The sequence below is a fragment of the Glandiceps talaboti genome, chromosome 21, assembly GCF_964340395.1.
Source record: "Glandiceps talaboti chromosome 21, keGlaTala1.1, whole genome shotgun sequence".
NCBI lineage: Eukaryota > Metazoa > Hemichordata > Enteropneusta > Spengelidae > Glandiceps > Glandiceps talaboti.
Window position 1 is genome coordinate 11,561,019 of NC_135569.1, and position 122,500 is coordinate 11,683,518.

The 122,500-nt window shown below is 34.9% G+C and overlaps 9 protein-coding genes across 9 annotated transcripts in view; 5 read left to right on the forward strand and 4 right to left on the reverse strand.

The window, feature by feature from the left end:
- The window catches only part of LOC144451468 (acetyl-coenzyme A transporter 1-like), a 5,867-nt gene extending 2,559 nt beyond the window's left edge, over positions 1 to 3,308 (forward strand). Inside the window, exons 4-7 of the mRNA XM_078142313.1 lie at positions 394 to 578; positions 1,267 to 1,387; positions 2,008 to 2,229; positions 2,568 to 3,308. Of these exons, the coding sequence (XP_077998439.1) occupies positions 394 to 578; positions 1,267 to 1,387; positions 2,008 to 2,229; positions 2,568 to 2,726 (687 nt within the window). The 3' untranslated portion in view covers positions 2,727 to 3,308. The remainder of the gene's footprint in view (positions 1 to 393; positions 579 to 1,266; positions 1,388 to 2,007; positions 2,230 to 2,567) is intronic.
- Positions 3,309 to 6,625: 3,317 nt separating this feature from the next.
- On the reverse strand, positions 6,626 to 11,610 carry LOC144451520 (zinc finger MYND domain-containing protein 12-like). The gene is made up of 7 exons (XM_078142391.1): positions 11,398 to 11,610; positions 10,667 to 10,811; positions 10,088 to 10,259; positions 9,540 to 9,709; positions 9,031 to 9,274; positions 8,130 to 8,275; positions 6,626 to 7,464 (listed from the first exon to the last, which is right to left on the reverse strand). The coding sequence occupies exons 1-7, from the start codon at positions 11,502 to 11,504 to the stop codon at positions 7,315 to 7,317; spliced, it is 1,134 nt and encodes a 377-aa protein (XP_077998517.1). The 5' UTR covers positions 11,505 to 11,610; the 3' UTR covers positions 6,626 to 7,314.
- Positions 11,611 to 11,761: 151 nt separating this feature from the next.
- Positions 11,762 to 15,779, forward strand: LOC144451748 (ADP-ribosylation factor 4-like). Its single transcript, XM_078142652.1, has 5 exons — positions 11,762 to 11,956; positions 12,249 to 12,326; positions 12,813 to 12,886; positions 13,805 to 14,042; positions 14,567 to 15,779. Exons 1-5 carry the CDS (start codon positions 11,896 to 11,898, stop codon positions 14,773 to 14,775), a joined length of 660 nt encoding a protein of 219 aa, XP_077998778.1. The 5' UTR covers positions 11,762 to 11,895; the 3' UTR covers positions 14,776 to 15,779.
- A 992-nt stretch (positions 15,780 to 16,771) lies between these two features.
- On the reverse strand, positions 16,772 to 26,010 carry LOC144451400 (uncharacterized). The gene is made up of 13 exons (XM_078142231.1): positions 25,908 to 26,010; positions 24,764 to 24,976; positions 24,128 to 24,262; positions 23,599 to 23,753; positions 22,953 to 23,046; positions 22,236 to 22,450; positions 21,657 to 21,746; positions 20,954 to 21,053; positions 20,295 to 20,571; positions 19,509 to 19,618; positions 19,243 to 19,347; positions 18,793 to 18,923; positions 16,772 to 18,435 (listed from the first exon to the last, which is right to left on the reverse strand). The coding sequence occupies exons 1-13, from the start codon at positions 25,938 to 25,940 to the stop codon at positions 18,204 to 18,206; spliced, it is 1,890 nt and encodes a 629-aa protein (XP_077998357.1). The 5' UTR covers positions 25,941 to 26,010; the 3' UTR covers positions 16,772 to 18,203.
- A 933-nt stretch (positions 26,011 to 26,943) lies between these two features.
- LOC144451214 (histone-lysine N-methyltransferase PRDM9-like) lies at positions 26,944 to 30,273 on the forward strand. The gene is made up of 7 exons (XM_078142014.1): positions 26,944 to 27,094; positions 27,612 to 27,743; positions 27,991 to 28,055; positions 28,381 to 28,489; positions 28,903 to 28,995; positions 29,503 to 29,771; positions 30,178 to 30,273. Exons 1-7 carry the CDS (start codon positions 26,944 to 26,946, stop codon positions 30,271 to 30,273), a joined length of 915 nt encoding a protein of 304 aa, XP_077998140.1.
- A 461-nt stretch (positions 30,274 to 30,734) lies between these two features.
- Positions 30,735 to 32,771, forward strand: LOC144451215 (uncharacterized). Its single transcript, XM_078142015.1, has 2 exons — positions 30,735 to 30,954; positions 31,414 to 32,771. The coding sequence occupies exons 1-2, from the start codon at positions 30,765 to 30,767 to the stop codon at positions 32,769 to 32,771; spliced, it is 1,548 nt and encodes a 515-aa protein (XP_077998141.1). The 5' UTR covers positions 30,735 to 30,764.
- Positions 32,772 to 33,584: 813 nt separating this feature from the next.
- Positions 33,585 to 37,637, reverse strand: LOC144451216 (DNA fragmentation factor subunit beta-like). The gene is made up of 6 exons (XM_078142016.1): positions 37,551 to 37,637; positions 36,597 to 36,726; positions 36,137 to 36,331; positions 35,280 to 35,359; positions 34,477 to 34,748; positions 33,585 to 33,789 (listed from the first exon to the last, which is right to left on the reverse strand). Exons 1-6 carry the CDS (start codon positions 37,635 to 37,637, stop codon positions 33,585 to 33,587), a joined length of 969 nt encoding a protein of 322 aa, XP_077998142.1.
- A 17,564-nt stretch (positions 37,638 to 55,201) lies between these two features.
- Positions 55,202 to 114,637, forward strand: LOC144451217 (uncharacterized). Its single transcript, XM_078142017.1, has 30 exons — positions 55,202 to 55,310; positions 78,900 to 79,044; positions 79,836 to 82,432; positions 82,976 to 83,073; positions 92,278 to 92,496; positions 93,320 to 93,539; positions 94,264 to 94,463; positions 94,765 to 94,941; positions 95,674 to 95,865; positions 96,888 to 97,118; positions 99,115 to 99,347; positions 100,004 to 100,190; positions 100,333 to 100,437; positions 100,903 to 101,128; positions 101,591 to 101,766; positions 102,167 to 102,584; positions 103,352 to 103,558; positions 103,987 to 104,130; positions 105,987 to 106,189; positions 106,672 to 106,762; positions 107,105 to 107,367; positions 107,731 to 107,992; positions 108,754 to 108,992; positions 109,169 to 109,259; positions 109,693 to 109,875; positions 110,430 to 110,547; positions 111,276 to 111,798; positions 112,424 to 112,559; positions 113,024 to 113,134; positions 113,669 to 114,637. The coding sequence occupies exons 2-30, from the start codon at positions 78,975 to 78,977 to the stop codon at positions 113,876 to 113,878; spliced, it is 8,130 nt and encodes a 2,709-aa protein (XP_077998143.1). The 5' UTR covers positions 55,202 to 55,310; positions 78,900 to 78,974; the 3' UTR covers positions 113,879 to 114,637.
- A 3,082-nt stretch (positions 114,638 to 117,719) lies between these two features.
- LOC144451839 (ryncolin-1-like) lies at positions 117,720 to 121,686 on the reverse strand. The gene is made up of 5 exons (XM_078142742.1): positions 121,644 to 121,686; positions 121,094 to 121,303; positions 120,307 to 120,431; positions 119,157 to 119,421; positions 117,720 to 118,090 (listed from the first exon to the last, which is right to left on the reverse strand). The coding sequence occupies exons 2-5, from the start codon at positions 121,278 to 121,280 to the stop codon at positions 117,846 to 117,848; spliced, it is 822 nt and encodes a 273-aa protein (XP_077998868.1). The 5' UTR covers positions 121,281 to 121,303; positions 121,644 to 121,686; the 3' UTR covers positions 117,720 to 117,845.
- Between the last annotated feature and the right edge of the window lie 814 nt (positions 121,687 to 122,500).

Sequence of the window (122,500 nt, forward strand, 5' to 3'; positions counted from 1 at the left end):
TATAGCCCGAATATAGGCCAGGCAATATGTGTTTTATAATATACCTCATGCTGTGAACTCGCGGTGGCAGACGACATCATCAGAAGCTGCCATTTTCACCTGCTGTGAACGTGCGATGGTCACGTGACCATGTAAAAGTTGAATGGAATTATTTCCCTAGGGAAATAGTCATTCTATTTTCCTATCACATGACTGATTCTAGCGAATCATGGCACAGCATTATCACTAGGTATATTATAAACCTATATATTTTTTCATGTGTGAGTGTCTAGTTCAGGTAGTTATGTTTTCTGTTGTTTTCCATATGGTCTCTGTGTTATTAGTTTCTTCTCATCATAAACTAAAGGAGCACTAGATACCTGGTACTAACTTTCTCTTCCTTCTTCTGATTAGATTGGTTTTTCTGCCACTGATGCTGTAAGTGGTCTAAAACTGATAGAAGCTGGCGTACCTAAAGAACGTCTTGCATTACTCGCCATACCAATGATACCATTACAAATAATACTACCTTGGATAATCAGTAAATACACTGCAGGACCTAGACCAATGGATGTATTTGTTAAAGCAATCCCATATCGGTAAGTTTGGACAAGTTGTTTTATTATTCACCGCCATGACTGTAGATGACATCAACAGTCTAGACATTTGCTTATTCTTGCCAGAGAGGGCACTGTTCCATAAGGTACTTTAGAGTCATAAACCTAGAGAACCCACCTATCTTCACAAGAATATTTTACAACAGTCATTCCGATTAATTCAGAATCTAGTCTTAGGTTGACCCTATGTTATTTGTGTTAAAAAAAAGTAAAACAATAAAAAACCATCTTCATATTTCTCTGCCTCTCCTTTTCCTCCTCTCTATCTTCTTTTTATTGGATTCCTGGTAACAACCACTTTCACAGTGTCTCTACACAATTGGCATGTTCTCAGCCCCCCCCCCCCCCCCCCCACACTTGAATAACTTCCATCATGAAAAAAATACTGTTTATCAAGTGTCGTCGTCACTGCCATGACTGTAGATGACATCAACAGTCTAGACATTTGCTTATTCTTGCCAGAGAGGGGGCTGTTCCATAAAATATTATGGACGAGTGCAAATAAATATATTTTTAAATTTGATGTTGGAGCTGAAAATTTGGGTCAGTCAGGTAATGAGAAAGAGAACAAAAAAATAAGGTCACCCTAGCATTGAAGACCAAGTTTGTTTAATAATAGCATCTGGCATTATCCTTGGTAGTATTTTTTCCACTATTTGTATTTCTGCAGGTTGTTCATGGGGCTGGTCTTGTTAGTGGTAGTTTGGTGGACACCGTCCTTCAAATCGGAAAGTGGGGAATTCCCATGGTATTATTATGGACTGCTTGTTGTTGCATATGCCTGTCACCAGGTAGGGTCATGTGATTAGAAGTGTAATTTAGAGTTTGTTGGATGTCCAATGACTTGACAGATCATACGAGTGATATTATTTGTGTTAACATTTGCATGTATTAGTGTGAGTCACTGGCAACATTCACATAAAACATGAACAAGCCCATCTTCTACTTTAGATAAAAATTATATTAGTTTAATGTTCATATAAATGCAACCATATCCTAACTCACAACAACCATATGTGAGGTCTCCTGCAACCCATCTCAAAAACAAACTATTTTGAAGTCTGTCACCACATATAAACACATCACATATCTTTTACTGTTGATTTTTATCATCTTACGAATTTTTGTAAATTTCAATCTGAATATTTTAACCATGGGTTAGATTCAGGGTTATTTAGTAGTTTCTAAATGCCCTTGCTTACCTTAAATGTGACAAAGGTCACCACTGAGGGCGCTAGCCCCCGAAGGCTGTGCCCAGACGGGTCCTCCTCACCTTTCAGCTTTATTCAGTTACCCCCTAAGCACAGATCCAAGGTCTCAATACAAGGCTAGGCCAGCAAGTAGTACTGACTTCTTGAGAAAGTACTTGAATCTTGATAAAAACTGTTCATGTGATTGTTGTATATTTCAGGTCACCCTATACAGTATGTTTGTAGCCGTGATGGCATTCACAGCTAGAATTAGTGATCCAGCTATTGGGGGTACATACATGACATTGTTAAACACAGTTACCAATCTAGGCGGTAACTGGCCTAGTACCTTATCACTGTGGTTAGTTGATAGTTTAACATGGAAATCCTGTAATGGAGGTCTTACTGATGGCCTAGACTGTGATACCAAGATACAGGCAGAGGTATTATATAGTTGCTCATTTACACTGAAACTATACTTTTTTATTACAGTACAGTGAAAGGTAGTTCCATTACTTTGTGAAATTTTATATTCTGATCCAAAAATGAAAAGTTTACTGCAATAGAATGTTTGTATTACTACCTAAACTTGAAGTTATATACCTGTCAGCTATTGATCATGTGGCTACCAGCAGTCATTCATGTGCCTGTCACTTGCTGATCATGTGCCAGTCAGTCACTGATCATGCAGTCAACAGCCAGTTCTTTGCTCAGCATGAAGATATCATATTTGTGAAAAAATAAAATTGTAATTTCTGCCATTTCACACCCTTTATTCCAGGAATGTAGTAAGGCTGGTGGTTTATGTCAAACAGATCTTGACGGTTACTACATTGAAGTCGCATGCTGTACTGTGATTGGTGTTCTCTGGTTACTATGGAAACAAAGAACAGTTCGGAAACTTCAAGACTTGGATCAATCAATGTGGAAGTGCAATTAAACACATTTTATTTGTTTCTTCTCAAAATCAAAATCGAAACTAAATGTTATTTTTCAAGACATTATTTTAATATTTTCTTAGTCATTTTTCAACCCATTGCACACGCACACAAGCTTTTGACAGCTAACAGTTAATATAAATTTTTAGTATCTTGAATGAATTTTAATTTGAAAATGAATGTTTATGTAAATAATGCATGTAGTAGGGGTGTGGTTATAAGCCGTTTATTGTCTCGCGGCAGATCTTGCCAGTTCCCAAGTGAATCATTGCATCCATAGCAACCATGTGAGGATGAGCATGCTGAAAATGTCAAACGCTTAGCAATGTTCTCAACATCATCGCACTTGGCCATGGTGAAAGCTTGACCACGATCACATGTTTGACAATTGTTATTGCTAGGCATATTTGCATAACTCGCGAGATCTGCAATGAGATGTAAAATCCCTTATTGGTACGGATTGTTAAATAAATGTCAAATCTAAAGAAATGACATATTATATCAGGATTGGGCTCAGAAATTGTATAATTAGTAGGAAACTCAAAGTTACCAATATCAGTTATCCAGGAATATTTAATATAGAAACATGATCATTTATGTGGTTCTGAAAATAAATTTGATTTCATTATTAAGTCTACTTTCATTGATTAATAAAAATCCAATTATTGACTAGTTTCAGTTGTTATGACATGTCTTACAATGTTTATCACAATATGGTGGAATTCTAGAATTTGACACAATTTGACACCAAATCCCCTCACCCCCATCCCCACCCCCACACTTCAAGGAATTCTGCATTATTTGATAGGTTCAAAGTGAACACTGCCCTTTTAACTCAAAGAGCTAGTTAAGTCAAACCCAGCCAACTTTTGGCAGGTTCGAACCCAGCTAGCAGTGGTAAGAGGCACACATGTTAAGTGCTCAGCCACAAAACGATCCCATATCTTTCTCTAGTCATTTTACAACTGCTGACATCAGACCATGCATGAACTGAACCTGTTACAAACAGGGAAAGTAAACAACTGAATTGGATTAATAACACTTGGCACAGGATGTTGGAAGTACAGAGACTTGTATTACATTTTATAAGAACATGTTCACTAACAAATTCCAGTTCCCCTGGCATTTCATGTACACTTAAAGAGGCCATAAAACTGTTCTTATCAAACCAAGGTGTGTAATACAAGTCTCTGCTGTTCCAACATCCTGAGCCAAGTGTTATTAATCCAGTTCATTTGTTTACTTTCCCTGTTTGTAATAGGTTCAGTGAGTCCACGTTCTGATGTTGGCAGTTGTAAATTGTCTCTCAGTTAACATGCTATGTTATATCACGCTGTTTAGAATTCCACTAGTCTGAAAGTCAAATACATCAATTTATTTTATTACCACAGGGTAAAGGATGAACAATCAATTTTGTTCTCGTCGTATTTTCAATATTATTTTCTCTATATTCAAATAATGTTTTGAATATTGTCTCCCCCCCCCCCAGTTGTTTTCCTATTTCCTGCTGTTGTCACTGTCTTATCAGAGTTTACCAGCTTTGGATTAATCAGTAAATCGTGAGAACAAAATTAAGTATTCATCCTGTTCCCTGTGGTATTACAAAATGTATTATATACACTGGTCAGTAAACAAAATTAAGTATTCATCCTGTTCCCTGTGGTATTACAAAATGTACTATACACTGGTCAGTAAACAAAAATTAAGTATTCATCCTGTTCCCTGTGGTATTACAAAATGTACTATACACTGGTCAGTAAACAAAATTAAGTATTCATCCTGTTCCCTGTGGTATTACAAAATGTACTATACACTGGTCAGTAAACAAAATTAAGTATTCATCCTGTTCCCTGTGGTATTACAAAATGTACTATACACTGGTCAGTAAACAAAATTAAGTATTCATCCTGTTCCCTGTGGTATTACAAAATGTACTATACACTGGTCAGTAAACAAAGTCTGAAATGAGATCTTTTTGTGCAATAGTCTTTGTAACCAAAAGCACCAATATTTAATATTTCAGCCATTTTCTTCACATCGATAATAATAATATTTATTTTTGTGTCCGTGAGATTTTATCTTTGTGTACATGAAATTCATATTCAAATTTTATGTGGAAGAACTGCCAGACAATACAAAACCCACCTATTAATGTGTTATGATATCGGTTACCATAGATACCAAATTTCAACATGTATGTTTGTTTTGTATCTGAATTTAGAGGAAGAACCACAAAAATACTTACTGTATATGTTTATAACATTATGTTAATATACACTCTCCATTATAGCCACTGACTGGTATTTTTAACCTTCAATTAGAAAAAAAAACGTAGGAATAGTGTACATATTTTACTTTATAGGTGTCAGTGACAGAAGTGAAGACCTACAATCTCAATTTTATTATCTCTTAAATTTAATCGGTACTATTTTGTGATTTCATTTTTTGCAATTAATGCATTTCTAAAATATTCATTGAAATGTAACTTTTATCACGTAGACAAGATTTTAACCCTTTCATGACTGGAGACGAGTTTTAAATAATTTTGGGACCCAATTTATATGACTATTTTCATAATTACAATAATATTACTTTATTAGGAAGTAACATTTCTTTAATTCCAGTCTAAAATGAAGCTGATATATGCCAAAAACTTACATAAAAACAAGAATTTTGTTCAAATAATTTTGGCGGCAAAGTTTTCAGTACTGAATGGGTTAAGAAGAGATTTAGAAAATTATAAAATATTTTCAAATTGATGGAAAGGACCACGTTGTAATAATACTATGTTTGTTGCTTTACAAGGTCTCCAGCCCATATACAACGTAAGAAATGTACAACAAACTCAAAGTCAAAGTCACATATCATCATTTCAAATGAATACTAGTATTACGTTATTTCACTTGTAAGCGTCTCTCTTCGTTTAAATGTAATAACATAAATATAATATCAAATCCCACCATCAAATCTAAGAAATCAGGGCTGTTCAATATTGGTAACTTACAGACGTTCATATCACAAGAGTTTGAAGTTAATGCATAATTACCATGGTAACCAACATACTTTTATATCATGAGACTTTGAAGTCGGTTGCACTGATACAGGTCTGTACCAGAGATAATAACTGTGCTTTAAAAATGTGGATTTATGTGGAATTGTAAAAGTATGCATGTAGTTTTAAGCTTTCATGTGAGTGTGATTATTTTATTTCTTCAGGGCACACTTATCAATCAGTGAAACAGTCATTGTATGCTACTTATAAATGTATCAGTGAAAGAGATAGAAATAAAGGCATATCAATTTTAAACCTTTTTTCATTTGCAGTGCTTTGTTGTCATATTCTTTGAAAAAATAACACTTTGAATATACTGGGTGTAATACTATTGTGGTGGTGGTGGTGGAGATATGTCACAGTTACTTCTAACGTGTGACGATGCGATTTTTTTTTGTCAACAAACCTGTCACTAAATCTACTATTTATGGCAGTTACTGTTCTTTTTATGGTAGTATTTTAGAGTAAGTGTGTATGTGGAGGCTGATGTAATTTGCTTGTTCATGTGTGATTGACTCTGTAGTTGTCTTCACAGAAGTAGGGAGGGTTATTTTTGTGTTTCCCCCAGCATCTGCAGACTGCATGGGCTGGATAAATATACATGTACACACAAAAAAGACTGACGCCAGGTATTTAAGTGATGTGCGTGCTGACCAGAAACAATTCTGTGCATCTGAAGTCAGTAAATAAAGACTTGATGTAGACACGTAATGATAACTTTGAACAATTGCATAAATGTAACTGAAGATCTCCATCATGTAACTAGGATTGTCAAAAATTACATATTTTGTAAAAAATGAGAAAAACACTCGAAAATGGTCAATTACGAAACTTTATTTTTGGTAACAGTGGAATTCACTATACATGTATTTAAAACACCAATATATAAAAAGTTAGGAAGTTTTATTTACAAAATCTATGGAAGTAGTGTCGATATATTTGAAATAGTGGTTTGAGAAGAATAACCAGCTGTACACAAAGAAGACATATTTAGATTTATAGGAAGCAAAAACAATGAGGTTCATAATTCAGTGAAGAAATTCACAAAATGGAAGAAATTTCTTGAGCTTGTTTCTATCTGGACAACTGTTGGTAAGGTTAATATTGTATATAGACAAAACACTGTGAATTGAATAATTGTATATTTACTGCGTTTTAAATAAAAACGAATGAAAAATGGATGCCTTTTTACATATATACAAATATTTGGGTATTTGAAGAATTTACAATATATTGGTCATGTATATCTTGCCCTACAATGATAAACACATTTTATACATGTTGTCAAACTAGTACGCTAACGCAATAGTGTTATATTTTCCATCTGTTGAAATATGTTCAATATCTGAGTTTCTTGGCGGAAAATGTGTCCGATGCTGTACACTGCACTATTGTCAAAGTGTACATGATTCTTCAAATTGTCTGATGTCAATTCTTTTAAGCAAAAATACAGGTCAGAATATTAAATTCATGGTGTCAATTCCTACAGGTTTCATTGTCTGTATCAATGTTAGCTGACATGTGACATTGCTGGCATTTCACATCCCTGGCTGTATAAATGTACTTTCTTTAGATATAGGTGGTTGGTTGGCAATCCGGACAAACTCAATAATATCAACGGACATGTCAGTGTCCATCTCACTAGATGCTTCCACTGCACTCATTGCTTTCTTGGCATACTCCTTGGCCTACAAAAAACCCAAAACAAACAAACAATTAACAAACAAACAAATCAATACACAAACAACCAAATAAATTGATACAACTAATACTGTAACAACTGGTTTTTTTTTACTCTACTCCAATAAGCCAGCAGATATAATTCAGGGGTTGTGGGAAGGAATTTATTTTAAAGGATACAATAATCATGGAGATTTTTAGAGCATTATTTCCATGAAGGCATATATTTTACACCTTGAACTAATAGGGAACTTGCAATCCAAACTGAGCATGCTCAGATGCAAAGGACTATGGGATAATCTGTGATTATCGTAATACCGAATCTGGAGCTACTGATAAAATAAACCTCCCACAAAGATCGGGGTGACTATGAATTGATTATTCCTGGTTATAAACAATGTAACAATATTGTTTACAATGCTAATTGCTTAGTATTTACTATCACGTTTCCCATGATGCAACATTCAGCATGGCGGGTGTACAAGTTCCCTATTCCGTCTGAGTTACACATTTTGAAATATTCCAAATGGCAAATTATCTTACATGAGCAGTTGTAAAACACAATGTATTGATATGGTGTCGCCACAAGAAAAATGTCCCCACCTCCTCCTACCCAACCTCTGTCCCTCATATTTATTTCAGAGAAGACATTTTCACTACCAGCAGTGCTTACCTTATCCATATCAATGAGTACATAGTACAGCATACCGAGTGCATGGCATATTTTAGCCATTACATCTGGTACTTGGTTTGGTGTTTGCTCACGAATATCATGGATGGAATTTAACACTTGTTTAGCTTCAGCCTCTTGTGCTTCATCTGTATAAATAAAACAGAGAAAAATAACAGATATCGGTTCATAATTTCCTGTGACATGTAAGAGTTCACAGACAGGGTCACCATGCCATTGGTGCTATTGTGGTGATATTTACTATGTACATACAGTTCCAGTGAGTTGAAAGTCAGAAACTCAGTAAACTTCAATACTGGGTACACTGATAATGATAATACTAAAGTCAACACAGAGATTTGAAATAGTAACTTCACCTTTCCTATTTACAAAGAAAATGTTTCATGACCAGGTTTATAAAAAGTTGACTGAAATTGATAGATGTAGAATTACGGACTAAATGTTTTACCAGTATTGGGAAAAATACATGGCTCTAAGGCCAACAAATAAAAAAAAAATTTCTGGTCAGTACAGTTTGTCTCAAATGGTGCGATGATGCAATTCTGTTTTTTTTTTTAATTCTCAACAAACCTGTCACTCAGTCTACTATTTATGACAGTTACTGTTCTTTTTATTTAGTACTTTAGAGCAAGTGTGTATGTGGGGCAGATGTCATTTGCTTGTTCATGATTGGCTCTGCAGTTGTCTCCACTGAAGTAGGGAGGGTTATTTTTGTGTTTCCCCATGGATCTGCACACTGCATGGGCTGGACAAACACACAAAAAAGACTGGTGTGAGAGTATTTAAGTGATGCGTGTGCTGACCATAAACAAGTCTTTTTTTCTTTTTTTTTTCTTTTTTTTTGGGGGGGGGCTACTGTTAACAGTAACCATTTGATTCTTACCAAGAGCTTCTTCTTCATCTCTGGGTTGTGTTGCAGCTGGTCCAACACCAGAGGGTGTAGCTGGTGTTCTAGTTCTAATCTTGACAATCTTCAATAGATGTGAATGCCAACTATCTGTAACTCTGGTGTACAGAGAATCTGCTATATCCATTCTGTTCTGTCTAAAGAATACATTAGCCATGTGAAAGTAACCACCCGATGTCCTGATATCATCCGTACCAAACTCCTCGGATGCGTGGAAAATCTGTACAAAGTTACAAAAAATATAGAAATGAAATTAGAAAATATGTAAAAAATATTAACAGTAGGACCTTATTATTGGGTGACACCAAATTGGGAACATTTAGTCATATGAATGATCATTTTAGATTATCATATATGTAAATGATATGTAATAACATAAACTTACATCAGTAGCTAGTTGTAATATAACCCCCTAACTTGGCAACATAAAGTTATATCATAAAAAAGTCATAAACAACCCCCTAACTTAGTAACATAAAACTTACATCATTAGCAAGTTGTCGTAGTGATTCTTCAAAGTTGCCCTGTGCTGCATACAGTAAACCTAAGTTTCTGTACAGTTTAGACTTGATAGATTTACCACAGTCTGGGGTTTTTAATACTGTCCACTGTGCCTGGGCCAGGTACTCTTCTGCCTGGGAAAGTTTACCAAGACCTAGAAATGTACAAGTACAAAAATCAGAATACACTTAGGGGCCATATGCAGTATCTTAAATGAGTGACCTAAGGAGCCTTTGTCGACTCGTAGTGACAACCCTTAGGTCACGAGTATTTTCCGACTGAATGAAGAAAAATATTGGAAAAATAACATAATTATATGATCACCGATAATATCAAAGAAAAATTGGGGAAAGTAATGATAATTTTGAACATTTTGACTCATATTTCGAACACAGCAGAACCAGTGATGTGGACATGTGTTGTGTTGATATAGACACATGTTGTCGTGACGCAGAAAGACCAGAGTATATATTCAATATTTTTTGTTCTTATCACTCGTGCATGGTATAATAGTGTTGGTTGTTGAACTTACCAATACTAGCTTCCCCAAGAATAAGATAGGATGGAACTAGTTCAATGCTATTCAAACCGTGCACATCAATACTAAATCTAAGAGACTGCATGGCAGCTGGTACGGCCTGGGCATGTTTGCCTTCAAATAATAACTTCTGACCGGTAGTTCTGGTTAATTCTATCATATGTAACTAGAAGAAAATGAATGAAAATACACATATAAATTACTAGGGGAAGAAATTTATACATAGAGAGTATATTTTTCATTTTTTTCTGGATAGGACCTCACGTCAATTAAATAATGCCCATGCCATTAGTTTATTCATGGAATACAACACATTTATCTTGCACTGATATCAATGTCACATTTATATTAATGGCACACAATGGGACAAAGTAGACAATAAAACATGTTTACAAACAAACAAACAAACAAACAAACACATACACAAACACACATGCACACACACATGCAAGCATGCACAGACATAGACATGCAGACACATGCATGCATGCACACACACACACACACACACACACACGCATGCACACACATATACACACACACACACACACACACATAGACACACACACACACCTGTCTTTGTAATTTTTCGTCTTGTCTTTTCTTTCTTTCTTCTTGTGATGGTAGGAATGGTAATGACATAGTTCTCAATGGTATCAAAAGCTGACATATTTTTTCATGAATGCCTTCCCAATCTGCTCTTTGATGTTCCTGGCCACTGGAAATCAAATAAGATATTATCATTTATAATCACATTTGCATATTTCTGACATCTATAACATGTAAATATGTCAATATAATATAACATAGTAGTGAGACTATACCCCAATCAGTGTGCCCTCTAATGAGGCAAATTTTGTTGTTGTTGTGAGTCAATGTGCAAAATGATAAAAACTATGAATTATATATAATATATACATTTGCATATATAAACTCAATTTATGACACATTACTGTCCAAATGTTGCTAACACCTTTTCTTTGAAGTTTCTTTATTCCTTTTTCTATTTACCAATTAACATTGAAATGCGTAGAATGTTCAAACAACAACAACAACAACAACAACAACAACAACAACAACAATCAAAACAAATAAAAATATGAATTATGATAATCATATGACTTACATGATGTGTTTTTAAATCAAATGAAATATTTCACAATTTCTTACAGACACTAATTCTTGCAATGCGGTTACTTGTTTAAGTAATGGTGTTATTTTCTTAAGATCTCTGGACATTGCAAGCTAAGATTCAGAAGAACTTTGAGTGCCATTTGTAATCCGATATTGATTTACCAACTCACCAATAATATGTGACTCGACACAGTGTACACTGTACGAAAGCGGGCTTCTGGCACAGTTCACACAGTAGTTTAACCCCTTTTGGGTTCGACAGAGGATTTAGCGTCATGATGAAGGCACTTGCACGGTAATGTCTGTTGTGGATATCACAAATGCCGACTTCAATAGACAGAAAATGCTGTCTGCAATTTCAGATGTTGGGTTGTTGGGCTTCTCGTTGCTACCAAGAAAGTGCGCATGTGCATGAGTATCCTCTCGTCGATTGACAGACTATGCACATCTCGTGTTTTGCGAGATAAATTTAGTGCGCCCTCTAAGGGATTCCCCATGGTAACTGAGTGGCTATTTTTAGCTCGTACGTGGAAACGTTGACGTGTTTCGGAATGACGACTGTCAATAAGACGTAATATCCAGAGAAAGCGAAGAAAATACGAGCTAACAGGATGTAAGAGCGCAGAGTTTGACAAGTAGTTGCTGCTCGAGGTAGACTGACAGACATCATGGGGAACTTTATGTGCAAAAAGCTTTTTGGAAGAAAAGAAGTTAGGCTCCTTATGGTTGGTAAGTGCATGGCCCCCACCCCCGTCCCTTCCTCACAGGTGCTCCTAAAGCTGGTTTGCAAGACACAAAGTATACAAAATAAAATAAGTTCGTAAATAGTTGTCACATGCCTCAACTGCAGATGATGTGATTCCTGTTATCAAAAACCTCATGTAGAACGTTTGTGGTATCACTAAGAAATTTTGCCATTTTGTCCATGATTACAAACAGTCCCATAGACTACATCTGATATACTTCAGTGTTCCATGATTGTTCTAAACTTAACTTTAACTTAATTTTTATCTCCGAAAAGGTTTGGATGCTGCTGGCAAGACGACCATGCTGTATAAACTCAAGTTAGGTGAAGTTGTGACCACCATACCAACCATAGGTAAATCACCATCAAGATAAAACCCTTTATTGTACTCTTTCAACCACTATAGTGCATATGAGACGAAATAAAAAAAATTGTTTTTTTCTGATAACTCGACTAATAAACATTTATACACATTTGAAACAAAAAATAAGAAATTCTTTGTCTTCTTGACCTTCATACATGCCTGTTTTCTTTCCCTAGCAATGTCAGTACATATTTCATCAAACTCTTACAGAAGGGGTATTCTGAGGCTGTGTTATCAGAAACACACAATTGTTTTCTCACTTGTCTGATTGCATGTATGTGTGACTGTACATGTTGTGTCAATCATGAGTATGTGTTTGTGTGTGTGTGTGTGTGTGTGTGTGTGTGTGTGTGTGTGTGTGTACACCTCAAGTGTACATCTGATTTATCAAATCCATGCAATACTGTTCTTTAATAATAACTTTCAAGATATTAGCTTATTATTATTTTTAATTTTTTTTAAAACTTGTTTTTCAGGTTTCAATGTAGAAACAGTCACATACAAAAATGTGGATTTTGTAACATGGGACGTTGGAAGCAGAGATAAAATGGTAAGCTGAGATTAAAAGTGTGAAGCTCATGATATATGTATGATAATATATGTTTAGGCCAATCACCTTCTATATTAATTTTTCCTTAGTTCAGATTAGAATTAAACTTTGAGTGAGGAAAAAAATGTGTGGCAGCTCTGACCCATACAAAGTGTATAACCAAAATCAGTGAATGATTCTGTCTACTCCGTATGGCTCCACTGATATGATAGCATTAAATGCCAAAATCTGGGACTGAATCAAGGCCTTTACTAAATATTATGTCAGTTTACATATGTTATAATTACAAGAAATTTGAAACCAAAATCAGAGTCAATTAGCTTGGAATCCATGCAGATAGGGATTTTAAATTTTGGTTTTCCCATGTCAATTGAGGTTGCAGTCGACAGTGAGATGAAGGTGTGTCAGATGCAAAGATAATGTGACTTGATAAATGACAGAATAGGTGATGAATAGTGTTCACATTGCATTTTGCTATTTGTTAGGTAATTGGCTCGTAAAACAGATTCTTACATAAAATACTCAAAAAAGCAATGTAAATCTTAAAAAGTATGTTTTTTGATCACTTCTCATTTAATTTATTCTTTATGTGTTTTTAGTATTGTCCTGTCTCACCTTGTCCACACTAAAGAAATGGAAAATTGGGTGACAAGCGATCTCTTCAGCGTTATATTAACATCTTGAGATAATCAAGACACTTCTATTCATACCTGAAACACACTCTCAATTTCAGCCACTGACAACAGAAAACACAAAAGCATTATAGAGGAGAGAAAGACCTTTCAGAAAATGTATGGGTTGATGGAATAAACTTTATTTGTGTTGGGAAACAATAACTTGAAAATATGTCACCCTTCAAATCTTGCTTTTGTGCATCTCCACCTTAACATGATGTCACATTTCTATATTGTCTTGTAGAGACCATTATGGAGACATTACTATCAAAACACTGATGGTCTCATTTTTGTCATCGATAGCGGCGACAGAGAAAGATTCCCTGAAGCCAAAGAGGAATTGGAACGTTTAGTACAGGAGGATGAACTACAAGATGCAGTGATTTTAATTATTGCTAATAAACAGGATTTAGCCAATGCTATGACAGTGCAAGAAATTACTGAGAAATTGGATACAAGCAAGTTCCCCAATAGAAGTTGGTGTAAGTATTTCTCACAAGTGTCTCTTATGATATATTGAAGTGCTCTTATAAATGATTGAAAAGTTGGTATAAGTATATATGATAATTTATATATGACACAGAAAGGCACCCTGGGAAAGGAACAGAGGTAGGAGCTTCATCCCTTGAAACGAATTGCTTTAGCAGTGTTTGGGTAATACTAATAGTTAAAGAGGTGTGAAGCTACTAACTTTGTTTCCCAGAATACCTTGCTCCAGTGTATGTCGGTAGTAAGACCCTTCTAAGACAGATTAGTTAATTCGCATGATTTCAGAGAGGTCACACGATGCAGTATTGGTCAAAAGTGACATTTTCTGGGTTCCCTATAATTGGAGAGAAATGCAGCTGAAGTAAAACCAGCCTTGCCTTGTTCCCCTTTAATACATCAAAAATATGCCACCATAAATATCAGTATGTACATTTTGAAAACAATCAGTATGTTTTTGTAAAATGATAAATGTAAATACTATCTCTACTTACATAATTGTCATGTTAATTTCTTGTAGATGTACAAGGGGCAGTGTCTATAGAAGGAGATGGTTTGTATGAAGGACTAGAGTGGGTGACATCTGAACTCTCTAGTAGGAAAGCTAAAGCAGCAGCATGGCAATCGGTTGATAAAACTGTCTCAGATACCAAGAAAGAAGTCCAGAGTGGGTACGGCTTGTTGTGGGGTTTCTACAAATCTGTCCATTCTAAACTGTTCACTACATAAAGTGTCTCAGATACCAAGAAAGAAGTGCATGCAGAATGGATACATCTGGCTTACTATTTCTATTTACAATTCAACATAAATGTTTTATAGTTATTTATATCATAGACCCTACACTTGGGTGTTACTTGTCTGTGGTTTATATGTATATTGGTAGTATGTGTTTGATGAAATGACTTTTGACATCATATGTTAATTCTAACATAAAACCTAAGTCAACAAACATGACATTCCTGTCATGGAGGCTGTTACAAACAGGGTTACCATTACTCAGCTTGTAGAGAGGAAACATAGCATCAAATGAAGTCTATGGTGCCAATCATGGCATTCTTTTCATACAGTCTTTAAGACTTTTGTGTCTTCATTTTTCAATATACCAGTAACTGTATTTAGGTATGACATTCAGTAATATGTCATAACACTGTACATAGCATGTAAGACCATATACAACATAATAATGTTGAACATTCCAAAATAAAATTTCCTTGATCATATCTCAAAAATGTTGGGTACATCTTACATCTGTATCTAACATAACAAAACACTATTTTCATTTAATATATACTTGCTTTGTTTGTATAATATCAATATTGACAACATGAAAAGTTTACACTCTAACTTGTCAAAACGTTGGTGTCACAGTTATATATGTGTACTATAGGCTCACATCATCCAGGGCAATTTATGTGTAGAATGATGTATTTGAGAAAGATTGAGACATCACAAACAGATAAAGTTGCATATTTCAATATTAAAATTTATTTACATTTAACAGTTTTGTATTTACAATGATTGTATCCTTGTATAAAAAATAGCTATCATAGAAGTCTATACTTACTACACTTGAATTATTGAGCAAATTAAATCTAGTCATATTTCTCAATAAGGGAAACAAAAAGTATAAATATTAATAAGAAGTTTATATTTGTTTACTTTATTTTTTTGCTGCCATTATTTACATTAAGCTTTTCACTTTGTCATACCTGTACAATAAAGTTTATTTCATTTCACTAGGCTATTGACTGTTTCTTTGCACAGTTTTACAGTTACAGTGAAAAGAGAAAGCCTCAGATGTGAAGGACAGTGAGTCCAACCTTTGCAATGTTTGATTAACACAAAAAGACCTATTGTATCACCCTAGCACTGCTCTCTGTGTTCTCAATACTCCATTTTGTGTGGTTATTCAATAGATTGGGATAAATAACACAACTGAATCTACAGAAATAGTTGAGTTCTTTTCAGTCTCTAAAAACCTTTGTACAGCGTTTTACATATATTGGTGTCTGTCTGTCTTGCCACACTACAAGATTATGATTGGTCACAATTTAGTAGATAATATACAATCTTTGTATATTTCCAAGTACCACATAATTTTACACATTGATATAGCAACTTTCATTGTTACAAACCACGGCCTGTTTTACGGCAAAGTTCTTAACGAGCCTCCCACCTGGGTAGAAATAATAACTCTGGTTTGCGAGAATGAGTAGTTTTCAACAATGAAATAGTGCTCAACATGCACAATTATCATACTAGGCACAGACCTGTAATGGTACAAGCCTTCTTACTTCCCTCGGTTCCCTAGACAGCATGCAATTCATGCTGCTACAAAGCAAACAGGATGGTATTCTTCATATAAACAATCTTTATCCTATCAAGTCCCCATTCACACATGGATCGGCTGAGACACAGCAGTTAAATTTTATACAAGGACTTTAGATAAACTGCACTTGAACCAGCAATGTGCAGATTATGATCAAGCCCCTCTAAACATCAAACTTAGCAGGATCTGTACATTAAGTTTCACTAATTCTACCATAAACCCTACATCGTGTCGGGTTTATGATTCTACTGATTTACATATACAAATGCATATCACTATCAGCCTCCATTGGAGTGAGTTTTTCTCCCTCCCTCCCTCCCTCCCACTATGAAATACTGGTGTCATTGAACCCCCCCCCCCCCCCCCCCAAAAAAAAAAAAAAAAAAAAAAATCCACACAAATGCACTTTTAAAAGACATGTACATAATTCTATAAATACTATGGTTGATGGAATGTACATGAAAAGTACAATCTTTACATCTGTAAAGTTGCAACAAATATTTCTTTCAAACAAGTGGACGGGTAATAGTTGAACAGGAGTAAATCAGAGCCTATGTCAACAAATGCCAAAAAGAGCTAGTAAGTTTTTACATTTCTAACTGTATTGTATTTCTACTAGTCTATATGCTATCTGTGGCTTCAAATCTCAAGATCTCTCTTCACTGTCTAGCTCAATGAGAAACCATGAACCAAAAGTTGTTCATGCAAATGAGTAAACCACTACTGTTAGAATGATGTAAACAATGTACAAGTAGCATCATGTTATGACAAATATACCATATTTGGACACAAACATACCATATTTGGACATTATGTAACTGTAGCTATAAACACTAACTTGTCATTGGGCAGAATTGTGTGATTGATTAACAAAGGCATGATGTTAATGACTGTGTGGGTGGCTTCATTTGAATTTGATATTTCATCTCAGGACCTCATTTAGCTAGATATGAGAAGAGATTCAAAGCCATGGATAGCCTCTAGACTATATTTCTACTGTATTAAAAGATTACTTTATAAAAAGACGATATAAATACATGTGTTTGGTGATATCTGTACAAAAATATGTAAATGTTTACCCTGTCACAATCAGTATGCATTGTCATCATAGTAGAAATGACTGATTTTGACACAGTGTGTTGGGACGTAGCTAAGTTTATAAAGAGCAGGTAAAAGTAGGCAGTTACAGGGATGGCATCAATAACCTGGATGCTCATTTACCAACTTACCCAGCTATATAGCCAGTCATACAGAGAATTTAGTTGGTAATTAACAAGACACTTAGTAACTTTGAAAACAGTTTTACTGGAGTCACCACATGAATCAAGTTACAAGTGCTTTTCTATGGTATAGGAGAAACTATTTCATGTAGAGGTTGTACACAATTGAGTATTCAGTACGTCTTCATTACCTGCTTTGCCAACATATTTCAGTAAGCTTTCATTTTCTAGCATTATGTGTAAATGAAGAAGAAAGTCCACCTACAATTGGGCATTTAAATTCATTTAATCAAAACCCATACACCATCAAAACATCCACCCCAGGCCTCCAAAATAATTAGTAAGTCTATCAGATGTTTATATAAACATTGCAGTGCTGCTAGATTAAATGGCAACATTAGTTTCAGAAGTGTCTTGTTAATCATCAGATGAAATCTCAGAGTGGGAGCAATATGCAAGTCCTTGTTTGTAACTCAATAAATGTACGTTTTCATAGAAATGTAAATGAAGCACTGACTTCCATGAGATTATGGTGATATAGTTGATAGTATATTTCCTTCAGTCTACTATGATCTTACTTAATTAAATCACTATGGTTAAGTTTTAGTCTAAGATGCGTTAGATTGTAGACTGGCTCTACTACCCATGATAGGTTTTCTGATACTTGATAGAGAACCCATGCTGTCAGAACTAGACGCATGCGCAGGTTGAGCTCGGAAGAAGTCGTCATTTGCAAATATCTGAATGCCTTCATCTGCCATATTCCAAGCATCTCTATCTGTTGCATTCTCACGCACATATGTCAACACGTCCTGTAGACCTAGCTCCTTAGCACGGATACTAAGAAACAAAGAAATATACAATCTTGGATTAGAATTACAAAGACTTGTTCTTTAAGAAGTGCTTTATTCCATCTGCTGTAAAACTTTTAAACTTGGACTCGGCAAAGAGTAAATGCAATTTTTAATTAGTCTCAGTCATTTTTCTGTAGCACAAGCAAGCACTTTTATTTTTTAACTGGATGTATACCTTTAGTTTTATATTGTTTTGTGCCTGTATGCATATCATGTCTTTTATTACATTTGATTTTTGTCTGGTGTCAAGACGAATTTACATGTTTTATGGACAATAACGTATATCTAATCTAATCTAATCTAATTCAATTCTGTATAAAACTTGGACCAAATTAATACTTACGCTAGACTTGGTTCTTCTACAGTGGATAGTATAATCTTGACTACAACTTTCTGTAGGATTGGATCTGTTGTCTTAGCAAACTGAGATAAAGAATCCTTTAGACTTTCCTTATCCAATAACTGAGTACAGGTCTGTAAACAAAGGTTAATAGTCATGTAAGTTTACATGGAAAAAAAAAGCACTCAGAAAAAAAGTTTGGGGGGCCCTAGTATTAGGCAATCTTGTCTGTAAGGTCACATGTTCTAAAGAGCGAGTCAATCTGTTGACAGACAATATATTCATAAAAATTTCTGTTTCTTATTCCTATTTCGGGTTGACATGATAGTACTTCTCTTTCTTTCATTCTTTCTTTTTCTTTCTTTCTGGTGAACTCAAAAAATAAAATCACGAAGTTCATTTAGGAAGACATCACCAAGCATATATAAACAGTGAGACCATATTGCAACTTACATCTGTGTTCTCTGCATAGTATAACAAGATCTTTCCAGCCAATAGATAAATCTCTTCATTCAGAGTTGTAGTTGCCAAACTCAACAAGATATCCAACATACTCTCCTGTGTACAAAATAAAAGTGAGAGTTCAATAATTTCAATCAGGGACACTGAGTGACTATTGCTTTTCATTCATAAACATTCATTACTATCCCTACCTGATAGAATATGACATCTGCACTTTCAATGGCTATCAATTCTAAAGTCTGTAACTATGTACATACCTGGTAGAATATGACATCAGCACTTTCAATGGCTATCAATTCTAAAGTCTGTAAGGCCAGTCTCTGTGTCTCATCGTCGTTACTCTTACAAAGCTCTGTTAATGCAATAGCTGTAAGATAAAACATATCAAAGTAATATTAAGATAAAGACTGTGAAATAATTACTGTGATCTGTGTTCTATCTGTGATATTGATGAGATCATGTATATGACAAAGGACAGGTTTGAACCTGAAGTAGTTTCGCAACTTAGCATGCAACTTATGGAAAATATCACATCTATTTGGTACTGAGTTTGCTATCAATGGCATTAGGTCAAATACACATCTGTATAATGGAATACATTATTCCAAATAATTCACAATAGCTACATGTACTTTTCTGTAAGTCGCAAACATCTCTTATGGTTTATACTTGCAACCCATCTGACAACTTTATACTAGAGTAGATGCAGTAAGAGAATGTTCAGATTCTCTGTGAATGACTATATATAATTGCCCAGTTAGCAGGTAGTCTACCACGGTTCCCCAGTCATTTTACCACGGTTCCCAAACACAATTATGGTAGCGTGTATGGGAAATTATGCAACGTTTACCCTATTTCTCCTACCTCGGTTCCCCAATCTTAGCAAGGACATTGATTACTTTTTTATTACTCTAAAAGCAAGTCCTCACAATCTCACTGTCACTATTCAAAACGATGGTTATGGAGGGGGGGGGGGGGGGTGTTTCAGGACATACAACTACTTTTATCATGCTTGATTGTCAATAATAGCTTATATGACCTACCTGGTGTATTCATATGTGCCATTTGTGCACGTATGTCAGCGTTAAATGCCAATTCCAGGAATATACCAGCAACGATTCTCTGTGTCGTAATAGTACCCATCTTTGCAGCATGTGCTAAGTCTTCCATTCCTCTATCTGAGACGACCTGTGCTTTGTTTTCTTCTGAGTCAGACACGATATATGACAGTGCTGTAGATGCTTCCTGTACGATACGTGGATCATTGCTATGAAGTAGTGTAGTCAAGGTACTTAGACCACCCATCTCAACAAATTGGTCCTGTGAAAGGTTATCAAATAATCTTTTTATTTCAAGAGAATCACAATAGACATTGTTTACATGACTAAAACTACTGACAGCCAGAATTGTACACAGGGTAGTTACTCTCATGAAATTGATTGTGCACTGTAGTATAATCAATCACGCAATCATTTGATCAATCAATCAATCAACCAATCAAAAAACCAATCAAGCAGTCAAGCAATGAATAAATCAATTGATCAATCAATCAAACAAATAATCAATGGATCAAATTATTGATCAATCAACAAAATAAATGGTTATTCATCTGTTCTTTTGGCATCCAACATTTCACAATAACCAAGCAGCTGAAAACTTCCATTCTGATCAATGTCACATGATAGTTGTAATAACTACAAACCTGTATAGCTGGAACTGTTAATAATTCTGCCATGGCTTCTGCTGCATATTCCTGTGTTGCTTCATCTTGTGATAAACCGAGAGAAATCAACACTTCCAACCTGACAGGAAACAACACAATATGCTGTGATTGTCAAGCACACAAACTAACCAACAGACTCATCAGTAAACCGAACTAAAGAACAGTCTTATGTAATTGCAGTCTGGTTGGCTGTGTTAATTTAAGTGGTACACAGTATTGAATATGGAATGTGGAGGTTCATATGGGATTTTTTGTGTTAGTGTGTACCATAATTTATATGGTGTTTCATGCATTGGTTTAGTAGTTGGTCTACGATTTGATTTATGTGGTCATTCATGTGGGACTTTTTGTGTTAGTCAGTGTCATGATTTATGCAGTGGTTCATATGCCAGTTTATGTGGCTGTCAATGACATCATTATTTAGTGATCTATGTAATGCTCTGTAGTGATTCAAGTTTGGTTTATGTGATGGCTTATTGAAATGGTTGGAAGCAAGTTTAATATGTTGACTCATTTGTTATTAAAATCACAGTGGTTATTATGGTAGTCTTTAGGTCACAAATAATTGGTGAACCATGTGATGGTCTATGTACACCACATACATAGACCATCACATGGTTAACCAATTATGCCATAGTGACAAGGCAGCCCTTGTTTTGACAATATCAAACCCTATACTTACCCTCCTTCTGTAACAATTCTAAATTTACTATCATCACCAGTAGTAGCCAGTGTTGCTAACTCAAACGCTGCATTGCGTTGTTCCTTTATCCTGAAAATAATTTACATCAAGGATGATAAATAAACGAGTATACTGCGTTGAGTTGGGTTGGGATGAGATATTTGTGCATGTATGTACATGTATACAATAGATGAGAAAGCAAGTCTATGATGTACAATTTTATTAACTAAACTGACTAGATGTGATATCTGACCTTGTCAGCTGGGTATAAGATATTAATGCAGTGTTTATATTCATGTACAAAGATATAAACCATAACCATATCTTCTAGTAAGACCCAGATCTTTACTTGGAAGGTTGCGGAACAAACATCGAGGATGACAGCTAGTACCTCTGGCGTGCAGCGCTCAGGCAAGTCCTTACTGCCTTTGGTGCTATGTGCTTGTTTTTTAAAGTTAGTAGAATTGCCTGAAGGTCTACTATTCTCTGTAAATGTCAGTGTAATGAACGCATCTGTGATTTTATAATTTGAGATGTTTTCTATATACCCAACACTAGTATCTCAGCGTACAGGCTTACCTTCCAGATTTAGCAGATGCAATAACTTTCTCGATGTCTCTTGTCATCACGAGAAGTTTCTCCAGAATATCTCCAGCTTCAAAACGGAAATTATGAAGCAACATCCAGGAGAGAACATTGGAGATGAACACAAAGATGAAATGGATAGCAAAGAAGACGACGGAATATACTACATGGTGTGAACAACTATCGGAGAATTGTGTACAGCCATGGTTCTGTAAAAGATAAAAATAAAAATAGATTAGATATACGTACAAATCTTAGGTTAATGAAACAGTCTTGGTTGGTAAATGATGAAATGCATTATTCTGTTAAAAATACATCAAACATGGAAATCTGAACTCAGGCCTTTCCTTTCATGTACTGTACAACCCTTAACATTGAAGTAAAGTACTTTCTGTACCTATCATACTCATTTATAGCATTTATATCAAGTGTAAAATGTTATGTGTTGTGTGATGCATGGACAAAGTTAGTGTGCTGACACTACAAATATGAATTGTATATGCTTATACAATGGTAGAAAAAAATGTTTCACTTGACTGTTATGAGTTGTAATGCATGGACAAAGTTAGTGTGTTGACACTATAAATATAAATTGTATATTCTGATACAATGATAGAAGCTAATGTTTTACTTGAATGTTATGAGTTGTAATGCATGGACAAAGTTAGTGTGTTGACACTGTATATACTGATACAATGATAGAAACCTTACCATTATTTGTAGTAGTATATTTATAGCCAATCCTAACGATACACCAAACACAGCAAATGATACAATACCATACATAATCATGAATCTCTTATGCCTGTAATAAAAATAAATAACAACACCATTACTATGGATAATTATACCTTCAAACTGAACACGATAATTGAAAAATCCCTCTTCTGTATGGCAAGAAGCTGGCAAGCTAAAAGCTGAACTGGAAGATTCATTACTGTTGGCATTATATGCATTATATGTTCATCCTGGTTATGAAGTGTAGCAATGTTAGTAAGATTCTGGTGTGTCAGACAAAATGTAGCAATATTACTAAGATATATGTCAAGGTAGGCAATATACTTGTAGCATTATTGACCCAATAGGGAACTTGCAATCCAGACTGAGCATGCTCAGATGCAAAGGACTACGGGATTATCTGTGGTTATCATAATACCTAATCTGGAGCTACCGATGAAATAAACCTCCCACAATTGTCAGGGTGTAACTATGAATTGATCATTTGTAGTTGCAAACTATGTAACAGTATTGTTTACAATACCAATTCATTAGTATTTATTATCACATTTCCCATGATGCAACATTCAACATGGCAGGTTTGCAAGTTCCCAATTGTAATTACTGATAGTGAACTTACCAGAACCCTGCCACTCCTACAAATCCAATCAGATGTGAATATGAAGGACATTGTGTGACGGCAAAGAGGAAGAAAACAAATATCCAGATAGCTGCATACCAATACACAGTAAATATAGCAAGGAATGCCGATAGAAAATGGATGTACATCATTCCCTGTAAATAATTAGAGAAATGAAATATTGATATTAAAAAGTGATTAGATAGGCTGTATAATCAGCAGTTTTAAAAATATCAATGATGTACAAAAATATCTGAGTATGTGTGTTTGTTTATGATATCATTACATTCAAAGCTGAGGTAGAGTGACATATACAATTACAAGTGGAACTGACAAGAACTCTGATAACTGATAGTTTGTACATCTAGGATACATAAACACAGTAGTGGTCAATTTGTAAACATGAAAGAGACTGGTCACTTTATTTCTTCAAAGTGACTTGCAGAATTCATTCTTTTTTATTGACTTAATTTTCCTATCATAGCAATACATCTTGATATACAATGCACTAAACCTGTCATGTTCCTACCTGGAAATCCATCAACATATGTTCTCTCCATTTCAGTTTACCAACTTCCTGTTCCAGAGCTGACTTGACGTCTGTGTTATAACCAGGTCCCATATCTAGACCAAGTCCCATATTAGATTGTAAATCCAGGAAAGACTGTATACCAAAACAAAAGTGTTTAGCTTGTAAGTTTTACAGTTGGATTTATGCCTCAGATGGTAGTCATGAATACATGTATGTTCATATCTTTCATTGTATTCACTACAAATCATTTTAGCCTGGAATTAATGCAGGGGTTGGGTTGGGTTTTTGAATATCCTTGTACTGTGGGCCCTTATCAACTACATAGGGCTAATAATTTGTTGACATGTTACTGTGACTCCGTGTTATTGTGATGTCCCGAGCATTGCAGTAACACATCAACAAATGATTAGCCCTACGTACTTGATAAAGGCTCACAGTACAAATTATGCAGTAGATATCGGTACATACAAAACAGCCCTTTTAGCAATGTGATGCTCTGAGGACTGTGCAAGTCTATTCCCCATCATCAAAATCCCCAATCACCTGGATTCTACACTAAATCCGTTTGCACTACAAGAGTGAAGATTCCACAATGACCAGACCATGAATGACACCACATCAAAATAAACTTACCTCACTTCTTTTGGCCATAGGAACCATTTTAATAATGGAGTTGTCAATAATTTTGTAGTCTTCAATACTGTATGCATCTCGTAAATATTGCCCTTTGTAGCGAAATCTGAACTGATGATCACCTCGTCCAAGTTCATGTAGAATATGTAAAATCTGGGCTCTGATTCTGGCTATAGTATCTGTGGCAGCACATTGTAGAACGAAGGTCTTGAACTGGAAAAAAATTCACTTTTCATCATTTCTCAGTTTTATGATTTATTTTTATAAACAAGCCTGTCTAGGCCTAACAAAAAAATTGTGTGGTTCCAATTACGATCAATTATAGAATTGGTGGGGTAGCTAGATTTTTTAATTTTATTTTTAATATGTGAGTGTCTAGTTCAGGTAGTTTATGTTTTCTGTTGTTTTTCCATATGGTCTCTGTGTTATTGGTTTCTTCTCATCAGATGTACAGCCATTGCAGATTGACATGTGTAAATGTTATACTCAATAATTTTGTGAGCAAGATCAACACCACACCACAAACACTGTGAAACGAGTATTTGTGATAGTTGATTGAAGTTGAACACCTGTTGCATGTGTAGATAATATGACATATTTGAAAACTGTGTCTTAAATTTAAGTTGTGATTATACATATCGTAATTTTATTTACAAAATAAAAAAACACCCCTGAATTGTACACCTCCACGGTTTACCATCACAGTCACGCGTTATTGCTATATTGGGTCTTTCTCTAGAGTAGAATGTACAAGTTAATTTGGTGTCCGATGTCTTGCTGTTGGGAATGTTGATTGTTGTGTAGTCTGTACTAGATACTCTAAACTACAGATAAATATTTGTTTATCGTCATGGACAATAACCTAATAGCTACAATAATAGTTTTACATACAGACAGTAAGAAATATAACGTCTGGACGCTGATAGGGTGAACAGACAGTAATAAAGAGACAAGACTACTACTACTTGCCGAGTTAAAATGTAAACATAATATGCATTATGCATATGTATATGTATCTCGACTCGAGGAAATCACAACATTCACCACTTGCTAAATGGGAATCAAAATTTAGTACTTTCGATCGCAATCGGTGACTAATCACTTGAGTGTTTGGTGGATCGTGCAACCAGTCTTTCCAACTTACCGGAAAAGCGTTGCTTTCAATATACAGCAACATCTTTGTTACGCTTTGCTTCGTGTGTGATGCTGTTGGTTTTCCTTCAGTACGTCTTCAAGTCGCCATTTCTATGAGTAATGAAATGCAAATTTATGCTTCCCCTGACGTCATGGTTGCTATAACATTAACCACCGCTAACGCAAGAGGGCGATATTTGGCGGAAAACTTTATTTTGTGAAAGCGAGGTTGCAGACGACAACCACAAGAAATACGCACGCACGGAATATGGTGATTTACATCGTCGTCCTCTAAACTTGACTGAAAAGTGTTTTTTTTTCACTGAAAGCGCTATAAGGTAAGCAATTTGATGAAGTTACAACGTACCTTGTCGTGCTAGTTACTCCCTTTGACGAATTGCATGGCATTTCACCAGTATGCTTTATAAATTTCAGAAGACATGAAACGCCTCCTATTTTTTTCGGGTTTGGAAAAAATGTACGATAATTTTTTTGAATAAACATCGAAATACTAGTAATATGAACGATAATTTGGTATAGGATAAAATTACAAAACTGTGTCAACAAAGTCTATTTAAGATTTCTCTCTAAGTTCTGTATCGTTCAGAAACTGCAAAATTCAGTAATTTTCATCACTACAACTTAAGTCCGTCAAATTTTTTTAATAAGGTGATTTTTTTTGAATTTTTGTATTCAAGGTATAATATAAGCTATAACAATTTTATACCTTGAATACAAAAATTCAAAAAAACCAAGACGGTTGTCAGCGAGTTGTTAGTTTATGGAATAAAACTATCACTGAAATTTTGAAAATGGTGAAAATTAAACCCATCATTTTGAAATTACACATTCTTTGAATCTTTCTCTTGAAAAAAACAACACAACACCATCAAAATAAAAAAATAAAAATACACACCATCATTCTGATCTCATTCTCGAATTAATAAATGATTTTGTTGACATAACCAATAATTTAAAATTACAGGGTCAGTTTGATACTACTGAAAATCCCGACATCAGTTACCGTTATCAGAATATCACCAACAATGGCATCAAAAAAGAGTAAACCCAAGACCAAGTCAGAGTATGATGTGATAAGACCTTACTTTACTGAGAAGGAATGGACTGAAATTTCTGACTATGAAAAGAAGAGATTAAGAAACATCAAAGAAAATTATGAAATGATGTTACAAGTTGGTGAGTTGAATATACCAAACATGACTGATAAAACAGTGAATGTCAGTTCATTATGTAATTTGTAAATGTATGTTTTTAGTATAGTCAAAGAACCGACTATAAAATCCTGTTGTAAAGGGAAATACATGTTTCTATATCAAAAGTCAGTATAAATAGCAACTGTATATGTGAAAACTCAGTCAACATACTAGTATATTCCATTCATTCACTTCCTATATGACAGTAGACTGAATATTTTGGTTTGTGAACAGTCTCTTCAGTGTATTGTTGTTCTTCAGTGAATACATTACTTATATTTTATTTCTCCTGGACTCACTGGCGCAATTTTTCTACTTTTGCTGCAAGGAGACCATATGGTTTTATGACAATATTTTTTCTCTCAATTCTGTTTTCATAAAGGTCAATTAATTCCTCCCAAAGTTTTGTATGTTACTGCTATCATAGGGCATAGAGTTTTCCCCTGTACAAGATGCTGCTCTTTCCAATGACAGTGTTATGACATTTATTTTTAACACAGGTCTGGTAGTGTCCAAACCAGAGTTTATGAATGGACCACGTGGCAGGAAACGTAAACCAAAGAGAATAGAAAGTGACAGTGAAGATGAAGAGTGGTTTCCTGGATGTGAAAATGCAAGAAATACCAAGAAAGGTATATAGCATGTTGTTCTGAAGCTTGATACTTGGAGTTACAGCTCAGTGAGCTCACCCAGCAATACCTTACCCAAATTATGCTATATGTACCATGCTACACATAATCTAAAATTATTGTGAAATATTAACCTATGCAGAACATATCAGTGTTGTAAATAATTATTCTCTTTTGATTAAGAAAGCAGACATAACCTAATCAGTGAAAAGTGATGACATAATTTGGTTATCTGACTTTATTGTTTTAGCATGCTTCTCAGCTCCATTCAAACCCCTACAACAAAGGAAGACACCAACAGAAAGAAAAATGAAGGTAAAGTAAACAAAAAACATTGAAAATCAGTGTTAAAATTTTGTCTACCAAAAGCATTTATTTTCTGATGTTGATAAATCATTACTAATGAGGGGCAATCAAGCTGTTTCATTCTATATGTCATGTCAATAGATGGTTTCATCCTTGTAACATTGTATTAAAAATAATCAAAACAGTTATTTTATTGTGGAATTAAGATTTTCATCAGAATGATTAAACTAGTGTAATAACTATGAGTTTGCTACTCAAATTTGTTTACTCCAGTAAATTAGTTTTAAGTATTTCAGTTTTATTTGTATAACTTTTGTACTTCATGTCTTTTCAGCCTAAAACCATCAAACAACCAAGCTGTACTAGTACCAGCAAAAATGAATCAACTCCACAACAAAGCAGGAAAAGAAAAGGTGTGATGTCTTTGAAGCAAGATACTGGCAGTAAGTACTTACTTTTAATGTTCTGAGTAAATATATTTCTGGCAGATCTATACATTGGAGGATATAAAAGGAGAGGGTAGGATTTTTGAAAAAAATAGATACATAATAAAGAGGTTTAGATTTCACATGAATGATACCGATACTTTCTGGTTGAACATGTAAATTGACAATAATAGGAGAAATACAATACATGTATAAAGTTTCAAAACAGAAATGTCATACTTTTAAGATTTTGTCATGGATTTCTTATTTACCTTTATCGTTTTCTTTAAAAAAACAAGATAGAGAGAATAATTGATTAACATTAAGTGTAACTAGAGGGACTTTTACAGCATAATAAAGAAACGAGGAAGTAACTTCAAGATCTAGATCATGACACAGAATGAAAAAAGTATATAATTTCACTTCATTAGGCAAGACGTCTTCAAGCAGGTACCCTAAACGACGCTGTTCAACTACAAGAAATTATCGTGAGTTAGAAGCACCTGATGATGATCATTATCTCTGTAAGTATACAATATTTTGTGCAACTTTTTTGTAAAGAAGAAATCAAAAAGGATAACAATGTTACTTTGTGCTAAACATGGTTTTCTAAGATAGATTCACAAAATAAATTCAAAATTGGAAGTAATTAGACCTTGGTTATATACTTGAAGAAATTTAGTATCATGACTTCATGATTTTGTTGTTCAATAAATCATGATTTAGTCCAGAATGTCGGAAATGTTGTTTGATTGACTGAAAAACGGTGAAAAGGTTGACAAAAGAAAGAGTTGGTCAAAGTTGATCAACTACAATTTAAACTTGTGATAACTATAAAAAGTTAATACAAATTGATATGGTTTGGCCACACATCAGCATCACACTCAGTCTATTATACAATTCACAGTGTAACCAATCTGCAGTTCAATTTTTTTTTCTAATTTGTTTCTTTCAATGTTTTCATGATTTACATGAATTATTAACTTGAAATCTTGTTTATCATAAAACTTTCATTTTTTTTCTTTCCTAAGATTGTGAGGACTGCAATTTATTCTTTGAAGGTGACTGTCCAACACATCCCTTACAAATCATAGAAGATACAGCAGTTCCTGAAAACTTCACTAGTAGCAGAGCTAGAGCTAGTCTACCAGAAGGGTTAAGAATTGCACAGTCTAGAATAAGAAATGCTGGTCTTGGTGTCATATGTGATAAATCATTTCCAAAGGGTGTAAGATTTGGTCCTTATGCAGGAGAAGTTGTTGATGCTGAAACTGGACATGATAGTGGATATGCTTGGCAGGTAATCTTCTCAATCTTTTCTTTGGAAACTTATTATGGGGTGGACACAACACCCCTCATAAAAAAAACCACCAGGAAAACCCTGACATAGCTAATAGGAAACATCTCAAGAAGAACATCATCAAAATGTAACTGTATCTTTGTATTGTGAGGATCATAACTTTCCTCCGATTGGTTATTAAAGGGTCATGTTTCAGATCTTAGGTTATCAGCAACAGTGTTATCTTATCTTATCAGTAGAACCATAAAGACTACATGAGATCATTCTTGAACCAAATTTTTCCATACCTCTGAATTTGTTTTACATCTAAATTTTAATTCTGATGCAAGCTAGGCTTTCAAGAAATAGAAAGTTGACATCCTGAACCAGAAAGTTGGGTATGATGAAATTATTTGCATCTCTAAAGCTGTTTGCAGTTATAGCAACTGATGAAACATTAAGGTTTCCTTTGCCAGATATACTGTCTAAGTATTGTGTAAGACTGCATTATCACATTTTGTAAATATTGGCAACAAACCGTGATAAAGGAAATGCTGGAAACTCCATATTCTGGATTAATGCGTCATTCAAATATGATACCTTCATGTATAGTTTAAAAAGAAAGTCCTTCAAAATGTCCAATAAAATCAGTTCTTGAAGATCATAATATATAACCAGATTTAAACTGAATGCCTCCCATTGCATAATTAGTTGATTTCATTAATATGCAAATTTCTCTGATTAAACATTAACAGATCTGGCGCAAAACCTAATCAGGTCTAGCTATATTACCCTAAAGATTATATATCCCAAATTTCATTACATATTGAGCCAGCCGATTTTTAGAAAATGATGACACAGACAGACAGACACACAGACACACCTTCCCCTTTTAATACCTCCTGTACCCTTACAGGAGGTAATAATATCTCATATTTTTCTATTCCATAGATTTCTCAAGATGGTAAAAAAGGAATATATATGGATGGAAAAGATGAAAACAAGTCAAACTGGATGAGATTTGTCAACTGTGCTCGCAATGAAATTGAACAAAATCTTGTAGCTTTCCAGTACCATGGAAAAATATTCTACAGAAGCTTTAAAAAAATACCACAAGGTTGTGAATTACTGGTGTATTATGGAGAAGAATATGCCAATGAACTCAGAATTGACAACAAATTTGATGGTATCAAAGTAATTGAAGGTGAGTAAACTGTACAGGTAAATAACAGTCGTTTGATTTGATCTGATATGTACACCAAATCATGTGTTATCAATATTGTAATGTAAGGGCATTCTTACTTAATTCTATGTTTCTCATAACCTGACCAACCCTATATTTCCTTAAGGCCTAGAAAAAAATTGTTTGGTATGTATGTATATACAATGTATATGTGTGTGTGTGTGTGTGTGTGTGTGTGTGTGTGTGCGTGCATGCGTGCGGGTGCGTATGCATGTGCCAAAAGGTTGTATACCATTAATCTTCCAAGGTGAGATTTTGAATGCCACACATTTACACCTTAGAAATATACATTATAGGAAGTAGAATGCTACATGTAAACGAGTTGCTCAATAAGAAACAAATATGACACAAAGCATTGTTCATAACTGGACTGTGCATCACGTTTAAAGTCAATATTAAATAACTTGTTATTTCTTGCAGATGGTGAATACTATCCTTGTGGCAAATGTGATAAAGCCTTTGCTGATCTAAATTACTTGATAAAACATATGAAATATACACACAGAGACTTTGCATCTGCTGAGAAAATACGATTACAATACTCTACAAGCAGTGAAAGATATAAAGAAAGGTACAAGAAGATTCATAGTGATGAGAGGGAGTTTCAATGTGGTGTGTATAGCAAAATATTCACACATGAAGGTAGTCTGCAGATACACCAAAGGATACATTCTAATGAAATGCCATACAAATGTACTGTGTGTGCTAAAGGATTCAATCAGTCTAGTAACCTGAACACTCACATGAGAACACATACTGGTGAAATGCCATACAAATGTACAGTGTGTGGTAAAGGATTCAACCAGTCAGGTAGCCTGAACACTCACATGAGAACACATACTGGTGAAATGCCATACAAATGTACAGTGTGTGGTAAAGCATTCAACCATTCAAGTCACCTGAACACTCACATGAGAACACATACTGGTGAAATGCCATATAAATGTACAGTGTGTGGTAAAGGATTCAACCAGTCAAGTAACCTGAACACTCACATGAGAACACATACTGGTGAAATGCCATACAAATGTACAGTGTGTGGTAAAGGATTCAACCAGTCAAGTAACCTGAATACTCACATGAAAACACATACTGGTGAAATGCCATACAAATGTACAGTGTGTGGTAAAGGATTCAACCAGTCATGTAACCTGAACACTCACATGAGAACACATACTGGTGAAATGCCATATAAATGTACAGTGTGTGGTAAAGGATTCAATCAGTCAGGTCACTTGAACACTCACATGAGAACACATACTGGTGAAATGCCATACAAATGTACAGTGTGTGGTAAAGGATTCAGTGTTTCAAGTAGCCTGAACACTCACATGAGAACACATACTGGTGAAATGCCATACAAATGTACAGTGTGTGGTAAAGGATTCAATGTGTCAGGTAACCTGAATACTCACATGAGAACACATACTGGTGAAATACCATATAAATGTACAGTGTGTGGTAAAGGATTCAACCAGTCAGGTAGCCTGAACAGACACATGAGAACACATACTGGTGAAATGCCATACAAATGTACAGTGTGTGGTAAAGGATTCAAGAGGATAGATAACCTGAACACTCACATGAGAACACATACTGGTGAAATGCCATACAAATGTGAACATTGTGGAAAGACATTCTCACAATCTGGTGAAGTCAAGAGTCATGTCGTTAAACATCATACACACAACTACCCACATAGATATCAGATTTGTAAACAAGGATTTATCAGACCAGGTGAACTCAATAAACATCTGGCAAGACATAAAGAGGAATAGTCTACAATTAGTATCCATTACACAAACACAGTATAGTATACTAATGCAGAAAATTTCAAATTAATTTTAATAAATAAATAAATAAAATAGAATAGGTACTGATACTGACAGAAAAAAGGTAAGAACATTGATAATATCAAACTGGTTGTGATGAAAGCTACATCCTACTATTCCTAGTGGCAACTTCTGAATTAACATTTAAGTTTCAGTTGCAATACTACATGTACTACGAGTCAATACAAATAAGGAAAGGGTCTGGGAGGAGATAGGTTTCCTGTATATTTACAACATAATGTCAGGATCCATGGAATAAGTAGCAGTTAATACTTATTAATATATTACAGATTTCTTGATTGCTGACATCCCCCCCCCCCCCCTCCCCTGCTAAATTCAGTTTCACAGTTGTTACCCGATCAAGATTACAATAAAGTAAAGTTCTTGGCATCTAAATTGAATTATCAAGGAATACAATAAACTGAAATGCCTGGCATCTACATTGACTGAACTACATCCTGGTGACAACTTCGGAATTGCAGCAATTAGGTGCTTTATTAACTATATACATGAAATATTTTCATATAATTCACCAATGTTATCCACTAAAAAATTCAAAATGATGGAGAACAACATCAAGAATATATTAATATTAAATATTTACATCATATTGTTGACGTTATAGTTATTGTGTGTAAATGAACAAGAAAGGATATAAATTTTAATATTTTACTTTTATTCATTACATAAATTGCTCTTTAAATTACAAATGAAATCAAAATGGCTCATAAAATGATTAAAATCACAAATTTGTCAAAATTAAGATTTTTTCTTGTAAAATAGTTTGGTATTACATTGTTTGCCATCATGAGTTTCCTTTTTATGACATGCTATATGTACAAGTTTCAAGTTCTCTGTTGTGAATAAAAGTTGATAAAAATAAATCCAATTGATGTCTTTGCCTTTTGGAATGTTTTCAACTGCTTTAACAATGGATGGTATAACTTCTCTTGATTTCTCAATTCTGTAATAAATAATAAGTCAGATATTTACTGTGATCCAGTGTTCTATGCATAATGTACACAGCTGCTATCACTTGCCAATACACCATATTCTGGTGACCAAAGTACTGATCATTTCACACACAAGGGTTGCAAGAGCCTGGGCTGGCATCCCAGATTTGGCAGTGAGGGCTAAAATTTAGTTATGTTGCTGATTTTATCATGGCAGAGCATGAAGCCATGAACAAAATGTGTTTAAAAAAACTTGATATATGCTTAAAAGAGCATTATAGTAGGGATTGGGCATATTTTGATTACTAAAAGTTGCTAATAAAATTACATCAAGAACACACCAAAAGTAAGTGGCAACTCAGTGTCTACTGTCTATGATACAATACTTGGACTATTCCGGTCCTCATTTCTGGTCTTATAATATAACTGCTTGTGAAAAGCACTCCTAGTAGCCAAACAAGACTGTGTAATAACTGGAAGGTGGTGTAATAAATAAGTAACATGCTCCCTATGACATACTTTACTTGATTTGATTCAATGTATGCTATCATGGTATAATTTACATTATACCATGCACAAGCCATTGAAGTTGAACATAACATGAAATATATACTTGTACTAAATAGAATTCTTGTTTCATTAGTACCGTATGGATTAATTGTATGGTTGTAAGTACACATATCATAGACTATACTTACACATGGTCCAAGTTCCAAGTACTAAATAGAATTCTAGTTTCATTAGTACTGTATGGATTAATTGTATGGTTGTAAGTACACACATCTATATCGTAGGCTCCTTGACATGTAAACCAGCCCTCATCATCACATAATGAAGAATCTCCAGAAGATCTCATAAAGTAGTCAGCGTTGTATTCATTACTCTTCAGTTGTTCTTGAAATGTCTTCAATAATTGACTTAGTTTTTCTTTTGTCCTATAATTCTCTGCTTTTTCAAACACATCCTTTGCCTTGTGAGAGAAAGTTTATTGAAGAAAAAAATGAAAATAAAAGTTACGTAAAATGGTTTGTCAGTTTGTCACTGTCTCTGTCATACACATACCCTTCTTCATCTCTACTTTGTCTCTATCTGTCAGTCTGTGTCTGTTAGTCTCTCTGTCTGTCAGTCTCTCTGTCTGTCTGTCTGTCTCTGTCTGTCTGTCTGTCTGTCTGTCTGTCTCTCGCTCGCTTGCTCGCTCTTTCTCTCTCTCTCTCTCGCTTGCTCGCTCTCTCTCTCTCTCTCTCTCTCTCTCTCTCTCTCTCTCTCTCTCTCTCTCTCTCTCTCTCTCTCTCTCTCTCTCTCTCTCTCTCTCTCTCTCTCTCTCTCTCTCTCTCTCAGCCCATTCTTTCTGCGTAGCCGTTTTCTTAGATCTTAGGTACAAATTTCTCCTCTTCCCCTGCTTTATATCTGCCTGCCCCCTTTAAAACATCATTTACATATCATGCTTTTCTGAAACTTGAAAAAGATAATGATAACATATACATTTGACAAAAATACTTACCGAAGCTAGGTATTTTCTTATTCTTCCTTGGGCAGAGTACCTCAGTACTTGTTCTTTGTTTTTAAATCGGTTGTCAAGATCTGTGAAAAATAACATTTGTCTATAATTAGCAATAAAGATGGAAATGGTTGCAATATATGAAATAGGAGTTGTACTGAAAGATGCCACCTACAAATTTGATTCCTACTGTAATACAATTGAAAATATATCAACCTTTCTTTGTTTCATAAGGCATATAATCTGTCCCCACCATGTATGGTAGAAATATCTAAGGGTCGCCAAAAGACTGTGCATATCATACACATTTTATGTCCCCCAAGAACAATTTAGATTGATAAGAAACAGGCTTCCCACAGACCACTCTATACAAACACAAACAATACCACACTCCTGTCAACAAATAGACACTGTATGTTGTGTACACACATGTCACCATGGGGAACCATGCAAGCAGACTCAAAGTCTTGCTAGTTTAAATTTGTATATGTCAAAATCTGAGCATGTAATGTGATGACATTAAATAGATTCTTTGTTCCGTGAAGGTTGTGTGTCTCTGTGTATCAGTTGGGGTTGGATGGTATTATTTACATTTGTAATGAGTGGTCTGTGGGAAGCCTGTTTCTTGTCTATCTAAATAACTCTTGGGGGAACATAAAATGTGTATGATGTATGCATTGTCTTTTGGCGACCCTTCGATATTTCTGCTGTAAAAAGAAAATGATTTGAATCAAGTCATGGGATAATTTATTTCATGTAAAGTCATGCCAAAGAGAAAATGAATTCTTCTCTGTACCTGTTGGTGCTGTTACTATCAAATGATAGCAACAACTTGACAACAAATTGGAACATTTATTTACCTCCAAACCACGATGGGTCTTCATCCCTGGTTTCTGCTTGAATGTTAGATTCTAACTTCCCAACAAATTCTGACATCAAATGATACTTTTCTCCAGAATCTACATCACTTATAAATTCCCGGATTTCAGCAGCTACCTGGATACGATCCGTAGATAGAAGTAACTTCTCAAAGACGTCTTCTAGTAATGAAGTATCTGAAGAAGGAGTTACACATACCACTACATGTATTACCTGAGTATACAATTTGTTTAGTTTCTTCGTATATATGGAAAAATAATTCTTTCCTGGAATACAAACATTGTATTTCTAGCATTTATACCATGAATCTCTTCCCAGATGATATTTACATCCATTCCACATTTCACATGCTTTTTCCAGGAATACAAACACTGGTTTATAAGTTAGGCCTTCAATCCCTAGCCCCATACACACATGGATCAATTCCCAGACAATACTTACATCCGTTCCATGTTTCACCTTTTTCCAAGAATACAAACACTGTATTAGAAGGAAGGGTATCAAAATAATCATTATCGTCAATCTCAGTGCCGTCACTTTCCAGACAAATCAGACATTTCTTTTCTGAAATCTGCAAAGTAAAGAAATAACAATATGTAACAGTAGAACAACAATATTACAATAGAATAGCATAGCATGGCATAGACTAGAATAGAACCCTCTTTGCATCCGTTACGAAAACTATATTTCTTCATTAGATTTTCTGCAATAAGTGTTTGGTGCTAAAACAAACTAGTATATATAAACTAGAGTAATAATAGTAAACAAAAATAACAAAATAAGGTTTATACAAAAGGGTTAATTTTAGGTTAGATAAATGTAATGTATATATATATATAATTCACGATATATAATAGTCAATTAATATACAGTGATCGAGTGCCTTTTAAATATGCAGCAATAAGCATACCTGAAAAGTAATGAACTCTGCTTGTACCCCTCACATACACATATACAATATCCCTTCTGAATTATCCAGAAGAATTCATTTCTCGGTTTTATTTATGATGGGCTCTCAAAATTATTGTATTGATAGCACTTACATAGCAACATACACATTATTAGAAACAGTCCCATAGCCCAAGTGATGTATATAAACAACAGAATCACATACATTTTTATTATTAACAAAGATATAAAATTATAACTATCCTTGAGTAGAATATTCACAAGTGACTGTGATACACATACATACATACATACATACATACATACATACGTACGTACATACATACATACATACATACATACATGCATGCATGCATGCATGCATGCATGCATGCATACATACATACATACATACATACATATATACATACATACATACATACATACATACATACATACATACATACATACATACATACATACATACATACATACATACATACATACATTGAGTTTTTGGCATCCCTTTTTACGAAGTTCTGACAAATTCTTGGCCACGATGCCAACTCTTCGTAGGTACGTACGTACGTACATACATACATACATGCATGCATGCATACATACATACATACATACATACATATACACATACATACATACATACATACATACATACATACATACATACATACATACATACATACGTACGTACGTATACATACATACATACATACATACATACATACATACATACATACATTCATACATACATACATTCATACATACATACATACATACATACATACATACATACATTCATACATACATACATACATACATACATACATACATACATACACACACACACACACACACACACTCATACATACATACATACATACATACATACATACATACATACATACATTGAGTTTTTGGCATCCCTTTTTACGAAGTTCTGACAAATTCTTGGCCACGATGCCAACTCTTCTAGATCTTGAGACGTTCTGTACTTTATAGGGCTTCATTCAGTACCGAAAAATTCGCTCGATGAACACATCGGACCTCACGATCAATCAATCGACGACTAAGAGGTTGGCATCCACATTCGTGTGATGATCAGGGGAACGCGGAAGTGCTGGGCGCCGGGCAAACGTAAGTACGCCCTCATACGACCAGATTGAACAAACTGGTGACCCTCACGGCCGACATACGGCGGGTTTTATGAATCTGGCACACAAAACGATCGATTTTTCGTTGACTATAAACAGTAAGGTCGCATAATGTGATGGTTTGACATTCTAACGTGATAACTGTAGTTCAAAGAACAAAATCTCCATCTTCCATAACCAAAAAGGTAGGTTTCACCATATTTTCATGCTCCTTCACTCTCAGTTGGACGTGCCGTGTGTGACCGCTGTGAGTGTGAATGTGTGATGTTCATATGTGCTAAACACCGCCGATAATTATGACCATCAAAAACCCATAAAACTTATTTATTTTTAATGATAATTACGTAGAATAAACACGTTGCACTCGCCTTTATAACAGTGAGGACATGGGTGGATGGACAAAGCACAGTGTTCTGTAAGACGCGATCGTGCAATGTTGAAATACAAATGATGTGTAAATTCGATCGGCGACTGTTGATATAAAGTGTACATGTACTAGTAGCTGCTTCTGTTTCCTATGTCAATACATTACAATTTACATTCCATGTTGATTTCAAAAGGTCACACAGTAAATAGAACAATAAATAAAAATCTCAGAATAAATTTAGCATGCACGTTAGTAAAAATGCTCCTTTACTCCCTCAAAATAACACACCCTTTCTTGCTTTTGGCCCAACAATTTTTTTTTCTTCTAAATCCTTCCTCTGGTGATATGAATTAGGCATATATGTACCATGTATGATGTAGTGTTGACTCTTTGCATGTGAAAGATTCCCGTTGCATTGTTTATATAATTATTTCATCTTGTGTCGATTCCTTGCATGAAATACAGCCCTGGACAAATTCATTGTAAAACGCTTTTTTTAATATCTTTTTATTTTATTCAGATAGAAAGCAAGATGTGAACAACTGTTCCAGTCATCCAGAAACATTCCCATATTGTTGATAAAAATATAACTATTAACCATGTACAGAGAAGGCAATAATAATGTATACCAATCTAAAATAGATATGCCAAAAAATACACTGCCACTTAGAAATATCACACAGCAAATTGTACACCAAAATGAGGAAAGGAATGCCAAGCAAACACTGCCACAGGAAGTGAGTTATCAACATACACTGCCAACGATTACAAATCAAAAGTGTGTTGCTCAACGGGTACGACCAGCTGACCAAAAATATGAGTCCAGAGAACGCCCAGGTGATCATGATCATTACCACCAAACACAGGATTTACCTTATCATCTTACCATATATGGCATTGATGATGAAAGATGGTTGCCAAGGAAACAAGGGAATCCTCTTGAGGAGGAATACAAAGAAAATAAAAAACATGCCAAAAATAAACACACAGGAAAAGAACATAGTGCAAGGAAAGTATCTGAAATGGGGCAGGCTATGAGTAGAAACTTGACAGATTTTGAAATGCATCAATATTGTGACACGTGGATGAGAAGAAATGGACAGCTTAGAGGTAATCAAGGCGATGTTGTAGACTGCCAGTCATCAAGGGATGTTTTGAGTCAAACTACTGGTACTAGTGAAAATATGGTAGATTTTCAAAGACTGAATGTTACACAACAAATGATAGGAAACAATATGGAACAGTGTTATAAACAGGATGTGGTAAGTACAAAATATTAGTCAAATTGAAAATAATAATGTTTATACTACGGCTAGACCGACTTGGTCAATCAGAGGCCTTGATTTCAGTTGGTTATATGGAGCCATAACCCATTCTTTCTTAGAGGTGTGACCTATATTACACTCATCACTCAATTTGCATGCAACAAATTACACAAAATTTTGAAAAAGATCTGTTTGAGCCAATCATGCCATAGTATAAGTAAGATAGACAACGAGTTTGGTAGGGTTATGTACCAATAACTTGGCGGCTACGCCCCCATGTTTATTGGCACATAACCCTCCCGAACTCGTTGACTATCTATTACATGTATTGAAATCAGTGTTTTATGGTGAGACTGTAGTATACAGTAGACCAATTATGCAATAGGTGCATGTTTGTATTCAAGCTAGGGAGTTGGGGTTAGGGTTGGGTTAGAGATATGAATAGGTTTAGACTACCTAGCATGAAACAAATTTGTATCATCTACAGTGATCGTGAGTGGACACTGTTCTACAGGTGTGTCCTTTTGATTATCCTCCCTACAATGTTTTCACAAGACTGCTCAATGCATGAAACACTTCCTTTTGGATACCAGCACAGACACAAACCTTGTCTGTGATGCCAGGAAGGTTATATCTAAAATCTGGAGGCTGCTCTTGATAGGATTGCTTATGTTTTCACTTTAGGATATCAAACATAGCAGCTCACATATAGATTATGAAATGTAACTGTTGGTGGCGCTATGATAGTTTATACTATATTCTGTTACTTGTACTACCTGCAGAGTCCACCATAGTTCTACCAACTTCAATTTCCGATGTACTCAAAGAAGTAATCCTATAATCTATAAAACTCATGATTTATCAGGGCTTGACATTAACGTTTTTCTTTGGTCTTAGTGGGCTACCAATTTCAGAAAGTGGTAGCCCAAGGATGGTAACCAATAGTCCCATATTCCTGAACAGAAAACAGAGTTCCCCTATTGGAAATATATGTGTTATTAAAATACTTTTATGTCCGTGAGTCTTCCATCCTTTAAATCATTGCATAATCAGTGGTAGCCTGAGTGGGGTACCAGCTACAAATTATGGTAGTCCCATAACAAGAATTGTTAGTCTGTGGACATCACATGGGACTACTGTTAATTACAAGCCCTGTGTATTTCCTATAAACAATATTGTGTTGGACAGCACAATATTTTTTCAAGGTTCTCAGACCTAAACCAAATGCCTTGAACTTGGGTCATTGTTATACCAACCTGACATCTGTTTGTTCCTATACAAGGTATGATTTATCTCTGATAGCAATTACGAATATGTATTTCTCACATACCTCACATGTGATTTTTTTTGTAATCTACCATCATCAAGTCTGTTTTATTCTATTTATTTCATCTTTAGCAATGAACACACTTTTATTAAACACATGTATCCTACGTATAGTATCAAATAATCCCAGTCACAATCCTATAAATAGAATAATTTATACAAACAACTTCAGATGGTAGTAATACTTAGGTTGACGGGATGCAGACAATGGTGTTGGTATGTTGAAGTTATTGGCCTGTTTGTCACTGAATTGTTATGTACCCGACACACCTACATGTGAATGGCCATTTTTGTGTCCATTCACTGCAGGGTGCAAGTATTTAACATATTACTGTCTTGAGGTACTGAGAATGTATAAATGTAGTGTTAGCTATTGAGATTTTTTCTTGCCCATTTAAACTACATTTCTTGACTGAATTTCATAGAAATAATAAAGAAAAACAGTTGAATCAATGTTATTTGACAGGTAACAGCATTAATATTGAAAGGAAGAACATATTGTACCTTAGTAATACCCTGGCTTATTCACCATAGAGGTGAAAAATTGTCAATCTCGTAGTTCTTAACTTGTGAGTACTCAGCCCACACAGTGTCACTGCTATGAAAGATTTTCACACGACCACATCACAGCTACTACGTTGTAATATTCAGTGGTCAAAATCTTCTGGAATGGATACTTCTAACACTTATAACCAGATCACAGTTCTACTGTCTTAGTAGACAAAATTTGATGACATGGAGACTTCTGAGATGACCACTGTCTCTCCACTCCTGCCCTATGATGTCACTGTAGATAAGTTTATTTCCTATTTGGAACCATTTTCACTACAAGAACTGAAAGATAGTAGTTTTACTACAAGTCAGAGATTATTTCACCTTCGAACCTGTCAGCCTGGCTTTGAGAATGCTTTTCTACTTCTAGTGGTAGTGGTGAGTAATTCTTAAGGAAATTATTTTTTTTTTTTAAATAAGAAGGGTTGTGCTAAATTTCATGAAAACCATGAAATAAGAATACGAGGGAAATGAAGGTAGATTTAGTATGTACATTTTGTATTTAATATTTGCAACCCACTGTATCAGTAACATACACTATGTATGTTTGCCCTCTATCCAGTGTGCCCTGTTGTTGTTAGTCAAAATGATAAAAACTGACATTTCTTGTGAGTCCACCACATAGTAAGAGATAGGGGAACAAGAAAATTTGGTGCGTCACTAGAAATTGTGTGCGTCAGTGGTGTATCAAATTGGCTTAGAGGGCACACTGCCAAGTTGACTTGACACAAATACACTGCAATTTCTTGCAACCTACCAAAGTTTGGTGTTCCCCAGTCCCTTACTATGTGGTGACACCTGAATTTGACAAACCAAAATTTGAAATTTGATGTTCCCAAATTTCTTATTGTGTGTACACTTAACTTGAAAACACATAAAAAAAAATATATATATATTTTTTAATAAAAGGGCGCACTGTACAACATTGATAATTAAAATTTTATTGTAAGATTCAAAGATCACATTTATAATATGTAGACTGTGTTGTATGATGTAGTTTGTAAGGTATGCAGTGACAGGGCGCCCTCACACATCGGTCAACTACTTCAGAGCTGGCAGTGAGGGCATTATGACTACATCTTGCAGTCTTTGTTGCATGATGAAAATGTCACAAGCATGCCTAAGAAATATGGTTTTTAGGACTTTGATAATATCATTTTTATTGAGAGGTATTCCAAGAAATGTTCCCACATTTGAACCACATTAAATTAATTGGAATGCTATTTCCTGCATATCTATGGTACATTTGTGAAATGCCAGGATGTAGGGATGTTTACATGTTATTACACCAGGCCAGTGCAAACCTATCATTCATGGTATGTTGTCAGTATTGTGAAATGCCAGGATGTAGGGATATTTACATATCATATGTTATTACACTGGACGTAGACCCTCCACCCACTATGCACTGGATCAGTGCAAATCAGTATTGTCATCAAAACTAATCCCAATTGATTGTCACCAGAAGTCGGTCTGTGTGATGGATATATATAGTCATAAAACTGACTGTTAGCTTGGCAAACTTGGCATACTTGTAGTACTATGGGTCAGAAATATTGAAAGGATACCGTCATTATAGTAGTATATGTACATTTTAGTCTCAAGATAACCATGATTTCATATAAATAAACAGTTTTCTCAGTAAAGAAAATAAAAAGTGATTATAGTTACAGAAAATGTCTATTGCATATTTCTTCCAAATGTAATCACTCAAAATCAATTTGTTTTCTTGGCCTAAAAAAATATTATTCCGAGACCCCCCCTTGTTTTTCTTTTTTTTCACTGCCGACTCTAAACATTTGTTTATGTATTCGAGAAAAAAAGATAAAGTTGTGAAGTCTCGCGATATATAGTAGATGTTGAAACTGACATTAACTTTAATAAAAAGACAATATAAAATTTTTACCAATCTGTAATCGCTGTACATCTAATGAGAAGAAACCAATAACACATAGACCATATGGAAAATAATGGAAATATAACTACTGACACTTGGACATGAAAAAAAAAAATAAATAAATAAAAAATCTGCCTACCCCCCTATTCTAAAATTGAGCGTAAGTGGAACCACACAATTGTTTTAGACCTTACATTAAAATATACAACCAACTGAATCACACAAAACCAATGTAAAAAAATTGATGAATGTCCATATGATGTGAAACAAGCTTAATAAAGGAAAGAAAAATGTCAAACTGTGTAATTAAAAAACACAACACCATAAACATGGTAGTTTTTATTTGTTGAAATACATGTAAGCTTAGTATGGAAAGAAAATATTCAAACCACTCAACACCATACTGGTGAAGAAAATTGTCAGGAAATGGAAATAAGATTTATAATGGAATGGAAAATGGCTAATCCATCTATGGAAATAAGATATAACTAGTCATGATACATGTAAACTATAGGGACCATAGAAAAGAGTCTATTGAATATATTTCTATTTATATATCAGCCATCTCATCTCATGTCCATTGAATCTCATTCATTTCATTACTCTCTTATAAAATGCTATCTTACAAACAATCCATCACACAAGAAGACATGCATTTATTTACATACATTAAAAAGCCAGACAATCTATATCTACATGTACATGTGTAAACTGAAAAAGTCATGTCCATCACATTTGATTTATTTCACCAGCCACTTGCAAATTATCAACTTGCAAGCACTCCATCACATAAACAGACATGCATTTAGTCAATTTTATCCTCATGAATATTGGTGCGTTTCTACTTCCATGATTTGTCTAACAAAATCAGCCAATTATAAATTTGTACTCTGTTTAGCCATATTTATCACCAGGAGCTAGCTAATCTAATCTCACATAAGCTGATTGCCATGTACTTTCTTTTCACATATTTGCATAAAGGCTTATTCAAATTCTTATTTTAATTAACACTATTGATTTTGATGTAGCAATATAAAAAAGTCAGGATTATTCCTGCAAAGTAAATATAACATTCTAACAATAATTTCCTACATTGAGTTTCAAATTATGTACTGTACAAATGCTTAGGATACAGCTTCATACATATTACTGCATGTAGTAAGGCCTAAAGAAAAAAAACTTGTTTGGTTCCGGTTACCCGACAAAGCTTTTGACTGCTTACCCTTAGCATTTTTTAAAACATATTTGAGGGGGAAAAAAATAAAATCGTGAAAATTGTGAAGTCTTGCAAGAAATATTGGACGTGGAAACTGACGTCAACTTAAAAAGACAATATTAAACTATTCTTCCGATCTGTAATGGCTTTACAGCTGATGAGAAGAAACCAATAACACAGGGACCATATGGAAAACAACGGAAAACATAACTACCTGAACTAGACACTCATACATGAAAAAAAAATTAAAATAAAATATACCAACCCCACCTATTCTAAAATAGCGTAAACAGAACCATACATTTTTTTTAATTAGTGATATATCATTATTAATATTAATGCACTAGCAGCAATAGGCATTAAAAAAAACTGTTTTGTTTGATACAATGACTTACTTGTACTCATAATATTTTTACACCCTGCTCATTACTGAATCCCCAGTGGGTAAACATATTAGTGTAGCAGTACACATAGTAGGGTGCAATATATACCCAATCAAATTGATTTTCTGGTTCATATCCAAAAATCAGCACCCTATGAACCCCGATTTCAACTTATTATATATATATATATATATATATATATATATATATATATATATATATATATATATATATATATATATATATATATATATATATATATATATATATATATATATATATATATATATATATATATATATATAAATGAAAATAGACATCCAGTTGACAAATAGAATGTCTTATAATTGGTATTTTTAAAATTTTGAGTGAATATATTATTATTAGTGATTGTCTGATCAAAAAAATAATACCCCAGTTACAGCAAGTCCAGGTTTTAAAGACACTGTGTTAGGAGATAGTAATAATCTTAATGAACTACTAGACACTGTTTTCATTAATTATGAACCAATTACTATAAATGAGGATCTTTATTTCATTAATTATGTACAGATCATTTTGCGCAATGATAATTATATCATTAATTATGTACTGTTATTATGTAACAACACATTATGCAAAACTACTTAAGTTAATGAAAAGAACAATAAACTATGAATACATGTAACAATTTGAAAGTGTCATGTATTTGTGACCATTGTAACACAGCTGATAACAGGTAAGGCTTTTTATTAATGTTCCATTAAGTGCCAAGTTTTAGATTTAAAAGCACTGTCATTGCTCTTGAAGTTATTAACTTGCTTTTTCAATTATTGTGACATAAATGTAGATATAAATATGCATCGATAATAAAATTTCAGTGAATAGTAATTTAATATGTAAGTTATTTCCTACAGTCAATGGTTGTTGTCAGTGATTGATCGTAATGTGGAAAGATAAAAACACACATTTTTATTACCACAAATTGATTTGATTATGTCAGTTTCGAGTACTTACTTTCAGATCTGTTGCCATGACAACCTCCTCTTAAGGTGTTGATTATTTGAGAGATATTATGTAAATGTCAAACACGAAAGTAGATTATAAATGTATTGTCAGATACGACTTGAAAAGAGTCCATATAATACACAATGTTCTGACGTCAACAATTACTGCAAAACAGCAATCTAGGAACGAGGGATCTGTATTTGTATGCAGTCGCCACACTTAAGATTGTTACATTGTACACAGGATTTGAACAACTTGTAGCAGTGTTTATGACTTGCAACAGTTGGTGTTACAGCAATTGCTACATTGTAACATTGTGTTTGTAGTATTCTTGAAATGCTGTGAGGTACTTGCAGGCTGCAGTTACTGTTCGTGTGTTTATAGTAATGTGACATCTTACCAGGAAATGGATGACTGATATCTTGTGATGACATAACATTGTGCATGTGATATTGAAGGTCATTTTACATGTAAAATAATTGACTTTGTACATCTACATCAATGTGGTTGTATATGATAACCTATCACATCATATACTGCAAATCTTTGATGATTTGAGCCGTTTTTGTTGATACAAGTATATACTACAGTGAGATAGCTAGGACGTGATATCTGGTACGTACGAAGGGATTTTCATCTTGATTGAGAACGCCTCATCTGCAAGTGATGCATTGCAATCAATAAGTCATTGAGTTATTCATTCAACCATGCCCATATACTTTACCGATCAATATCCCATCTGACTAGCATGAAATGTTGAATTGTCATTTTTTGTTACATTGTCGGCAGCGTACTAAAACAAACGTGTACATAGATTAATTTAAAATATTAGTATTTCTACCATTTGCATTATTTTAGTTTGATAAGATATAGTTATATACCAAAAACTATCGAACAAAATTAATCTGAATTTTTTTTTAAATTTAAGACAATGTTTTTCACATGTACTGCACAGAAATGCCTGAATTTTATGGTTAAGTATTATTACATACTATCAAGTATAGTGGAATATTTAGTCAATATTTGGTATGTTTGAAAGAATTACAATTATGTGAAAAACTATAAAATGTAGTTGTGTGAAGGATTGTGAAATCAAGTTTTTAATACCTTGTAAACTGTTGAATCACGCTGTAATGAAAGTGTCTATGACCTGAATAACAAAGAAAGACGATGTTTTTATGACAAGTCATTCATTTTTAAAAGTCTGTCACATGAGTACATGAGAATAGAAATGATTTCCTGTAGACTGCAGCTGGCTGCCACTGGAAGTGAAATGTCATTGAATGACATGACGATAACAGCAAAATGACTACATGTACGTAAATACATTTAAGGATATTGAAACACACTTCCTGGACTTTGAGCGTTGACAAAATTGTGTCAAATGTAACGGTCTTGTTTCATACGCAACAATGACACCAACATGTTTGATATTGTACCTCACTTCCTGGACTTATATTAAGTTGACCGAATTGTGTCATGAACAGACTCGTAATCATGTAAACTACTACGGATACTGATTCTTCAACATTCTAAATATACAATATTGGCAACATTGTATCCAGCATAAATAGTGAACAGTCTTATTTGTCAACATACAAGTATCAAAGTGAGCAGCACATGATGGAGGAACGGATAGAGTGGGTGAATAACTACCATGTTATTGCTGCATGTAAGGTAGGAATTTGCTTGTACCAACCATCATGTTGTGATTGTAATTGTGCCTGTGTAAACAGTCTTGGGAAATTTCAATGCATGTAGTCAAATCAGTCTGCAATATTTTATTACTTTTGCCATTGTATCGAGGAAATTGATTTTATTTCGCACAATTGGTAGAGCCTGCAGGCAGAAACTCTATTAAAAGCAATATGAAGACATCCAGTCTACATTTACACTGTGTCTAGCTTATACTGTTATTGTCTAACAATATCACCATGGAAAATAATTCCCAAAATCTATGATTTATTCAGTTTTTCAGGGATATTACGGTAAGATGTAAACTATCATTCATTGTCTGTGAAAACTGCGTGGGGAAAACAGTAGCTGAAGGCAATATTAAAATGATTTATTTATCAATATATTCCAACAAAATATCTATACTTTGGAAAAAAATGTACATGTATTGAACTAAATGTAGCAATTTTAGTATGAGTGAAAATAAATGTAATGTTGCAGGGCAACAATTGTAGCAAAATACATGTAGCTGTAGAGTAGCAAGATAATTGTATCTTAGCCAGATAACTATTGTGTAGCAAGATAACTATTGTAGCAAGATACAAAACTGTAACTATTGTATTGTAGCAAGATCACTGCATTATAGCAAGATAACTATTGCAGGAAGATAACTACTCCAGCAAGATAACTATTGTAGCAAGATAGGGATTGTAGCAAAATCACTGCATTATAGCAAGATAACTATTGTAGCAAGATAGGGATTGTAGCAAGATAACTGCATTATAGCAAGATAACTATTGTAGCAAGATAGGGATTGTAGCAAGATAACTGTATTGTAGCAAGATAACTATATCATTGTAGCAAAATAACTCCAGTATTGTACTTTTAGCAAGATATTCAATGAATCAAAGTAACAATTGTGGCAAAAGATATGTTAGAATAGCAGAACAACTACAATGTACTTTATAGGAAGATTTCTACTGTCACAAACAAAGCAACTTACAAAAAATTTCATAAAAATTACAAATACATGTACAACATGTACAATGTATCTTTTAACAGGATATGTCATAGATTATGATAGTAAAATAAAAAATCTGTATATAATTGTTAGAGTTCCTCATCCCACCCTCCTCCCTATAGTGGGACTGTGATGTCAGCTACACACACCTGTGTAATTGTTGATGTGTACTCTTGGAGATATTTTTGTCAGCAGTATCATGAGGTGTTGGACCAAAGGTAAACATTTAAAACACAAGCTGGTATTGTTTGCTAAAAAGCGGTACACAGTAAATGCCTAAAATGGCAAAAATATTTGTATATTACACAATTTTCTGATAAAATGAGAAACTGGGGCATGATAGCCTAAGTCTAGAGTATTGTGCACATTACATTTTCTTGATTTTTAACCATTATTTTGTGAAATGTTCCATCATCATGTTCCTCATTGTGTGAATATTTTCATAAATTTTTGGTACCTACTGTGCTATGCTACTTTACTTTATGCGAGAAGGTCAAAATAGAACAAGAAGGTTGACTTATTCTCAGTACCTGTAATAGCATTTTACCTCATGCTAGATGGTCAAAATAGAACAAGAAGGTTGATTTATTCTCAGTACCTGCAATAGTATTTTATCTCATACTAGAGGGTCAAAATAGAACAAGAAGGTCGACTTATTCTCGCGTGTGCCTATAGTAATGCATGTGTAGTGAGTGGGGCAAAAGTTATGGTGTCGACCAAAAATTCTATGTCAGATACCGAGAATTAAATTCATGTACGATGTAGTTAGATAAATCACGAGAAAATTGATGAAAAACATACCGTATGTGTTTTTTGTTTGGTTGAATACAGCGATATGTCTGTTTGATTAGGACATCCTAACCCCTACATGTACATGTACATGCATGCAATAACCGTTAGTTGTTACACACACACACACGTGTACCAGTCTAGAGTTGTACACATACTTGTAATAAATGAGTACATTGTTTGACATCAGGTCAGGTGTTGATTTCATTCAATTCAGATTGTACCGATTCTTATCATGTCGTCCAAGTACTCCCATATGTAGACAACCTTGTTGTTGCTATTAGCAACATTGATACAGAACTCAGATAAAATTTTGTTTATAAGTCAATGTGTTAAACATGTTGCAAAATATGGACCATGGATTACCTACCAAACATGAATTAGTCAGGGATTTGGTGCAAAAATATCATAAAATAATAAATTTGGACATTGAGTACCACAACTGTAAGTAACCACAAGACACCATAAATATGACATAATACCAGGCCAGCATGGTAAACAGTGTCAAAAAATTTATGTATACAGATGCACTATTAGTAGGGAGCAATTTTATTTTGCCTACCTGATAAACTCTGTATTTTTATTTATTTATTTTTTTTAAATTTATTTTTATTTATTTATTTATTTTTTTTTTTTTTTTTTGGGGGGGAGGGTCTCTTATAATACATAGTAACTTTTCCAAGTTGAATCCTTAGTGTTATAGAGTTCATTTGAGAATATGACCAGATGCTCAAAATAAACAACACATGTACATGTAAATGTTGTCACTTGACACTTCGAATTAGGGTACACACATATATTTGACTATACATAACTCTACAGATGGCACAATCTTGTAGTGAGGGAGGGATATTGTGAAAAAAAAAAAAAAAACCCAAAAAAACCCCCAGTTGTTTTTGTTTTTATAGATACGCACCATTGGTTGTCAATATCCAGGGATAAACGTGTAAATTGTAGTCACTGATACCAAGGAGGAAGACAAACATGAAATGTCAATTAGGTTATCTCTGTCTGATAGAATCGTCAGATTTTAGTGTCATACCAAGGCTCCAATGGTGACAATTCTCCTTATATATAAGACATTGAGACATCAACATTTTGTAGTCATGTGTATCTCAAACTTTTTAAACTAGGGTCTCTTTGTTGATTGGCCAGTTTTTGTGAGTGACAAGTTCTATTTTGTAGATGCTGGTTGTTGATAGGCTGTTTCATTTGATTGACAGCTTTTTGTCACAATGAAAATGATATCTTCTGTGCCAATTTAGACATTGCTACACTGTATTCTGTTTACTCTGTTTTTTACAAGTAGTGGTTTTTGTTAGAAATTTAAGATAAGTGGCTAATCTTTGTTTGTTTGTTTGTTTGAAGTTGTATTCTAATATATTGATATTTTGCCCCCCATGTCACTGTGTCAGCAATTATAAGAGAGATTACTAGAAACAAGTCAACACAAGTCATCACCTTCACAAACATGTAAAAAATGGTTCAACAAACATTCAACAAAGTTAATTATTATATGGACATGGAGAGAAAGGTACTGGCCTGTGAAGCAATGTTTGTTGGAATACATCATTTACATGTACACTTATTAAGTGATCAACTTTCTTTTACTCTGTCTGCAACTGTCCTAGCAATCTTACAGAGCATACCATCTGCCAGTGAAAACTACCAGTATTACATGTAATGTGCCATGATTGAAACCAACATCATTTTAGCTGTACATTGTGTATCTACCCAGTATATGTATATGGTGTGATTATATGCCATAAAAACAGATTTTTACAATGTGTCAACACATGGTAATAATGACCTCAACAAACAAACAAACTACCAGGTACTTACACAATTTTCATTTGTTTTATTCTCATAACAAGACTTTGTAGGGAAGTAATTGATATAGTTTATCAAGTTATTTTAGTTGTTGTTATAGAAAAGAAATTTGAAATAAAAGAAAAATGAGAAATCTAGTAAAATGTGACTGAAAAGTACGCAGTCCATTGATCATAAATTGTTATGTTACCTGTTACTATTAAGTCAGTCATGTTATACTAACGACTTAACAAACGACCTACCTGTGTTTTTTCAGTACCATGATGTTTGGACATTAAGTTTAAAAAGGGTTAACTTTTCATTGAACTGAAGGTATATGACAAATATGAAACCCCCATAACCCTTCTGGATTCTCAAACCGGTGTCGTTATATGATGTAAAACAAATGTGTGTGACCACTGAATTGGCTTGATTTAACATATTATAAATATTATTTAAGATAAAATAAAACCTCCACAGTTATTATCACCAATAACCTTGGGTAGATAACAATTTATTTACTTTATTTATAATACCATAGCAACAGTAAATGAACTAGATAATCAAAACTCAACAAAAATAAAGTACAACAAAGTTTTAATCTTTTTGGAAACTTCTTTACTTGAAACCAGTTCACAGTGTAACTCCTTGATAACAGCTTGGTATAATTATTACACATATGTGGAGAAAAAAAAATCCTTTTCTCATTCAGTTTTCTGTTTGATCCATCCATCCATCCACCCACCCATTCATCCATCCATCCATCCATCCATCCATCCACCCACTCATCCATCCACCCACCCACCCATCCATTCATCCATCCATCCATCCATCCATCCATCCATCCATCCAACCACCCATCCATCCATCCACCCACCCATCCATCCATCCATCCATCCATCCACCCACCCACCCACCCACCCACCTATCCATCCATTTATCCATCCATCCATCCATCCATCCACCCACCCATCCATCCATCCATCCATCCATCCATCCATCCACCCACCCATTCATCCATCCATCCATCCATCCATCCACCCATCCATCCATCCATCCATCCATCCATCCATCCATCCATCCATCCATCCACCCACCCACCCATCCACCCACCCACCCATTCTTTGTTTTTATTTAAGTTCCCAAATTTCAGCAATAAACCATAATTTTCACTCAGATGCAATTGTATAATCAGTGTTGTGATTTTTTCTAACCTGCCATAGAGGGCATAATTTTTTTTACTGTTTTGTAGTGTGAAGCAATATAACTTATAAGGTTGGTCGGGTCATCAGAAACATAGTATGAACAGCGTTTGACAAACTTGAAATATATAAGTATAATTGCATATTAGTATGACTGTAATTGAATTCATGAAGTGTACACCAAACATATACACTCACTCTATACTGAAGGTCAATTGTTGGTCAATACAGTCCGCTATCATCTAAATTGAGCCATTAAACCTGTCCTTTTCAAAATGCCAACTCATAAAGTCAGCCATATATCAGCATTGCATCTAGCAAGGACAAAGAATATAAAGTAGGACAATTCTATAGGCCAGTGTACCAAACCCCTTCATTTAGGTCAAGTATTTACACCACCACCTATGGGCAGTAAAATTTAATGTTACTCTAAACTATTAGACATTTTGCCAAATACACTCCCCACTTCCATGATGTGTTTTTGTTTAACTTAGTTGTTTTTAACCAAGTTTTTAACAGAAAATCATAATTAAGGACAATTTATATGATACCTGTCTAAAATAAAGTTGAAACGTGTCAAAAATTTACAGAAAAACAACATTTTTTGTCAAATAATTTTTGAGGGAAAGCAACACACTTTTGTCATCAGTGTACAAATATGTATAATTCTTATGATTTCTATCTAAAATAAAGTTGAAATTAGACAAATATTTTTAGAAAACTCAAAAATGTATTGAGTACTTCAAGCTGTAGACAGTATTTGATACTGTGTAGGTTAAAGTATAATGTCTTTCAACTTGTCATAGTCATTGTTGTACCATGATTTATGTCTTGTTTGATGCTGGCAGTTGACCAAAAGATCCACCAGCTCAGCCAATCACTGTACTTACATCCATCATGTGACCTTCCCAACAAACAATAGACAAACAATAAGAATTAAAAAGAACAAAAGAACTGAAGAACAATATATTGTACTTTATATCATATAAGTGTTGAGATTTAATGATGAAACATGTTACACAGGCAATATAAATACACAAATGTAGTTTTTACAAAGTTTGCTCAAATTCTCTGGCCTCCCTCAGTAACATCTCATATCTCTGACTTGTCTTCAATGTCATTTCTGAATAGGAGCAAATATTAACTGTTCCGTTCTTAATTCATTGAGTTGTTTTTCACCTTGAAAATGGACTTGTTCTTTATATTTCAAGTGGGTGTCAGTCTCTGAAAGCTGAAAGTGATCGATGACGGACAAGTTGAGACAGATAGCATTGAGTTGTTGTCGATGTTAGTAACAAACACCTCCACCACATGCAGTCCTTTGATTTCACCCACCAAAATACTTTATACAATAGATGAGTGATGTTTTCATCAAATGAATATATTGTATGGTAATATGTATCCCAATAAATACCATTAACACTGCGTGTCATCATGCAGTATTGTGGGTAAAAGATAGCATGCAGTTATCTATACAAATAGTAGCTAGGGCTTCCAAGAGAGGATTAATTCAAAGTGTATACAGTGTATCACACTCCTCAGGTGATACTTTGTAGCTATAACCATACAGTATATCACACTCCTCAGGTGATACTTTGTAGCTATAACCATATAGTGTATGATAGTCCCCATACATGTAGGTGATACTTTGTAGCTATAATCATACAGTGTATCACAGTTCCCATAGCTTGGTAGCTTTGTGCCAGGTAGTGTATGATAGTCCCCATATGTGATACTTTGTAGCTATAGGCCATACAGTGTATCACAGTTCCCATAGCTTGGTAGCTTTTATGCCAGTTACAATGTATGATTAGTCCCCATAAGTGATACTCTGTAGCTTTATAAGCCATACATACAGTGTATCACAGACCCAAACTGATACTTTGTAGCTAAAGGCTATGTATATTTAGACGAAACTTGTGTACAAATGTTGATAAGATGCAGGTTTAGGCGATACAACACAACATTTAATTCAGTTACACCGTAAATCAGTCAGTGTACGATGTCTGTAGGCTTGAATACATACATACATTCATTGTATTGAATAAAAAATCACAAAAATACAAGATTATGGTTTAACTTTATTTCACTCTGACTTGTGTTTGGTCTGTTCCCAGCCTACTGTGACACAGGTCCTGAAAATTACAAGGCTTGGCTAATCGTGATTTATGAATTTTTTGTAAAGTGTGAAACGTTTAGCACCAATTCATCAGATAATTGCAGCAATAATCATTATAGTTGATAGATTTAAAGTCCAACTTTGCAACTCGAACCTGATCAAGACATGTACAACACAATAGACATTTTAATTTATGGTAATTTATGAGTAGACTAGCTACTTTGTGTGCAAACAACTTTGATGTTACAAACAGTTGACCTGTAGCTTTGGTGTTGCTATGACAACCTGAGATTTTATGCTACCATGTAAAATGAAGTTTTTGGAACCATTCCAAGGTTGGGATACCTTAGTTACCTGTATGCCTACAACAAGTATAGTATAACATGGGAGTGACTGGCTTGTTGTAGTGTCTTCATTTGTAGCGACTTTCTACAAATTTGTAGACAACAGAAAACTACTGAAAACACGGAATATGGCGAGTCGTACATGTAAGTTATATTTAACCTTTTCACAAACACTATGAATGTCGAGATTTTATCAAATCAAGGACTTTAGTGGCGGTTTCATGTCAGCTGTGTGGCCGCCTTTTTTTATCAAGTTAAACTTTGTTTCAACAAGTTTACTGTAACCTTACCTGGTGTCTGTATTATATTACAATATCAGTTTAGATAAGATGTTGACAACTCAAAGCTTTGATGAATGTACCCTTCATCATTTCGTCAACTCTTGTGGCTTTTTTATTTTGTTTTTTGAAACTCAACATATTTTTTGCTCATTTGTTTGATCTCGATGTCTAAATATTGTATATTATAATTACTGTTCTCGTCTCGTGTATCAAATTTTAGTGAAACATAAATAATATTGATACAATGTATATTATTTGTTGCCATCAGTATTTGATATGTATATAAACTTAGGTTATAATGTATCTGAAGCCTTGTGGACTGGTTATTGGATGTCTGTTTGTTGTTTGAACACAGTACTGTACTATCTGGTATAAGTATACTGTTATATAGCAGTGAGCTAGGGATTAAATTGTAGGTAGATTTATCAAATGCGATAGATAGCGTTATCCAGTATGACATCACAAAGCGTACATAGATCAATGCATTGACACAATCTGGAGACATGCATGTCAGTTCCCATAATTTGATAAAACGCATTGAAAATCTTGGAATACTATTTTCGCTTGGACTTCAGTTTATCAGGAAAGGCATCGACGGAAAATATCAGAAATACATTCAAATGAAAATGATGATTTCTATGTGATAATGTCTGCAAGGGGTTGAAACTAAATGTGATTAGAATTTATACAACTTTGTTGCTTGTTAATTCATTGCTGTTAGTCCTACATGCGTTGAATGAAGAGCATTTTTTTTTTTTTACATGTAGTTAGGATTTGTCAAGAATTTATGCTATTTATACAACTGTAACCAGTTTATAAGTTTTCATAAATATCCACACACAAAGCAGTTACATGATATACAATGTACAGTTGACTACACTGAAGTGTTTTCATTCATAAGATAAAATACTATGGATTTGAATTCAATCTGTGTTACTTATCTGCATTCTGTGTTAGGTTTTTCAAGTACGTGTGGATGATAAGGTGTATAGATAAAGGGGACCGATACTGTTGGCTTCATATCTTTTGAAATAAGTTTGTTGCATTCACCCTAGCTCCTTTCAGATTTTTTTTCAGCATCCCTGTAGATAGCATTATAGCCAGACTAAAGCTGAATGAAGTCATTGCTGTGTGACCCAAAGACATACCATTAGTCATAACTATTTTAAAGCAATTCATTTCATGCGTTGGAATTTAGTGTAGACAAGTTTACAGGCAGTACATGGTTTATGTTAAGTACACCCTTTAGACTTAGAGTTGGTGTTGTTACTTTAGAGTGGGGATTACAAGTCCCAAAGATCAACTAGTGTTCCAAGTATAGGGTAGATTAAAAGTCACACACATTAAAAGAAGCATTTTAGTTTGTACACGTTCATACACTCTATGGTTGACATGGGAGATAATCCCTAACCTACAGATCTAATAACTACATAGATGTGAGATAACTAACCACTAAGTCTGCTGTTCAGGTTGTAATAGTTGATTTATCAATGTCTGCATATACACACTTGTCTAGGCATGATACTGGGTACAGCTACATGTAGCTAGCTGACAAACCAGTGTGCATGTATGTGTGTGTGTGTGTGTGTGTGTGGGGGGGGGGGTAATGGGACAGGGTGGGGAGGGATTTGCTGGGCTATACAACTAGATATTGAGGTAACTAATCACACTAAGTCTGCTCTTCATGTTCTACTAGCTGATTTAACAATGTCTGCACATACACACTTGTCTAGGCATGATACTAGTTATACACATGTACATGTACCTATCTGTCATAATCTGACAAAACAGTGTATGAGTGGGGTGGGGTGGGGGTGAAAGTATTGGGATGGGGAGTGACTTGCTGGGCTATACAAGTACATGTAGACATGAGGTACATGTAACTAACCACACTAAGTCTGCTCTTCAGATTGTAATAGCTGATTTATCAATACATTTTTTCTACATAAAATTTGTGTGGGTCACAATGTGGCAGTCATATTATTGGTTCAGAAGGCACAATATTCATTGTGATTGAAATTTGTATATCGCCTCTCACTCTTTATTTGTTGATTCATCATTTCAAAGAAATTGTTTTTCTTTCTTTAAAGTAATGAAAATGAAATTATATGAAGTATGGTTTCAGTGCAAAAAAACATACATGTACATGTATATTTCAAATTTCCACATTATTCCTGTTCTAAAGTAACTTCATGTTGTCTTCATAGATCATGGCAATATACAGTGTTTACACTAACAAGTACTGCCTATAGGTACTGTGATTATCGACTTGACAGTAACTTGGCAGTAACCATGACCTTGCACTAAACAAATGCATATAGCAAGAAAGGTGAAATGTTACCATGGTGACAAGTAACCATAGTGTTTTGAATTAGAAGTATAATAATGCTTAGCTCGCTTCTTTTCATTTGGCAAAGCTACAGTTTGTGGTGTTGTACTGTTCTTTTATTTAATTTCCTTTGAGAAACTGTATACAAAAAAACGGCAGATTATGTGTACATAGTATCATATACAGCGTTTTTTGCTAAGGGTAGTGAGAAAGTAGCATCAACATGTACCTTGCTACCCAGTCATTTTAACGGGGTTCAAAAGCAAATTGATGGTCTCCTTCCGTTATTGGGTTCCCCAGTCTTTGGCAAAAACACTAGACCAGGTATACAGAATGACAACCAAGCATGTACATATGTGGACATGTACAGCTTGAGTGAGACTTGCTGTACATTGACGCATACACAATAAAAACTAGAAAACATGCACTATATAGTAGTATATGAATGAAATGCTTGTGCCAATAGCTATGTAGTCAGCCTGTATCCATGGTGACAAGACAGCGACCAGGTGACTTTCCACATTGAGATGCAATGATCCCTAAGTACTAGAAAGGTTTGGTATAAAATGGAAGACTTGTTCTGTCTTTTTATGACTTCACTGTCTACTAGCTGTGTTTTGTTCCTTGCTTTTAAAATCACATTTGGTCCTGAAATTCTGAAAGACACTAGTCAAATAGATTAGGATGAATAAGAACTACTGAAAACCTGGGTATTTGGTAATTGAATTTTTCAAAGATATGGGTGTAACAATTTTTTTTCACTTAATGTTCTTGCCCTAAACTATACAGAAAACCAGGAGCATATACTAGAAGCATCCTTGACTAGTTATAGGGGTAAAACAATGCGTGTTTTGAACTGACCATTCATCGCCAAGACTACTATCGAGGTGAGGTGAAAAATTAGATCTCTTTAACAATACGAAAAACTTGATTTATGTGTGTGGGTCTCGCCATGGTTTGTGAAATATCTACTTTCTGAGTATGGTGAATATTATAGTTGAAACTGCATATCTAGTATATGACAGAGTGTCCTCCCTGTTATATTAAATGACCACTCCCTAAGTAGTAATTTTACAGTGGAAACTGGGCATATCATGATATCTGGTATACCACCATTGAGTTTCATTTCTCTGACATTTGACTTTTCCTAGATGATGGTTTCATTCTCTCGTTCTCAGCAAAACTTCACCAAAAAAGAGTTTTCATCATCATCCGATTATAGAATGAAATGATAATGTTTACATTTTGGTATAAACATTACAAGTAACAAGTCACTAAAGTCTAAGAAATTGGGTCTGTTTATTGTGATGCCTACATGTATGTGTTAAACATATTTGAATGATTCTAGATGAAAAAAAAGATAAACTTGAAAATTTCCACCAAATACGAAAGCAGCACCAGGTGTGGCTATATTTAAGTACTGCTAAATATTAAATAGGCATGATGGACTGTACGTGTTGAGTGACATGTTGCATTTTGTACAATATTTGAGACAGGACTAGACAAGCCAAGTCACTAAATCCTGCAGAAAGTATTCGATTGCTGAGCTGAGTTTTGACTAGTTCAGGCCATTAAGGTGCTGCCATCTTTGAGTATAATCCATGAGCCAAGCAACTTTCAATCCCAACTCTGTCAGAGTCCATCCAGGGTATGTCCAGCTTACAATCACTTTTTATACCTCAAATTAGTCAAGCAAGTGAGACTGTTCCCCTTAGAAGTCGATCTATTCTCTGTATTCCCCTTTACTTACTTGAAAACTCTAATATTTGTCAGTGAGGGGGCAGATTGCTGCAATAAAACAATTAGTTGCTGTAAGTCAATATTGTCACACTTGGATTTGTATTTAGGAAATACTGATAGTTAAATTTAGAGAGAAAACTGCACCCTGCTGTTAATGTCCACACTAATTGGTGTTTGTTGACACTTCAATTAGATCCTACTGTAAAAATACCACTGGTACCCTCTTCATGTCCATCATTACATGCAGGTTTGCCATATCAAAATAGATGGCAAACTTTATCATTTGAAGTTGAGGTCATGACCCAGGTCACGACCTCTCCAGTGATCTCTATTTGCTATGTAAACTAACTTGTTGAAAACTGTCTATGTTTTACCAGTATCTCACATTTCGCAGTAACCTGACCTCCACGTCTCGGTGTGTGTTACTGTATTTATTTATTATATGTTTTTCAATATAACAACTTAAAAATGGTTTTAAAAAGGAAGTGTGTGTGACTGTGTACATGTTGATTATTCTTTCAATAATTTTAATCTAGTTGCCATAGTAAGGACAATGATATCAGAAGGATGCTACAAAACAATTTTATTAAAGGCCTCAATTTTAGCGATAAAATCATTTTGTGTAGATAAGAAGTTTCCTGTTTTTCATCTTGCTATCTGTACACTTTTAGTCTTTTTCTGACAATAAATCTTTCTCTATTTAAATAATTTTTTTTTAAAGTTATGGTATTTTCACATCTGACCATCAGTGATGCTTTGATTTTTTTCTTCCAACTTCTAATCTGGTTGTAGAGGGTATACAATATTTTTTTATTATTTTGTGGAATTGAATAAATATAGGATTGGTTTAGTCATTAGAAACTTAAAAATGAAAAAGGGGTGGCCCTTAGGTCATATTCCAAAGCCAACTTGACCCTTCAGACCACCTGTGTACATAGAGTGTATATTTACAGTCTCTGTGTGTGTGTCAACTGAATATCGTGAATTGTTTGGTTGTGTTTGTATCATGTTGTATTTCTTGGTAAATAAAAAAACGTGTTTAGAATTGACTTCATGCAATCACATTATTATTTTTTTCTGAGGTATCCACAACATTTCCAGTCATAATTGCTTCACTCTGGCACTGGTATATAATCATGTATTTATTATGTACCAGAAATTATTTGCATTGAAAAACATCTGTAAAAATTAGTTACAATGTATTTGATTTGTAGCACAGGGGAAAACATCTGTAAAAATTAGTTACAATGTAGCTGATTTGTAGCAGAGGGGAAATATCTGTAAAAATTAGTTACAATGTAGCTGATTTGTATCAATTTGTAGCACTGGGGGAGGGAATACATGTATCTGTAAAAAATAGTTACAATGTAGCTGATTTGTATCAATTTGTAACACAGGGGGAAAATATCTTTAAAAAATTGGATTGAATGAAGTTGATTTGTATTGTAACAGTGGACTTAGCTGTAAAAACTTGGTACATTGTAGTACATTATTGTTACTTAGTATCACTTTTAACCAGATAACGCAGTGAAAACTGGCTACATTGGTGTTAATTTATACATACACATAGACACTGTAGCAATATCTTTGATTGATATTACCTAATACTACATGTATGTACATTGGAAAAACAATAAACACAAGACCTCATTAAAGATGTGATCAACAGACCCAATTAGTGTCTACTGCTACAGGACGCTGGACTCGGTCCAGTTCTGTGTACTGGTATAGAGTGGGAGGGGATGTAACAGTTGTACATGTATTAGTTGAAGGAAATAATGAAATAATGGTCCTATATAGGGACTCAATTGGATAGTTGATTACGATAATTCATACCTACATATGATGTAGAACTTAGAAGACTTAGGTGGACAGATATGTGAAGAATGAAAGTCTCTTACTATATTGAGTGATCCTCACTGTACAAAAGAAAAAAAATGAAAACATGTACCATTTATTTACTCGAAAGCATAGAGGTACAATGTATATAATGTCATTCTACCTCGATGCTAAAAGTACATGTCTCAGCTGCTTTGCATTGATGTCAATGAGGTAATGTAATGAAAGCTGTTTTAGAGAATATCAGGTGTAGTACGATACATTTGTAGTAAACAGTGAAAAATAACAGTAATTATATATGTTTGGAGGCAGAAAGAGATACTTTTGAATTTGTGTGAATCTCGTAAGTTAGCAGTAGTTGATATCTGTGGCTAGTCTAGCTGGAAACTAAATTCTTTGTTCGATTGATGGTCAAGGGATGAAGCTATGTGGTGTCTGATAAAGATTGAAAACAGCAGTACTGATATACCAAGTAATTGTTGGAATAAAAATTTTTAAATAATTTTGAGTCTAGACATGGAAATCTATGGCTAGGTTAACTGACTGCACTTGTATTCATTTGGTTTTGATTGATGGCCAAGAAATAAAACTATGAAGTATTATACATTGTATAGTAAACGTTGAGGACTGTCAGTAGTGATATCACCAGGTAAAGACTGGAATTTTGAATAGCTGCAAGGCAATACTAGAAATCTATGGTTACAACTTTTATGTGTGTCTAACCACCTGTACAGTCATATATTATTTTAATTTTGATTGATGGCCAAGAGATGAAACCAAGTCTAAAATTTTAGATGAAAAGGGCGTTGGAACTTACATATGTTCCAAACTGAGTGTATTTTGTTTACAGGTCCTTATGTAAATTCCAATCTGTATTGTCCTACTATATACTTTGACTGTCTGGCAAGCTGCATTAAAATGAAAAATATTTAATGTTGAGTTCTTGAATATATTGGTAAGAGAATTTAGAAGTATTGATTGATTGATTTGATATATTGGAAATGAGACAGTTGCTCAGTATCGAATTATTTGTGAGACAAACAGTAAGACAAGTTGCAGACACACCCTACTGAGCTGACTGTGTAGTTATTATGTGACCAATGATTACTTATAATGAATGAACACAATGTATAACAATGAAGGAAAACAGACCTTGTTACACAATAGCTAGTCCTGAAGTCATTTGAAAGTTAAACCTGAAAGGTTCATTACAATGACAGGTAATACAGTGGTAACTGGTAACAACACCTTATTGTACTGTAGTGTGTTCAGACTCCATGTCTGTAGAAGTCTAGAAGTGAAACTAGCAAGATTTTATAAGTTTGTTTAAATCGCAGTACTTTTGAGTTAAGTGTAGTGGATAAAAAAAATTGCATCCTATGGTGAATTCTAGTTAGATACAGCAGAGAAATGTCAGGTAAGGTGTGATTATTTCACTTTAAAATCAACATGTCTGTCCCCAGTTTTCTTATCCCTTCTGTTATCAGTGTCTTTTTTAAAGGAAAAATCTTGCAAGTTTCTGAACAATTTTGAATCTTTTAAATTCATTTTAAACCAAACTTTTACAACAATTCAGTTCTTAAGTTTATCTTTAACAGTTGCCATCTACAATAGAATTGGAGTGAGTGAAAAAGTTCCAGGAAATGCACAATTTTTGTTCAAATGATCATGGCAAAACATTTCCTGATCTTGAAGTGATTTTAATTCGGTGTACTATAGAATTAGTATCGGTTTCATAACTACTAAACTAAAATATGGATAAAATGTTGTCAACTATCTAAACCTCTTACTAAAAAATCTTTTGTTAAAAAATATATATTTCAAAAGTCTGTAATGTCCTTTAATATAAAGCTGACAAAAAATAGTTTCTCATATAAAATATATAAATACATATTTATGAAATATACATATACTTGTAGTTGCCAAATGAAAAAAAAAAATTGTGTGGTTCTGGTAACCTGACCCAACCTTGTTTTTTACTTCCAATCCTAAACTTTTTTTTATGTAATTCGAAAAAATTATTGAAAAATCAAGTCACGCAGGAAATAGTGAGATTTGAAAATGTCATCACCTCGTGTGACCCATAATGCAAAGCCCATATGGAAGGGCTCTAGATAAACAAGTGAAAATATAATCTGAACCATACCAAATAATAGTTTTAAAAAGAAATTTACAAAAAATCCTACCTACATGTACCCACCCTATTTTTTTAAATTGGGCATTATCGGAACCACATAATTTTTGTATTTGGCTTAATACCAAAGTGTAACATTCTAGAAATGTAATCTAACTTTAGAATTCTTCTTGTCAGTATCCTGTATTAAATCTTAACAAACAATGTCATCTTTTGTTGTTTAAAATTGATATTTACTGTTTCAGGATATTGTATAACACACAAACGATGCCATGTAACGAACAGAAAATACAGGACGTATTCTCTGATTAATGTAAGTCAATTCAATATTATTTGGTTATTAGTCTCTACTCAGTCAGAAAATACTGAGGGTTCAAGTTGGGCAAACACAACAGGGCCCCCTTAACCCTTTCATGACTAGAGACGAGTTTTAAATAATATGGGGACCCAATTTATATGAATATTTTCATAATTACAATAATATTACTTTATTAGGAAGTAACATTTCTTTAATTCCAGTCTAAAATGAAGTTGATATATGCCAAAAACTTACATAAAACAAGAATTTTATCCAAATAATTTTGGCGGGAATGTTTTCAGTATTGAAGGGGTTAAGTCACTCAAAGTTCATATTCATCTCTGTACCTCTACAGTACACAGTAGCTGTTAGTGTACTTTCATTCCCTGTTAACCCATTCAGTACTGAAAACTTTGCCGCCAAAATTATTTGAACAAAATTCTTGTTTTATGTAAGTTTTTGGCATATATCAGCTTCATTTTAGACTGGAATTAAAGAAATGTTACTTCCTAATAAAGTAATATTATTATAACTATGAAAATGTTCATATAAATTGGTTCCCAAAATTATTTAAAACTCGTCTCCAGTCATGAAAGGGTTAAAGGATGGGAGTGCATTGATATGGTGTCCATGCAGTCCTTTCGATCACTTCTTTGAACAGTACAGACCCCCTTCATGGAGGTTACATGTAAAGGTGTCTTGGCACTTCAATTTGTTAAGTATAGTCCGGCCTTCAGAGGTTGTACACGTCTACACACCTTTGACTATTGTTGTCTAGTATCTTGGATAATAATGGCTGCAAACTATGCCTGGCACACACAGATGCCCCAGGCATATTGTAGTTCGGCCCACCTGTAAACGATATCACAGCACACACTTGTCACTCGCTGTCTTTTTATGCTCAGTTTACGCTTAGAATTATCTATTTATGGTGTTTTTAAAACAGAAGAAAAAGCGAAGTTTTAGTAAATTTCACTCAGTTTTTGTAAAATTTGAGTTTTTTGAGAAATCATACAGTTATTGCCTCCAGAGCCTGAGGATAGTTACTTAGCACTGAGAAAACACTTCTCCGTGAACCTAACAATGTCTGAATAGAAACGAAGTAAAATATTGTAAAACTATTTGTCTTTGAGAGAGGTTTTGATGAGAGAAATGGTGGACTGATTTTAGTTTGTTTATCTGCTGCCTAAATATATTTCTATCACATTGAATAGCATTTGTGAATTTCATTGAATTGTAAAATTTGTTTTGTAACGTTGTGATAGCCTTGATGGTTGGCCATGTAAAAACACTGTATCTTAATATTCATGTAAAAGTCCTGCCATATTGCTTGACAGGATGCTTTGCCATTGAAATAAGTGTCAAATAGTTTAACTAGTCAACAAACTGCATAGCAACTTGTTGGCATCATGCCAAGTTCTACCAGATTGTGCACTGAGCAGTCACACTACATTGACAGTAGTAGAACGGTGTCTGTCTGTCTGTCTGTCTGTCTATCTGTCTGTCTGTCTGTCTGTCTGTCTCTGTCTGTCTGTCTCTGTTTCTGTCTGTCTGTCTCTCTTTCTCTCTCTCTCTCTCTCTCTCTCTCTCTCTCTCTTGTAATTTTGAGTTCAAAAACAGTTTGAAGTTTTGCATCTCAGTGAACTTCTTTCAAAAAGTTTAATTTCTTTCTAACTACTAGACTTGCTCAAGACTGTGGTATTTTTTTCATACTTTATATTAATTTCAAAAATACGTAATTGATAAAAATTAATAAAATTGCGAAAATTGTTAAGTCTTGCAAGAAATACTGGATGCAGAAACTTACATCAGCTTAAAAAGACAATATGAAATTGTTCTTCCAATCTGTAATGGCTGTACATCTGATAGGAAGAAACCAATAACACAGAGACCATATGGAAAAGAACGGAAAACTTAACTATATGAACTAGACACTCACATATGAAAAAAAATTATATATATAAAAAAAAAATCTACCTACCCCACTTATTCTAAAATTGAATGTAATCGGAACTACACAATTGTTTTTGTTAGGCCTAATGAGAAAATTTTGAAACTTGAGTCACAAAGAATTCTCCGATGGTAACAAATTGACTTTCTGTATACCTCTGATATGAGAATGATAGACCTTCACAATTAGACCTCAATAGAAACATTTTATTTGGAATATAAAAAGAAATTTTTGACAAAGTTTTATTAGTTTCCATCCTTTACTATCGTCATCTACTATACATAGACAATAACTGCACACACCTAGATAGACAGATGGTTAATGGTCCAAACATGGTTCTTTGTATAAAATTTACTTCCAGTACACAAGTTTGTTGTGTCATATGCTTTCCTTTGGTTGTGGCTTTAAATCATTGCGTTGTTAGCAGTCACACCACTACAATCTATGTATAAATGTGAAAACATGATTGTAAACACGTTAAAATACTACCAGAAACCCAGCACTGTATCTCACATTAGAAGTAAATTTTAATCAACTTATCAACATCTCAGTAGTATAGAAAAGCTGTGAAGGAGTGAAAGCTTTTCATCGAAATTTGGTTAGAAGTGTGAAAATGAAGTTCAGCAATCTCATTCATGCCAGACCCCCCCCCCCAACAAACAAACAAACAAACAAACAAACAAACAAAGTTCACTTATTGACCTTGAGTGACATTGTGCAAACGTCCCTAACTAATTCCTGTTTCCAGGCAATGGACCTCCCTCCCCTGTCTAAAATTATGGATATCACTTCACTCACACAACCTCTTTTACCAAGATGTCAAAACTTTTGTCCCGACTAACCCCAGCATATTGTAAGGTGCATGTATGTATTTATTGTACTAGAATCTCGTCATGTCACAAACAAAATCCACTAAACTTTACAGCTACATCTCTCCTAAACTATTTGATTCAACAAGAAAATACACCATAACTAAATAAGGGTCTCTACTAATATTGTGAAAACTTGTACTGTATAACGTAAAGAGAAGTCTTACTATTGTGTGATTTTTTTATTAGAATTTTGTAGAACTGATATGTTTTGTGTGTCAGTATACATTGATCAATGGATCCGATAATCTTGTCTTAAGATGAAAGCCTATAAGTAAACATCACATTCCTAGTCAGGAATTTAACTGTCTTGATAAACTATTCTAAATCTACAGAAGTTACAAAAAAATGCAGGTTTGGAATCTTGGCTTGTTGACTTCAAACTTTAAAGCACTTCATGCAGCTCTGCTTCAAGCAAAGGACCATTGCACTGAACAGCCCCCTCTAGTGGTTTAACCTGGTACAGCTGGAAGTAGCTTGAATATCACTGTGAAAATACCAGTTTAGAACTTTTCTTCTTTCACAAAATTTACAAAAATGAGCATTAACAGATATGGAGTTTTTTTATCCAAAGATATGTGAGTACAATGTACCCTTTTAGTATCCCTGTAAATATGAGCTAGCCAACCCTTTAGATTCCCTCTGTTTGATTACCCCCCCCCCCCCCCCCCCCTTAGTAATATTAACTCATCTATCACTTTAACAGATGAAGGCATTCATTATGATCCCTTCTTTTCTCCCCCCCAATATGAACTGGCCAGCCCCTTAGATAAAGGCATGCATTCTAAGACACAATCTCATCACCCATACACAGATGTCATGTAATTTTATATATATTTCAAGGTATTGTTCAGTTGTTTTGTTTTACACCCTCCCCACCCATAAATATAAATTGGCCACTCCCTTAGATAAAGCATACATTCCATGATGGAAATCTAAGCACCCATACATATACCACAGACTGTAAATCAAATAATCAATTTGAATTTATCAGGACTGCCTTGTTTTGTCTTCTCTTCCCCCCCCCCCCCATTATGACTTGGCTGAGCCCTTAGATGAAGGCATGCATTCCATGACACAGATCTCATCACCCATACAGCTGTCACATAACTTGGAGATCCGTTTTCAAGTTTTTGGTACGTTGCCTAAGTATGCCAATCTCACATAAGAATGTCTGATGGTTCATATCCTGATGGTTCATAACCCATGGTAGCTAAGACTACGTACTTTGTAGTAAACGGATCCAGTAAAATACTGTGTTTTGCCGGTTAATACATTGGGTAAGTGTTATTACAAGTTGTTTGAAGACACAGCGGTCAGACTGAAATTTAATACTTGGCAGACACAATACACAGGCATGAAGCAGAAATGTCCTTTACTCTGCTTGAGTGAACTCCATTGACTTTAAATACAAGTTACAGACAAGCTCTGCTATCACAGAACTACATTTGTTTGGTCATTTCCTGAGTTTGTTATCAAAGTTTTTTTGAATTTGTAAATAATTTATCAGAACTTGTATGCATTCTAGTTCAAAATGTAGTATTTATTTCAGACACTACTTGTTTCCCAGATTTAATATGAACTCCACTATAAATTCAGAACCACAAATTATAACCTTTTCTGTGGCTGTAGCAATAGCAATGTGGTACATGTTAAATGTTTGTATTTTACTCCAGTAAAGAACCACTCAGTCCTCAGGGAAATGTGAAATATGGTAGATATCACATGAGTTACTTGATGTTGTCTTTGATTATCAGAGTTGTGCTAGTGTAGACCTTGCATTTCATCTCATACATAACTTGTGAGAGGGCATGCTTGAAAATAACCAAATTAAGGGTATCGGCTCAAGTTATGTACAGGTGTTGTCATCTCAATAATTGCTGGTAACAGGTTAAATATGATGTACCATAGTGCCTAGTGCATCATTATAGATGCATACAAATGTACATACAATACTTACTAGATTGATGTACTATATACAATACATCTATTGTTAAGTAGTTAGGTTAGATATGTAAGGGGCTGTGACCCCATACCGTATACGTAATTCCTTCATTTTGGGCCACTTCGACCCTTGTAATACCCCCCCCCCCCCCCACAATCATTAATCATTGTCCAGGCATTGGCAGTCCCTAAATATAGTGTACTCATAGCACCCATATCTGTCTTTATAGACACAGATACATGTACTTTAGATAGGTTCATATGTCAAGCTTTTGTTAGTCGACTCTTCTATTTCCATGGTTGTAGTCTTGACTCCTAGAAGAATGCACCTTTTTGACATTAGATCCAGTTAGTATATTATCAATATGACAGCTGGGTAATGTGAACTAGTCATTGTATGAATTCATGGCTGTAATTCAATCTGTCTGTATCACTGACTGATAGGTTATGATTTACTGTGAGAATTGACTTTGAGGTCAGTCTGTCCAAAATCAGAATGACTCAGGTGTATATGAATACACTAGTCTGGAACCCAGTCATGTAGGGATTTTTCTGTCACTTTTCCCCTACCACGTCTGGCATTTCACTAGCAGCTAAACCTAAAATTAGATTATGATTTCCAGTAGCAATGATTGAATATGGTAATTATGTCTATATCATATATCTCAACCTTCCAAGTTGGTTGTAATCACCAGCATGTGATACTATTGACATCATCTGACAGTGGGAAAATTTAAAACCCAAATAAGAATGTTCACGTGATTTCTGGCCGAAGCTTCAGTAGAGTAAACAGTCGCTAGTGAAATGTCAGGAGTGGTAGGGGAAAAGCAAGAACAAACTCTCTACTGAATTCTAGGCTAGAATAACACTCAAATACAAAGAATGTTGAGACAGAAAAATTAGGGTAAAAATGATGTCATCACTAGAGGGTTTCCCATAATCCCTTGCAGGAAATATCCAAAATAGCCAAACACATGTCCATAGTATAGTAGAGCTTCTTTGCAAGATTTGAAAGTTGAATAACGGTTGCCAAGGTGATAGTTTATCACCCAAAATGATAGTAAGGTGACAGCAGTACATTTGAAAGACAGAAATAAGCCAGACCGACTTTTCCTTTGCTTTTAAGTTTTATCATTCAAATTAAAATACATGCACCGTGGCACCTTCTTCCATCTTGACAGTATGTGTACCAGATTTGACCAAAAATTTTCATCAGCATGGTAGATTAAATGGTCAGCTGTAACTATGGAATTCATCATTCATGAGGATTGTCAACCAAGTCATGTGATATTGAAAGCTGAGTGTAAAATATACTTTCAACTGCTGATGTGTTGTAACCTTATATAGATCAAATTTGCATTTTCTGGTTCAAGAATAGAAAAGAAAACGTAAACAACAGCACACAAAAAGGGGCAGGCGTGATAAAAACTAACCATGCATATATATTTCTATGGTTTTTTAAAAAGAGTTTCCCATGTGTTACAACTGACAGACCAAGCATGACTTGTTTGTGTTTGTACGGATTCCACATGTCAACAACATGTCAACAATGTAAGATTAAGTAATACAGTTATCAAACCAAACATGGCAGCTGTCAGACATTCAGGTCAAACGTTTACATTCATTTGTGACTGTGTCTTCTAAGATTTCATTCAGTAAATGAACTTTGCCAACACATGTATAGACTTTGTGTGTGTGATGTCGCTGGCCTGCCTGCTTACGACAGTGTGTTACTTGTTCGGTAGCAAAGAGCCGTCACACTTAACAGTCAACACGTACTACATATAGCTTGATTAAATACGACATAACACACGCTCACAGACAAGGTGTAACGTGTTTGACATTAAAAAACAGTTATTCTTTCAACATACTAGAAAAGTACACTTGTATACATCAGTACTGTATATCAGATGTACCTGTAAGAGTCGTTCATATACAAGGTGTTACTTGCTTCATTTCAAATATAGTATTGTGATGTAAGAGACACTCACAGACACGGTATGGTTTGTATGGCTAAATTAGGTGAAGATAATGAATACTTGGAGTCAGTTGTGTAGGGAGTCGTGTAGCGTGACCACAATAGCATATAGGGAGTCATGCCGTGTGACCACAATAGCATAGGTAATCGTGTCGTGTGATCACAATAGGCGATTGTATTAGCCTGTCCAGGTGTAAACGGAAGTAAAGCGTTCTGCATTGTATCTAGTCAAGACTGGTGAAGCCAAGTTTCAGTAGTACGTAGAGATGTTGATGTTTCTCGATCGCGAATTGCTGCAGACAGTTTAAAAAGTAATACGACATCAGCAATCACACTATCCATACCAACTACTCATTATCAATAGCAACTATATACTGTAGTGTATCCATAGCAACCATGCACTGTAACCTTAGCGACCATATACTGTATCCATACAAGCCACACTGTATCCATAGCAACCATGCACTGGAACTATAGCAAAAACACAATTGCTTATAGAATATATAATCATTTGATACAAGTACAAAAATGTTGACCCTTTCTTGAGGAGAATGTAACTTGGAGGTTTTCTTCTACTATGTTTCTTATGAGCTTTCATTTGCTTTCTGAGAATCTTTGATACAGCTTGTTTTTATCTACTAAGCACAGTGTATTTGTATATATATGTAAGTGTCTGAATTACGTTGTAACCTCTTCATGATGAACATTTGCTGTAATCAAGTACATTTGTATCATGTCTTTCTTCATTCCAATAACGGAACATACATGTACCTCCTATAGCCGGAGGAGCTATAATGAAATGTTACTTTTAGTTTAGTGAAGCATTTTGTTTATCGGAAATGTAAGTTTTGGGGACATTATAGGGTGTTCGGTAAAACAAAATGTTCACTATAACAAAGTTCATTGTAAAGAGGATGTGATGTACTAGGAATCAAAATTAACATATTTTTGGTGTAATGTGAACTTGATTGATTTTGTTTACTCATGCCGACGGATGGATTCAAGTGTTTTGTCAACAACAAATAACAATAGTATAGGAACTCAAGCCACGTCAACAATGTTGGCACTACTGGAAAGTAATACAGAGATTGTATAGAAACACAAGTCAACAATGTTGGCAATTGGAAAATAATATGGTGGTTGTCCATTTCCATTGTGAGTGCCGTCTTTTCTATTGTAATGTTGATTTAAAGGAAATAGTAGTTAGACATACAATGTACGTACTCTAGTCTTGTGGTAGCTTAAAAGACAAAGACAATTCATCTATTGTTTGATGTAGAAGCTGTAGCGGTAGTTCTTCTGTTCTAGCTTTGAAGTTGGATTCAAGGGGTCTGTGTCTCTTCAATGGTCAGGGTGTTCCAATATTCCACATTGAATGTCAAATCAAGGGGATGCAACTCTTGTATGGTGGTATTTTCTAACTTTCCTTCGGATTCCGTTCAGAATGTCATTTCAAGGGCACACGGAATTCCTAACTGCTAGGATGCTCTTTCATCCCATGGCAGTGTCAAATGAGGAAGAGAAAGGGGGGGTGGGGGGGGGGGTGGTGTGCTGCAACAACTTGTTTTCTGTGCAGGTAGTCCCACTGACCCCTTGTATTCCAGTGTTGATTTGAAGCAAGCATAGTATGCAGTGTACCCTCAGTCAATTTGACATGCCACTGACGCACACAACTTTTCTAGTGACGTGCCAACATTTTTATGTTCCCTTATCTCTTATAGGTGGTGACTCACAAGAAAACCCAGTTTTCCTCATTTTGACCCAAAACAACAAAATTTGGTTTTGGATGTACATTTGTGATTACTCCAACCATTCTACATCACTATAAATCTAACCCTCTTTGCACCGTCAAGAGATTTTTCACAGTGTCTGCGGAAGAAATAATAGCCTTTCTTTGCAAGAATGACCATTCCACTACAGTGTTGACACAAAACCATCATCACTCATGTATAGTGTGAGTGTATAGTTAGTTCTTAGACTGCTATTTCATTTCTAGTGATCGTTCAAAGCCATTACAACCAATGAAGTGTGTGGTCAGCTGTCTGAAGTACAAACTTCAACCAGAGATAGTCCTTGACCTTCACCAGAGATTCCTTGACCTTGAGAAAACAGTGTTCCCGTTCTTCCAGAGCAAATTATCCAGGAAATCCATCCCTCTTGTAATTCCAAAACACATTGTAGAGAAAAAATGAAAACCATACTCTGAACAATTTTTTGCAAAATTGATATCAAAACAGCTGGCAGACCCAGATGAATATTCTTTGGTCTCTGACTGCCAACAACAAAGGTTTGGTGTTACTAGGCTTCCACTCCTCTTGTAAAACTCTTTGGGAGAACACTGTTCAAAGTATACAGTGAGTGCTTTTGTTAAAAGTCTGTTAAAGTAGGTAAAGTGTACCTGAATTCTCCTGGTGCTTCTGGAGTTTACCCCCCCCCCCCCCCCCCTCCCCCCTTTCTGTTACCTGGGTTCCCAAACCTTAGCACAGACACTGCAAAGTATATTTAGTCTAGGTATAGCGATTTTGAGCCCGGGTTTTCAACGGGTTTTCTAGTTCTTCAACTGCAGTTATGAAATGCAAGAACTTGTTGTTAAGATGTGGGTATGCATAAATATCATCATGATAAACCCTGTTTTCCAAAAGCACCAGTAGTGTGCATGTAATAATGTTGTTAACTTTCGAAATATGCAAACAATAGACTTAGGAATACAAATAAGTGTATATACGTGACGCCATTCAGTTGCTCTATTTTCAACACTCTGAAATCATCAACATGTAAAAAAAAAAATTATTTTTTCTTTGATGGAGTACCAACAGTAAATAATAAACATTGCATAGATATACTGCATACATATAAATGAATATGTAAACCATTCACTTGTCCAGAGTCTGTGTACAAATAGTTGACCTACTCAGCCAGCAAAAACACAAAACAGATTCCGACCATACCTGTTGAGAGTTTCACAATACATACATACATATAGCACTGTCTTCTTTCCAAAGTCTTAGTCATTGCCAAATAGGTCAGTTTAAGTGTTCTGTTACCAAGGTGAGAACACTTTATGCATAGCAACCAACTAGACAGCACTTAAGTATAAAATCAGTTTTACTAGAATTTGACACGATATTGTTTATTATTTCAAATGGTTTGTAGTTTAAGTGACAAATACAGTTAGCCTGAGTGATTTGTTACCAAGGTCCTGGTGACATGCCACGCTTGCGAAGCTGTGGGGGAAATGGACCATATGGGGAATATCCCCTTCCGGCCAAAGCTCAGACAGAAGCAAAATCATATGTTTATTTGTAATATGAAGCTAATACATTTTACCTGTTCTTGGATGCTGAATAGAGAGAAATAAAACTGTATGACAATATTTCATTTAATCATTAATCATACTTTATTTGTATATAATGTATATTTTGGCTTCATTCTTGATGCTTGGATATAGGGTTGCACAAAAACATGAAATTTGACTGCGACAGCAGATGGAGACCTTGCGCAAGTAGAGCGCAAATAAGCCTTAGTGGGAACACTGTACTTAATATATTTTCCTGACAGTATTACTGATAGCCCAATGTACCATCACTTGGTATGTTGTGTTTTAGGTGAGATTTCTACATAGTTTCTTACTGTTTGTTTGTAGAATAGACCCCAGGAACAAAGTAGGTATTTACTTCTGGAAAGTAGTGATAGAAAACATATCAGAAATTTAAAGGTTTAGGAAATGTACTTAAATGTAAGTTAGGTATTTTGTATGTAAGATTCTGTTTCTGTGTCTCTTTCTGGTTCTGTTTACTTGGTAATACTAATAAGTATCATACCAAGTTTGTGAGTGTGTACGTGTGTGGACATCACTAGTAATGGTGAAAAGAGCTACTTAGCATGTAGGTGTTGTCTATTTGTAGATGGACCAAGGGTACACTCCTATGATTTACTTTAGGTTAGTTTGTTGATTGAGAACATGTCAGAAATTTAACTTGAAGTTTGGAAGTGTGTTAATAAGGAACTGGCAAACCTGCCATGTTGAATGTTGCATCATGGGAAATGTGATAATAAATACTAATCAAACAGTACTGTATTATAAACAATAATGTTACATTGTTTGTAACCACCAATAATCAATTCATATTTACCCTGACCAGTGTGGGAGGTTTATTTTATCGGTAGCACCAGATAAGTTATTATGATAACCACAGGTAATCCCATAGTCCATTGCGTCTGAGCATGCTTAGCCTGGATTGCAAGTTCCCTATTGGTATGTGAGATTCTACATAACATGGAGATGTCGTCTATTTGTAGATGGACCAGTGTACACTGCAGTACAGTTTACTTTATGTTAGTTTGTTGATAGAGAACATGTCAGAAATTTAAAGTTTTGGAAGTGTGACATCAGTTGTAGTTATTTGGTATGTGAGATTCTACATAACATGGAGATGTTGTCTATTTGTAGATGGACCAATGTGTATTATGTACTGTTTACTTTAAGTTAGTTTGTTGGTAACTGGATCGAGAACTTGTCAGAAATGTAAAGATTTGGAAATTTATGTGAAATACGTTTGATGTGTTATATTTATATAAGAAATGCCAATCTAAGTCCATTTGTTGTTTATTTTGCTTGTACATGTACTGGGTCAAGTATACTTTACATTGTGAAGTTCTCATAGCATAGCCTATGGGCAATGTGTTGTTTTGTATGACTTGGACATTTAAAGTTTCGTAACTCATTTGAATAATTTGTATTTATTTGAGATTACCAAACAGTTGAAATTCCTGTTATTTACTGTTTCAGTGTCACTAAGGGTTGGTCCTGTGTATTCATGGTAGAAATTGTTATAAATTGTTTTCAGATGAAAATTAAAGTGTTTTTTTTTTTTTAGTTAAAAGTTGGTTGTAACATCAATTGCTGTTGTGTGAGAAATATCAGTCTCACATTCCTCACAAAACAGAAATTGATGTTACAACCAACTTTAAAATGACCAACTAAAAAAACCCAACATGTTAATTTTTCTAGTACATATATACTAAGGTACACAGTAGTAATAGAATAGAATCTTTATTGCATCCGTTAAGAAAACTACATTTCTTCGTTGGATTTTCTGCAATAAGTGTTTGGTGCTAAAATAATAGTTCAGACTAGTAATCATAGTAGAGTTATTTCAGAGTTGTGTGTTTGTGTGTTGTTTTCTCAGTTGTCCTTTATAATTTGGGATTGTATTTGTAACTTCAGTTGACTATTTTCACACCATGTGAGAGGTATCAAGCTTCACAGTTTGTAGCCCAGACCACCGTAGTACATGTAGAATTGTATTTGGGACCAGAATACAGTTTAGAAATTCAAATTCAAAGCTCTTTTTTCCCCCTCAGTTGAGCATTTCAACTTTCAGGATGTAATGCAAGTCAGTGGCGTATTTTCTGTTTATTTAAAACGTATTAAGCTGCATAGTTTGTGGTACAAGTATCGGACTCAGTAAACAGTAGAAATTTTAACTCTGGACTAGTTTCAGGGTAGTGTAGTTCTGCAGCCAGAGACTGCCAGGGATTGTTGTGTAGTGGTGTTTATGATCCTGTTATAAAGTTTGTACAATCGCAGCATAGCTGTCTTGAATGAAAAGATTTTTGTGCAAGTCTTGTAAATGAATGAAATGTGAAACTGAATCATTGAATGTCAGACTCAGTGATCACAAACCTGAATGAAATCAGTGGCTGAATACATAGCTCCACTGACATGTTTATCCATTCATGGTCCTGTATTGGCGCTAGAACACTTTCTTTTTTTATGTTAATGAGGTGTAAGCCCTCTATTGTGAGTGCCATTGTTATTGCCAGCATTAAGGATTGTATGACCAGCGGCTTACTAGATAGTAAAGTAAGACTGCTCAGACGCGGCTACTGTACATGGTATGTAGCAATCCAAGATAAGCCGTATTTTGACATCCTCAACTTGGAACATTTCCCTTGTGACAGTGTATTATGCATCTTAATCAGGCAGTCTGATGTAGAAGTTAAAGATGTGAGAATAGTTGGAAAGTTTGGCATCGACGTGTTCATTGATACATTGGTGAGTCTTGATAAAGTTATACCTGTAGAGACATGTATGGCAGGTATTGGTGTTGTAGTAGTAACTGTCAAAAACCAAATGACTTCATTCCAAATTATTCTACCAACATATTTAAGACCCTAAATTCATTTTCTAAATCAAATATTTCAAAGTATACATATGCTTAAGTGAATTAGTTAACAGTCATGAAAAACTTTCTAAAAGTTTTGACTTGATGACAAACTGAACTGTGTTGGCACCATGGTAATACTATGACTAGTTGATAACACATATACCAGGTGAGAAATTGTCCTTGTCAAAATGCTACCGACAAATACTTTTATTTTCTGGGGGTTTATTTCTGGGGGGTGGTTTTTTTTATCGCTCTTCGTCATGTTTGAATGAAAATTTAACATTTTCAACACAATGTTTGTTGTTATTTTGTTATTGCTGAAATCAAATTTATTCATAACCATGACGATACAATAATAGGGCTTTCAGAGGCAGGGCAATTGAAATGTAGCTTAAATGAATTTGTGAAAAAGTTTCTTCAAGTGGAAAATGTGCTGGTATTTACACATGTAGTTTGCTGGTCTGCTGGGAGTACAGCTTGGGTTTTATTGAAACGACCAAAGACCTAGTTACAAAACTCCAGGGACCCTGTTTTCCTAATTGATTACGTGCATACATGTACAGGGCATACATTTTGGTAATCATAAGATATAGTGGTGAAAACAGCACCCACGATCCTAGCAGAGAAATTTGAATTTCTAAGTTGAACATAGCTGGAAAGATTGAGTGACCGTTGAACATTGAAATTGAACTCAGAATTTAAACAAACAGTGCATTGATTTCTCTCATTTTAAGAGAGTCTAACATGAAAGGATTACTGCCTACTTTTTAAGGCTGTAATTTGAAGAGACAGGTACTATACCGTCATGTACGTAAAATTAATCTTGTTTTGTCCGATACCAGGACAAGTGTTTGAGACATCCTTTATGTTGTGTGCTGTATGCCTCTACACTGTGTACTAGTGTGTTTGTTATGTAAACTAAACTTTGCTTCTTGGTATACAGGTTCAATCATATTGGAACTTGAAATAATTAGAATGATGTTCATTGACACACCATTAATTTTTTTTTATTTTTATTTTCTTCGTGTCTATGTTTTAGCAACATGACTAAAAAGTAATTTGGTTGTGTATCAACAAATATGCTAATTAAACTTTTCTTATTGATATTACGAGAAAGTAATTTGGACCTTCATGTACAATGTTGTGTTCCGATACAATGTAGTGACTTTGTTATGAGTGGTCAGTAAGTAAAATCACCCCCTACAGTTACAGATGGATAAGAGGCCATTTAAGTTGGTGAAAACATATAACCAAGTTTTTCATGACATAATTTAAAACGTAGCATTGTTAAACGGAGTTTCATTTTATATCAAAAAGTCACCGTTTGTGTACATACAAGGTACATGTACCACTACATACCAAGATCTACCTGTTTAAGTGTTATACTTTAGTATGAAGTACATATGGAGTACTAATGTCAATACATTCACAGCCTAGAAGGCATTGCAGTGTTTTCATATAACCTACACACTTCTTTATAAAGTATACCTGTAATTGCTTGCAGCAAAGTTTTATAGCACATATCTTACTTTTGTACCTGTACAATACAAGAGGTGAAAGATCAATCTCCTACAAGCACGACCAGTAATCCTGCATAGCTTTACACTTCTAGGCAGTCGGTATCTTTTTTTACCTGCAGTGTGAGATTTTTATTTGGTGTGAACAAACAGAGCTGTTAACTGCAAGGGAATTCTGTGTTTGTACTCTAGATAGGATTACTGTACAGTATTGACAAATACCATGAAGTTTTCACATGTGCCTAGGAATTCCTTAGCTACTACAATTTTTGTTTGTTTTTTGTTGTACCTCCTCAGGTTGAATGGTTATTTATTTGTAAAACAAATTAACACATTTTTACAAACTGATGTCAGCACTTTACTTGTCTGTGTCAAATCCAACAGGTGGGCACATCAGGTCACCCATATTTCATTCCATATTTCTCATCGTAATACCATAAAAATGATGGGTCAGTCAGTTAAAAATTTCAAAAAATGTTAGCGTGTAACAGTATGATACTTTCATTTCATAATTAATAGCCTTTTAACATTCTGAATGACTTAAAAATGACAATTAAAGTGAGAAGGAAACTTTGAACAATATGTTGTTTTATTAATTCCAGAATTTCAGCAGTAAATATTCTATTTATTTATTTCCTATATGATTCATATTTACACTGTGATAATCTTCTGTTTATTTTCAGAACATCCACCAGAATGCAGCCAACTGGTTAACAGAACCTTTAGAAGAAGTTGAAGAACTGAGTTCAGAAGTCAGTATGGCTTACCAGTATGGAAGTACATCCTCTCTTCACCTCTCAGATCTCAACAATGGGTCGCAGCAAATAGGTTCGTTGACTTTATCAATCAAAAATGTATACTTATCTCAGCCTACATGAACCATATCACCTTTCCTGCTTCCCATATCATAGACCACATGAACCATATCAACTTTCCTGCTTCCCATATCATGGACCACATGAACCATATCACCTTTCCTGCTTCCCATATTATCATGTGTGGCATCATCTTACTACCCTTATCACCTGTTCTGACACCACTATAACACTTTTAGTTAGATGTTATTCCCCAATATTTTTCACCCTTACCCTAAACTTTTTTTTACATATTCGAGAAAAAAAAATAAAACTGTAAATTGTGAAGTCTTGCAAGAAATAGTGGATGCGGAAACTGACCAATTTAAAAAGACAAATTGAAACTATTCTTCCAATCTGTAATGGTTGTACATCTGATGAGAAGAAACACATAACACAGAGACCATATGGAAAATATATCTACCTGAACTACCGGTAGACACTCACACATGGATAATATATATATTTATATATATATATTTTTTTAAATCTACCTACCCCACCTATTCTAAATTTGAGTGTAATCGGAACCACACAATTTTTTTTTTGTCAGGCCTTACTACATTTTCCTAATTCTATTACTGACAGTTTGATACAATGTTTGAATTAGAGATCTATTTCAGTCTCGTACAAGATATTTCAATTCAAATTAAAATATTTGTAACATTGTATTAGTATCTGTGCTTACAATTTTATACAATTTTGATGACTGGATACAGTATATCTACCATTTCATAATTTTTTTCATACTGATTTTTATTCTAGGAAATGGTTATTCAGGTATGACTTCTTATCACTCCACAAGTAATGTTGGAGATGGTAGACATCAGCCGTACCATGGATATCAACCAACCAGTCTAACATCTAGCAGGGATGATGTCTCCGAACTGTTTTGGATTCCTGGGCAGGAGAACTTGATGCGCCTACAAGCAAAAAGCCGATTCAGCTATGCATATGGAGAAACTGCAGACCAGAAGTACAGAGATGGAGGTATAGATGATGAGATAGGAACACCAAGGTCTCATTATTCTAGTCAATATGACACTCCAAGAAGTCGGTATAGTTATGCTGAACCTGTGACAAATCAGTATGCGCAAGATCCGTACAATACTGGAAATCAACGTAGCGTAGCAACTTCCAGGGAAAGTGTGGCTGACAGAGACTATTATGCAAACTCTGGCCGCCAACAAGAACCATATCCAAAGGAAAGAACCTCAGATACTTATGGAGAGGGATATTCTATGGATCAAAATGTGGGCTATACGGGAAGTCGTGACACATACACTAGTCCGTATGCATCAGGAAATCAAATGACAAGTCATGGATATGTGTCTGAGTTCAGTAATCATAGAGTTAATGGACTGGAAACAAAACCTGAAAGAGGACAAGATATCCCTTCATACAGTTCAACATATCAGAGTAGTACATATCGTAGTCCTGTGAGTTCTACAACTCATGGCCCCCTGACTGATCAGACATCATATGCCAAGCAAAGCATTTACAATGGCAGGGATTCTATGGATTATAATTCATACGACTATGGACGAACAAGTGGAACATCATATCAAGGAAGCACTCAACATAAACCTGAATATTATGACTACAGAGATAGTGAGTCACGACAGATTGCAAATGGTGACTCTCACCAAGACTATGTGGACAGGACAACACTTGATCCTACACTAAAGTACAGCCATGTACAACGACCGCCTACACCAAACTATGTGCCTCCTCCAGCTTACAAAAAAGTCACAGATACACAACCCTATAGTAGTACAAACACAAGAGTACAGCAACAAGTAAGAAATCCCACTGAACTTTCTTCAGCTGGCTACCATAGTGGGGAATACAGCCAGCAAAGCTATCCTGACACCACCTATGCTGAGAGTTACAGAAGCTATCAATCCGATGCCAATCAGTATGGAGGTGTAGATGATAGAGTATCTCCTTACAACTCATTTAGCAACTCGGGTAGTTCAGGTGGTCAGTCTCAATACAGTGCAGTTACTACGGCAACTGATGCATCGGCCAAGGAGCAAACTTGGACATACAGTGGTGCCATAATAGTAAATGGAGACAAAGATACTGGCCTGGATACATATACTGCTGGTACAGTGAAATACCCTAATGCAAGTCACACTTATTCTGGTATTGACACCAAAGAGAAACCAAATTCACTTACCACTGGAACAAGTGCAGTGAACTACCCTAATACAAGTTATCCGTATTCCAGTATTAACACCAACAGAGAGGAACTTCCCAAATCTACGTTATCTACAAGTGGGTCTGTTTATGGCACAAGCAGCACAACTCATCACAATGGAAGTCAAATGGAGAGACCTATACAGTCCTTGAGAGATTCATATGCTGGCACAGAATCAGTGAAACCTGATAATTCTGCTAGTATGCAGAGATCCAGACTGCACTCATATGGTGTTAAGATTAATGACGAACCTCAGCCAACAACCTACACTCACAGAAGTCCCAGCCCAAGTAGCCTTACTCACAGAAGTCCCAGCACTAGTAGCCTCACTCACAGAAGCCCCAGCCCCAGCCCAAGCCTTTCAAGTCTTCCAGACTCTTCAAGAAAACCGTCAGCTCTCAAAAAACACACCTATGCTCAAACCAGTCCAGTAGATGGCCACAGATCTCCTGCTCAGCCTGGGTATAGAGAGATGTCAAGTCCCCAACACATGTCAAACTCAACACAGATGAATACGTCTATCGATACCTCACAAACTCTACGTAGAAGTTCATCCATACCACGTGTTACATTTGATACTGATGATAAAGAGAACATTCAGGTTTATGGTAAGACAGTGTCTCATCATAACAATCTCAATGGTAACCATGACAGTAGTAGCCTTGGAAACAGTCTCCATGGTAACAGTCCAAGGGGACTGTGTCTGAGTGATCTATCTACAAGTCGGTCAGAGAATTCTCCAACCAGCAGCCAAGCAGTGACTGTAACCTCAGAATTAGCTAGACCAAGTGGATTTACGTCCAGTGGTAGCTTTAGACAATCTAACATAGCAGGAACCTCAGAATTTGAGAGAACTGGTGGATATTTATCTAGGGATCGTTTGAGACAGTCGAATACAGGAATAACTTCAGAATTAGGTGGCAGACCAAGTGGACTTGCATCGACTAGTAGTTTTAGACAGACAAATACAGCCACATCACCATCGAAACTTTCATCAAGGAAAAGTCAGTCCATGGAGAAACTCTTTGATGGGAAATCCACGGACTCAAGTCAGAGTGTGAAACAAGTAACTCCATCACTAAGAATGTCTTCTACGTCGTCTAGAGAACTGTCCGCTTCAGCTCTGCAGCAGTTCAAGAAAAGAATATCTAAACCACAGGTAATTCAAATATTTTGTAATATTATCTTAGGAATATTTTTCCTCAAAATAATGGAATTTCATACAGGACTGTGGAATTGTAAACATTATATTTTGGTCGGACTGGAAAGCAAACAACCTACAAAATAACAATATGGCATCGTTACCATTTACACCTCTACTCACATAGTCTAGTTCCTATACAGTATCGTTACCATTTACACCTCCACTCACATAGTCTAGTTCCTATACAGTATCGTTACGATTTACACCTCCACTTACATAGTCTAGTTCCTATACAGTATCGTTACCATTTACACCTCCACTCACATAGTCTAGTTCCTATACAGTATCGTTACCATTTACACCTCCACTCACAGTATAGTCAAAGTCATTTCTCTAGAAGTCCAGAGATGCATGAGATGCAATTTAAAATTCATCCACAGCCACCCACACAGTCATTAACATCATGTCTTTGTTAATTAATCACAAAATTCTAACCAATAACACAGTCCCTCATAAAGGTAGTATTTATTTATATTATTCCGTTTTGAAATCATACAGGTCCAAACCAATGTGCCCATATATCCTTCAACCCATCTTAGAAGTTCTGGTAGTCATGACAACAGGCCTGCCAAAGTTACTACAACTGCAGCATTGGGGTAAGTACATGAAGTTCAAGTCAATTATAGTTATCAATATTGAGTATCACTAAACAGAAACAATATGGATTGCATATCACTCTGATTAAATTCTGATGTGGTGAATATGGCTCAATTTCTCTATTTCATTGTTTAATGTTGTTGTTTTTGATTTTGTTGTTCCGGGAATGATCACTTATACCTTCCCACATCAGACTCTGTATGGTAGAAATTCTTGTTGAAATGTCACACTATAAACACCAGAGTCAACCAATCAGCAAGGTTCTTTCTCAAGCTTGGATTGTACCTGTACCTGTACAGTAAAGATATGTGGTAAACATTATAGATAACGTTATCGGCATAGCTTGGCTAGAGAATGATCACTTTGGCAGCCATTAAGAGACAATCTCTGTGTTGTGCGAAGCTACGATGTGTCATCTTTACATTTAGCAGCCATTCAGAGACATACATGTAATGATGTAATTTCTGTGTTGTGAGTAGCAAGGATGTGTCATCTCTTCACATAGCAGCCATTGAGACTCATGTATCTTGTATATTATCAATGTAGCTGGGTTGCATGATCATGTGGTAGGCATTGACAGAAGGAGTATATGTAATCTGAGTGTAGATGGACTGTGATCCCTAGGCAGGCATTGACAAATACAGTATATATATCCATGCTAACAGTGTAGCTGGGCTGGGTGATCACTGTACACTTGGCTGCCATTGAGAGATACACACTCAAGTATATAGTGTGATATTATTTTATCAGTGTAGATGGGCTGTGTGATCCCTAGGCAGGCATTGACAGATTGAATAATATCCATGCTAACAGTGCTTGGCAGGGTAATCCCTGTACACTTGGCAGCCATCAGACAGATAGCGTATATCCATGGTAACAGTGTAGCTTGACTGGGTGATCTCTACATAGCAGCCATTGAACAGATAGCATACCTGTATATCTATGTTATCAATGCAGCTTGGCTGGGTAATCTCTACACTTGGCAGCTATTGAAAGATAAATAAAGTAAAGAGTACACAGCGTCAGGCCTGGGGGCTAGTACTACTCCAACATGATAGATTAAATACATTGAAATGATGATCTATTGTCAAGGAGGCTTTACCTTTGCCAACAGAACAATGAATTGTAATAAAGACAATCAGTGTGTGTTTCATTCAGTTGTATGTATGTATGTATGTATGTATGTATGTATGTGTGTGTGTGTGTGTGTGTGTGTGTGTGTGTGTGTGTGTGTGTGTGTGTGTGTGTGTGTGCGTGCGTGCGTGTGTGTGAACAAGACCAAAAAGTAATTCCATGCATAATCCATAACTCTGTTTATACATTTGTATGTGAACATCAGGTTAAAACCCATCCATGCATCACTGCTTTTATTACCTTGACTACACATACTTATATGTTGCTACCATTGTCTTGTAGATTAACATGTCCAAGTGCCAAGTATGAAGTGTTTACAAATCTTCAATATTTCAAACAAAATGTGTAGGTGATTACAGTGGCTTGTTAGTGCCATTGGCTGATTTTTAATTTAGGTGATAGATTGTTAGAGGGTTTTTATCAGCCACACACTTTCACACTTCATACTTGGCACTTGCTGATGCTCATGCATATATGTCATCAACTGGTCAAAACCTCGGAGTATACCATACCCAGGAGGGGATTTATTGTTAAGTATAGTATTGCCCAGTTTGTTTGTGGTAAACCTCAGTATGGCGAACTCCCAAACAAACTCCCACCTGTGCCACATTAACTACCTACTACCTACATCTACTAGCTGTGCTATCTTCTAAGGCCTACAAACAAATTGTTTGGTTTCGGTTACCTGACCCCATCTATTTTGTCACACCAACCCTAAACTTTTTGTACATATTTGAGAAAAAAAATAATTCAAATCGCAAAAATTGAGAAGTCTCACAAGAAATAGTGGATGCGGAAACTGACATCAACTTAAAATGACAATATTAAACTGGTCTTTCAATCTGAAATGGTTGTACATTTGATGAGAAGAAATCAATAACACAGAGACCATATGGAAAAGAATGGAAAACATAACTACCTGAACTAGACACTTACATATGAAAAAAAAATATATGAAAAGAACAAAATAAAAAATCTACCTGCCCCACCTATTTTAAAATTGAGTGTAATCAGAACCACACATTTTTTTTTGTTAGGCCTTAGTCTTGAGGGCAATGAATCTAGGGTGGGTAATCTTCGACAGGTATTTATTATAGTGATGTATCATCTCATTTATTTTGTTGAATGCTAGATATATTTGGTAGCACATGTTAGTGACAACTTTTGTCAACTCCTGTGCAGGATTGCGTGGTGTTAAACGTTATATATTACAGTAATTATCATGATACATAGGGCACTGTTAGGTACAGGTTACACTGGTAATTGTGGAAATAAACACAGGTTACTCTGGCCTGAATGACCTCTGTGATAAATTCATACAAACACAGTTTCTTCTCTCTTAGATGATTATTATGATGAATATTTACAAGCAATTATAAGGTTATATGCACACCCTTTGTGATCCTTGACAAAATTCTTTCAAAGATCACTAGATAAATGTATCTATAGACTATGCTATAACTCAGACCACAGTTCCAGTGGTCCAGTGTTTTACTTGTACCACTGGCACTGCAGAGAGTTTCTAAAAGATAGTTTCATATTCTTTTACAAAAAACAAAACAAAACAAAACACCTTCAGAATCACATTTTGAACAGGGGGGGGGGGGGGGGGGGATTGGTGGGTTGGGATTGACTTTCAAAGTTTTCAAATTTATAATTTGCTGTTTGAATTACAGATGTGAATGTCAGATAAACTCAGTTTTGGGCTCAGATTGTAAATATTTGTAAAACTTGTAAACCTGTACTTTCACTTTATTTCACTTTTTACTGAGCTGGTGATTCTCTGCTAAACAGTGTGAAAGCTAATCAGAACTTTTAGAAACACTTTGAAATGAATTTTGTTGAGACCATCCAGTTTCAGTCGTGTCTTATTTAATTTTCTATATTAAATAGTAACCTGGAAAGAACTTATTAAACTAAATGCCATGGGAATTTGGGTAGGTTGTACTAACTTGTCACAACTTTAAAACACTTTATGTGAGAAAATCAACCCTGTAGACCTCACACCAAACTCAATGGATGTGAGATCCCCCTAGACCATTCACCAAAGCCAATCTTCAACATGTCTAATCACGTTATGTGTCTTTTACTAAACACATTGTCAGGGGAGTTGACCAACACATAAAACTCAACAACACCACAGACACATATATAAATGTGGTCCAATGATAACTATAGCTAGTGGGATATATTTGTACACTGTAAAGGGGAGGGAAGGGCTGCATACCATCAGAATAAGTACAGAGCTGCAAACCAAATTTTTGTACTTTGATGTCTTTCATATCAGACTTTATGTATTGAAAATAATGCAAAATGAAAGATAAAGTGATATTTGGTGGTTAATTATGCTTTCAGGTGCATTTTCTCACTGCTGCATCTGAATCCATTCTTCTTCAATATGTTCATGGATTTGTATATGAATGAAAATATACTCAAAGTAAAAAAATCTTACCAACAGAGGTATTTGTCCAGTAAGATGATACAATGTAGCAATATTAGTAAGATTTTTGTCTAGTCAAATAATACAATGTAGCATTGCTTGTAAGATTTTTGTCTAGCCAGATGATACAATGTAGCAGTGTTAGTAAGATTTTTGTCTAGCCAAATGATAAAATGTAGCAATGCTTGTAAGATTTTTGTCTAGTCAGATGATACAATGTAGCAATGTTAGTAAGATTTTGTCTAGCCAGATGATACAATGTAGCAATGTTAGTAAGATTTTGTCTAGCCAGATGATACAATGTAGCAATATTAGTAAGATTTTTGTGTAGCCAGACGATAAAATATAGCAATGTTAGTAAGATTTTGTCAAGCCAGATGACAGTTTGTTTCAGTTTTTCTTGATTTTAATTGTGGTTATGGGTCTAGGAACTTTATTGCCGTAAGTGTAAGGACTACTTTGAACCACTGTTTTCTAACTGACATCTCAATCCTTGACTAACATTATACACCAAGAAAACACTGTCCAGTTGACTAGTCATAACAGGTGACTGCAGATCAACAAAAGATGTTTAGTGGTGTGGTAGGATTCTTGAAGATTTTTTAGAGTGGAAAACTACTCATTTTAATCATTGAATGTGTAGCATTGAGGTTAAATAAGTGAATATTTAGGTCAAATCTCCAACTGGTTCTTACATGTTAAAGTACTCTCAGCAAGTATTGTTAATGAATTAGTAAGGGTAGGATAGTTGATAGAGGTGATTCTACTTTCTTTTAATGTGAAGAGTCCAATACTTGAACAAAAATGGAATATTTTGACAAATCTTGAACGAATGTACACTTCAGGGTTTGTAAGAGTTTGACCTGTTTTTTACCATGGTAACAACATTGAAGTGTTAAGTATGTGGCTTGTTTAGTATAGTATTGGCAATCTACCAACCTATGCCATCATGTGATTAATGAGACCTAGGTTTCAACTAGACGCTCTGCTAGTCAGCTGTGACATTTACAGCAATACAAGGAATGCTGTGATTGGGTTACATAGCTGTAATTTGGAAATGCTACTTTTGATGAACCAATCTCTGAACTTGTATTAAAATCTTTAGGCATCAAACACTGGATGTCACTTAGGATACCAACTATCCAGTTTAGAACTTAGCAACTTACTGAAAACAATCAAATAAAAACATTGAAGTACTTTGCAAATCCTAATTGAAGTGGATAATAATATTGATTTATTTATTTTGAACATATTTGTGTTTGATTTTATTTTTGAATGTTCGATACCAATCGGTAGTATGGATTTACTATAGCTGAAAATAATGAGAAGATTAAATCTACAACGTTAAATCATAAACCTGGTGAACTTTCTAAAACTTTACGTGTTATAGCTAAAATGATGTTGGCTTGGTGTGTCACTCATGGGACATTACAGCTAAAATGATGTTGGCTTGGTGTTTCACTCATGGGACATTACAGCTAAAATGATGTTGGCTTGGTGTTTCACTCATGAGACATTACAGCTAAAATGATGTTGGCTTGGTGTTTCACTCATGAGACATTACAGCTAAAATGATGTTGGCTTGGTGTTTCACTCATGGGACATTACAGCTAAAATGATGTTGGCTTGGTGTTTCACTCATGGGACATTACAGCTAAAATGATGTTGGCTTGGTGTTTCACTCATGAGACATTACAGCTAAAATGATGTTGGTTTGGTGTTTCACTCATGGGACATTACAACTAAAATGATGTTGACTTGGTGTTTCACTCATGGGACATTACAGCTAAAATGATGTTGGCTTGGTGTTTCACTCATGGGACATTACATGTAGGTTCTGAAAATTCTGATTAACCCTTTCATGACTAGAGATGAGTTTTAAATAATATGGGGACCCAATTTATATGAATATTTTCATCATTACAATAATATTACTTTATTAGGAAGTAACATTTCTTTAATTCCAGTCTAAAATGAAGTTGATATATGCCAAAAACTTACATAAAACAAGAATTTTGTCCAAACAATTTTGGCGGGAATGTTTTCAGTATTGAAGAGGTTAAAAGCTGAACAAGGATAAGACTTGGTTTGTTTTATTTGCTGTACTTTGCATCTGTACTGTGTTTGTCATTTGTGGTGTTCTTTGTTTGTATGTTGGGTGATTGCCCTCTCCAATTAAGGGTTCAAACCCACCAGGTGTTGGCTGGGTTCGATTAAATTTACCACGCTGTAAGTAAGAAGAGTGTCGTTCAGTTTGACTCTACCGTACACTGCAGGTTTTCCCCGGGTACTCCGGTTTCCTCCTGCTCTGAACACTGAACCTAAGGAGCCTATAAATGGGACTAGCTCCCATTGATTATCCGATAAATAAATAAATAAATAAATAAATAAATAAATAAATAAGACAAGCACAACAGACATGAAATGCAGTAAACAAAGCAAACAAGTCGTCTTCTTACAGTTCGATCAGAGAAAAGTTCAAGAAAGAGCATTTATTTAAGACTTTACTCTTGATAAATATTTTATTTTGTAATCTTTGTATTTTCACATAATTATTTGAAAGTACAGTGTTTAGAACTAATACATGGGTGTTTTTTTTCTTCGTTTTTTTTCCGTTGTATTTGATATTTATTCCAACAGGAACCTGTAGAAGACAGTTGCATAATATGCGTTCATGTTAATGTAAATTCTGGCTATTAAAACTAGATTAGTTAATTGTGTAACTATTTTACAGCCTCGTATCCTTCAGAAATTTTTGGTATGGGTGAAAGATTTAATTCAATTCAAGTCAATTAGATTGGTGCCTATACTATACAGATAAAGCGTCAGCATTCTTTCTCGCCAGAGCATATTTTTCCGCTGACACAACAAAAAATGATATCTCTGGGCGGGGGTGTCTGTTAAACGTCGCCATAAAGAAGTTTGTGATTTTATGACGATCGGCTTTAGAAAGAAATCCTGAAGTATTTGTCATACTTTATCCGTGATGTATAATTTATGTTACTTTAGAAGTTATACTTCAAGTGTTTGTTGTCGTAGTCAGTGATGTACAATTTCTGACGTAAATAAACTTTTACATGATGTGAAGAGAGACACTAAGCTGATTTTAATGCGGTACCTTTCAATACTGACCACGTGCACATCAATATACCATCTCTTGATTCACCAAGTTTGACACAGTGTAGAGGTTCACATGTCACAAAACACTTAACTGTAGAGTTCCGTAGATACGGCATAGCTAGGAATCCAGGCTTTAATGTCTCGACAATACCACAACTTGTCAGACTTGTAGATCTGTTGTGTAATAAATTGCTAGACTGTTGCTTTGTTGGTGTGTACATTCTGGTAGCGCAGTGAACAATGCGTAGTGTTTGGTATTTGTTAATATTTGCCTACAGTGGTTATATACATGTAGAGGCAGGACTGTGTGATATTCACAATACCGCTATCGTCTACAATGTGAATTTCTCTGTGTTTCCCAAAAATTACAAAATCTCACTTAAAATGCATGATGGGTAATCCTCTGCAGATTGTGTTGAAGTTAATGATTGGTGTAATATTTTGTAGTAAATACTCACATCTTCAAATGAAAATTCATCTGTGTTGGTAAATCATAGTATTGATTTTAACTTTTGGGTCAATCTGTTGACAAAGACTGAAGTGTGCAGTCAAAAATTTCAGGTAACAATTTTTAAATTTCTGTTTTGAACAACAGTGTGATTTAAGACTCACATGTTACAAGTTTTCAAAAATGTAAATAAAATATCAGAGACATTTTTTTTCATGATATTGTAAATTTTTCATCAGTGCAAAGCTGTCATATTTGCCCTTATGATAATATTCAGATTAAATCAAGAGTTCAAAGTACAATATTTAGAACTGGTAAATGCTTCACACAATGTCACACAAGCTCAATAAGCAAACATCGCTCGTTTATGGGGTAGAGGGTCTGGCGTTAATACGATTGCTGAACTTCATTTTTGCACTTTTTGACTGGAAAATTTTCACACCTTGAATGATAACAGCTTTTGTATTTACTACTGAGATGTTGATATATGTGAGATATGGTGCTTGGTTTCTGGTTGTTTTTTAATGATCTTTAATGTTTTTACAATCGTGTTTTTACATTACATCGATCATAGTGGTGTCAGATGGCTAAAGTTCTCGTCATAGTTTACATCATATATAACTATAATGTTGCAGTTGTGAGCGTTCGTTTAGTGGGAGGGGATTTTGACCTAAATGAACGAAGTTCGTTGAACGTGTGCAAAGTTTGTGATTGTCCCTCACTACAGTTATATTTGGAACACCACAGTTAGCAGACTGTATTGATGAGTTTTTGTAACATTAATTTAGTGATTTCATGATAGAGTAACGAGATACAATACAACCAACTAGTTCTATTGTGTCGAGTTATTTATTGATTGTTTTCTTCTTCATCTTATTGATTTGTTAGTGTCACCCTGCACTAAACACCACAGGTAATGAAGAACCGTGATAAAATGCATCATTTGTTGTCATCAACCTCCAGTAGTTTTGATTTGATCTCTTTCAGATCTGTTCAAAAATGTTATAAATTTCGTTAAAATTTCAATACTAGTTTTAGGTTTTGGAGGTCAACCCAGATACAGTAAAAATTAACACCAAATTATTGTCTATAAAGTTTGCAGATTAGTAGAATCAATAAGCTGTTAATCTTTCTTTATATCGTCTTTGATACGTACATTTAGTTTTCCCGCCAAAAATAACTGAACAAATATTTTCGTTTTTTTCAGATATCAGCATTATTTTAGATTCAAATGATAGAAATAGTGATTATTTATGATTTGATGTCAAAATATAATCATATTTATAGATTATTTCTTTATATTGTCTTTGATACATACATACATGTACATTTTGTTTTCCCGCCAAAAATAATTGAACAAATATTTTCGTTTTTTTACAATTTTTTGTCAGATATCAGCATTATTTTAGATTCACATGATAGAAATAGTGATTATTTATGATTTGATGTCAAAATATAAGCATATTTATAGATTATTTCTTAAGTTTCAAATTTTTGAAATGTATAATGGTGAAGGGGTAAGGAACATCGTTCACATATCGAAGGAATTTTACATATGTACAGACTTCAAAAATCTATAGTTTTCTATTACTGAATATTATAGTGTGTTTAATACCAACAATTTAAAATCAATAGGTACAGAAAACAGGCAGTCATGTTTGTTTATCAAATAGAAATGTCAAACTATTCAAGAAGTAAACTAGTTATAGTGGCCATATTGGTATTTATTTTGGATTTTCAATTCATAAGACAATTCTACTATGTTATCCTAATTCTAAAGAGAGTGTGAAATAGCATCAGCCAAGTCTGTGTTTGAAACTCAATAAATTACAAAACATTAAAAAAATGTGTGAAATAGTTGTCATTGTACGTACAATAACAAACAGATTTTAGCTTTTTGTAATTTAGTTTCAGACTTGGTTGACAAAATTTCACCTTGTTTTTTCAACCAAATCACAATTTATACAATATTTCAGACACATTGTATCTATGAGATACAAGTTCACCATCACCAACCAAACCACAATTGTTACAATATCTCCTACACATTGTATCTTACAGTTCAAGTTCACCATCACCATCCAAATCCCAAACAGGAACTAAAACAGCAAGTCGTATGTCATCAGCTCTGTGGGCATTGAAACTGATTGAATTACTACATAGTAGTCCAGTTGGTAGTCATGAAGAACTGGTTGTCCAAGCTAGGTGGTTTAGAAAGTGGTACACTAATGTACGTCTTATTAAACGACAGAGGATAGAAGAAAACCAACATCTTGAGGAGTAAGTTGAAACTTTCATTTCTACTCACAGTCAGAAAATTTCTTAGATTAAGATGTCTCACCAACATTTATCAAGGGTGTACTACAATGGGTTGGAACTTTTTTAAAAAACTTGTTTTTATTGCAAGTTGGAAGAAAGTGAAACATTCACCAAAAGGACAGAAAAAAGATCCCAGTTCATAACCCCCCCCCCAAAAAAAAAAAAATAAATAAATAAATAAATAAATAAATAAAAATAAAAAATAAAAAAATAAAAAAAATAAAAAAATAAAGAAACCAGACATTACAAATCAAAATGGAACTTTTAGTTGATATATTTATTTTAATTCAATTATTTGTATCACATTAAATTTATGGATTACTGTGTGAGTGTTTTTGCTAAGTATCAAGTTACCATGGTAACAGTGAAGGATTTAGGAAATCTAGTCGAACTGTGTCATTCTATAGACTACCTTGTTAGTTTTCCAATCAATTCTAAATTGATAATTTGGAACTCCTCATTGCATCTAATATTAATATATTTATTTTATGGTATTAGAGGTAAAATATTGATAAAATATTAACAAAAAGCCTCACAGTCAATAGAAAATTCAGTTTGTAACTGATTATGTTTGTAACACCAAAGTACAAACTAAACTGGGCTACCTGCAAATGACTGTGAACATCTCAGAGTGTTAGCGCCCTCTATGGCCACCCATCTACAGGATCCAAAACATGAGAAATTTGTACTGTAGGTAATTACATTTTACTTTTTCATTATCCTTGTGCAGCAACATTGTCTTTCATTTTAACACAAAAAAAATGAATTTCTTTTATTCTTGAAGGGCTGCAGTTTTCTGGAGGAGAAAGTTACTCAAGAAATGCCTCAGGTCATGGAGAGATGTTGTAAATTTGAAACAGACTGCGGCTGAAGATCTGTACCATAGACACATGATGAGAAAAGGTTTAGAAGGTTTGAAGTATGCAGTGAGTGAAAGACAACATCAGTGTTATACTGTCAAATCACAACAAACCAACAGACTGCTACTGAGACACTTTGCTACTGTAAGTTACTAGAAAAATGATTGTCTCCCTATGTTACTAGAAAATGGTTGTCTCCCTAAGTTACTAGAAAATGATTGTCTCCCTAAGTTACTAGAAAATGATTGTCTCCCTAAGTTAGTAGAAATTGATTATCTCCCTAAGTTACTAGAAAATGATTGTCTCCCTAAGTAACTTGAAATGACTGTTTCCTTAAGTTACTAGAAAATAATTGTCTTCCTCACAAAAAGTCAAATCCAAAGAAAGTCAGTAAAAATGAAATCTAAATGATAAAGATGACAATGTGCTTAGGCATGAGGTGATTGTGGAGTTATGTTCGAATAGTAAAAGTGGCCAGCTTGGAATCTGCAGGTTGCATCTTTGAGCCCCGTTGGTGCCATTTGTTTCTGAATGGCTAAAGTCCTTGGGCAAGATGTCAACTATCATTGTGTCTCAGTCAACCCGGCTGTATAATTGGGGACCTGGTAGGATAGAGGTTGCAATGTGAATGATTTAATCCTATGCACTTATAGAGGCTGCAATGGATTATATGCTCCCCAGGGAGTTGAGGAAGTATAAAGGGTCAGTCTGCCGCAATAGATTCATGCCAGGGGCAATTATTGTAAAGTGCTTTGAGCACAAAGTGAGACAGTGCTATATAAAAACCATCATTATTATTATTCAAATGCCCCTCTCAGAGATTCTGACGGACATCGTTGTAATTTTTACTTCTCTCTCATTTCACCAGTGGAAGGATAATTACCAGGAGCAACGTTATGAGACGATACGACACGCATTCCTGACGTGGCAGCAGTTCAAACTTGACATGGACAAATACAAGGAGTTATCACACAGAACCAATAAACGTAGAATTACCGACGCCTTCAGTGCATGGAGAGACAAACATACAGTCCTACAGCAAGATGGATTGGCAAATTTACATTACAAGTTAGTAGTAATACAAACTACATCTTAATAATAGTCAGCACCATTTACAAAAAACCATTACATGTTGTCAGTAAACAGCGCCCTCTTTAGATATATATGCAAATACTTTTGTTTTTACCTAAACGTCTATGTATTTACAAGTCGAAGGAAAAAATGAGATATATTGAAAAAAATGTATCCCTAATGACAAGTGATTCAACACACCATTGTAATTTAGGATAGAAGGGTAGCAATAAATATGAAATCATTATTAAATTAAGATTTTGTTTTTTACATCATACCTGTTCTCTGTCGTTTTCAGAGTCAATCTGTTGGCTAAAGGCTTTCAGAACTGGAGGTTATACACAGCAGACAGGAGAGTTAAAACAACACAGAATGAAATGGCTAAAGTGTACTACAGAGAGAAAACAGTTGTCAAGTTTTACCAGAAATGGAAAACAGAGTATCAGAAATTCCAAGTAGCCAAGACTCATCACAGGTATGTGGAGATGACCTTTGACCTGTACAGACCATCCTTAGATTGAGAAGGTCTTGTCTACATATGGTTTTCACATATGACATGATAAGAAGTCTTTTACAATGAAATTCAAATGACCAGCATGAAAGGAATAGACACAACTGTGATTTTCAAGATAAACTCATTTGACGACCTCCAGTTATCAGATACCACACATGGCGTTGACTGTTTGAATTCAACTTTCCAAACAGTGTAATTGTTTATATACAGGGGTCTTATCAATTGAGTTTATCTTGAAATTCAGTTGTGTCTATTCCTTTCATGGTGGTCATTTGAATCTCATTGTAAGAGATTTACTGGTTTGAAAACAGCAAGATGAAATATACTTGTCACATGTAATGTTAATGATTCTAACTAGAAATAACAGAATTGCATTTTAGTTTTAATCAACGGTAAACCTTATCGAAGGGACAGTTTTTGACATTGATAATTTAAGAAAACTTTCTGAATACAAAATGTAAAAGATTTCTATCCATGCAAAGAGTTGTATCTTTGTAAAAAAAAAAAAAAAATTATTAAAATACAAAAAAAAAAAAAATAACCAACAACAACCAAAGAACCCCCCCCCCCCAAACAACAACAACAAAAAACAACCCCCCCCCCCCCAAAAAAAAAAAAAAAAAAAAAAAAAAAAAACCTTATCGAAATGTTCTTGGTATGTTACTAAGTAGTAAAGTTTTGTTTTATTTACAGTGATCACCTGTTATCATTGACATTCAGTGGATGGAGGAGAAGTCTACAAGTTCTGAGAGCTGAAAGATTACATGATGTCAGTGCAGCTAAGGAGTTTAATAGGAAAGCTTTACTTAAGATTTACTTTGTACAATGGAATCTCAAACTGAAGGAAACGACTATAAAGACATTGTCCAATAGAAATACACTCAAGTAAGTATACAGGTGGACATCAAAGGTATTGTCCAATAGAAATACACTCAAGTAAGTATACAGGTGGACATCAAAGGTATCGTCCAATAGAAATACACTCAAGTAAGTATACAGGTGGACATCAAAGATATCGTCCAATAGAAATACACTCAAGTAAGTATACAGGTGGACATCAAAGGTATTGTCCAATAGAATACACTGTAGAAAGTACACAGGTGGACATCAAAGATATTGTCCAATAGAAATACACTCAAGTAAGTATACAGGTGGACATCAAAGATATTGTCCAATAGAAATACACTCAAGTAAGTATACAGGTGGACATCAAAGATATTGTCCAATAGAAATACACTGTAGAAAGTACACAGGTGGATATCAAAGATATCGTCTAATAGAAATACACTGTAGAAAGTACACAGGTGGACATCAAAGATATCGTCCAATAGAATACACTGTAGAAAGTATGTCAGGTGGATATCAAAGATATTGTCCAATAGAAATACACTCTAGTAAGTATACAGGTTGACATCAAAGATATTGTCCAATAGAATACACTCAAATAAGTATACAGGTGGACATCAAAGATATTGTCCAATAGAAATACACTCTATTAATTATACAGGTGGATATCAAAGATATTGTCCAATAGAAATACACTCAAGTAAGTATACAGGTGGACATCAAAGATATCGTCCAATAGAAATACACTCAAGTAAGTATATAGATGGACATCAAAGATATTGTCCAATAGAAATACACTCTAGTAAGTATACAGGTGGACATCAAAGATAATGTCCAATAGAAATACACTTTAGTAAGTAAACAGGTGGACATTAAAGATATTGTCCAATAGAAATACACTCTAGTAAGTATGCAAGTGAATGTCAAAGATATCATCCAATAGAAATACACTCAAGTAAGTATGCAGGGGAACATCAAAGATATTGTCCAATAGAAATACAGTATACAGGTGGACATCAAACCGGTTTTCAGTTGTTTGATCTATTTTTTTGTAATTTCAGGCGTTTCTTTGAGACATGGTATTTGAAGCAACAACGTCTGGCCATCCAGAAACAAATAGAGGAATCAATGGCCAGGAAGACATTAAAACGACAAACTCTGTATTTATGGTTGATGAATGTACGCAAACAAAAAGAACGTAGAGAAAAGTTTATAGCTGTTGTAGAAAGAATTCACACAAGACAAGCCTTCCAGGACTGGAGGAACTTTACTACTTTCAAAATTAAACTCAGGTATGAAGTGATTTTAAAGTTTTTTGTTTGAATCCAAGGTTTCCATTGTAGTGTTATACATCATTCAATTACAACTAGTGAAAAAATACTGGTGCATTTGCTTGAATCAAATGAGCTAAGAGAAGACTTCATGCAAAGACAAAATTAGGTAAAGACAATATGATAACTGATGCAAAAACAAGTGGGTTCCTCAGATGTAGGTTGATGCGATGCTTTTATCAGTTTGTTTATATCTGTGGAAGATAGTCATGTTGTAAAACAAACTTTCAGTTAAACTTTCAGTAACGTTTGCACTTGATTGTTATAATGTGTGGCGTTCTAATCAGTAAACAGAGTTATGGGATCCCTGATGTTTATACTGTGATCATTTACCAACACTAATCACGTTGTGTGTCTTTGCATGAAATTTGTCGCATTACTGATTACCATGGCAAGAAAATACACATATTGATGGTATTTTGTGAGCTGTATAAGGATAGTAAAGTTAGGATAATTTCTTTGTTTGCAACAAACTGCTTGACGTGTGTATTACAAAGGTTATATTAGTATGTGTGTACCAGCGCAAGTAATCTCTGGTATATAGAAATGTTGTGTACATCAGCATATTTTATAACTTACAACAAAAAATTGAATGAAACTGTGACATTGAGATTTGGGATGTTAGAGTACAGAGAATATGGATCGATGTAATTCATAGCTGAAACTGTTATGAATTTATCACATATACCCCCGGTAGATGTAAGTTTCAAGGCCTCCGATGTACCCCTGGTAGAACATCGCTGTAGATCACAGCAATCAGTTTTGTAGTCCTTGAAGTGGAACTAAATTAAATATTTTCTAATATTTTCTTCAACATCCATAAACTTTGTATAAAGGAGAAGGTATAATTCCATTATTTTCCAATATTTTCTTTTATTCAGTCAAAAATAACAAATATATATATATATATTATATGAAATGCGAGACATGCCATTTATTTCTCATTTGTTATGCAAAAGTTATTGATTTCATTAGAATGTGACATGGCTGAATATGGGAAAATATTGGAAACTAACTGCTACATTGTATATACTGCATGCATAGAATGTTGTGTGAGTGTTGTTAATGTTCAAAATTGTATGCCTTTTGTGTTAAAAAGTGCCGTGCCAGTTTGCCAATGTTGACAGAATTGTGCCTATTTTGTTGGCAATTCATAGTGTTATGCAAATTTCAGTGTTATGCAAATTTCAGTGTTATGCAAATTTCATCAATAATTATACTTTCTTTTGGAAAGTGACAGTGTATATATTTTAAAGTATTGTGTCCAGTGTGCCCTTTAAGCCAATTTGATGTGTCCTTACAGAACAGTATTTTTTTGTGATGCACCAAAATTTAGTGTTCCTATAAACTTTTACTAGGCACTTGCCAAGTCTTTATCCCAGTCCAGTTAAAGGGAATGCCATGCTAGGAAATAGAGGCATTTTCATAATCTTTGGGTTCTAGAGAGTAATTTCATGATTTTACATCACCATTTTACATATTCATGACTTCTAAGTACCTATTACCTTCAGTAGAAACACCATGAATATTCATTGTTTATCTATTGCATATGTATTTCTGCTGACTCCCATGATGCAATGTGGCCCACAGCAAAAATTACCAAATGAGGCACGGCTTCAAATTGGCATATTTCTCTGAAATCGCTGTAGGTGATGTAACATCATGAAATGACTCTCCAGAACCATAGTTTATGAAAATGATGTCTCTGTTTCCTGGAGTGGCATTCTGCTTTAAGTTCTGAAAGTCAAGTCATCTTTTTGGCATTCAAAATTCAGTATTTGTTGTTTTTTCAGTCATTTTCTGACACCAAACTCCAACATTCACATTTTATCATTCTGACTGACAAAAACTTTTGTCTTTTCAATATGAGACTGAGAGGGCGCACTACACTAGTAGTGTCACTTACTAGTAACATGTATATCAATATTTTAATATGTCAACTTTGATCCATATGCAGGGAGAAGATGATGGAATACCAAGAAATACGGGACCAAAGACTGAAACATAGATGCTATCAGAGATGGACTTGGTTATTTAGTATCAGACAAGACCAACACAGAGCAAGACAGGCCTGGTCTAGACAGTGTGCTATCAAGGCATACCATATATGGAAAGAGTTGGTAAGAAGACAAAGACTAGAGAAGACATTGGCTAACACTCAACCAATCAGAGACAAGAATGTAGTCAGAGGTAAGGTTGAATAATTTTGCTTTATTTCCTGATGGCAAATTACAATTCCCTACTCGCCCTCCCCCAACAAAACAACAACAACAACAACAACAACAACAACAACAACACAGTGACACAAAAAAGGATGAGAAGTTTCCATTTTCACATTTCCTATATCTTGTACATTGATAGTAAGTGTTTCTATTTACAATGTAACTTGTTGGTGTTTTGGAAAATTTCCAAAGAATTTATTGTCAGTTTTATATGATCTTTGGAACTTCTAGTTTGTGTAATATTTGAAATTACATTATAAACTTATGAATATAACCAAGATAATTGACTACTGCAAATGATTAAGCATGGCTTGAAATTAACCGTTTTCTTGGGTAGTCCTAGTGGGCTGCCAGTTTCCGAAAGTGGTAGCCCAAGGATGGTGACAATAGTCCTATATTCCTGAACTGAAAATAGAGTTCCCCTATTGGAAATATGAGTGTTATTAAAATACTTTTATATCTGTAAATCTTCCATCCTTTAAATCATCACATAATCTGTGGTAGCCTGTGTGGGCTACCAGCTACAAATTATGGTAGTCCCATCACAAGAATTGGTAGTCTGTGGACATGGGACTACTGTTCATTTTTGAGCGTTGATTGAGTGACTGTATGTTATATCGACAGCTGCCTTTATGAAGTGGAAGATGGCCAAAGAGAGTCGAGACTGGGATTCACAGAGGGTAGAATCTGTACAGTTAATATTACAACATAACTGTCTACATAGAATACTAGCTGAGTGGAGAATTCTATGTAAACAAAGTCAAACTATCCAACCATTTATAGAGAGACGACATAGACGTTTAGTATTACGGTAAGTGTCACTGCTTTCTATATAGAATACTAGCTGTGTGGTTGCTCCTATGGCAACCATTCAACAAATTTCTGAATTTATTTTGATGAATAAAGTTTATCATTAAGTTATTAAAGAATGTGTGATAACGTTTTTTTTTCAGTACTTTTGATGCCTGGAGAGAGATAATTACACGTAAACACCAATGCCAAGACCAGTATGCACAACATCAACAACATCAACTCAATGGAGCTTTCAGTGCCTGGAGGTAAGACATCACAAACTTACACACATATATGATAATTACTGGTGGTAAGATATTACAAACCAGCACATGATAATCATTGGAAGTAAGATATTACAAACCAACATATGATAATCATTGGAAGTAAGATATTACAAACCAACATATGATAATCATTGGAAGTAAGATATTACAAACCAACATATGATAGTCATTGGAAGTAAGATATTACAAACCAACACATGATAATCAATGGAGTCAAGATTTAACAAACTCGTATGTTACCAAATTCTAAAATGGTGATTTTACCTGGAGTTTTGTCAAATTTGACACTGAATTGTTAGTTTCAACTAAAAGATATGGTATATATATTTAGATTTTTTAGAATTTTTTTTTTTAAACGCAAACCAGAGAAACTGTTCTGTAACATTTCTTCATTTTGTACCAAAGTGCTCTAAATTTTTACCTCATTGATCTTTGTCACTACAGAGAGAAAGCTGAGCTTCTACAGAGAGAAAAAGAAGTAGCCAATGAGATACTGCAGAGTAAATTACGTCGTTGTATGCAAGGATGGCACGGTGTGGCTCAAAGAACTGTCCACTGTAATATGTTTGTTGAACAAACACAACACAGCAAACTACAGTTGTCATTTGACAGATGGAAACAATCCTGGGAGGACTTGGTAGAGAAGAGAGATGATATGGAAGCTGAAAAGGTAGGTTGTCATGGAGACATACTGTTACTTACGTTGTGTAGTCATGATGGTTGTTGAATGGTTAGTGTCTACGGTGCTGGTTATGTTTATGGCTTGGAAAGTGCATGTTACTGGTATAGCTTCACTCCTGCCATTTGTTTCTGGAATGGCTAAAGTCATTAGATAAGATTTGCACCATAATTGTTCCCCAGTTAACCCAGCTGTATAGTGAGTACCTGTTAGGATAGAGGTGCTATGTGAATGCTTGAATTACATACATACTTAAGAACTAAAAGTAAAAACAAAGGTATAAAATGAAGACAGATTGAGGGTGCCATATATATCCGACTGCTTGAATTGCATACATATTTAAGAACTAAAAGTAAAAACAAAGGTATAAGATAAAGATAAAGTGAGGGCGCCATATATACCTCAGCTACACTATGTATACTTTGTATTAATTGTTGGTATATTTTGTTACAGGCACAGGGTCATATCTTTAAGAGTGTGTACCTAAAGAAATGGCAGGACAGTATGGTAGAACAGCAGAACAAGATGGACGAATGTGTCAAATCGTTTGGAAAATATCAAGATTCCAATTCTGTGAAAGGAGCTTTCTTCAACTGGAAACAGCAGTATATTGCTAACAAAATTGCACAGTAAGTTACAAAAGAACAGCATGTTGTTAACAAGATTGCACAAGAAGTGGTCAACTTTGACTAAGTGTATGTACAGTGACAGAGATAACATTGCATGTAACTTTCCAAAAAATTGTTCTTAGAAAATTGCACTGAGAAATTGTAATGGTTCACTGAATTGATGCAATAATATTGGTATCAATTGTACTTCATGACCTCTGACCTTATAGAAATGTGACATATAGCACCTAGTCAATCCAATCAGAGTTAGCATGGCTATATCAAGATACCTGCAGATGAAAAAAGGTTGTGGTCTGTGCTATGTAAGCTATGAAAATAAAAACACGACCGACTTTCATGGCAATCTCTTTTTGGTAGTTCAGAAACCTAACTGTTGATTTTATTTTGATTTGTCACATAGGGAGTATCATGAAGATAGTCAGAGGAGAAAGATGGGACGCATTGTCCATGCATGGAATGACCACAGTAAACAGTCATTTCAGGACTCTGTGGATAGATTTACCATGAACTTAGGGGGACCTAGTTCTCCAACTCTCAGCATTGATTCCAACCTATCGCAGTCCACCATGAGTCAGATATCAGAACCAATCTCTCAAAACAGTAGTGGTTTCCATAGCAATGTACCGCTCCCATCAACTGCCAGTAGTAACAATGGTAACCATGCCAACCATGTTGACGGAAATGCTGTCTTGCATGAGGAGGCGTATCGATGGGATAACATGCCAGTATTCCCACATATTCCTGGCAGAGCGAGATCGGACTCGTATGCCAGTCTTTATTCAGATTCGCTGCATGTAGAAGTCCCACAGAACAGAAGGGTAAGACACAACACAGTTCAATTGAATTCAGTTCAGGCCTAAAAAAAAATAATTGTTTGGTTCCGGTTACCCAACCCCACCTAGTTTTTCACTGCCGACCCTAAACTTTTTTTACGTATTCAAGAAAAAAAAAAGTAAAATCAGAAAAATCAGAAAAAGTCTCACGAGAAATAGTGGATGCAGAAACTGACAATATAAAACTTCTTCCAATCTGTAATGGCTGTACATCTGGTAGGAAGAAATAAACAACACAGAGACCATTTGGAAAACAATGGAAAACCTGAACGAGACACTCACACATGTAAAAAGTATAATAATATAAAATAAAAAATCTACCTACCTCACCTGTTGACTTATTCTAAAATTGAACGTAACCGGAAAAACATTTTATTAGGCCTAGGCCTCACAGGAAACAGTAGAAAGAAAATTCAATACATAACTTATAAATTTACACAATTGAATCATAAGGCCACCTTCACAGAAATATTTGTGGTTCCATTAGTTTGGAAGGACACATCAGAGACAAATAACAGAAACCTATCATAAAAAATTCTCTTTTTTTCAAATATATAATAAAGTTTTGAAAAGAGACGACACCACTTTAATTTTCATGTGTAATTTTTAAAAAGTTTTGAAGTGATTATATATGAAAAAGTATAAATATCATGATTATGGTTACTTTATCGCTACACCTTTCATGGTAACTATAGAAGTAGCAAGTAGTTTTTGGTGTTTTCTCCTAATATATTTATGTTTTTTGTATGCAGGCAATGTTAAGAAGAGTGATTTTACATTGGAAGTTATGGCCAGCTAGTACGGCATTCCATCAATGGTTGGCGTATACTAGAAAACAAAAACTGTTGAGACAGTTACAATACCAGACACAATACACTAGTATGTTGTTAGTGTTAAAACATGGTTTACAACAGTGGAAGAGGCAGTATATGGCATCAGTCACTGCTACATCACATTGGGTAGGATGTTACACATACGATCTCATGTACCTGTGTTTATGAGTGTGTGTGTGTGTGTGTGTGTGTGTATGTGTATGTATGTATGTATGTATGTATGTATGTGTGTGTGTGTATGTATGTATGTATGTATGTGTATGTATGTATGTATGTATGTATGTATGTATGTATGTATGTGTGTGTATATGTGTGTGTATGTATGTATGTGTGTATGTATGTATGTATGTATGTATGTATGTATGTATGTGTGTGTATGTATGTATGTGTGTATGTATGTATGTATGTGTGTGTATGTATGTATTTGTATGTATGTATGTATATATGTATGAATGTATGTATGTATGTATGTATGTATGTATGTATGTATGTGTGTATGTATGTACTTGACATGTACAATTTAACTTCATTCGTGCATTTTTAATTTTTTGTAGGAAACCAACTTGAAAAGGAAGTGTTTACGTGCATGGCTGTACTACAAGATAGATAGAAAACGTAAAACTCACAAGAAGGACATTGCCGACAGACATGCGGACTCTGGCATGTTAACAAGAGCTTTCATTGTCTGGAGACAAAGGGTAAGACAACTTACTTTTCGTGCTGGACTCAGGAAAAGGATATCATTACTTTAAGACAGACTCAGTTGACATACCCAGACACGTTTGTGTTTTATCATCTTAACGTGAAAACAAAATAGGTGACTATTTGTATGTAGTGTCGTTGTTAGGATTTAGTAACCTTGGTAACAGTGTAATAAAATCTAATGAAACCTGCATAGATTTCTCGCATTATATGTTTCTATTTTTTTGGAGGGGAACCTCAGTAAAATACCCGAGGAACTTAAACAGAATACTTATTCCTGCTAATAAAAAAAACATTGTGAGATGGAAAAATGCCAGGTCTGTGACTGAAATGCAATCCCAAATTTTCTAGTCACATTGGATTCAAGTTTACCATGTCGAATTGTCCGCACGAATTTAGTCGGTTTACATACTAGATAATAGGGTGCCACCAGATACAAGTTTGCCATGGACTGTCTAGTACACAGACATAGACAGTTTACATATTATACCACCAGCATGTGAATGTGCTGATGACAAATCTAGATAAGGCTATGATGCATGTTAACTAATGAAACTGTAGAATTACTCTACTTCACTGCATCAAGTTGTATAAATTGACACCATATACATATTTCATAACTTCAAAATAGTAATTTATAATAACTTTTAATGATAACTGTGTTGCCTTATTTTCTACACCAGTGTACTTCTAACAGTATACAGCACCCACTAACAGTAAGCAACCATATCAACATTAATGCATGTCTTGATACACCATATTTCTGTTACCTAATTAAGTTTTGATCATTTTGCATGTAAGTATTGCAAGAGGGTGCCCTAGATTTGGCGAAGTGAGGGCTGAAATTTGGTCACTGAATATGTGACCATTTCTCAGATAATCACCACCAGAGGGCGCCCCAGATTTGGCAAAGTGAGGGCTAAAATTTGGTTATGGCCACTGAACATATGAGAGTGTTTGAAGCAGTGAATGAAATGTGTGTAAAATACTCTGTGTTCTTAGAACTTAAAAGAGCGTTACAGTAGTTGTTAGACATGTTTTGAATTACTGGTAGTCGCTAAGAAAACAGTACAGGGAGAAAAACATGAAAAACGAGTTGTTCATGTCTGCTCTCTGTACACTACATTACTCTACTATTCTGGCCCTCACTTCCTGCCTCATAATGGCTTGTGAACAGCACTCCTAGTGGCCAAATCATGAAATGTTTTACCTCACGTGATAACTGGAGTATGGTGTATTGTAGTAGATATACTTTACATGTATTTGCATGGATATAGTAATTGTGCTAATGTTATAGTTTTGGCATGTGAGTTTCTGTATCATGTACTTGTGTTCTAGGATTGTAGTATGTACATGTAGTTGCTATCTATATAAAGGCCAACATAAAGAAAACAATTGATACTGTCTCTTCCTAAATGTCTAGTTATCTGTCTAATTAAAAGTGGCCATAGGGATGAGGGTTGGGTATTTATTTTGGATTTTTCATTTACAAAATAATTTTATCATGGCTTCCCACTTAAAAAAAATCAAATGTGAAACAACATATGCCAAGTCTGTGTTTGTTACTCAATATATTTGCAAAAAGCTAAAAAATGTGTAAAAAGTTTGTTATTGTATGTAGAATTTGTTTGGTCATTTTGAGAACTTCCTGCAAGGAATTATGGGAAAACCTTTGGTGAGGACATCTGGTCTGAAATAATAGTATGTAAAATACAAAAAGTTATGCCACCTTATCCGATACTATTTGAGCTTTGAAAAGAAGGCCAACTGGGGCTGAACAAGTACAACATAACACATCCTAAAGTCCAAGTCTAAAATTGCTTAAAATTGAAATCCTTATAATTCTTCCTAGACTGCTGAACGTCTCCAGATGCTTGGCATAGTGGAAAACTGGCAGGATTATGTATCGGAGAATGTCCGGATGGAAGGAAGGGCACGGAAAATGAGACAACAGATTGCACTCCGGACAATCAAGGAATGTTTCTCTGTCTGGAAGATTAAACTCCAACAGTTGGAGAAAGTAGATCAATATTACAACAATGTTGTAATTAGAAAGTAAGTGTATCTAAATCTCTCTCGTTTATAGTTTGAGACTTTTCAAAAAGTTGGAAATAAAGTATCGCAAATGAAAATTTTTACTCAGAATCAAATTTTTTGTGGAAATGAATCCTAAATGTTTGCCTATGTATCGTCAGTGTTGTTGTACGTTGCTTTGTTTGTAACTGTACGACATGTCTTGGACGGTCGTAAAAGAGGCTGTTGTTTCTGACAATGTTGTGGATTCACAATCCATGAATATTAATGCTGGCATAGAATATCCATCGCTGAAAAAAAATTTGTCTAAAATTGCATTTCATCTTGTATTTAATACCTTCAGGTTCGAGTAGATTGATTTTTTAGGGGATGTTTGTGAGGGGTGAGGGGCCTGTATATAAAAGGTATATTACTGGTGTATTGGGGTTATACAGCTATATACAAAACACATTACAATTAAAGGGTTGAAAAAAAAACATTAATTTGTAACTTTCTGTGGACAGGACATTCTGTGGTTGGTTTGAAGTTGTGAAAGAAAGAAGGGAACAGAGAAGAAAGATGAAAGAATTTCTGGAGAAAAGACAGAAAAAGATGGTAGGTGATAAAATAGAATGAAAACGAATGGCATTGTATTACCATGGTAACAGCAAATCTGATTACAGCAAATTTTGTAATTAGATCGATGGTAAAAATAAACGCATGGCATTGTATTACCATGGTAACAGCAAATCTGATTACAGCAAATTTTGTAATTAGATCGATGGTAAAAATAAAGATTTCTTCAGTTATTCTTATAATGTTTCATTGGGGTAACAACATTTTGTATAACAAATTTTGATACATTATTGATTGGGTTTGAAACATTGTACCTGTTCTTAGAATTTGTACTAGTCAGAAATATCAATATGAGTTAATATGTTACCTTTGCTATTACAGGTGTTCTATAGATGGCAATTGAGATTGTCACAGAAAGAAGTGGTTGAGTATCGTTATCAAGTCATTATGCAAATGAGACTGAAAGAGACCATACAGCGATGGCATTGTTGGGCCATTCAGAATAAGATGAGGAACGATCTATGTCAAAATCTAACCAACGTCTTCAACATTAGAAGAATTCATCGATGCTGGAGACTGTGGAGACAAGAAACACACAGAATACAACAAATGAATGTCATCTATCAAGGCAATCTGATGACAAAGTAAGTATGATACCATGGTTACAGGAGAAGTGTTACCATGGTGACAGGGATGGGTGCCAAATATGGTTAACAAGGATGGGTGCAGTGGCTACAGGGATTGTGTCATGGTTTCGAGGATGGATGCTATGGTAACAGATGGATGTCATGTGACAAGGATGAGTGTCATGGTGACAGAAATGGATGTCATGGTGACAGGGATGGGTGCTATGGTAACAGAGAGGGATGGAAGTTATGTGACAAGGATGGATACCATGGCAACAGGAATAGGTGGCTTGTTTACCTGAAGCGATTCCTGGTGATATCAATGCCTGCTTTTCTTAAATTATTTTTATGTTAAATGTTTTTTTCATTGTTATATCTCAGGTGTTTGAAATATTGGCATATAGAAGTAAAGCGTCGCCAAGACAACAAGAGGAAATGTGAAGAGTACAAGGAAGTGTTGGCTGAGAGGTCGGTTGCCAAGGTTTTCAAACAATGGTGTGTAGCCTACAGGCAAAACCAAATAGCCAACCAATTCAGGCAGCAAGTTGAACTCCGGGTTACTCGGCAGCGATTCCAGGCATGGAGGGAATACACACTGGAGGAAAGAAGTAGTAAGCACTACGCACTGAACACCCTAGCAAAGGTACTGATAGAGACTGTTGAGAATATTGTTATTTTGACAGTGTCCATGTCAATTGTTTATTTTAAAATTGATTGACGTTTTCACTTGTTTCTGTTTCGTAAAGTTTGAATTTTTCTCCTTTTTGCCTAAATCTTACCAAGGGTATTAAATAAATCTCCAATCTGATCGATTTCTACTTGTTTGCTATAAACGAGTGTAGCACATAGAGAAAGTGCTTTACTTCAGTGTTACTTGTTGTAATATGAATGCTAAAAGCAAGTGTAGCACATAGAGAAAGTGCTTCACTTCAGTGTTACTCATTGTAATATTAATGCTATATACAAGTGTAGCACACAGAGAAAGTGCTTTACTTTAGTGTTACTCATTGTAATATGAATGCTATATACAAGTGAAGCACATAGAGAAAGTGCTTCACTTCAGTGTTACTTGTTGTAATATGAATGCTAAAAGCAAATGTAGCACATAGAGAAAGTGCATCACTTCAGTGTTACTCATTGTAATATGAATGCTATATACATGTGTAGCACATAGAGAAAGTGCTTCACTTCAGTGTTACTCATTGTAATATGAATGCTATATACATGTGTAGCACATAGAGAAAGTGCTTCACTACAGTGTTACTCATTGTAATATGAATGCTATATACAAGTGTAGCACAAAGAGAAAGTGCTTCACTTCAGTGTTACTAGTTGTAAAACTACTGGACGTGAACATTTTATTGTTGTCTGTAGAGTTCACTGTCAATGTTTATTTCTACGCAGTGTTTCAGTACATGGAGAGAACACATCATTGACCAAAAGCGTCTGAAAACCAAGTTGAAATCTGTGGTTCTACACTGGAGACAACATACCAAGAGAAATATACAACTAGAGAATGTGGCCAGTCAATATTGTCAACGATGTAGAGATCTACAATTAAGAACCATATTCAGAAAGTGGGTTGAAAACACAGAGAAATGTCAAATCAGCAGAGATTTCTATAATACATCACTGCAAAGAAGGTTGGTAGAATTTCTATAATATGCTTGATGTTTTTTCTTTTCTTTTCTATGTAACTTCTTATGTTAATTTGCAATCTTTCTCATGTATTTATTTTTGAAGTGTGTTTTAATTTGTACACATATTTTATTATGCAAATGACCTAATTAGTTTGCATATCTTGCTGGATACTTTTCAGATGTTTCACTGGATGGTTACAGGTAATCAGAATCAAAGTGAAACACAGGAAGATGATGAGAGACTTCCAGGAGAAAGCTATGATACGTCAAGTAAGTTTTAACATGGTTTTTTTTTCATTAATATATGCATACTATCTCATTAATATGCATATCTTGAGTTGCTAGCACAGAGAAAATTTAACCATGGGAAGATGAGAGCCTCCAAGGAGAAAGCTATGATACAGTTATGTGGTTTTAATACTTATTTCTGGATTATGCAAATTACCTCATTAGTATGCATGTCTAGGATTGCTATCACAATGAAAATTTGGAATTTAAAGATCATGCGAGACTCCCAGGAGAAATCGATTATATACTTAGTTGATTTCAACATTTATTTCCAGAGTATGCAAATTACCTCATTATTATGCATATGTTGAATTTTCTTTCACAACAAAGAAGAATTTAACACACTCATGTATTTATTTTTGTTTTATTTTTGATTTGTATTTTATGAATTCTTATTTGTTACTTTTGTATATAGATGGGTAGTTTGTTTGACATCTGGAAGAAAGAATACAGGATGGCAGAGAGTAGGACAGAGCTTGTAGACCAACACATGTACAGACGAGACAGACAGCTATTAAAACAGGCCATGCAAGATTGGAGACAACACACCAGAGATAGCAAGGCTGACAGCTTTATTAGGAGATCATTATTGACTAAGGTATGCAAATTAAGTTATTAGTATACAAGACAACACACTAGCAATAGTAAACCTGGCAGCTGTATTAGAAAATCACTGCTGACCATGATATGTAAATCAGCTCATTAGTATGGAAAACAGTATGTTAGTGCTATTAAAACTGAGAGCTGTATTAGAAAATCACTGCTGACCGTGGTATGTAAATGAGCTCATTAGTATGGAAAACAACACATTAGTGATAGCAAAGCTGACATTAGATCATGGCCGAGTTATGTAAATTAGTTCATTAGTATACAAAACAACACTAGCAAAGCTTGTGATTTTAACAAACCACTACTAATTTAGGTATGTAAATTACCTTATTAGTATGCAAGACAATTTAGTGCCAGTGTACACCGTGCTTGATGCAAAAGTCTTTCTTGTATACCTTATACAAATAAAGAATTTAGCTTTTTCTAAAGTTTAGTGTTCTCCAAATTACTTTTGACATCCAAGAATACAATGAATAGTAATAATGAGTCAGTTATGCTTTTTGATAAAAATATACTTAAACAGTAAACAAATATTAATTCTAGATGTGGACAAGATGGAAGATGGCACAGGAATACAATAGGAAAGCAGAAGAGTTTGCCATAAACAAACAAACCAAGACTCAGGTTGCTATGATCACCTTCTGGAACCATTGGGCTAAAGGTAATGTACAATTGATGGTTGATGTATCAGTGTGTTGTTAAATACAAGTGAAAGTTTTGTTTTGTTTTGTTTTGTTCATTACTGGGACAAGCCATTAAAGAAGCAAGTCCACTTGTTATCAAAGAGTACCAATATTTACACATGTGATGATGGGCTCTTACATAACACAAGTAAACAGTGTAGTTCACAGTGTAAGATCATTTCTAAGGAGTGGGTCAATTGAGGCAAACCTTATCTCCGTCTTATATCAGTTGTTATCAATTTATTAGGCTATTATAAGTAACACTACAAACAGCTTTAGAGATGCAAACAACTTTTATGACACCCGTTTTCGTCAGGCAAGCCCGCGGGTTTGTTGCACTTGGACCGTTAATGGCTTGTGAATGTCATGTTTGTATGAAGAACACATGAATAGGCCTTTGCAAAATTTGCCATGGTGGCGCTCTTCTTCCTGTCTGTGTGTACCTTGGGGGTAGACATGGTATAGGTTACTTGGTTAATCATAGAGCACTGCTGCTTTCCTTGATGTCTGAACAATACAAAAAACATCCCTGATTTACACTTCTACAGAATACCACGGGATTAAGCTCAAGAAACAGTACTATGAAGTGATGATACCCCCAATTTGAGCGAGGGCACTTTATTCTCAATTTACTGTTTGCACTCTGGAATGGCCTACTGTTTATTCATTCCGCTATTTAACTCTCTCACTTGATGTGTGTTTACAGGAAGTAGAGTCAGAGCTGAATGTTCCCGTGTGTTGGTAAGATCCAGACACATATACACATTACAAGCAACCTTCAGATCATGGAAGACAGAGACTGAGAAACGACAGCAAGCTAGGGAGCACTATACCCTAAAACTGAAACAGAAAACTCTCCAAGACTGGTACAAGACTGTCCGTAAAGAGAAAAAGATGGCTGAAGCTGCAAAGATAATTGTAGCTAGGAGAGAAAAAAGAATTGTTAGAACGATGTTTACGAAATGGAAACGTGAGTATCAACACAGAGTATGGCTTAGACAGACTTTAGATAATGCACTGGAGAAAAGAAGAAGACAACAACTCACACAGGCATTCTTACACTGGAGGAAAGAAATATTGGAACAGAAAGCAACTAGACATCGTACATACTTACTACAGAAGCATACAGTTCAGAAATGGAAGACGTTTACAAAACAGAGAAAAGCAGAGAAACAGAATGAAAGAGATATGGAGGATTTGGCTGACTACCATTACAATACCAAAATATGGTAAGATATAGTTACATATAATCTATCAAATCATAGACAATGGAGGGAAGATTATCAATGGAGAATATATTGTTCATGGTTCCAAGAATGAATACGACAGTACAATATAGTTACTATGGAACTGTAAATTGGAAATGAATGTGATGTTTTGATCCATCTACTGTGGACCTTGATCTCACAATGATCTACCACAGACCTTGATCACCCTGTTGCATGATGAAGGTCCGTAGTAGATGGGTGAAAACTTCACATTCATTGCAAATTTACCGTTCCAAAGTATTGGACTGTCCAAGATTGTAAATGTTCAAATGTAATAACAATAATAATAATTACAATAGTAACAAGTTAAAAATTGTTAATTTTTATAAAGCCGGTATCCACACCATGCTCAAAGCACTTTACAATTATTACCCCTGGTATGGACCTACAGTGGCACAATAGCCCTTTATACTTCCCCAACTCCCTAGGGAGCATACAACCCTTTGCAGCACTGTAAGTGCATAGAATTAAAGCATTCACGTTACAACCTCTATCCTACCAGATCCCCAATTATACAGCTTCAGATGTGAACAAATTCAAACTTTTCTCATGTCTTTAAATTGTTGTGCTCTTTCCTCTCCAATAGTAAGAAAATTGTGTTGTCATGGAAACAAGAGACCAAGATGATGAAATTTGTGAAAGGAAAACACCAGAAAACACTTCAAGAATGCTGGAATATATGGAAATCAGCTGCAGATAAAGAGTTTACTGCTAAACTACTAGTAAGTTGTATTTATATTTACACTAAATTTCTATATTCTAAAAAGTTTTAGAATTTACAGAAATGGATTGCAAAAATAAGTGAAATTATTTTGAAAGTTTATTCATAGATTCATAGATTTGTAGATTCATAGATTCATTCTGACTTTATGCCTATCTGGCCTCTGTCAGCTCTATGCTAACTAAGGGAATGCTTTAATCCTCTGTACTACAGTCTCTATATAGTGAAGTTTCAATAGTGTTTTCCTTATAATCATAATACAAGGGTTGGTTTTCCCCCAGTTTATCTAGACGACTTTCAATCCGTACTGTTGATGATGATACCACATTGGCTGGCAATTTGTTCCATATCTCAACTGATCTATTTACAAATGTATATTTTCTTAGATAATTCATATTTTCTTAGATTTTTTAGGATTTAGGATTGTCACTATATTTATCTGTAATGTCTTCTCTTACTTTGTAGGCTAGACATAAACTATGTAATATGGCATGGAGTAAGTGGAGAAAGGCATTCATACAAGTAAGAGTAGCTAAAGCTATGACCTCACAAGACAACAAACATCTCAGGTCAGAGGTAAGTCACATGACATTCAAGTAAACAATATATTTGTACTGTCGTGTGAATTTGAAGAAGGATGTCAATCATAGTCTTAAACAGCAAGAGAGGAGAGGAGAGAGAGAATGAGAGAGAGAGAGAGAGAGAGAGAGAGAGAGAGAGAGAGAGAGAGAGAGGGGGGGGGGGGAGGGTGGGAGGGAGGGAGGGGGGGAGAGAGAGAGAGGGAGGGAGAGAGGGAGGGAGAGAGAGGGAGAGAGAGAGAGGGGGGAGGGAGGGAGGGGGAGAGAGAGAGAGAGAGAGAGAGAGAGAGAGAGAGAGAGAGAGAGAGAGAGAGAGAGAGAGAGAGAGAGAGAGAGAGAGAGAGAGAGAGAGAGAGAGAGAGAGAGAGAGAGAGACTTACAGATGAGGACACACACATGGGGAGGAAAAGACAAACAAGTTAATGGAGAATATTTTTTTTATAAAATATTAAGAATTCATAGCTCTTCACAATTAAACTGATTTTTGTAAAACACATGCAAGTGATTTGTACCACATTATTGTGATTTGTAGGCGTTCAATGGATGGCGACGATACACAGAAGTCCATCACATTGGTAATATTGTAGCAGATAGCCATGAACACCGCCAACTACAAAGATACTTCAACATCTGGAAGGATAGATACAATATGTGTTCAAGCAGCGCCATGACAAGTTACTCCAGTGCACCTGGAAATTTATCTTCCTCTTCCAGTGAAACATTGTCTGTCACCTGGAACTAAATTTGCATAATAATCCTTTGCCACCTGGCTTTGCATAATAACACTCACCTGGACTACAGCTTTGCATGGAAAAAGCTACAAGAAATAATTTTGCACAAGAAGAAAAGAGTATAGTTTTTTTTTTATACTTTCCCGTCAAAGGGTGCCTTCCAATGATTTCCCATCAGCCCCTTGGTTGTGATATGTGGATGTTGATGATGTGCATGTAAGCCATGCTGAGTGTTGGTTTGTCTGTAAGGTATGCCTTGATGGGGCGCCCTCACACATCCCTTTCAGTATAGTGTTTTATTGGTGTATAATGAAAACAGGCAAGTGTCATTGTCATACATTGAAACCAGCTGATGTTAAACCCTTGAAAGTCTGATACCCTATATTTAGGGTGTAATTACATAGAGTTACAGAAACTAAATCACCGAAAGGGTTAAATCACTAATAGTTTGATTCAGAAATCACCAAGGGCAAAACAACTCTAAGTACCCATTAATCAACACTGTCCATAGAGGGCGCTGTTTCCTGATAAGTTCAAATTCACCACTATGTGGCCATTGAGGGCGCTATTTTATTAATAGGATGGGTTAGTTCAGTGCAGTAAAAAAGTGGTGATCAAATCAGGAATCCAAATTTTGATTGCAAACGTTAATTAAGTATTGTAGAGATAAAATAGTGCCTAATATACAGAGTGATCCAGATTTTCTCTAATTAGAGAAGCTAACTGTAAAAAAAAAAGTAGTAGTGTTCTCATCAAATTGATCATGTCTATTTATGCAATCTATTTAGTATTAAATATTGTATATAGTTCATATATATACTACGTAAAAAGCTTAATGAAAAGTTGGCAAACTTCATTCTCTGAAATAATTATATTTCTATTTTTTTGTATATTACTAGTATATGTATTAAAGTTAATTAATGGTGATTTATTTCCTCCAATAATGTAAAACACAGAATTTGAAGTGTATATATATATACTGGATACATAACATAAAATCAATATTTGCTAATATTATTTTGTAAATGAACCAGTATAATGGACTAGATGAGTTAACTGGATGATAAAATATAAATAATTATGAATAATTTGTTATGATTGTTAATCATATTTGTGTGAATCTCTTGCCAAAGTTGTTAAAAAATTTTCAAATTTACATTTTTTGATTAAATTGATTATTATGAAGATAAAGATTTGTTGTAAGTTATAACAGATATTAAAATGACATCTTTCCAACCCAGCAGTATTATCACTATGGAAACCATACAAAGTATTTCACTTTGTTTACTTTAAGAGAAAAATATTTGAACATTTAACATTTAGATGAGAGATGTTTTCATTTTAACAAATAAAGTCACCTGACAGAAAAGTCTTGTAGGAGGACTCCCTAAGTTAGCTTTATTTGGTAACACAATTCACACGGAGGCTCCCTAGGTCATTGGATTTTCTTGACTTTCAGACTTCCTCTCTTAGAAGCACCTAGTTTGTCTCTATTTTGAGTGTTACTGTGACCCTGATAAAGACCCCCTAGTTCAGTCATCTTAATGATTCAATGGCAAAGCTCCTTAGGTTTACTACTTTCTGAAAGTATACACTCAGTGGACTCCCTAAGTCAGCTACTTTCTGACAGTATTACACTGATATAGAGAAGCTCCCTAGGTCAGTGAATTTCTGAAATTGTTATAATTTGACCTTTGTTTGGACTCCTTATCTGCATCACCTGTATATTGTGTTTCAAAGATGTTAGGGAGTCCTAACTCAGTCACACCATCTTTTTTTGTCTTGTACATGTGTAATTAATTTTTTTACATTTTTTTCCATTGTTTGTAATTTTGTATAATACTTTGTGTTTGTATTGCCTATTTAGACTAATTTCATAGAGAGAGAATGGTATTCATAACTTTTTTTTAGAAAAAAGTGTCCGTCCACTTTCTGTTAAGCAAACCAGGGATACTTATAGCTTGTGGTAATCTAGATACTGCCACGGAAACCAAGCTATCAGCAAACCTGGGATACTTATAGCTTATGGTAATCTAGATACTGCCACGGCAACCAAGTTATCAGCAAACCTGGGATACTTATAGATTGTGGTAATCTAGATACTGCCACGGCAACCAAGTTATCAGCAAACCTGGGATACTTATAGATTGTGGTAATCTAGATACTGCCACGGCAACCAAGCTATCAGCGAACCTGGGATACTTATAGATTGTGGTAATCTAGATACTGCCACGGAAACCAAGCTATCAGCAAACTAAGACATAAACTAACATTATTGTTGCAATGTGTTGATATAAAGCTATCAATGGGTGTTGATACACACACAGTAGGGTGGCATCTCTGATACCAAGTTTTCCTCAAATGGCCACACATTCAACCTCATTCAGTGTTTACACTATCTTGATTACACAGTGATTATATCCACACAACCAGGGTACCACTATCACCCACTTGTGTAATCTACCACATACAACTACAGTCTTGTAGTTTCTATTTGGATTGCTGATAGTTTGAAATTACATTATGAAAAAAAAGTAAAGCTGTGTGTTCCAATTACCAGTATGTCTTCAGAGGAGTTCAAGTAAATCATACGCCCAAAATAATTTGTCATTCTTTTGGATATTTGGCAAACCATTGGCTATTTCACTAACCTATAGCTTGGGATGTATACATGACAACATGTAGAGACTTTTTTTCTTGTAAAACTGGGAATTTGAAAGAATGATTCACGTTATAGGCTGACATTTTGAATATAGTCATTGCCATGAATCACCTTAAATTGATTATATCAGTATGTTTAGTGGAAAATAAAAGTATAATTTGTAACATGGGATTTTGTTGGCAAATGGTCCAAGCCCCCAGCAGTGGGAGTTTGGATAACCGAGACTATGTAGCGATGTTCTTGCTTCAAGGGACGTGAAGGTGATGAACAGCGCCCCCACTCTGAATTCAGAAAAGGAGAAATACTGTACCCTTTGTTTATGTCTTTCTTGGTAATTCATATAAATCTAAAAATTTTGGGGCCTACTGGTATTTGTGAATAAATGCCAAATAGAAAATGGAACTACAAAATATACATGTTAGGTACATATTTATTGCCATGGTAACACCAAAGAATTCATACATGTATTTTCATCTATACATCTATCAGTATTTCAAATCATCAGTATTTAGTCATAATTTTGTAAATGACTTGTTACTAATACTGTAGCTTCAAACTATATCATAATATTGTCATAGATTTTTCTAACACTTTGACATCCAGATTACTGTGTATAGTTTTGAAATTAATTTAACTGATTTATGTAAGTAAACTACCTTGTTTTATAATGTAAACATTTTTCTTGAATAATTTGTGTACATAGTGTACATTTCATGTAATTGTCTTCTTTAATAAAGTTTGGAAATAATAGCAACAATTATTTAATAGATGTGTTTTAGTAGCACAGTTGAATGAAGACTGTGTGTGTGTGTGTGTGTGTATGTATGTATGTATGTATGTATGTATGTATGTATGTATGTATGCATGCATGCATGCACGCATGCATGCATGTATGTATGTATGTATGTATGTATGTATACATGCATGCATGTATGTGTGTGTGTATGTATGTATGTATGTGTGTTTGTTTGTGTGTATGTATGTATGTGTGTGTGTGTGTGTGCGTTTGTATGTATCTATGTATGTGTGTGTATGTGTGCATGTGCTTGTTGGTTGGAAAGTGTGCGTGTATTGGTATGTTTCTGTGCATGTGGATGGGTGTGCATGTGTGGCCAGTGAGTGTGTGTGTGTGTGTGTGTGTGTGTGTGTGTGTGTGTGTGTGTGTGTGAATGGGTGTTTGTGTGCATACATTTGCTTGTGTTATGTGTATGTGGCTGTTGAAGAGTGTGTACATCACAGTAGAAGGCATCGTTTTATTAATGCCTGATTGATGGTTAATGAATAGGTTAGTAATGAATAACATACACAGTCATTCATTACAATAGAGGCCGTATCTTCATCTCAACATGTTTTAGAGACTCCCAACTATCTTTCCAATCATACCATACAACGCCATTGTTACTTGTCTGTCCAGGTAGGTATTGCCCATTGAGATTAGAATTATGACAATCATAGTACCACCATGCTCCAGTTAATCCCTTGGCACAATCATGTACACTAATATCATTATCCCTATCTCTTGTAGAGAAAAACATTCCATCATGGTGTGACAGACCATAACCTACAGAGTGAAAACATAAACACAGACTGAGATTGTTAGAACATAGTTTTTACTACAGAGTAAGTATTGCAGTACTTGACTGTTACCAAACAACATACTAGTACCCTGAACAGACATTGTATCTCATAATAATTGATATTTACTTATCATATTCATAACAACTAAAAAATAGGAGCTGTAATAGGCCTTTGCAAAATATGCCGTGGTGGCGCTCTACTTCCTGTCTGTGTGTACCTTGGGGGTATACATAGCATAGGTTACTCAGTTAATCATAGAGCACTGCTGCTTTCCTCGATGTCTGAACAATACGAAAAACCTCCCTGATTTACACTTCTACAGAATACCAAGGGACAAAGCTCTTAAGAAATGATACTGAGGTGATGATACCCCCAATTTGAGCGAGGGCGCTGTATTCTCAATTTCCTGTTTGCAGTCTGGAATGGCCCATTGTAGCACTTGTTTGTTCTATTTTATAAACCTGAAAAGTGAAACTGCAAATTATCGCATTAGAATGAAATCCTGTATTCTAGCGATATGGCGATATGTATACTTGTGGATCTTGTCTAACTCTTACAAAGATTAGATGACTAACGATTGCAATAGGGAACTTGCAAATCCGCCATGTTGAATGTTGCATCATGGGAAATGTGATAATAAATACTAATGAATTGGTATTGTAAACAATAATGTTACATTGTTTGCAACCACGAATGATCAATTCATAGTCACCCTGACAATTGTGGGAGGTTTTTTTATTGGTAGCTCCAGATTAGGTATTACGATAACCACAGATAATCCCATAGTCCTTTGAATCTGAGCATGCTCAGTCTGGATTGCAAGTTCCCTATTGATTTTCATACCATCATATTATGCAAACCACCTAGTACAGAATCGTTAATCAAAATCATCAATTTTATCCTTACTGCTGCACGATATTGTGTGTTCCCCATCCTGGGAAAACTTCAGACCAGAGTAATTGTTGTGATTTATGTCAAAATATAATGTCATCTACAAATCAGAGTATACTTGACCACAATTCAAAAACACAAATGCCAACTATACTTACCTACTCTTCCTGATGATGATCCTAAGTTTAGCTTATATTTGTTAACTTCGTCATCAATACTGAAACTCTCATAGAGAGCATATGTAGTGTTGCCTTCAAAATCCTCCAGGTCAACTCTCAGCTCATATCGCCGTCCTTGGTTGGTTATCAAATATATAATACTGTTACCTAACCAAAACTCTCCATCTAGATTACCAAAACCTATCTTATAATCAATCCAGTATCTGTAGAAATCAACACTACCATCTTGTCTTCTTTGGAAAACCTAGATTTGGAGGATATAACAAATAGAATTTATCAATTTTCATCCTCGGGGGTTTCGTCCTGTTATGAAGTTTCCAAATCTCTTTTCCTCACAGCCTGTAAGATACATCGTGCCGTTCTGCCCTCACCAGCCTCCTCGTGACAGGGAGCCAAGGTATGATATTACAAACAAACAAATGAACATACAAACAAGCAATCAAACAAACAAACGGCAAATAAACACATAAACGACAAATGAATAAACAAACAGACAAATAAACAAACACAAACAAATATTCATGGGGGTATATACTAGCATCATACTTGTATGATGAGTATAAAAACATATCTAGTATATACTCCATGAATATCTGTTTGTTCATTTATTTATTTATTCATTTGTCATTTGTTTGTTTGTTTTTGTTGTTTGTTTGTTTGTTTGGTGGTTGTCTGTTTGTTTGTTTGTAACACGGTTCCTGGGCTCCCCGTGGGCCGATGTGTGAGGGCACCTCGTCACATCGTATCTTACAGACTATTTTCCCTGGAGTATATGATATTTCTAGTAATATGTTAACTGCTACTTTTCGTAAGGGAAGGTTATGTTACAACTTTGTCTGTCTGTCTGTCTGTCTGTCTGTCTGTCCATCCGTCTGTCTGTCTGTGTGTGTCTGTCTGTGTACCATCCTCATCCAATTGCTGAACAGGTTTTGACGGGAACTACCATCAAATTAAAAGTTGAGATATGTGCATGCATATGGGTACATTGCGTGTGAGACAGACTGGTTCACTCCCTAGAGTCTATTATGGACTATGATATACTGGTATATCACGTTGACCCTCTTCTTTAAATGTGGTTGTTGGTCGAAAAATGAAGATACAAAAAAATGAAAAAAACTTGTCGACTTACTGTCCATCCACCTCCATCTGTATCCATGTCACAGTAGAGTTTGATTGGGGGTCCATTAATTGGTTTAACGGTATAGATACCACTGATAGTCACTCCAGACAGTCGTACGTCATAACAATCTCTCACTGCCAACAAAGTATACATAAACATGTGAAAGTATTACTCTAAAAACAGTAACAACAATATAATCTAGCTGTAACAACATATGCAGGGGTATACATTTTTTTACAATTTAATATCACATACAATTTAATTTTGACAGTTTGATTCATTCTGTTAGTATTTCTTTGAAAATGTATTACGTCGGTCTACCGTTGAGGGCGTACCTCATGAATATCTGCATGCAATGTCAGCTTGTTTCTTTGAACTCGGTGGGGGGGGGGAGAAATTATTTTGGTCAAATCATTTTCGCAGCCCCCCCCCCTCCCCTCCGCTCTCAAACATTTTTAATGACCCTCTGAAATGAACCAAAGAATTTCCGTAGCCTCCTCCATTTTAATGTGTAATTATACAATGACTGACATTGTGTGATATATCATAATTATTATTATGTATCAGAGAATAAGAACATTACAAAACATTATTTAAAAATAAATAATCTGTATGTATAGAGTGCATATACAATATCAGCGGCAATAGTTTAGATTTGTAGCACACGTACAGTCAGGACGCCCTCACACGTCACGCACCTGCATAGTCTTGTAGGAAGACCTCGGATCTGCGCTCGGAAGATTGCCGAACAAAGCCGAAGATTGGAGTGCGTACCTCTTTGTTTTGGGATACTTACTGGTGACAGGGTTGTAGGCATTGGCTTGTTTGAACGCTTCTAACAAATCTCTGCAGAGAACAGAGTGTGATAAACCACATTCCTGGTTTCGTTGAGTTATTGTTGCTTGACCCCAACAGACCGGAACATTGATATGCAAAGTAGTGGTAAAGAAAAATATAATCGTGATCATCTGACACGACGCCATATTTCATGCGCACTGTGTGTGAACTGGAAAACAAAAATATGTTGTTCTTATTATTAACTAAGTATTCCATTCTCACAAGCGCGCCAGAGCATTTTTCCCCGGCTGACGCAACGAAAAATAATAACCCTAAGCCTTTCGGCGTTGGATGATAAGCTCGCCGTAGAGGGCGTGATGTGTGACGATGTTTTGAGTGAATCTTTTCTTATACAATCAACAAGAACGTAAGAAAAGCTGAAGTTCTTACGCGGACTTTACGAAGAATACAATAAACAGATTGTAACATGTTGCTATCAACTTGAAAGTACGTGATGATAGCCCTCGACCTTTGCTAATATAAGAAACTGCAGTACATATATTTCTTACCCTTTGATGACAGCTGTGCACGGTCGATACAAACAGAGCTCTGGATACCAACAAGATATCAGGTGACACAAACAATAAGTGCTCCTTCCTTCTAAGCTAAATGTGTATGACTGTACTCTATGTTCTCAAGACCATTCACACAATAGACTGGGGTTAAAGAAGAACAAAGGCGAGGTTAGTGTGATCTTACTAGTAGCTGTATTTTTTGTATGCCTTGGTGACACGGAATAGCTATTTCACCAAATCTATATCGCGCGACCTCTCTAAAATAGATTGATATAAATGAGCCAATCTGGTTTAGATGAGGCTTGTTTTTGGTGGTATCGGTAATTCTCTTTCTATTGAATAGCTGGATTATTGTGTTCCACTCGTACATTGTCCAGCTTAGGCTGGGTCACAATTTACGGCGGGGGGGGGGGGGGGGGTAGAAATTATGTGGTCGCGTTCTCAAAAAGGTATTCCAAAAAGGTAACCCAATGATCCCAAGAATTTCCGTAGCCCCCCCCCCCTCCCGGCTACACATATTTCAATATATGTATTATATAGTACCCCCCCCCCCCCCGAGATGTACAGTATGGTACACTACATTAAACTAACAGTAGAAATCAACTTCAGCGTCCATACATAACAAAGAGAATTTCTTTACAAATATATGTAGGCTTTGCAAAAAAGGTCTCACATTTGGCTGTACTTTGAGATACTTTGCATGTTTTTTATCTTTCAATCTGACAGAGGAAGGCATACACAAATAAATTCGCATGGCTGTCACCCAATTCATCACTGAATATAGGTTAAGAAGGTATTGCGGCGAAGCCAAGGGAAATATTTTACTAGTAATTTACGCGGTAAACGACCAC

Excerpts from the sequence above, each read along its gene's own strand:
- LOC144451520 (XM_078142391.1), bottom strand. The coding sequence starts at position 11,504 with ATGACGCTAAATCCTCTGTCGAACCCAAAAGGGGTTAAACTACTGTGT. Across the intron at positions 10,260-10,666 it reads ACGAAAAATTACAAAGACAG|TTACATATGATAGAATTAAC; the intron begins GTGTGTGTGTGT and ends ATTTTCTTCTAG. Across the intron at positions 9,275-9,539 it reads TACGACAACTTGCTAATGAT|ATTTTCCACGCATCCGAGGA; the intron begins GTAAGTTTTATG and ends AACTTTGTACAG.
- LOC144451748 (XM_078142652.1), top strand. The coding sequence starts at position 11,896 with ATGGGGAACTTTATGTGCAAAAAGCTTTTTGGAAGAAAAGAAGTTAGG. Across the intron at positions 12,327-12,812 it reads GACCACCATACCAACCATAG|GTTTCAATGTAGAAACAGTC; the intron begins GTAAATCACCAT and ends CTTGTTTTTCAG. Across the intron at positions 12,887-13,804 it reads TTGGAAGCAGAGATAAAATG|AGACCATTATGGAGACATTA; the intron begins GTAAGCTGAGAT and ends ATTGTCTTGTAG.
- LOC144451400 (XM_078142231.1), bottom strand. The coding sequence starts at position 25,940 with ATGTTGCTGTATATTGAAAGCAACGCTTTTCCG. Across the intron at positions 24,977-25,907 it reads TTGAAAGCAACGCTTTTCCG|TTCAAGACCTTCGTTCTACA; the intron begins GTAAGTTGGAAA and ends ATTTTTTTCCAG. Across the intron at positions 19,619-20,294 it reads GGCACATATGAATACACCAG|CTATTGCATTAACAGAGCTT; the intron begins GTAGGTCATATA and ends TTTATCTTACAG.
- LOC144451214 (XM_078142014.1), top strand. The coding sequence starts at position 26,944 with ATGGCATCAAAAAAGAGTAAACCCAAGACCAAGTCAGAGTATGATGTG. Across the intron at positions 28,056-28,380 it reads CAACAGAAAGAAAAATGAAG|CCTAAAACCATCAAACAACC; the intron begins GTAAAGTAAACA and ends ATGTCTTTTCAG. Across the intron at positions 28,996-29,502 it reads TGATGATGATCATTATCTCT|ATTGTGAGGACTGCAATTTA; the intron begins GTAAGTATACAA and ends TTCTTTCCTAAG.
- LOC144451215 (XM_078142015.1), top strand. The coding sequence starts at position 30,765 with ATGAGATTTGTCAACTGTGCTCGCAATGAAATTGAACAAAATCTTGTA. Across the intron at positions 30,955-31,413 it reads TGGTATCAAAGTAATTGAAG|ATGGTGAATACTATCCTTGT; the intron begins GTGAGTAAACTG and ends TATTTCTTGCAG.
- LOC144451216 (XM_078142016.1), bottom strand. The coding sequence starts at position 37,637 with ATGTACGTACGTACGTACCTACGAAGAGTTGGCATCGTGGCCAAGAAT. Across the intron at positions 36,727-37,550 it reads AGGGATGCCAAAAACTCAAT|ATTTCAGAAAAGAAATGTCT; the intron begins GTATGTATGTAT and ends TTTACTTTGCAG. Across the intron at positions 34,749-35,279 it reads TAAGAAAATACCTAGCTTCG|GCAAAGGATGTGTTTGAAAA; the intron begins GTAAGTATTTTT and ends TTCTCTCACAAG.
- LOC144451217 (XM_078142017.1), top strand. The coding sequence starts at position 78,975 with ATGGCTTACCAGTATGGAAGTACATCCTCTCTTCACCTCTCAGATCTC. Across the intron at positions 106,763-107,104 it reads AGAAAAGACAGAAAAAGATG|GTGTTCTATAGATGGCAATT; the intron begins GTAGGTGATAAA and ends TTGCTATTACAG. Across the intron at positions 108,993-109,168 it reads AATACATCACTGCAAAGAAG|ATGTTTCACTGGATGGTTAC; the intron begins GTTGGTAGAATT and ends GATACTTTTCAG.
- LOC144451839 (XM_078142742.1), bottom strand. The coding sequence starts at position 121,280 with ATGGCGTCGTGTCAGATGATCACGATTATATTTTTCTTTACCACTACT. Across the intron at positions 119,422-120,306 it reads CAGATGGAGGTGGATGGACA|GTTTTCCAAAGAAGACAAGA; the intron begins GTAAGTCGACAA and ends CTCCAAATCTAG. Across the intron at positions 118,091-119,156 it reads ATCATCATCAGGAAGAGTAG|GTTATGGTCTGTCACACCAT; the intron begins GTAAGTATAGTT and ends TTCACTCTGTAG.